The 121,896-nt window shown below is 41.7% G+C and overlaps 1 protein-coding gene across 5 annotated transcripts; it reads right to left on the bottom strand.

Annotated features, from left to right (window-relative positions):
- Positions 1 to 931: 931 nt before the first annotated feature.
- Positions 932 to 105,086, bottom strand: MTM1 (myotubularin 1). 5 transcript variants are annotated; one of them, XM_058534880.1, is made up of 15 exons: positions 105,040 to 105,086; positions 82,880 to 82,952; positions 79,855 to 79,927; positions 77,978 to 78,072; positions 64,162 to 64,272; positions 59,425 to 59,526; positions 39,138 to 39,221; positions 36,793 to 36,942; positions 32,168 to 32,356; positions 27,366 to 27,551; positions 14,374 to 14,580; positions 13,444 to 13,536; positions 12,712 to 12,825; positions 9,023 to 9,199; positions 932 to 2,373 (listed from the first exon to the last, which is right to left on the bottom strand). In XM_058534880.1, the coding sequence occupies exons 2-15, from the start codon at positions 82,940 to 82,942 to the stop codon at positions 2,206 to 2,208; spliced, it is 1,812 nt and encodes a 603-aa protein (XP_058390863.1). In that variant the 5' UTR covers positions 82,943 to 82,952; positions 105,040 to 105,086; the 3' UTR covers positions 932 to 2,205. The 5 variants fall into 5 exon arrangements, with proteins under 5 accessions (XP_058390863.1, XP_058390866.1, XP_058390865.1 ...); XM_058534883.1 differs by having other exon boundaries at positions 932 to 2,370; XM_058534882.1 differs by lacking the exon at positions 105,040 to 105,086 and adding an exon at positions 97,752 to 98,168.
- Between the last annotated feature and the right edge of the window lie 16,810 nt (positions 105,087 to 121,896).

Below are 121,896 nucleotides of genomic sequence, written 5' to 3'. Positions count from 1 at the left end.
GGTAGAAGTCAGTTTACTTCGGGTACACATTTGTTCTGAGGCTGTGGGCCTTCGGGCGTGTCGGTGCACCCGGAGCAGTGACATTCTCCTCTGGTGAAAAATACTGATAACAGAATATTGTGTAGCCCGTGAGGTAGGAGTGAGGATTAAACGCAGCCATGTCTGCAGAAGAACCTTGCAAAGTATTTCAAATACTCATAGCTTTAATAGATACACTTAATCTTTTAAGAGTCCTATTCTGATTTTTAAAAAATGGTTAATTTTAGCTTACTGCCATAACTGTTTAGCTTTCTTAGGATGTACATCAACAAGGTAATTTTCAACTGGCAGTATTATATTTGAAGAATTTTTAAAATTCTTACCTAAAGAGACATTGATCATGGCTTACTTCAACCACTGTCCTGACCTCTCCCTTAATGTCAACTGCCATGTTGATCCCGAGTCTGAAGTCTCCTGTCTGTGCACCCCGGCACTTTTGTGAAAGCTATCTTTACTTTAATAGAGACAGTTGTGACTTAAAATCTGCATTGTTAATGCACTTAAACGTCCAATAGTGTTAGAATTTGGGGAGAACATGTGAAGTCAAGACAGGAAAAGAAAATAAGATGGGGGCGTCATGCACATTTAAGACACATCCACAGTGACCTCACAGAAAAGAGGGGCTGGGCTCAGGGAAGACATTTATTACAGCAGGTCTTTAGTCGTTACTGTCATGAACATTTTCTCATGAAATTCCACAGATCCTTTAAGCTATTAGTATTAGCTTTTTTCTTTTTATGGAGTGAGACTTTGTTAATTTATGAAATATTTACAGCGTTTACAAAAAGCAAGAGAATGTCTAATAAAATTTCTTATACATACAAAATTTATACATTCTTCTACTGCTTTTGAGATGTCTTACTTGGTAGACCAATTAAGCTATGACATAAAATAATTTACAAAGATATATTTAATCTCTCTTAATTCATTGAAAACAAAACCATATTAACTATAAATAGTCCTTTACAAATCATCGTGAAACACATTAATTGGTTTAACTCTAGCCTTACCTTTTACAAATATACTTACTAAATGAATTAGTTCAGATATCAAATAGTACTGCATTTGAAATTTCATTTAATACTACAAAAAAAAAAAACTGAAAAAGCAAACGGCCAGGTACTTCAAGTAAAAATTTGTAGAACCAGTTTTTATGCATGCTTTGGGGGAGGAGCATCCAACACCATTTAAACTGAAATTCATAAACACAATATTTTCAAGAATACGCTCAACAATGTACGTCTGCAGCTTTTATTTCAAAGAATGATGCTCTAGCAACAGCGCATACCTCCAAGATGCCCCACCTGACACTTTGGCAGACGAGCTGGTCTGACTAGAGCAATGTTTGCAAAATCTTCACCACCACAGCATAACACACCTGACCTCCTCAGACAGTACTCTCAAAGGGCTTCTCCACGACCTGAAAACGGGTCTGAATTTTAGGCAAGCTCATGGAAGAACTTGGAAAACACAACTGGCAAAGTTAAAAAAAAATCAAATCATATTTAAGTGGGCCCCATTTTTTTTTTAATATAAAAATACGATTCTCTTGAAAATTAGGGGAAAACACTTCGTATTCCAAAACTTCAAAATAATGAAAAACTCATCTACACAGCTATTTCTCCTTAAGTCACCACTTAACGATGGAATACAATTTGGCAATTATTTCAACACCTTGCTTTCGGATAATGCCTCAAAAGCTGAACTCTGGTTTTGGCAGTAACGCACATCTTTCACATGTGGATTCATTTTAGATAATCCAAAGCAACTATTATAAGCAGCTTGAGGAAAATCCATTTCACAAACATATGTTTTTCCCCTTTAGTTTAAAATAATGTTGTTCCAATTAAGCCTACAAAATACATATCGTGTACATAGCATTGCTAAAGAGGTAAATTAAATTTAAATTTTATCTTTCAAAAACTGCTTTGGAAAGGTGTCAGGATTTTCCAAAACCCCATCTTGGCTCCTTTCTTCTGATTGCCGTGTAGACACTGTAGTTTTCTTGTAATATGTATTCTAGAAGGCACATATTCAAGAGTTTAAGATTATGTTAGTTCAAGTTCTACATGGAGGCAAGTATTTTAATCTACTTTGTACAGAGGCCCCAAATGAAAGTCCACGATTTGCTCTCTTAGGAGCTGTGATGCAGCGCCAGGTTCCCTCTCAGAAGTGTGTTTGCACGTGGGGCATCATTTGTGAAGGACTGGAAGGGGAAGTCGAGGGATCAGAAAGCTTGGCAGAGTTGGCGAGCTGCAATTCCTCAAGCCGCTTTATGTATTCATCACGCAGGGCCAGGAGCTCCACGTACCGCTGTTCCACTGGATTCGGCTGCTGGAGAGAAGCACAAAGGTGCGTTACCGCTTGATGCCGCCACGGCACAAAAACTGGCCTAATCCGCTCCACACATCTGGTGCGGCTGCTGCTTTCTGAATAAACCCTCTTGCATCTTGCTGAGGTTTCACATACATACATAATATCCTTCAATACCGCAAAATTTAAAAATACAGAAAAGTACAAAGAATCAGACAACACCCAGCTGTTCGCCACCAAGAAATAACTAATGTACACATTTCCTCATACGTGCGTCACCATCTTTTTAAAATTTATCAACCCAGACACAGCTCCAGTCTCCTGTGTCGCCCATCCCAGGCCCACTGCCCTGTTTTGCTCCCAGAAGCAATAACTCTTCTCAGGTTGGCGTGTCGCTTTCCCTACTGTGCAGATTTGTGACACTTTTCCTATAAGTGAGTATCCAGAAACAAAATACACCATTATTCTCTATTATGTGGAAATTTACATCAATGGTTGTTTTCTGTATTCATCAATTGACATTTTGATCTGACATTGTTTCTGAATTGGATGGCAGTTGAGTTCCATTGAATGAAGGAACCACAGTTGATCCATCCATTCCCACACAATTGGTGATGCCCAGCGCTCCTCACTACCACACGCAACGCTGTGGTACTATCCTCGGACACATCTCCTCGGGCACGTGTGCCAAGGTTTCTCAAAGGGACTTTCCTAGTGGGGAATTGCTGGAGAAGACAGTATGGTCTCTTCAGCTTTACTAGACGCTGCCAAATTGTTCTCTGAGGTGGTGATAGGGCCTTATGCTCCCGCTAGTGATGTCTGGCAGTTCCTGCTGCTCCACATCCTCACCAGAACTTGTGAATGTAAGAGTAATTTTTCTTTTGCCAATTTGATGACTATAACTTGGTATCTCATGGTACTTTCAGTTTGCATTGCTCTGCTCTAGCACAACTTTTCATGTGCTATCGCCCATATTAATGCATGGCTGAGAGCAGCAGCTCTATGGCCTGCTGGCCTTGGTGTGAATCTCGGGTCTGCCTCTTCCCAGCTGTGTGACCGAACCTTACCCATCTGTCAAATGGGATTCAAAATGGCCAAGACCAACAGGGTTGTTGGGAGAGCGAAGTCAGGCAATGTTTCACTACAATGCCGATTTCTTTGATGGATAAATAAGGGACTGATGGCAGTATAAAGGTAGAAGTCATGCTGGAACAGGATGTGATTCTCCCCAGCAGGTTACTTTTTTAGACTTTTGTACTGAGATATAAATCACAGACAGTAATGTGCATAGATCTTAAAATGTTCAACTCAATCAATCTTTACATGTGTGTACACCAATGTAATCACCACTCAGGCCAAGATATACAACAGAACAGTCCCCAGAAGACTCCCTCGCCAGCACATTAATGTTTTGAAGTGATCAAGGGCAAGCTTCTAGAAAGCTTGAATAGTACATGAAGACATTAAGAAAAAAAGCCAAAAGTCTACATTAGTGCCTTCCTTTAGTGCTAGTGGCTTCTACAACCATCCTGCTTTCCACTGTGTTAAGCTACCTACTGAAGCTGCGAGCATCAACAAGGAGCGACAAGAAGACAATGCACTGATGAAGAAGGCTACACCCTGGATCTGATTTTTTTTTTTTTTTTGCTGAGGAAGATTGGCCCTGAGCTAACATCCTTGCCAATCCTCCTCTACTTTATATGTGGGACACCGCTGCAGCATGACTTGATGAGTGGTGTGTAGGTCCGTGCCCAGGATCCGAACCCGTGAACCCTGGGCCACCTAAGTGGAGTGCATGAACTTAACCGCTATGCCACAGGGCCTGCCCCTGGATCTGATTTTTAATGCTGAGAACGGTCTGCATTAGAAGCAGATGCCCTCCAGGACCTGCATCTCAGAGGAGGGAGCATGAGCCTTGGGGTTTAAGACTGTGTATTAGTTTCCCGTGGCTGCCACAACAAATTAACATAAACTTGGTGGCTTAAAACGACGAATTTATTTTCTCATAGTTCTGCAGGGCAGAAGCCTGAAATCAGGCTGTCAGTGGCCTGTGCTCCCTCTGCAGGCTCTAGGGGAGGATCCTGCCTGCCTCCTCCAGCTTCTGGGGGCTCTAGGCTTCCTTGACTTGTGGCCACATCACTCCGATAACTCCTGCTTTCACATGGCCTTCTCTCCTCTATGTGTCCATGTCTCAAATCTTCCTCTGTTTTCTCTTGTAAGGACACCTCTCATTGGATTGAGGGCCCACTCTAAATCCAGGAGGATCTCATCTTGAGATCCTTAACTTTATTAGATCTGTAAAGACCCCTTTTCCAAACAGGGTCACATTGACAGGTTCTCAGGGACATGTCTTCTGGGGGACACCATTCAACCCACTACAGGTTGCCAAGAAGTGATCAATGGCGGCCAGATGCAAATGCTGCACAGATGTAACTATGCCCGAGTTTCTACTGGGACTGTTGCTTCCATTACAGCTCTGGATACAAAGGTCCACAGGTTAGCGGAGGTCTCCTGCTACCTCCTAATCCTAGTCTTCCTGTAGGCCCTGCTCTTTGTACTTTGTAGGACGTGAGGGTTTTCAGAAATACGTATACGGTATTAGAACAGGAACGCCTGGGGGAGCGCCTGTCCCCCGTGAAGTGCTGTGCACTGCCTGTTAATGTCCTTTGCCCGTTTTTCTCTTTATGTATGCAGCTGAGGGCCACACACTGTTCTAGGCCCTCAGGCTCCATCAGCCAACAAAGGAGGCCCAAATCCCTGTTTTTATGGTGTCTATCTGCCAGCAGGGGGAGACAGACAAACGACGAATACCACAATCCTGTGAGTCACACAGAATGTTTGAAGGTGATGAAAATACTATAGAAAAGAAGCAGAGCAGGGTAAGGAGGGGAGGCAGGCAGCTACACTCTAAACCCAGTGGTTGGGGTGAGGAAAACTGAAGAGGCGACTCTTGAGGGAAGGCTGGAGGGAGGGGGGCAGGGAGCCAAGCAGATGGTTGAGTGTCTGAGGATGAGCAAGGAGTCAGTGTGGCTGAAGCAGAATGTGTGAGAAAGAGGTGTTGGTGAGGGGGCCAGGAGGCCAGAGAGGGAAGGGGAGGGTCACAGAGGCCACCGGAAGGACCTGGGCTTTGGCTGTGTGCGAGGTGAGAGCTACCTAGACAATTGTGAGCAGAGGCATGGTGGGATCTGGTGTATGCTTTACGAGGACTGCTTTGGCTGCCACGTTGAGAAGAGACTAGAGGGAAGCAAGGGGAGATGCAAGGAGTCCAGCTGGCAGGCTATGAAGCAGCCCTTGGTGAGAGCGTTCGGGGGCAGTATCAGATTGAAGGCCAAGCCCAGCGGGCTCTCCCAACAGATTGGATGTGGAGGGGAAGAGAGAAAGGAGTCAGAGATGACTCCAAGGTTTTTGGCCAGAGCGACTAGGAGGGAGCTGTCTAGGACTGAATGGGAAGACGGCAGGAGGAGCGGGTTTGGGGGACAGTAGGAATTCTGCTGTAGACATGTTACGCTTGATTTGCTGTGCTGCCACCATTTACCAGCAACAGTCCATCTTTACCTGACGTGTCACAATGCCACCTGCTTCCCCTACCGAAGCCTCCACACCTACCTGGTCTGTTTCTGGGCTCTATTCTCCTTCAAATACATCTAGATATACAGCAGGGCAAGCTCTTACTCGATATTCTCCTCCAAAATTGTCTTCGCTATTTTTAAAACCTCCCTTTTTCATATGACTATTAGAATCAGTTTGTTACTGTACCAGCAAGTACAATTAGGCAAGAAAAAGAAATCAGAGGTGAAACAATCATTTTTGCCAATGACAAAGGTGTATAATTAAAACACTCAGGAGAGTAGACAGAAAAACTGTTAGAAATGAAAAGATAATCTAGTCTAGTAACGAGGACAAAATATATAAGTCATTAGCATCCAGACTAACAGCAACCATTTAGAGGCTATAACAGAAGGAGAAAGTCCATTTGTGATAGCACACCCAAAGACAAAATAATGAGAAACACAATTCAAAGTCAAGTGACTTGAAATACTACATCTCGACTTCTCACTTAGGAAATGAATGATGAAGTGAAGAGTGTGCCAGCTCAGCATGGAATAGACACTAGGCAATCAGATAGCTATGGGAGTATTTTAGGCTTCAAACAATTTTCATATACATATTCCTTTTAACTTTTCTATTGGAAATGACTTAAACACCACACAGGTCAGCCTGTTAATATCTGACTGTCCTATTTGCATCCTTTAGTTACCATGATGCGAAATGTGAACTTGCCCAGTGCAACCCTGGTTAACACCTACGTGGATACAGCGCTTCCCAAAGGAGGACATGAGGCTCACCAGCAGCCAAAGGCCCTATTCAGGTTTATAACGTGACCAATTTGTACTTTTGCTTTTGGCATAAGCAATTTCCTTACATGAAATAAAAGTACCAAATTTGCTTATTGATAGCTCGTCAAATGTAAGCCTTGGTCTTTCCATCAACTCTGCTGAGTTTTCATGTCACAGCAAGGGTCGCTGGCTTTTGCTTTTAAAAGCACACTAACCCTGCCTTCTTCTAGGTTAACACCTCATTATAGGGAAGGGCTGTATATGCTTTTGGATCTTTCACTACTGAGAGTCCACCAGAGTGTGGTGGGTGCTATAGGTACCCAGTAATTGTTTGCATGCCAACTGGGCCACACAACTGAATGACATTTTAACTTCTAAGTGTTTACGTATATTCTTTCAGGTTTACATTACATAATTTAAAAAGTCCTATGTGATAGGACTTTAATCTATTTCTGTATGAAATAATGTTCTACATAAGATCTTTAAGGAAATCTAATATACTTAATCCACACTTCTATTATTGCATTTCTCTCCGAGCATTTTAATCATCAGCTTACGTTCCTGGGTGCCCCGCCAGCCTAGGACCCCCTAGTGGGCAGAGACCGCTTCTTCCTAATCTCTGTGTCCCCTCAGTGCCTCACATAGGGGAACACTCAGTATTTGGTAGATGAAAATATAAATTTCTGAGGGACATAAGGATATGTGTAGGATCGTCCACACTCAGAAAATCTATATAGAAAGGATACATTATTTTCTTTTTTGAGTAAAGTTCACAGATCATAATATAGACCAATTACTGTCTCCAAATAAAAACCTCTACCCAAGAACGTGCATTCCTATCTGGCCCAGTTCCATTTTGCTAAGCTCTATGAGAACAAGGGGGAGAGATACAGCAGTTCTTCTAACGATGGCCCTTCAAACTTGACTTGTCACACAATTCTTGCTATTACCTTTATACATTCAGAAATGTATTGCTCTAAATTCCTTGAATTTTAAGAATTTCTCCAAGTACAAATGAGAGGAGACTACAGAATCTGTACAGAACTTGTCAACACTTCCTAATTACCAATGGTTTAAAACCAAGCCATGGTCAATAGAGAAAAGGCTGAATCTATAGGACAAACACAGTGCTCATCTATATAATATTTTTTAATTAGAAAAGGAACGTGTCCTCTGTAACAGTGGTTAGAATCCTGGAAAAATTCCCATTTCCTCTTCACTTGATATTCCAATGCTAGAACTACCGCTAAATAAATTCCCTCAATGTGCTTCTTGAATCCCAAACAAGTGAATGTTCTCAAGCCCTGGAATCTGTCCCTTTCCTAAGATCACACATTTCAACCATTACTAAATTGCAAAAGCCTTTCATGCAAGCAGCAGAGACCTTGAAATGAGAGTGCCAGCTTGAACCGGGCATCTCCCCCATGAGACGAGCGTGCGAAGACTGGCATGCGGCCAGGTGCCTGAGTGGAATCGACAATCTATGAGGCAGACAGCGGCTCCTGGCCCCTGCTGTCGCCTATTTCTAGCAGGATTAAAGCTGGCGCTGATGCAAGACTGGCCTGTGAAAACAGGTAGACCATCCAAACTGCAGGAAAATGGGCAAAGTTTTACCAAGAGCAATTGCAAATACTGACTATTTATAGTGTTTAAAACAGATCACTAAATGGAGGAGGTCCTCCCAAGCCTTTACAAACAGGCTGTATTTTTCTTCTGATTTTGGATGGAATGGGGGCGGGAGAGTGGAAAGCCTGATGTGTCTTTAATAAAACGTGGAGTCTTTGGCTTCAAAAATCATTGTTTCCATTTGCAATTGATCAGTGGCCAACTGAGTGCACTATCAATGACAGGTCAATTATCTTTACTTGAGAAGTAAAGACCCTCAGTAAGAATCACTCTGATGTTAGCTGACCTAGTACATACACCTGAACCAGAGAGCAGACATGGTTTTCTCTCCTTGAAGGATGATCTAAGTCTAGTCACTGGAAAGAATTTTCTTATGATGTGTAACAGCTTCCAGTAATTATAAAGGAAATCCCTGGCTAGCAAAACTTGGAAATTTTCCAGAGCTTAAATCAGTTTACATTTTAGCAAAAAAAAAAAATATATATATATACATATTATTCATGTCGGCAGAAGAATATAAGTTTAAGGCCAATCAAAATACATGGTTTGGTCATTAAAAACAATTTTTTAATTAAATTTGCATTTAAAAGTAAGTGTGATTTTTTTTGTCTGATATTTTTCCCCTCATGATATTAAAAGAAAACTACCAAATCACATTATCTAAGTACAGAAACAATCATCAACCGACACCACCAGCATTAACTTACTTGTTGCTTGATTCTGGGGTTCCATCGAATGTAGTAATTCACCCAGAGTTCCAAGTGACGCATACTGGCAACTGGATATAAAACTCGATTGATTTCTTTTGTATAGAAGGGATTTTTGAATTTGTCTTTATTACTGTTTATCAGTGACCATAAAGAAACTGTTCTTTCTGTAACTTTCTATGGAGAGAGAGAGAAAGTGGAAAGCCTAAGTAAACACAGAGCCAAGTACACAAACCATTTTGCAGCCTGTGGCGATACAGGTGAGCATCAACTTGAATCCCACATTTACATTATCCCTCTAATAGCTCAAAAAGCCTCACGGGCTAGTGAGTGCTCGGCAGCCACTTACCGATATTTGCATAGATAATGGCCTCGCTTGAGAGCCACTATCTCTGCTGGAAGAGAGAGGTGCGGGATGCTATAAGATTAAAGGCAATTCACTGACCTAAGAAGACTATTCCTGGCTAGGTAAAACATTTATGAACAGATGGGCAGTATGGTCGTTTTAATTCAGCACAAAGAAACATTATCATAAGATCCCACTGATTTTTTTCATTTTGGTATTTGTTAGAACTACAAAATCTTAACCTGTGTCTACTTGACAGTAGCCATCTAGATATAAATTTATTTTAATCAACCATCCAGATGTGTAATCTACATCATGCCAACATCCAGATAGAAGAAAGCACCTGGATAACTGACTTCACTGAATCTTCACTTTTTAGTCCAGTGTCCATCATCTCACACAGATATTCGTATTTTCATTTTTTTGTTATAGATTTTTACTGATTTTGGCTATTAACTAGAGAAAAACCAAAGCTTGGGAAATAAAAATACAAGTATTAAAATTACCGAAGGCAGAATTTGAAACTCTTCCTAGTAATGACTTCAATAAGAAAGGGCAGATAAGCTAAAACTGGAAGCTAAAAGGAACAGCTTGAAGTAAGTGACTGAAGAAATGTCTTTGACACACCTACTTTGTTAACGAACGATAACAACGGCAGCCTAATTTTGCCTTCTTTGGAATCCCCCTAAAACTGCATTTGCACCTTTCTGATGCCACGATCTACACTACATTGGGTTTATTTGCATGCTTGTTTTTATTTTTATACATGCACATAGTTTAAAAAGTCAAACAGCCTGACAAGGTTTGTCTCTCCCCAGAAGCAAAGGTGTTTGATTTTTTTAATTGATTTCTTTGCTTATTTGGTACTTACCTCCAAATCTCTAAATAACATGTTTTTCTTGCTACTCGTTGGCTATCCAGTGATAGGCATTAGCTCCTGACACTGCCACCACGAGAGGGTCTCCCCCTCCATCCTGCTACACACACGCATTTTCGATCCTGCCTCACACTCCCAATACACAGCGGAGCGCTGATTAGATTGATGTTCAGTGCGTAGATGCCTATGACTAAGCCATGTATAGTTACTATTCTGTGATTTCTTTTCCTGCACCATCTTTTTTTGTTTTCCCTTGATTTAACAACTGTCTATTCTGTTTGACTTCTAGCTTCCAACATTGCTGTCGAAGAACTCAAAGTTGGTCTGAGTTCTGTTTCTTTGCAAATAACCCCTTCTTTTTTTCTTTGGAAGCTTGAAGGACTTTTTCTTTCTCCCTGGTGTTCTGAAACTTCCCAAAGATATGCCTTAGTATGGCTCTATTTTTGTCCATTGTGCTTGGGCACTTGGCAGGCCTTTAAATGTAGAAACTCATGTACTTCAATTCTGGGAAATACTCTCAAATTATTTCGGTGATTTCTTGCCCTCTGGTGTCCCTGTTTTCTCTTTCTAGAACTCCTATTATTTGGATATTAGACCTCCAGGACCAATCTTCTAGTTTTCTTATCTTGATTCCATTTTCTACTTCTGTCTCTACGCTCTACTTTCTGGGAGATTTCAATTTTACCTTCCAACTCTTCTTCTGAGTTATTAATTTCTGTTGATATTATGCTTTTAGTTTCAAGTTCTTTTCTGATCTCTAAATGTTCTTTCCAAACAATACTGTTGTTATTTCGTGGTACCAATATTTTCCTATCTTTTTGGGGATATTAAATGACAGCTTCTTGTCTACGTTTCTCCCCTCCCTACATGGTAACTATGTTCTCCAAGCTGCTTTTTCTCCCTCTTGGTTGTCTGCCACTATTTAACAGTGGAGAACTGAAGAGTCGATTGGAAGCTCTGAAATCCTGAGGCTCGTCAAGTTGAGCTTCACTATGGGGAACTCTAGGTATGGGTATCTTTAGGTCCTTCTGCTTGGGCTAGTCAGTTTTCCCAGAGATAATTCTCTTTTTTTTAAACTGAGGTGGAGTTCACTTACCATAAAATTCACCATTTTAAAGTCTACAATTCAGTGGCTTTTAGTATATTCACAATGTTGTGCAACCACCACCTCTATCAAGTTCTAAGACACTTTTATCATCCCAAATGGAAACCCCATACCCATTAACCAGTCACTCCCCATTGTCCCCTCCCTCCTGCTCCTGTCAACCACTAATCTACTTTCTGTCTCTATAGACTTGTTATTCTAGACACTATACATAAATGAAATCATACAGTATGTGACCTTTTGTGTCTGGCTCCTCTCACTTAGCATGTTTTCAAGGTTCGTCCATGCTGTAGCATGGATCTGAACTTTATTCCTTTTTATGGCTGATTAATACTCCATTATGTAGATATACACTTTATCTATTCATCAGCTGATGGACATTGGGTTGTTGCCACCTTTTAGCTACTGTGAGTTGTGCTACTATGAACATCTGTGTACGGGTTTTTCTTTCAATTCTTATTTTCATTTCTCTTGAGTATATATCTAGGAGTGGAATTGCTAGGTCATATGATAATCCTATATTTAGCTTTCTGAGGAACAACCACCAGACTGTTTTACACAGTGGCTGAACCATTATATACTCCCACCAGCAGTGAGTGAGGACTCCATTTTCTCCCCCTTTCCTTGTCAACAGAAAAAGTTCTTTCATGCTCCAACCTGGAAGACAAGGACCCACTGCCAGAATGCTGGAAGTCAGTAGGGAAAGTGAGCTGGGGCCACCTGATGACACTCAGGTTCCCAACCCAGAGACCCACTCTCACCCCCTCTCAAGAAGAAACCTCTGTCAGAGTCCTCAGCTCCAGAGAGGGGTGGAGAGGATCTGGGGAAGCTAAGTGCTTATTCTAAACAGAGCTTGCGGTTATCTTATCCTTTCCCTTTTGCCCTAGATACCTGGTATACCCTCTCCCCCAAACCCCTGAGGGGTTCCCGTGATACAAAGTGGGTTGGTTCTTGGCTTCCCTGCTGCTGGTTTGAGATTCAGTTTTCTGAAGCTATGTTATTTACCACTTATCTACTAGCTTTCCAGCTTCCAACAGTTTGTTGCTGTGTCTCCTTTCTCATTTTCCCTGTTTTTGAGGGTGTATGCTTTCAAAAAATTCCCTTTCCTGACCTTTTTATGGTGTTTTGGGAGGGAGACCTTGCCTACCTTTCAAGTCATTCCTGCTCCCTGAGGGCAAAGTCAATGTCTTATCCCTCTAGTAGATACAGACACTCAACAAACCCTGGCTAAAGTGAAAACACCCAAGCTGGGGGGTACAACACGAGAAACTGTGCATTGACCACAAATCAAGCTACCAAATTCTTTTTGTTTCAAGGCAGACCAGACATATTTAACTGAGAGGATTAGCAGTTTTGCTCACCTGTCTTTCTCGAGCGGATTCACAGTTGTACAAGAAAGTACCAAAGCGGCAGCTGTACAGATGATCCAAAATCGTAATCAGAAATCGTTCATTGAATTCAAAAGCTGTAGGGAACTAGACACAACAAACGAGCAAACAGAGCATGAAAACTCGGGGCTGATCTTTCATCGAACAGAACAGAGGTGCAGAAATGCTGCCACATTGTAGCCATCCAGGCAGGAGGCAGAGGCTGCAATGGGCACTTGCCCTGTAGCTCCTCTGTCGGTGCTCTGCACAGGACCAAGGAGTTTACATAAGGGCCAAGCAAAGAAACAGAGGCAAAGGAGACAAGCAAGCCGATTCTCTGGCTTCTCCTGACTGGCCAGGCATACAGGAGAGTTTAATCCTTTTCGGGATTATCAGTTAGGAGATATGCCTCTACACAAAGGCCAGTGTAGACTGAATGGAGAAGACAACTGGGTATTGTCAATTCCTCCATTAGTAGAGGTAATACAGCTAAATATTGAAGTTGAAAAACTTTATTATGGAAAACCCCAGACATATAAATAATACTGAGAATTAAAAAAATGAACCCCATATGCCATCATCACCCGGCTCCAACAACTATTTGCACATGGCCAAACTTGTTTCATCTCTCTCTCTGCCCCATATTATTTTGAGGCAAATCCCAGATATTATATAAAAATATCTAAACATTAAGTTGAATGTATTTTTATCCTATGTATCCCTTACCTGTTTCGACATCTGCCATACACAATCAATAAACTGGAGAAAAATAGGAGATCGGTCAGCATCGGCGTGGTTCTTATCACCGTGACCTATTCTCTGAAATGAGAGGAAGATGATTTGTTTTAATTCATGGGTACAAAGCTGAGAAAGCATATAACCACAAAATGTGACAATACAACTCAGGGATTTGTTTTCCAAATGCCAAGTTTCTCAGAGAGTAAAAAGTATATTTTTCCTTGGCAATATAAAAAATAATATAAGGTTTTGAAATAATGGAAATTAAGTATATAAACGTCTTTAAAATACCAATACACATTGGCAAAGTATCATCATATGTGAGTGTTACAACTATTTCATCCGATTGGATGAAGGCTAAGAGGCTGCACAGCAGTGTTTCTGAAACTGTCTATGGATCCTCTGCATGAGAATCATCTGGGGAGCTTGTTAAATATGCTAATTCAAAGGGTGTCTGGAAACAAGACCTGGAAATATGAATTTTAACAGATTCTCTCAATTTTTAAAATGTATATGAGAATAATAATAAAAAAAAGCCACAACTAGAAGTCTAGCATCTCTATAAAATATAGTTGGTTCTAACAGCTATAATATTAGTTGAGAAAGAATTGTCATCTTATCTTCCTTCTTTTGCCCAATTTCAATTTAAACATAGATATACAGACTCCTTGTATGACTTTCAAGTGAAACCGTAAATAGTGCTGATGGATAAACATAAACGTCTCCTAAAACCTATGGAGTGTTTTTTATTACACTCCACAAACCCAAGGCATCAGACATTTTCAAACCTGTGGAGTGTTTTTTATTACACTCCACAGATTTTCTTTTTAAAAGTGAATACATGGTTTAATGACTAGTTTTTTAATCCCAAATGGTGGTGATCTGACATTTAAAAAGTCAGCTTTATTGTTTACTTACAGATGCGAATTTATGTCCAAAACTTATCCATTCTTTTTGTACCAATATTTCAAAGCCTTCGATGCTCCGATAGAAGCTGTCCAGCATCAGCATGGCCAGGGACGTCAGCTGGGCAGTCCTGTCCCATCCGTCACTGCAGTGCACGAGCACTGAGCTCTTCCCTGAAGAGACTCTGTCTGCTACTTGAATGGCTCCCGTCAAAACAAGCTGGCAGAGAAAAACATGCGAGTCAGGAGGCAGCTGTAAGATACTACTAAATGTGAAATTATAGTTTTTAACCCTAGAAAAAGTCCTGTTTTAAAAATCTATTAATGTCTAGAACAGAAAGATTTCCGAAAATGAAACACCAGGAGCTGCAGGATCTGTTGTTCTTCCTCTACAGAAACTGCTACTAAAAAAAAAAACAAGCAAACACACAAACAGCCAAACTGCATTTCAAACTTATTCTCATGTATATGATTGTATGAGTCAGCTAGGGCTGCCGTAACAAAATCCCACAGACTGGGGGGCTTAAACAATGGACATTTATCATCTCACAGTTCTGGAGGCTAGAATTCCGAGATGGAGGTGTTGGCAGGGACATGCTCCCTCTGAAGGCTCTAGGGAAGGACCTGTTCCAGGTCTCTCTCCTAGCTTCTGGTAGTTCCTTGGCTTGTGGCAGCATCACTCTAATCTTCACATGACATTCTCCCGGTGCACGTGTCCTTGGGTCGAAATTTCCCCTTTTCATAAAGACACCAGTCTTACTGGATTAAGACCCACCCTACTCTAGTACGACCTCATCTTAACTAATGACATCTGCGATGACCCTATTTCCAAATAAGGTCACACTCCGAGGTACTGGTGGTCAGGACTTCAACATACGAATTTTGAGGGGACATAATTCAACCCATAACAGTGATCATATTAGAAAAATCACTGGCCTAACAGGTCCAGTCTAGACCTTAAAGGCCTGATACAACAGAAATCAACTTTCAGCCTTTAAATTGACAAAATATGAACTCTTATGTGGCTCATAAATAGCAGAATACTCACCTAAAGAGATGGCCTTCTAGTAAAAATTTGAGACTTAGAAGTACTACTAAATTTATGTATACAAAGAGTTATTGTTTTGATGTCATTTTTGATGATTTAATATACAGAGGTATACTTTACAAACTATAGAATTTATCCATCATAAGTGTGCAGTTCAATAAGATTTAGTAAATTTATACAGTTGTGCAACCATCACCACAATCCAGTTGTAAAGCACTTCCATCACCTAAAAAAGTTCCCGAGTGCTATCTAAGGTCAATCTCTAGCCCCTCCCTCAGCCCCAGGCAACCACCGATTTGCTTTCTGTCTCTACAGTTTTGCATTTACTAGAAATTTTATATAAATGGAATCCCACAATAGGTGGTCTTTTGTGTCTGGCTTCCTTCACTTAGCATAAAGTTTTCGAGGTTCATCCATGTTGTAGCGTGTATCAGTACTTCATTCCTTTTTATGGCCAAAAAATATTCCATTGTATGGATAGACCACATTTTACTTATCCATTCATCCACTGATAGACATTTGGTTGTTTCTAGTACTGGTTACTATGAATAGTGCTGCAGTGAACTTTCACATACACATTTTTGTATGGACATAAGTTTTCATTTCTCTTGGGTAAATATCTAGGAGTGAAATGGTTGGATCATACGGTAAATGTATGATCATTTAACTTTTTAAGAAACTGTCAAACTGTTTTCGAAAGTGTTTGTACCATTTCACATTCCCACTCTCAGTGTATGAGGGTTCCATCTTTTCATGTGCCTATCAGCCATTTGCAGACATTATGTCATTTTGGAGCTCCCCAAATTCTAACAACCATGCAACAGACATGTATTATGGTCATTTTAACTAATTCAAGGAAACTGAAATACTCATTTATTTTAACTAATTCAAGGAAAAGTCAGACTAAGTCAAAGATGTGATGTATAGAAATTTTAAAAGAAATGTGATTTTATTCTTTTGACATAAACAGTAACTAAAGATAAGTGGATAAAGTAGTGCCAAGAAGGACAGGTTAAGGGACCTGATGGCACATCAATTATGTCTACAAAAATTATTGCTTTTAAAATGACTAGCCCAGGTTTATTTCTTCAAGCATTTAAAAAATCTCCTCAAAATACTATTTACAATTTGAATTGAGGCCCTTCTGAAGAACAGGCTGTTGAGAAGCACTGGTAATATACTAGGTCACTGGAGTCCAACTGATGAAGTTGAGGGCCACTCTCAGCTACTTCCCTTATAATAAAAGAGGGATGAAATCTTGGCCAATTATCTTTACAAATATTAGATGTTTTCAATGCAGTATGAATTCCCACCATCACTTCTTGACAGGAACAGTTATAATTATATAAATGAAAATAATCAGATTTTCCAAAATACATCACTGAACACTCACATAATCGGACAGACTTGTGACTGATGGAAAGAAATGACAGCCGTCAAGCGGTGGAAGGCATGGTGGTAGGAGCACTGGCTCAGTGGCTGAAGGCCTGGGTTTGAAACCTCATTCCACCACTTCTGACAAGTCACACCTTCAGCCAGTCACATAACTGTGGTTCCTTTCTCTCTCAGGTGAGGAGAGGAGTGATACCCCCACCAGCCTGTCTTGGACTAAAAGAGATAATCCCCATAAAGTGCTGACATGGAGCATGTGTTACATGAATTCTAGCTGCCGGCTAGCTGCCTTCTAAGAAGCACAAAACAATACTTCTCTCTAAAATGGGAAGGACTATAGGGGAAGAGTATTGAAAATTGAGAAGGACAGAGAGAACACATAAGCTCCAGAAACCAGAGACCTCCTTCCACTCTGTTGGCACTCTATCAATGGACTGGAATGAGGATTTGGGACACATGCCATGGGTGGTGGTCTTCTCGCCTGCAAAAGGCTTGCCCTGTTTTGCAGAGTGTTGGGACCACTTCACTTGAGTGCAGGTTAGTGATGGCCATGCCACATGTCTATCACCAGCCCTGAGGCTGTCAAATAGTGCAGAAGGCTGAATAATGGTCACCAGAGATGTCCAGGTCCTAACCCCCAGAAACCTGTGAATACTGCCTTATATGGTAACAGGGACTTTGCAGATGTGATCAAGTTAATGACTTTGAGATGGTGAGATTATCTTGGATTATCCAGGTGGACCTCAAATTACATCCAAGTATCCTGAGAAGAGGGAGATCTCACAGAGAGAAGAGAAAGCAATGTGATCACGGCGGCAGAGCCTGGAGTGATACCGCCAACAAGCCAAGGAAGGCCAGCAGTTACCTGAAGCTAGATGAGGCAAGGAATGGAGACTCCCCTAGAGCTTCCAGAAGGAGCACAGCCAAAATGACCCACCCAATTCCCACTCAGTCTTCAAGGTTCGGCTCAAGGCTACCCACATCTCTGCTCCTCAGTCCGAACTGCTACGATCTGACTTATGCATGGGAAGCCCTGAGTCAGATGTTGTTACACAAGTCCACCTGGGCTCCCCGGTTACACCTGGTCTCCTCAGAGAATGACAGTTTCTTTAATTTCTTTTGAATCCCCCTTTCTATGGACAAAACTATAAAAACATACAGAGGTCTTTTATAACAATGTCCATATTCCTTAAGTCCTAACTTCCATACTTGATCTCTCGCAGGTGGCCTTCACTCCTGACTTCCTCAGACACCTGAGCCACTGCATAAGCCCTACTTCCAACGAGTCTCTCCTCCATCGAGCTCAGGGTGGAGTTCACTCACCTTGCCAGTAATTCCTGTACCTGTGCTCTCTCTTTCAAAAAAAAGCCTTTTCCCTTATTTACAAAAGTAATAGATACTCATTGAAAAAAATGGAGAAAACAAAGAAAAGCACAAAGAAGAAAATAAAAATAACTGTAGTGCTATTAACTCAGAAAGAATAATTGTTAACATGCTAGTGGACACCTTTCTAAACTTCTCTGCATACAAACATATTTTTCCTTAATTGGTGCTTTTGAAGCTCTTTCACTTTTATATGGTGAGCATTTCCTCATGCTATTAGATATCACATTACATGATTTTTAATGACTGCATAGTACTTCACTAGGTCGATATAACTTTTCTTGTACATTTAGGTTGCTTCCAATTTGTCACTATTATAAACATCCTCGTATATTCATCTTTTCAGACCTGTGTGATTATTTCCTTAAAAAAACACCTGAAGTATCTCTTCGCTTTGTCTACAAAAGTCCTTAAAAAGCTCTTCTTGAAATCATATGACCCTCAACCCTTCCCTTCCTTTAACTATCTTTTCAAAAGAAGAGTCTGTATTCACCACTTCTATTTTCTCCACTCTCCTCCATCCTAGCAGTAGACACCCATAAAAGTCTGCCCTCTAAGGTCATCAAGGATGTCCCTAATAAAGGTATTTTAAGTACCACTGACTCTGTCTTAGCTCCTTTCTTTAAATTCCTATATCCTCCTTTGATCTCCTGATTTCTCTGTGATGAGCTCCACCTCTCACCTCCTATCCATTCTAAGTCCTTGGTCTCCCTGCACATTGTCTCTCTCAGCATCCTCATTAAAAGACTTGGCTTGACTTTGTTGCCCAACAGCTGATACTCAGGCCTACGTCTTAGTCCCAAGCCTCTTTTTTAGTTCCACTTTGCATGAAAAACTGCCTATTAGACAGATGGCTCACCACCACCCCAAATACACAGTGTTTCTCTTGCCCAAAGGCCTGGTCAGGACTACCCTTCATCTGCAAATGGTGATATCATTTTCTCAGTTAGCCAGGCTCACCCCCTTGGCATCTTCCTACATTTCTTTAGATCCTGCATCTAGTTAATCATCAAGTACCACAGGCCCTTCCTTGGAAACATCTCGCGTCTGTCCCTTTCGTAGTGCCTCCCCACACACACACCTGGCAGCGTTCCAATCTAGGCCATTACTACCCCATCTTTGGACTCTTGAAATGGCTCTGTTTTCTCTGACTTCACTTTCTTCCCTCTCTTGTCTATTCTATAAGCAGCTACCAGAACATTTTCCTAAAATACCCCACTATACCAAAACCTCTGGGTCTCCCCATAACCTAACTTGAGTCAAGGTCCCTGAACGCCTGGCTCCTCCCAGATCTCTCTAGATTAACCTGAAACTACAGAAACTCTCACTTTTCCCAAGTTGGCCTCACCCAGGCCTGTTTCTTGCCTTTTGTCCGGGCTGCCCCCTTTCTCTAGAATGGATTCCCCCAGCCCTTCTGCTTTCTTCAAGGACCAGATCAAGCCCCACTGAATCCCAAAGAGCCTGCTCCTTCCACTGACTTTGCTATGAAGCCTCACTGGTACTTAAAACACAGTAGCTTGGAATATTATGTTTCTTTTTACACATACATATCGTCTCTTCACCCATAAGAACCTCCTTAAAGGCAGGAAGTATGTCTTATACCTTTTCTCATTCACAGGGTCTAGCATGATGCTCTGTACATAATGAGAACAATCCTTTTTTATTTTTTATTATTTTTGTGTGTGTGTGAGGAATATTAGCCCTGAGCTAACATCTGATGCAAATCCTCCTCTTTTAGCTGAGGAAGACAGGCCCTGGGCTAACATCCATGCCCATCTTCCTCTACTTTATATGGGATGCCGCCACAGCATGGCCTGACAAGTGGTGCATCCGTGCATGCCTGGGATCCAAACCTGTGAATCCTGGGCCACCGAAGCAAAGCACGTGCACTTAACCGCTACGCCACTGGGCCGGCCCCACAATCCTTTTTTAAAATAAACTTTTAACTTTAGAATAGTTTTAGATTTACAGAAAACGTGTAAAGGTACTACAGAAAGTTCCCATATACTTGACCCAGTTTCCTCTATTATTGACATATTCTAATAGTATGGTACACTTGTCACAACTAATGAACCAATATTGACACATTATATAATTATTAATAAACTTATTAACTTATTTTTAATAAAGTGCATACTTTATTCACATTTCCTTACTTTTTACCTAATACCTTTTTTCTAATCCAGAATCCCATTGAGGATACCACATTACATTTAGTTGTCAGAATCATTTTTGTGGATGCTAAATTAAGAAAAATTGCGGGGCCGGCCCGGTGGCATAGCAGTTTAGTTCGCGGGCTCTGCTTCGGCGGCCCAGGGTTCGCCGGTTCGGATCCCAGGTGTGCACCAATGCACCGCTTGTCAAGCCATGCTGTGGCAGCATCCCATATATAGTAGAGGAAGATGGGCACAGATGTTAGCCCAGGGCCAATCTTCCTCAGCAAAATGAGGAGGATTGGCAATGGATGCTAGCTCAGGGCTAATCTTCCTCACAAACAACAACAAAAAGAAAAAATGAAAATTAGATACGCAAAATAAAAACACAATTCGTATCAAGTTGGGAAATAAAATTTGACTAGAAAGCAATCTACGTTAATAATTCACCTATTTAAAGTAAGCTTTTTATTTGTTTATATAAGTAAAAGTGTTAGTTCCCTCAGACAGCTTCAAGTACTTTTACTTTTAAAAGAATTGAGGTTTTTGTTGCCTTTATCAAGATGAAGGATTGAGTATAATAAAAACACAAAATTCATTCTTTAAAGTAAGTCAATTTGAGATTAGTTTCAATAAAAACAATCTCTCTAGGTCCTTGAGGGTCATACCCAGTAATGGTTAGATAATAAATTGGCTATTCCTACATAAACCTGCATGAAAGACTCAACTACTTACTATTGACGAGATAGAAAGCGATAGCTCTACAAACTCTAAAGATATTCTGGTGGTGATGCTGCGAAATCTTTAATTTGGGTAAGCAAATTAGAAAGAATCACAAAGCTGTCAAATGTAGAACCCTATACTATGAATATTACCTCTCCCACTGTTCCATTTATTCAAATTTAAGGAATTAAAAAATATTCCTGAGGAGTGACGTCAGCGTCATGGCGGAGTGAGCTTTCCTGTAAACTCTTTCCCCGATAAGATACAACAAAAGGAACAGTCACAGACCAACAATGGACTCCTAGATAGCGAAAAGCAAGATTGGAAAGATCCACACTGCCGCACATCTGAGAGTGGAACGTGCTGGGCCCCCGGAGGAAGTAGGGAGAGGTAATGAGAACTCCTCTCCCTCCCCATCAGATCACCGATCCCGGTCCGTGTGGCTTCCAGAGAGGGGGCAGGGGTGGCCCTCTGTGGGGAAACCGTAGCTCTTCGGGCTCTCTCAGCCAGTGGGAAACTCCCACACAGAGGACTCAGAACAGCCACAGGGCTACCATCAACATCTGAGCGCCCCAGGAGAGCAGAGAACGAGGGGCGAGCGAGAAGCCCCCCATGCCAGGGACCCAGCGGGCAAAAGAGAGAGCCCCCATTCCTCCCCGCATGCCCGACACTGAAGCTAAGCAGACCAGACCACACCGAGCGGCCGGCCGATAGCAGTGAGCAGCCGGGGCAGAGCGCAGGGGGCTCAGATTACACAGCCCTTAACCCCCACACGGTGGCGGCGGGTGGAAACTGTAACCAGATATTTCCAGGATGAGGAAAAACAAAGTGAAAACAGGAACCACAATGCAAAGGTACATGAAATCACCAGACCAGAAGGAAAATGACAAGCACCCAGAAACCAACCCTGAAGGCACAGAAATCCATAACTTAAATTTCAGAGATTTCAAAATAGCTATCATAAACAAACTCAACGAAATACAAGATAACACAAACAATTCAATGAGATTAGGAGTTTCTTCACAAAAGAGATTGAAATCATAAAGAAAAACCAACCAGTACAGATGGAGATGAAGAACACAATGGAGGAGATAAAGGAGAATCTGGAATGTTTAAAGAACAGAGCTGACAATATGGAGGAAAGAATTAGCATTACAGAGGATAGGAATACAGATATGCTCCAGATGGAAGAGGAGAGAGAACTAAGACTAAAAAGAAATGAAGAAAGTCTCCGAGAAATATCTGACTCAATTAGCAAATGTAACATAAGAATTATAGGTATTCCTGAGGGAGAATAGAGGGAAAGAGGAACAGAGAGCCTATTCAAGGAAATAATAGCTGAGAACTTCCCACATATGGGGAAGGAGCAGGAAATACCAGTAAGCGAAGCCAATAGGTTGCCTAAATATGTCAACAGGCAAAGGCTCACTGTCCAAAGTCAATGACAAAGAAACAATATTAAGGGCAGCTAGACAAAAAGAAAAAATAACGTACAAAGGAACTCTCATCAGGCTCTCAGCGGATTTCTCAACAGAAACTTTGCAGGCCAGGAGAAACTGGAATGATATATTCAAAATACTGAAAGACAAAAACTTTTAGCCAAGAATACTCTATCCAGCAAAAATATCCTTCAAATCTGATGGAGAAATAGTAACTTTCACAGATAAACAAAAGCTAAGGGAGTTCATGGCCACGAGACCCACATTACAAGAAATACACAAGAAGACCCTCAGGCCTGAAAAAAAGAAGAGAAAGGGAATACAATGCTTGGAGCAGGGGGAAAAATAGGTAGATAAACTCAGAAAAATAGTAGATCTTTACTGGAATAGGTTAGCAACCACTTAAATACAAAAATCCAAGATCAAAGGAAGGAAATCAACAAAAATAAATATAACCTCATCACTTAAACACACACCCACAACACAAGATAGAATAAGGTATAACAAGAATGACTTAGAAGGGGAAGAGGAAAGAGACTGAATTGACTTAGTATAAGGAAATAAGAGGCTATCAGATAATGGACTATCTCATACACAAGATTTTTATACAAACCTCAAGGTAACCACTAAACAAATAATCAAAACAAAAGCACATATGATAAACAAAGAGAAAACTAGAAGAGTCATAAGACAGAACAACCAAACTGAATTGGCAGTCCGAAACAAATGGGTCAAGAAACAAAGGAAATGCAAAAGAACTGGAAAATAAGTGACAAAACAGCAACAATTAAGCCCTCATGTATCAATAATGACCCTAAATGTAAATGGACTGAACTCTCCAATCAAAAGATACAGAGTGGCAGGATGGATTAAAAAGCAAGACCCAACAATATTCTGCCTCCAGGAAACACATCTCAGCTCTAAAGACAAGCACAGAAAAAATAAATAAATAAAGACAAGCACAGGCCCAGAGTGAAAGGATGGAAGACAATACTCCAAGATAATGGTAAACAAAAGAAAGCAGGTGTTGCCATACTCATATCAGACAAAGTAGACTTCAAGATAAAACAGGTTAAGAGACACAAAGAAGGGCAATATATAATGATAAAAGGGAAACTCCACCAAGAAGACATATCAATTATAAATATATATGCACCCAACATAGGAGCACCAAAGTACATAAAGCAACTATTAACAAACCTAAAAGGAGACATCAACAACAACACAATAATAGCAGGGGATCTTAATACCCCACTTACACCAACGGATGGATCATCCAGACAAACAGTCAATAAAGAAAGAGTGGACTTAAATGAAAAACTGGATGAGATGGACCTAGTAGACATATACAGAGCACTCCATCCAAAAACAGCTAACTACACATTCTTCTCAAGCGCACATGGAACATTCTCAAAGATAGACTATATGTTGGGAAACAAAGCAAGCCTCAATAAATTTAAGAAGACTGAAATCATAACAAGCATCTTTTCAGATCATAATGCTATGAAACTGGAAATCAACCATGAGAAAAAAACTGGGAAAGTGACAAAAATGTGGAGATTAAACAACATGCTACTGAACAACCAATGGATCATTGATGAAATTAAAGGAGAAAACAAAAAATATCTGGAAACAAACGAAAATGAAAATATGCCATACCAAACCATGTGGGATGCAGCAAAAGCAGTCCTGAGAGGGAAACAAATAGCTATACAAGCCTACCTTAACAAAAAAGAAAAAGCCCAAATAAGCAACCTTAAATTACACCTACAGAACTAGAAAAAGAAGAACAAACACAGCCCAAAGTCAGCAGAAGGAGAGAAATAATAAAAATCAGAGCCGAAATAAATGAAATTGAGACCAAAAAACAGTAGAAAGAATTAATGAAACAAAGAGTTGGTTCGTTGAGAAGATAAACAAAATTGACAAACCCTTAGCCAGACTTACTAAGAAAAAAAGAGAAAAGGCTCAAATAAATAAAACTAGAAATGAAAGAGGAGAAATTACAATGGATACCACGCAAATACAAAGGATTATAAGAGAATACTATGAGAAATTATATGCCAACAAATTGGACAATCTAGAAGAAATGGATAAATTCTTAGAGTCATACAACCTTCCAAAACTGAACGAAGAAGAAATGGAGAATCTGAATAGACCAATCACAAGTAAAGAGATTGAAATAGTAATTTAAAACCTCGCAAAAAATAAAAGTCCAGGACCAGATGGCTTCTCCGGTGAATTTTACCAAACATTCAAAGAAGATTTAATAACCATCCTTCTCAAACTATTCCAAAAAATAGAGGAAAATGAAACACTTCCTAACTCATTCTATGAGGCCAACATCACCCTCATACCAAAGCCAGACAAAGACAACACAAAGAACGAAAATTACAGGCCAATATTGCTGATGAACATAGATGCAAAAATCCTCAAGAAAATATTGGCAAACCGAATACAGCAATACATTAAAAAGATCATACACCATGATCAAGTGTGATTTATACCAGGGATGCAGGGATGGTTCAACATCTGCAAATCATTAAACGTGATACATTGCATCAACAAAACAAAGAATAAAAACCACATGGTCATCTCAATAGACGCAGAGAAGGCATCTGACAAGACACAACATCCATTTATGATAAAAACTCTCAACAAAATGGGTAGAGAAGGAAAGTACTTCAACATAATAAAGGGTGTTTATTACAAACCCACAGCCAACATCATACTCAAAAGGGAAAGGCTGAAAGCCATTCCTCTGAGAACAGAAACAAGACAAGGATGCCCACTCTCGCCACTCTTATTCAACATAGTATTGGAGATTTTGGCAAGAGCAATTAGGCAAGAAAAAGGAATAAAAGGAATCCAAACAGGCAACAAAAAAGTGAAACTCTCACTATTTGCAGACGACATGATTTTATATATAGAAAACCCTAAAGAATCCATTGGAAAACTATGAGAAATAATCAACAACTACAGCAATGTCACAGGGTACAAAATCAATCTACAAAAATCAGTTGCATTTCTGTATGCTAATTACGAACTAACAGAAAGAGAGCTCAAAAAGATAATACCATTTATAATTGCGTCAAAAAGAATAAAATATCTAGGAATAAATCTTACCAAGGAGGTGAAAGACCTATACAATGAAAACTACAAAATATTATTGAAAGAAATTGATGATGACATAAATAAATGTAAAGACATTCCATGCATATGGATTGGAAGAATAAACATAGTTAAAATGTCTATATTATCTAAAGCAATCTACAGATTCAATGCAATCCCAATCAGAATCCCAACGACATTCTTCACGGAAATAGAAAGAGGAACACTAAAATTCATAGGGGGCAACAAAAGACCCCAAATAGCTAAAGCAATCCTAAGAAAAAAGAACAAAGCTGGAGGCGTCACAATCCTTGACTTCAAAACATATTACAAAGCAATAGTAATCAAAACAGCATGGTACTGGTACAAAAACAGACACACAGATCAATGGAACAGAACTGAAAGCCAAGAAATAAAACCACACATATATGGACAGCTAATTTTTGACAAAGGAGCTAAGAACATACAATGGAGAAAGGAAAGTCTCTTCAATAAATGGTGTTGGGAAAACTGGACAGCCATGTGCAAAAGAATGAAAGTGGACCATCTGCTACCGCCATTCACAAAAATTAACTCAAAATGGATCAAAGACCTGAAGGTGAGACCTGAAACTATAAAACTCATAGAAGAAAATATAGGCAACACACTATTTGACATTGCCCATAAAGGAATCTTTTTAGATGACATGCCTACCCAGACTAGGGAAACTAAAGAAAAGATAAGCAAGTGGGACTTTATCAGATTAAAGAGATTCTACAAGACAAATCAGACCAGAATCAAGATGAACAGACAACCCACCAGCTGAGAGAAAATATTTGCAAAACATATATCTGACAAGTGGCTAATCTCCATAATATATAAAGAACTCACACAACTGAACAACAAAAAAAGAAACAACCCGATAAAAAAATGGGCAGAGGAAATGAACAGACACTTCTCCAAAGAAGATATACAGATGGCCAATAGGTACAGGAAAAGATGTTCAACATCATTAATCATCAGGGAAATGCAACTCAAAACAACACTAAGATATCACCTCCCGCCCGTTAGAACGGCTATAATCACCAAGACAAAAAACAAATGTTGGAGAGGATGTGGAGAAACAGGAACCCTCAAACACAGCTGGTGGGAATGCAAACTGGTGCAGCCTCTATGGAAAACTGTATGCAGATTCCTCAAAGAATTAAAAATAGAGATGCCCTATGATCCAGCCATTCCACTACTGGGAATCTATCCAACGAACCTGAAATCAACAATCCAAACAGGCTTATGCACCCCTGTGTTCACTGCAGTATTATTCACTATAGCCAAGAAGTGAAAGCAACCCAAGTGTCCCTCAACTGATGATTGGATCAAGAAGATGTGGTATATATACACAATGGAATACTACTCAGCCATAAAAAAAAGACAAAATCGTCTCATTTGCAACAACATGGACGGGCCTGGAGGGTATTATGTTAAGTGAAATAAGCCAGAAAGAGAAAGACAAACACTGTATGATCTCACTCATATGTGCAATATAAACCAACACATGGACAGAGAAAACTGTATTGTGGTTACCAGGGGCAGTGGAGGTAGGGAGTGGGCACAAGGGGTGAAGGGAGACATATATATGGTGATGGACAAACAAAAATATACAACCAAAAATTTCACAATGTTATAAACTATTAAAACATCAATAAAAATATATTTGTGTTCCAGTAAACAATTACTTTCTTTTTCACATATGTAAATCTTTTTAAAAAAATATACTTGCCTTGATATGTTCTAACCAATGAGTAGACTCCAAACTGGACAACCAATGAGATTCTTCCACATTAGGATAAACAATGTCTTTGACTTTTTTTAAAGATTCCCGCATAACATGAATGTTATGAATGTCTAAGAAGAAAAGTTCGGCGTTATGATATGCATCATCACTTTCATATCCTCCTCCTGTTGCCTAAGAAACAACAAGATATACAAACAGTCAGTTGGGTTTTCTACTGCATCAGTAACTTACACAAATATTTCATAAGTTATTGGTCCTCCAAATCTCAACCTAAAACCCTCCAACTTAGACACAATAATTGATGTGACTTGACTTCCCATCTAACACTAAGCCTCAACAACATTAGTCACACTTTGAGCTAGAAAAAAGATGGCAGGCTGGCAATTTCCCGGGGATCTATATTTGCGAGAAAAAATCATTCTCAGAATGTTCTATAATTACTAGCTCTTCTTCCAAATCTGGAAAGGCAAGAGTGGGTCTGAATGGTCCTCATCCTCCATCAGTTGTGTAACAGTACTCTGCAGGGGGAGGCACTGGCAGTGCTCACCTGGGACACAATGGGCTAGGGGAAAACAACAGGCTTTAGAGTCAGACGGACCCACGTTGACAGGTCAGCTTCAGCCCCTCTTTGCTGTGTGATCTAGGGCAAGGCACTTAACCTCTCTGAGCCTCAACGTCCTCTCCTGTAGAATAAGGGATAATACTACCTAGGTCTCACAGGATTAAAAGGAGTCATGTTCTATAACAGCTAACACCAGCCACCATTTAATGAGCCCCTATGACGTCCCAGATACTGATTCTTGCTTTACATAATTTTATCTAACTCTTGCAGCAATGCTGCAAGATAGGTATTACTATCCCCATTTTGCAAATGAGAAGAGATGCTATTTAACTATCCCCAAAGTCACACAGGTGATCAGTAGAATTTAAGTTGCCTGACTTCAAAGTGTGAACCCTTTCTAGTGCACCATGACTGCTATCTGTCTTCTACACAAACACCAAGGACAGAGTGCTGCCCATAGTGGGCCCTCAAAAAACAAAAGGCTGGGGGCCAGCCTGGTGGCATAGCGGTTAAGTTCACGCGTTCTGCTTCGGATGCCCAGGGTTCCCAGGCTCAGATCCCGGGCGCGGACCTATGCACCGCTTATCAAGCCATGCTGTGGCAGGCGTCCCACATATAAAGTAGAGGAAGATGGGCCACAGGTGTTAGCCTAGGGCCAATCTTCCTCAGAAAAAAGAGAAGGACTGGCAACAGATGTTAGCTTAGGGCCAATCTTCCTCACCAAAAAAACAAAAACAAAAACAAAATCAAAAGGTTTCAAGGAGAGACAAGATGGCTGCCACCTACCACAGCACCTACAAGTATTAACTTGCCAGCGCAGGCACTGGTTTACCCTCACGGCATGGTGAAGATGCCTGTTTTCCACATAGACAAAAAGAAATGCTATGATTTTGTTTAGGAATCTGGCTACATTCTGCTTAATGTTTTTGTTTGTTTGTTTTGTTCTGTTTTTTGATGAGGAAGATTCACCCTGAGCTAACGTCTGTTGCCAATCTTCGTCTTTTTGCTTGAGGAAGATTAGCCCTGAGCCAACATCTGTGCCCATCTTCCTCTATTTTGTATGTGGGACGCTGTCACAGCATGGCCGCCAATGAGTGGTATAGGTCCGTGCCTGGGAACCAAACTGGGCTGCCGAAGCAGAGTGTGGCAAACTTATCCACTAGGCCATGAGGCCAGCCCCCTGCTTAATGTTGTTAAATGCCATGCAACATGTAGCCTCTGGCCCTTTAAGAAAAAGTTAAATGATTCAGAGTCTTTTGAAGAAAGCAATATTCTATAAGCTGTAATGAAGGATGCTAATTAACATTGTAAAAACATATGAATGTGTAAACTCACCAGTAAAGGTAAATATACAGTCAAAGCAAAGTTATACTAACTCTGGAGTGTCTGTAACAAGAGGACAGGGAAACGTGCCTGGAACCGAAGAGTAAAGGGGAAGGCACCAGACAGATGTGCTCTCACTACATCACGCCCCTTTTGTTTTTATTTGTAACAACAGAAGGAATATAAACTTGTAACTCGAGACAGAAGGGCCAACGTGCAGCCTATGTGGTTTTCCAGAGTTAGTCACAGAGAACGTTTCCTGCAGTAGAAGTAAGGCTGCCACTTGAACTTCAAACCTGGAGACCTATGTACAAGCTAGAGGCCTTGGTCTCCACAGACTCTAGGTGAGAAAATATATTTTATTTAGACAGAAATTTATTTTTAAAGCTTGCTATAAATAGCATCAGTAGTAAGTAGACAACAAACATTCAATTTGTTGTTTTCAAAAGTTATTACCTAATGAATAAACAGACAAATCAGGCACACTGCCCTCTTCTTGGTTAGCCATGCCTCAGGGAATAACACCCGGCAGCTCCAATGGGAGGTCCTGACAAAGCTGCTCCTCTCCACCTGGCAGTTGCTTTCGTGAACTGCAGGCCCAGGGCCTGAGAGGAAAGGGCGAGCCTAAGTTTTGCTAGCACTGGAAGCCTATAACGCAACAACACATCACCCTCCCACTGACAGAAGGCCTGCCCCTCTGCACAGGGGGCTTTTAAACATTTACAGTGATTCTCAAAGAGATTCTCCACACTGGAGTTTCTTTCACAAATAACTGAAGATAATATGTGAAAAACTAAAAGGAAAATATACTTATCACTCATTGCCAAGGTTTCTGGTAAAAACAGACACTAATACAGTCCCGCTTTAATTCACCACAGTGTACCGCCACAAAACTGAAACAGATTGGGGCCGGATCTTAGCTACCCCAGGGGTTGGTTTGTTTAATTTAAAATGGTGAGATGTTGCTTGTTACATCTGGGGTTGTAAATTTCTTAATATCCACAAGGGAGGAACAATTAGGTCCAAAGAGAACAGAAGTCAGAAGGGTAAAAATCAATTAGTCAAGCATAGATTGAGTTCCCAAAAGTTCAAATTCTCCATCTCTGGTTATTTTTGAAGTCTTCTTTTCAGTTTTTTTCCATTCATTAAAAAAGAACAACCCAGATTACCTAGTACGACAACATAAAAGTCCAAAGGCCTGTTGCTATGGATATAGATGACTAGGGTAGAGACACAGCTGAGGGAGGAGGAACCTGCATGTGGTTCTGAAAGAATGATGCAGACATCTTCAAAGCCTAGTTTTTTTCCCTTAATTTTTTCCTTCCCTTCATTCCTAAGAGGACTAGAAACGCAGGCATATTTCCTGAGTGTTCAAAAGGCATTCAAGAATTCTACTGCTATAACAATGAAATTTAGAGTTAATATGATGAAGGTATTCATTTTATACATTTTAATATTTTAAAATATTCTTTCTGAATACCTCATTTTAATGTTACATCATATCTATTTCAGGCTAAATGTATACATGGAAATACTGTGTTTTATACATGTATTCAACTCTGAATTATGTATGAAGGATAGCAGGAACAGAAATATATAACGTTAAGAATAATCCAAAAAGATATTCATATTTAGACTTAATTTCTAAATGTTTTACTTATAATTCCTAATTTACATATCAATTTCACTTCCTGATTGCTTTACATATAATTTCAAAGTCATCTTCATTACCTAAACCAAAACCAACTGTAGTAACAAACAGCCGGTCCAAGAGCACACAAGGGGCGGAGGGGCTCCCCAGGAGTAAAGGTGTAAGATGATGATCCGTGTGCAAATAATGACAAGCAGAGCCCCCACACACGCCGTCCTACACACACTCGTGTAGACAGACGTCACAGGTTCCATTTAGGAAGCTGCTGCGTCTGTCTGAGCTGCTCGAGGACTTGTTGTGCTTTCAGGTTCTTGTCTTGTGCTCTGAATAATTGAAGATGCCAGAAAAATGACCTCGAGATAAGCAAGGGATTCAACTTGATGACGTTTAAGCCTAAAGCTGACGAGAAACGATGAATCTGAAAGGTGCAACGGGGGTGAACAACTAGGGGCAGGCACACTGTGAGCACTTGGAAGTGACAGCTGGAAATAACGGGAGAAGGAGAACAACAAAACAAAAAGGAGAAATTGAATGTAAAAAGCATATCAATCTGGGGCCATTTAGCGTAGGGGCAAACAGCCTTAGACCTCGCAGCAGCTTCTGAGGAGCTCCTGAAGGCGACATGGTATAGTCACCAATGTTCACAATGATGACTCCAACTAACCTTAGGGGCATTCAGCATATTCTGCTTAAGAAGGCCAAGAAGACAACTGAGACAGATTTCTTTGAAAATAACAACACTGTGTCTGTAACTGTAAAAATCACATACATAGATCTACTCATTTCTTGAATTATTTTATATAAATGAGAATACACATTTATGAGTATAGTAAAGAGACTGTTTTGATAAAGCTACAAATTTAAGATTTTAACAATCTTAGCTTCCCACCACTCCTCACAGATGCTTCAAGAGTGTACACATTGAGAGTGAGTGTCAACAGCCTATAAAGCTCCAAAGAGATTCTAACTTTTGCCTAAGATTCTGGCCAACATTCAAGTTCCTTATAGTTCTAGACTTACCTAATTTACCTGAAGATTCTTTTCATTTGATTTTAATATATTCAACTTTTGTTTAAAATACGTTCTGAGACTAAAACTACTTTCTACCTAAGTAAACTAGTTTTCTTATTTAAACTAAGTTTAACTATTAACTTTAACCCACATGTTGACATACCACGGCAAAACCATTCATGCAAACACCACACGCCACACGTAAGATAAGTTTCTATTTACATCATTAAATGTACTCACCTTGTTGGCCACTGCATTTACATTGGGTCTTGCATCATAGATCGTGAGTTTAGAAATCTGTTTATTAGTCTCCCTGATAATGTCGAGGTATTTCTCATCATCTTTATTTCGTTTACCACTCATACCAACAAGAGGCTGACTGCAACGCACAATGACCGTCTTGTTTTCTGGATGAATCCATGACAGCACCTATGGTTAGTTCAGAAATTTTAAGCTATCAAGGAAAAAACCAAATCTCGAGAAAATAATTAAAACTATAAAAAATAAAGCACTAACAATCATGATGAAGTGAACCTGATTTTGCTGAAATGGAAAACTTGTTCACCTGTGATTTCACTGTGTTCACCCAGAAACAGAAATTTAACAATGGTGACTGCTCCAAGACAATGAGAATAACAATCCCTTTACTAGTCTTTTCCTAATTAGCACCACATCTAATAGAAGTAAAATGCTTACCTAAAAAAATTATATCACTTGAAGGAAATAGGAAGCTTCTGATATTATTTCAATTCTGTAACTTCCACTGGATTTGTTATCACACAGAAACAGCTTTAGCAAAAAGTGAGAAGTACAGGAAATCATCTCTGGTACCGTATACTTCTCATAATACCAACTCATGTCTACAGGTCATTTTCCCAACACTCTCAATTCTAGAATCTAACACGAAGGTGGGGCAGGGGGGAACTCAAAGGAAGCAAAAAAGATCTTAGGACAACCAAAAAAGCTGCCAGACTGTCCACAATAAAGCTTAGATATCCAACTCCTAGCACAGCTCTTCGAGCCTTTACTCAGAATCAATCTTCTCTAATTTTACACACAAGCCTAGCACATTTGATATCTGGTTTCCCAGCTCATAGCACACGAGAAATAATATCTGTCAAAGGTGGCTAATAATGTAATACAACAAAAACTATAGAATTGTCCACTTTATTTTTTTTATTTTTTTTTAAATTTTTTGTTTATTGCAGTAACATTGGTTTATAACATTGTAAAAATTTCAGGTGTACATCATTGTACTTCTATTTCTGCATAGATTACATCATGTCCACTTTAAATGGGTGAATTGTTTGGTAGGTGAATTAGATCTCAATAAAGCTGTTAAAAAAAAAAAAACGGAGGAGCCAGGAGGTGAGCGTAGTGGGCAATAGCATGGGCTCTGGGGGCGGGTACCTGTCTGTCCCAGGCTCTAACCTGGGCACTGGGTTCCCAGCTCCTGTCCCTTCCCTTTCCTCTTTCTTCAAACGGAGAGCAACGTTACTGCATGGGCTGCCGGGAGGACCGAATGAAGAATGCCTGTAAAGCACCTAGCACAGTGCAGGACGCTGGCTCAAGGTAGCTTCTAGAGGCAGGCCAGGCGGCCAGTGAAGTCAGATACGAAAAACTATGAAAAGTAGACACAAGAACTAAAGAAGCAGAACTATTTCAGCTCACTTAACACAAGGCCAAATACACTGTCATCTTTGAAGTTATCCCCTCCACGATGGCAAATGACAAGCATTGATGTTCATAAAAAATCGATGTACATAATAATGACAAGGGATTAGTGAGAAAAGATTATATGATGACAAGAATGAACACTCATTCATTGAATCTTTGTGCCATGCCAGAGACCACTTAAAAACACCATTGCGGCCCCTCACTAAGAGTCCAAAGGCTCAGAACTGGGAAGCCTTGGGAAAAGCACTGGCCTTCCTCAAGCTCCATTTTCTATCTATAACGTGGAGACGAGACCTGCCTTGCCTACCTCCTATGGCCTTTGCTTCAAGAGAGATAAAAGACATGAAATCACTTTTATGTATGTATTTATTTTATTTTATATTATTTTATTTTATTATTATTCATTTTTTTTGTGAGGAGATCAGCCCTGTGCTAACATCTGCCAATCATCCTCTTTTTTTTTTGCCAAGGGAGAGCGGCCCTCGACTAACATCCATGCCCATCTTCCTCCACTTTATACGGGACGCCGCCACAGCATGGCTTGCCAAGCAGTGCATTGGTGCGTGCCCAGGATACGAACCGGCGAACCCCGGCCGCCGCAGCGGAGCACACAAACTTAACCGCTTGCACCACCGGGCCGGCCCCTGTATTTATTTTTAATTTAATTTTTCCAGCTTTATTGAGATATAATTGACCTATAACACTGTGTAATTTAAGGTGTACAATGTGATGATTTGATATGAGATGACTTTCAAAAGAGCAAGTCACTACACATGCAAGAGACTTATCATTTGAGAAAGACCCTCAGCAAGTTTTAAATTTAAATTGGGTCATATGCAAGAAACTGTCCTGTGCCACCAGTACCCTCCCTTCTTCCGTCCCTCTTCTCTCTTCTCGGAGACTTAAGACTGGACTCACTAGGCCATATTAGGAAATGCTATTCTTATGAGTTGTTTCATCTCTTACCTTCTTTTTCTTTTGGGATCTCAACTAACCTTTAAAAAGAATGCTTGCAGTATAGCTGATCAGGTACAAATCATGCTTATTTCACAATATCAACTACTATGCATGCTTTTAAAGCATATGGTACCATATTAGGTTATTCTTCTTAAAGTTAATATCTAGAAGCCATAAATAATTAAGGGTATACACAAAGATTTAGCCACTAACAGATGTTTATCATAGCATTGTTTATAATAGCAAAAGATTAAAAAAAGCCTAGATGTCCCACAGTAGAAAACTGATTTAATGCATTATGGTATGTATACACACTGACATATGAGTAGATATTTATCAGTGTGGAAAGTTCTTTTCAAGATAATGCTAGGTAGAAAAATCAGACTGAGACAGAAATTACAGAATAATTTCATTTTTTTCAAATAAAAATATGCATGCATAGAAGGAATTCTGGAAGGACATATACCAAAATGTTAACTGTGGTTTTCACTAGGTGGCAGACTCTTTTCTGTTTACCAGTATTTTCTAAAATGTCTAAAATAAATATGTATTACTTATATGTTAAAAATAAACCTGTTTAAGAACAAAGGAATATGTATCCATTAATGGGAACATTAATGCATGTGGATTATTTCATCATTCAGTGATATTTTATAACAGTTTGTATCTTATTTACACACAAAATAATAAGATTGCTTTCTCATCAATTCTTTTTGTATTTTTATATGGGCTTTAAAAAAACCTGAATATAAAATATCTACTATTAGATATTATTAAGCATGATAATCAATAAAGATATAGAGGTGATGGACAGCTGAGCCTTAGTTTTGTTAGGAAAAATAAATGCAAACTGGTGGCCATCACAAAGTAAGAAGGATCACTAAAATGGATAAATATGTAAAAAGTTAAGCATTCTATTTGCTCTGTAGTGGGCTCTCATTCACTCAGAATAGGAGGAACTACTGGATCAAGATGGCAGCCTGAGCACAGTGGACTCAGAACAGTTGTTTCATTTCCTCTCTTGCCCACAATCCCATGAAATTCACACACACACACACACACACACACACACACACACCTTTGACACAGTAGATGTTCAATAAATATTAATTGAATGAAGGATTGAACAAAATCGATCCACGCTGCCCTAGCCCAGTTCTCCCAGTGGGCAAGGCACGTATTTAGCAAGACAGCTGGCCAGGGCAGGGGAGGAGTCTGTGGCTATGGCACAGAAAAGTATTTCTAAACAGAGCACAAGAGGAGTGAACTTGTAACTCTAGCTTCGTTAGCACCATGTTCTAGCAAAATGAGCTAAAGAATATACTTTCAAGTACAATATATATCTTGAAGACATGAATGGACACTCATAATTAGAGAAGCAAGTAAAATTTAAAAGTTACAATTCATATTATGTTGACAGTGTACTAAAGTTTTACACAAATATCCTTTTAAGGACAAATATGTTTAGACCTGGAAGTTAAAGGCAAAGTGACATTAAATCTTAATTTCTTCAACCCTTGTTGAAAAACCAAAACAAAACAAAACAATGTACTTATTATGACATGCCCTGAAAATTAACAGAGGGGAAAAAATTCTCGAAATTTTTAGTCGATAAAATTTATGTATACAGAGTAGACAGTATGACTCATACATAAATATTGAAGAGTCAAGGAGAACTTTGTGAATTAGGTCCAATGATACCGTAAGTATACTGTCCGAAATAACGTACACTTGACTCCAGTTTGCTGATGGTATTAAGGCAGCTTGCAAATGTGACGAGGATAAGCTAATCCAATAAAGGTGAGCATACATAAAAGCCTGTACATATAGCTCTATAACATAAGACAGTGCGTAGTTTCCAGCATGACTCAGCTGACATTTATCAAGAGCCTATCCTATGTCAGGCACTGTGCTACAAAGACAAAAACCACAAAGACCTTTCCTTCCCTCTGTCCTTCCCCGTAGCACTTGGTTTATGTATGACAACATTACTCATACCCTCTCTCGTGTAAAAATTACTTGCGTTTGTTCTCCATCCTTGATTGTGAGCTCCTGGAAGGCAGGTGCTGTCTTCCTTCTTTTCCCATTTGGCGTGGTGCTTGGCATTCAGAAGGCACTTGATAATCATTTGTTGGATTGAAATTCCAAATGAGCGTTTCTTTGAATTACTTGACTACCATTCTTATGGAAAAAAAGGTACTCTGAAAAAAAACATTAACTGCAGTACTCACTGGAATTCGATTTCGGGATCTAAAAGTTGCAACTCTCCTGAGATCATCATCTGAGGCACGATATGGAACCACCAAGAGAGCAGGGTAAGTGTCACACAGTTCATAGAACTTATTAATAAAAGTTATTCTCCAATGATGATTGGGCAAGCCCTGCAGGAAAAAAGGAAGTCCCAGTCAGTACCGTATGACTTCATCTCTGGATACGGTCTTGGTTCTCCTTTCTAGCAGAATTTGCACATGCCTCTTTGAGCACAGGGGCGTGACAGTCTACCGATTTATAATAAGGGGGCCAAATCAATAATCCAGACAACATAAGAACACAAGACAAAACACTGGTGGTTTCCATAACTCTAAACTATCATTGGTAAATACCAATTCTCTTGAATTTGAGATCTTCCTTTACTTCATGTCAAGCTATTCTTCACTACTTGTACAATAAAGATAAACCCCAGTTCATCCCCCACCTGTGCACCCCCCCACCCCAAAGAAAAGTACATGGTATAATCTGTGTTTAATCAAGGGTAGAAAAGAGATCAGGCAACTTCCTCTCCCTACTCAAAACAGAGTGAATGCTTCAGTCTGCTCCAAAGTAGAAAGAGGCCAAGTTTATGAAGAAAGCCACAGAGGGGAAGTAAAGGAAACCCCTCTGGGGAGGCTCATTTCGCCACCTCGTAAGAGTTTGTTCAATCAAGTTGTTTGGGATGGGTGATCGCCCTAAAGGTTGTGTGAGAAATACAGTAATTTGCATTCTAAGCAGACTGCTAATGTGACAGGGAGCCATGGAAGACACTTCCCAACCTATCGTCTACCCACAAAATTGTATCTAGTATGGACAAGATCCAGAGGTGGTGGAATATTCTCTCCCCATACTCACAAATACACAAATGGACACACAAAAGTGAGCTATGTGGGTGCTCGCTTTGGGGAAAGACATTGTACCTTTTCTTTAGGTCTGGCCCTATAGACCACCGACCAAACAGATGAGTCTGACGCTGAGTCCAATTAGAGAGTTATAAGTCCCATCAGAAAGTTATAAGAAAAAAAGATGGAATATAATGGCAGTCTAGAACAAAATACTTTCAACAGTTCAGATATACATGCAATCTTGAAAACAGGAACTGTTTTGTTTCAAGCTAGAAGCTTTGAACTGAAAAATAAGTCTTAATATTGTCACTAACACTCCAAAAATAAGGTACAAATGTTTTTAATACATAATGCCACCGAGGTCTCCAAAACATGAAAAATGTTTTAATGGTCCTTCTTCTGCCTCAATAACTGACCTAGAGCAGAGGTCATTAAAATGAGAGGTATACATAGCCTTTGAAAACTTAACAGTCTAAAGCTGATTTCTTGAAGCACTAGGACACACTACCTCATAGACGTGCTCTAGAGAGAAACTTCCCACACCCACATTCCTGAGCATCAAATCTGCTTACGAACACGCAAACCACTGATCAAGACTAAAAAAGGAAATCAACCAGGTGCTTCTTAGTGGAGGTGGTGGTTAGAAGGTTCTTAAGTCTAGGGTTCTGCAATTTTATTTTACATTCCCTGCCGTTTCATATAAAGCAACTTGGCTTGATTTGATTCTCAAAGCTCATTCAACAAAATTTCCCAATTATTTTAAGAGCTTTGTAGAATAAGAATTATAAAAATCTCCATCACAAAACTCCTGGCTGTCCTATAGATTTAGTTATACTAGAGGTCAAATTGCAACTCTTGTTACATAACATGCACAGGCTCTTCTTCACAAAAATGCTACAAGAGCCCTTTCTCCATAAACAGCAACATTATATCAAACCTCTTGCCTTCATTACAGCAAATAAACATGCATGTAGGTGTTTACATAGGAGAGCAGTAAAGGCAATTCTAATATACATTCATCAAAGCTTTCTTGGAAAAGTCATCACTGCAGGAAAGTAGTTCTAATTCATTTGAATTTGCAAACTGGAATGAATATAATTCAAATCTAACTGCCAGTAACAGTTAAGCTCCCAAATATATAAATATATAGTAACATCAACTCCTAAATAGTGGGGTACAGAATTTGACTTTTCTAGACTCCAAGTATTTGATTCATTTCACAAACAACATATAACTGATGCTCTTCACATAAGGGAAAGCAATAGAACTTTGCTATCCAGCCTTAAACGCAGCTTGAATATGGCCATGAAATGAGGTCATAAATTACATAGTAATAGGAAAAAAGAATAAGGTATATTATACCACTGCCATTAAAATATATCTAGCGAAGACGTCATTGAGTCTCAAAGAGCATGAGTGATGACACATCATCACCATGCACGTTTGAGATTCGCCACATGTCAGAGTACTTATTGACTCACCTGCCTTCTGTATTCTTCAACTGGATTATAAACCATCCATCCATCCACGTTAAACTTTTCTTCATTTAAAAAGGCAAATATTGGCTGGAAAAGGCAAAAAAAAAAAGGATTTAAAGTTCAGTGTGAAGGAAATAATTGTCTACTAAGACTCCATTGATTTTTCACCAGATCTGCCTACCATGAAATGACAACCCAAACTGAGACTTTTAACAAAGAAATATCAGTGGGAAATTCAGACTAGAGTTACACTACCTTCTATCTTGAGTAATAATTACTTTGGAGACCTCAATTTTCTACAGCTACAAACATCTCTTTTAACTTTTTTTTAAACTGATGTTCCACAAAAATCAGATTTCCAGACCAAAATATGCCTATCAATTTTAAACAGTATTAGCAATCGATCAGGTAAAAGCCACTAAAAAAAAAAAGAAAATAATTTCAGGAATGATTATTAAAGAGTGCAACTGTCTCAAAAGAGAACAATGATGTGTTTATCTACTAAAAAAGAGATAAGATGTTAGGCAAATGCTTAATTAACTGTTCTCTGTGGATTCTGAATCAATGCCCTGATGTCTGTGAGATGACGGACTCAGAGCTCTCATCTCTTCTCTATGTTCTCTCTTGAGGTGATATTGATGAATTTCACAGCTTCAAATACCATCCATACCCTAGTGACTCCTAAATATTGATCGCTTTCCAGCCCTCACTCTGATCTCCAGATTGGCCATCCAAGCATCCACTCCACAACCCCAGACTGCCTAAGAGGCATCTGGAAGACTCTGAACTTAACACATCCAAAGCCCTTGACTCCCTCTACCCAATTCAGCTCCTCCCCACAGCCTCCCTATTTCAGTAGATGAGAGCCCCATCCTTCTAGTTGATTGAGTCAAAAACCTTGGTGTTATCCTCATCACCTCATTGCTACCACCCTGGTCTAAGCATCTATCATATCCCATGTGGATTATAATACCAACTTCCGAACTGGTCCCCTGCTTTCATCTTTATCTCTAAAGTTAGAGTAATAGTATCATAACCTAAGTCAGGTCAGGTCATTCCCCTGCCCCAAATCCTTCTGTGGCTTTCCATCTTACTTGGAGTAAAAGTGGAAGTCCTTCCAATGGCCTATGCAACTGTCCACCATCTGACCACATCCCGCACCACATCTCTGCTCTCCCGCTTGCTCACTCCAATCCAACCACACTGGCCTCCAGTGCTGCTCCCCAAAAGCACCAAGTACACACCAACCTCAGGGCCTTTGCATCTGCTCTTTCCAGCTGTCTGGAATCCTTTCCTCTCATGGCTTCTCTCTGACTTCTTTCAAATCTCTGCTCAAATGTAACCCTAATCAATGAGACTTTCTTGGACGTCCTATAGAAAAACAACATGCTACACTCACAACAGCAGCCCCTATTCTCCTTCCTGTTTTATTTCCTCCTATCGCTTATAACCATTTGACATATTATATATATATTTACTTGTTTGTTTACTGTTGGACCTTCCTCACCCCTCCCCCAGAACATGGGCTCCATGAAGGCAGACACTTGCTTTGTTTACACATTCTGTATCCCCAGGAACTGGAACAGTGTCTGGCCCTTAGTAGGCAGAATACATATTTGTTGACTGAAGGGAAATGTGAAGTCTTATACAGCCCCTGCACAAACGCTTTCTCTGGAGGCGCCATGGCTGGGCACTTTTCCTCTAAGTATCTTCCTTCCCACCCATTTTCCTCTGTTATCAGCCTACCACTTTGAATGTTAGAATTCCCTCCCCTACATTACAGAGAATTTCTGGAAAAGCATCACTCAGCAGCAACAGTTTTCTATATTTAAGTGACAAGAGGTTTAAGGTAAAAACTGATAAAGAACATGCTCTCTGGACTGTCTTCTTGAACTTTCTAAAGCATGTGGTACCCTCAGCAGGTCTCAACTCTGGCAGTGCTAGGCTCAAGTGCTGCGTATTCTGTGATGGAGAGCATGCTGACCACATGTTAGTAATGACGCCGATCTAGCTATGCAATTCCTTGAGGCTTTACCTGATATTGAACCCACAGCAATACTTAATTATTCAGTATCACTGTGGAAAACAAATGATTTCTGTTAACTGAAGTTTAACTCAAAGACAGAGGGAGTTTTGGTGAAAACAGCATTAAAATGTATGCTATACTTCTTTATCCATAAACAGAATCTACAGAACATAACTAAGCATTCTCTCAGTGACATCTGAGCACCAGATACTAAACCTGGCACAGGTAAAAACTCAATACAGCTGAGTGCTGTGCTGTTGACATACTTGTAGATGGCAGATGGTTTGAGACATAAGGCTGGACTGTCACTCACTTTAGAAGAAAACCTAGAAACTACTTTCTTGAAATAAGTTCCTGATCTCGACACGATTTTTGTTTGCATCTTTCCCATGAAACTCAAGCAAATATGGCAGCCTTTTAAAAACAAAGAATAAAACTGCTAACTCAAAGGCCAGATAAAGCTTTCCCTCCAGAAAAATCATGTGTATTAATGCTATCAGTGTCCTTTCACTTGTCAGCAGCATTTTCAACATAACTTACTATTTCTCAATCACTAATAATACAGCAATTCCTTTTTTGCTTCAAATATTTTCTTGTATCTTATATTAAAGTTACTGATAAGCATAAGTTTATAAAATTGTCATCAGAAGATAAGAGGTATATAGCCCAAACAAAAATTACCTCCATAATTTCTTTAATATGTTTAAGAGAACTCTGAATACAAGTAATATAAAAATTTGTCATTAATATGAGAATGTTGCAATGTCCTCATGGTAGCAACATATCAGGTGGCCTTTCTCATGAAATCATTCTGGAATGACACTTCGCATTCTGAGTGACATCCAGATATATAGGATGAGTCAATGAGTTGGCATCCTTTACCCCTGAAACACACCTACGAGAACTCGACGACGGAAACAGCGCCCAGGTTACTCTTCATGCTAAGAGCCAGACTTGGACCTCAAATATTTCAGGAAAATTTATGAATCACATAATAGCCAGATATTTCTTGTCATGAAATACATAGCAACACATCTGATATTGAATTGAAGCTTAAGGTAAAAAGGACCAGGTGCTTAAACTAATATTTTAAACATCCAAATAAATTAGCTTATAATTACAAGAACATATATTTTTAGAAAGGCATTACTTGTTAGTGTTCACACTGTGTTTTTCTTTAAAAACTACGCTGTCCATAAACTACTTGGCTCTACTGAAGCAAGCATTCTAAAGAATCAATGCTGATATTCTCTAAAGTTGAATATACCAGGACTGACTTCCCAGATATTTTAATTTTTACTTTTTCCTTAAAGATTCAGATAAGAGAACAAAGCAAGAATTTTGAAACTCAAGCTCTCAACAGAGTAACACAAAGGTGGATATTTAAAAAAACAACAAAAAAACAAAACTATGAAGCATTAAAGCAAGAATAACAAACACATTCGTCTGTACCTCATTATTTTTTTATTTTTTTTAATAATTTTATTTATTTATTTTTTCCCCCAAAGCCCCAGTAGATAGTTGTATGTCATAGCTGCACATCCTTCTAGTTGCCGTATGTGGGACGTCGCCTCAGCATGGCTGGAGAAGCGGTGCGTCAGTGTGCGCCAGGGATGAACCCAGGCCACCAGCAGCGGAGCGCACGCACTTAACCACTAAGCCACGGGGCCGGCCCCTGTATCTCATTATTAATAAGTACAAAATCCCCTACAAGTGGTAACCTCTTAGAAGCCTACTTAAAGTTCCTGTTTGAAAACTGTCAAAACCTACACAGGTTACACGTCTTGAGGCTTCAGCTGTCATTTATCTTCTCTTAAAGATAATACATTTGTTAAGGCTTTGAGTCTTTAGTAGTTTATTAGCAAGTTGACAGTTTCCACAGATATTCCTAACTATAACCTTGGGCCAATCTGGACCCTGTATTTGAGACACCGAAGTCCCATGGAGAGAACTGGTTCTAGAGAACTTCCCTTTACGAGGATCAAGCAGGGAGTCGGGTTTGCGAAATGGCTAATAATAAAGTCCACTTCATGAACCCGTCCCAGCACCAATTTCATTTCCCAGCCTACGGAAAACTCAAGAATGATTCAGTCCCAGCTCAGCACAGTCCGAGAGCAGAGCAGTGTTCTGCAAAGTGCCAGCTTTCAGTTGGAGCTTCAGGAAGCCTTGCCTGGCTTTCTTCTAGGGCATGGTCCCCCACCCAGGCTCTGCCTCAGGATCAGGGCTGCGGGTGCTTTCCCAGGGTGCCAGTCAACGCCTGTGCCCACCTCACCCCGAGGGAACCAGAATCTCTAGGGGGCGAGCGCCCTGATCCTAAAGGGCCACAAGGACTACTCCAGAACACTTAGGAATCTAGCCTGAGGGTTCTGTGTGGTCAAGCTCCTTGGGGTCTGCTTTACTTTTTTTAAAAAAATTATTTTGAAATAATTATAGATTCACAAGAAATTGCAAAGAAATGTACAGGGAAGTCCCATGCACCCTCCCCTCAGCCTCCCCCAGTGTGAACATCTTGCATGACTAGAGTACAATATCCAAACCAGGAAACTGACATCAGAAAACATACACTCCCAAGCGCTCACCCCTGGCTTCAAGGGAGCGGCTCTTCCTTTATTTGGCTCTATATTAGTATTTGGGCATTTCACCAATTCAGATTCCTACTAGTCAAGAGATACCATGCATGGAGACTTAAAAAAAAAAAAAAGCAATCATGTGCATTTTTTCCAGGATTAAAAATAGTACAATGTAACATTTGAAAAATGTTAAAGGACAAAGTTGAGATGAAAATCTCCGATTTCACACTGGGGATAAAAACAGCCCTGACAGAGAATGTAACTTGTCATTTTAATGTAGCTACATTTATCACTGCTGTGTCTTTTGGGGAGAAAAATCTGAAATGACAACAGATTTTAGCTTTCACTTAATTAGCGCTTATTTTTAAATGGCACCTATATAAAGATGCACTGACTAGCTGAAAACATTTAGATTGGATTTATTTTCATTTAGTCGAATCTATAAATGTTGAACGATTCATGAGTTTCCTTCTTTGAGGAGGGAAAGCTGTCTGTCACAGAATTAGGATTCCTAGATCTCATGAAGCCCCTCACGGACAGCCTCTTCCCCCAAAGACTTGTCGTGTCTCAGAACTGGATGTTTGCGAGTCAGATTTTAAAAAGTTAAATATCATTCAAAAGGAAGACGGTTAAAAAAGAAAACAATTTTCATAGTATTCAGAGGAATAAACTGATAAGCTATGTAGATTTAACAGTGCTTTCAAACGATGTTGTCACTATGCAACGGCACGGTCATCAATGGACATGATTTTAAGAAGAGCAGACCCTGTTTATGAAGCAAACAAACTACGACTCTGAATACCTAGCCTTAAAAATTCAGGGGACCATTCATTAACTACTTCTTTCCAGATAGAATTTTATAATGTTTGAACAGGAATTTAAGTGAGCATTTTTTTCTAATTTGATTTCTTAAATTGAAGACATTCATCTGCTTAAAAGCTTCCATCTACCATTTAAGGGTGAAGCAAGGTAAAATTACCTCATTTTCATCTTTTTTTTTTTTTTTTTTTTTTTTTTTTTGTGAGGAGATCAGCCCTGAGCTAACATCCGCCAATCCTCCTCTTTTTTTGCTGAGGAAGACGGCCCTGGGCCAATATCTGTGCCTATCTTCCTCCACTTTATATGGGACGCCACCCCAGCATGGCCTACCAAGCAGCGCGTCGGTGCGCACCCGGGACCCGAACCAGCGAACCCCGGGCCGCCGCAGCGGAGCGCGGGCACCCAACCGCTTGCGCCACCGGGCCGGCCCCTCATTTTCATCTTTTAGATTACACTTAAGAAACACGACCCCTTTGTAAAAGAAAAAAAATGCTTTCATTAAAGTTAGGGAAAAAAGCCTAAATTTTTAAGGAAGAACCATAGGAGGTATTTTAACTTGGCAAAGTTTATAATTCTAAGTAACATCTTCATGCTAGATAGTGATTTCAGCCTATTTCACACGACCTGACACAGTAAGTTAATTCATACAACTGCCCCAAAAGTGATATAATCAAAAAATCTGACACTAGTCTCATAGCTCAAAAGCAGCTAGCACATAAATTACCATTTATAATTTAGTTTTTGTAAATAATTCACCTAGTCCTATTTCTACCATTTTCCCTGGGGAAAAAGGCTTAATATTCCTGGGTCAAGTTACCTTCATATATAAGTGTACATATTCATTTATTCAGAAAAGGACCACAAAAGTACATTTGAAATGTCATTTGAAACCATTTGGAAAAAGAGCATTCTTTACTACTTGTCGACGATCATAATCATTTAAGGCCGACATTTCTCAGGGTTCACCTACCGCACCTCTTCTCACTATACTTCTCTCTCCTGGCAATTTTGGCCACATCTATGAAAATGCCACTGATCACAACCAGGCCTACCAAATAAACCTCTCCCCAGGCCAGAGCTCCAGTTCTATGTAGCCTCCTGCCTCCTAGACAGCCATACCTGGTTGCCCCACAGATACTTGTGACTCAACATATCTAAAATGAGACTTGCTGCCTCTTCCTCACTCCCCTCGTACATTCCCCATCTCAACCACTTGGCCCACCACCCACCTGGTTAGCCAGGCTGGATTCTTCCCTCTCTATCCTCCCATCCCACCTCATAACTAGATTCAGTCAATCAACAAATTCTACTGATTTTATCTTCTAGATCTTTCTTAAATCCATTCTCTACTGTCCTCTCCATCGCCCCATTTCAAGCCCTCATCATCACACACCTTGGGGGCTAACAAACATCCCCAGAAATGGAATCCTGCCCCCCTCTACCCACTCTGCAAGCTGCAGCCCAAGTAATCTTTTTGAAATAGAAATCAAATCACGTCACTCCTGTTTAAACCTCTTCAATGGTTCCCTTCACCTTCAGTTAAAAAGTGAAACTTCTTGATGGGGCATATTAAGCTCTGCAAGCTTTGGGAGCCTTTCCAAAAGCCTTCTCAGCCTTCTCCTCCAGCACCATCTCTTGCCACTATACCCACGTGCACACCAACCCCTGTGCAGGTCCAGCCTGTGCCCAGCCTCTTCGCATTTGCACATAGTGTTCCCGCAGTTTGCCATGACCATTTCTGCCTGGCTAACACTCATACTCGTCTTTGAGGATTTGCCTCCTCCAGGAAGCCTTCCTCAATACCAACTCGCTATTTTCTGCTCCCCTGATAGTCTGCGCATATGCATCTGTATCGTATGCATCTCTCTGTCCACATCATCCAGGAAAACTGCACTCCTTGGGGACAGGGAGTAGGTATCATTTCTAGCTCCCTGCATCTAGCCATAATGTAGACATTCTGTAAATGCCTGTGGAGCAAAAGTAGGGAGGAAAAGAATGGGAAAAAAAAGCCTCACTAGTTAAAAGAGTATTACTGGTACATGAAGAGTGACCAATGCAAGAAAAGAAATGTTCAGAAATAAAACCAAATACATAGAGGAATTTAGTGTGTGATAAAGGTGGGATTTCCAATCAGTGGATTAGTCAACAAATGGCGCTGCAACCACAGGGGAAGAAGGAATTGGATCCATATCTTACACTGTAATCACAAATAAGTTCCAAATTGATCAAATACTTAAATTTTAAAAAAGAAATTAAAGTATTAGAGGAACATGGGATAATTATTTTATAACTCTAAGTAGGGAAGATCTTCCTAACTGGGATTTAAAACCAAGAAGCTATAAAAGAAAAGTGTGCAGAAAAGAGTTCACCTAGCAGGTCTGAGACTGTGATCCTTAGAAAGACCTGCACATGTGGCTGGCCCTTGGCTGGCCTCTGGGAACCTAGAGTTTGAGAGAGTTCTGACCATTCCCTAACTGGTAAGAGTAGCTCACTCTGCCAAAATGTTTGTGGAAACATTAAGCTTTATGCTGAACTCCTGCATTCCTTCTGGGAGTCTGGACTTTTGGTACATACCAAGGCAGAGGGTGCCTACATGACCAGCCCCTCACAAAAAACCCTGGGCATGGAGTCTCTAATGACCTTCCCTGTTGGTAACATTTCCCATGTATTGTCACAACTCGTTGCTGGAGGAATTAAGGGCATCCTGTGTGACTCCACTGAGAGAGGATTCTGGAAGCTTGTGCCTGGCTTCCCCTAGACTTTGCCGCATGCGTCACTTCCTTTTGCTGTAATAAATCACACTTGTGAGGACAACTATGTGCTGAGTCCTGTGAGTTCTCCTAGTGAATCATCGAACCTGCGGTGGTCTGAGGTAACTCCATTACACTAAAAAAGAAAAAAATTGATAAATTCTACCAAATAAATATTTAAAAAATTCCCCATAGCAAAAGCCACCATAAGAAAAGTCAAAAGACATGGGAAAAAATATTTGCAACTCATATTACAAGTCAGTACAGCTATTACATAAAGAGTTCCTACAACTAACAAGAAAAAGACCAAAATCCCAAAGAAAAACAGGCAGAAGATACAGAGAATGAAGAAAAAGAAATACAAATAGCTCAAACCAAAAGATACTCAATTTCACTCAAATAAGATAAATACAAAATAAAATTATAAATCTACATTGTCTCCTGCTAGATTAGCAAAGATAAAAGAATTAGAAAGCAGACTGGATTGGTGTGGTAGGCAGAATAATGGCCTCCCAAACATGTCCATGTCCTAATCCCTGGGAATTGTGTTATGTTACCATACACAGCAAAGAGGAATTAAGGTTGAAGATGGAATTAAGACTGCTAATCAGCTGACTTTAAGATAGGAAGATTACCCTGGATTTCCGGGGTGTTCCTAATGTAATCATAAAGGTCCTTAAAAGTGGAAGGAGGCAGAAGAATCAGAATCAGAGAAGGAGATGTGATTATGGAAGCAAAGTCAGAGTGACTCCAAGGACTTGACCCACTGTTGCTGGCTCTGAAGATGGAGGAAGAGGCCACTAGCCAAGGAATGTTGTGGCCTCTAGAAACTGGAAAAGGCAAGGAACAGATTCTCCCCTAGAGCCTCCAGAAGAAACGCAGATCCACCCACACCTTGATTTTAGCCCCATGAGATCCATTTTGGACTTCTGACCTCTAGAATTGTAAGATGACAGACTCATTTTTTTATAAGCCACTGAATTTGTGATTTGTTACAGTAGCCATAGGAAATTAACACAGTTTGAGAGGATGTCTGGAAACAGGCACTCTGACACGCTGTGTGTGGCAGTGAAAGCCCGTACATCTTCCATAAAGGGGAATTTGGCAATACGAGTAATTCTATTTCTAAGAATTTATCCTACAATATACATGAACACATACAAAATGGTGTATGTATATGCAAGGTTATCCACTGTAGTAGCTTATATAATAGCAAATGATTGGAAATAATCTCAATATCCATCAATAGAGGACTGAATAAATAAAGTATGGTACAGTCAACAGAATACTGTGCAGTCATAAATACAGTGGAGAAGCCCATTCATTAGTCACTATCTATTGATGAGTTTAAAAAGCAAGGTATGGAAGAGCGTATACAGCACGCTACTTTTAGGGTTAAGGGGGAAAGAATATAAATAACAAGTAGCCTGCATAGGTCTAAACTGCCACTGGGTGGATAGTAACAGACTGAAAACACTGGTTGTCTGTGAGGAGGGGAATAGGGTGGCTGAAGGGTGCTAGGAGGGAGATATTTTTAGTGCATACCTGTCTTAGTTAGTTCAAGCTGCTATAACAAGATACCATAGACTGGGTGGCTTACAATAACAAACATTTATTTCTCCCAGTTCTGGAAACTGGAAGTCCAAGACCAGGGTGCCAGCAGGGTCACATTCTGGTGAGAGGCTGCTTCCTGGTTTATAGAGGGCAGCCTTCCTGTTGTACCTCACATGGTGGACAGAGTGAGCTGTGGTCCCTTCCTCTTCTCATAAGGGCACTAATCCCATCATGGGGCTCCACCCCCATGACCTCATCTAACCTAATCACCTGGTAAAGGCCCCACCTCCAAATACTTTGAGGGCTAGGGCTTTAACATGTGATTTCAGAGGGACACAAACATTCAGTCTATAACAATACTCTTTTATACTTCCTGAATTTTCAATCATGGGCATACATTAGCTGTTTAAAAAAACTTAAAAATAAATGCTTGTTGAGTAAATGACCTTTCTAAATAGCAAAATACACTTATTGATGACTTGGTTGCTGCTGGTTCCTATTCATTCACTCTACTGGCATTAGCACATTCACTCAACAAACATTTACCAAGACCCTACTGTGAACAAAGTATTAAGTGGAGAAAAGAGTAAGACACAGCCACTGTCTTTAAGGAGTTAGAAATCCTCCAAAGGAGAGAGATGAGGAGGGCACAATTATGGATCATGTAAAGAGGAAAGTGGTAAATGCCCTGAGAGGTACAGATAAAGCACTACGGGGCTCCAGAGGATGCCAAGGGTACTTCTGGAGGGATGTTGATGGCATTTGAGCTACCCTGGAAGGATAAGACGACTTTGGACCTAAGAACAATGACAAAAATGCACACATGGTAGCCACACTCAGAGAATATGTGGCCATCATTAAACACCTCAGTCTCACTGCCAGAGTATAGGAGGGGTAGAAAAAATGGCCACTGTTGAGATGTAGGGCCACACTGCGAAGAGAGGTTGTGTTTACACTGGCAGAGAGGGAGGAACCGCTGAAGTTTCAGGGGCAAGGGGATAAGAGAATCAGAGCTGCATCCCAGGAAGATGAATCTGAGAGAAGGCACATGTACTGGTGGCCTGGATGGGAGACAGGACAGAGGTCGGAAAACGAGTTCAAACACCATTCCAACAGTACAGAAGGGAAGAGATGGAAACCTGACCTAAGTCAAGCGGCAGGAAAAATCCCCTGGGTTTATTAATGTTAAGGAAAAGGGAAATCTTACAATGACCTTGATTTTGGTGTACGAGGGGGATGGGGAGGAGGAGAGATACCATGAGAGAAACTGAGAGCACAGAGGAGTAGTTTTGGGCGAAGGCTGAGAGATTAATTTTAAACAAGTGTTTAGGGGTCAGTTGAAGCTATGTAGGAGCTAAAGGGAACTAGGAAGCCATAGATCTGGAAGTCACGCTCAGAAAGGCAATGCTGGTAGACAGGAGAGTGAGAAAGATTGCTGAGAGGGTAGTACAGAACAAGGAGGAGGGGAAGCATGGACTTTTCTGGAAAACACACATTTAGACAGCAGAAGGAAACAGAGGAACCAGAAAAGCAGCTAGAGAGGTAGGAGGGCTGGGGGATTGTGATCTCAGAAGCAAAGGGAGAGGTGTCTGGAAGCGTGATGGTCTAGATGTCCTAGACTTCTGCTGAAAACATCTAAAAAATGCTGGACACAACAGAAACCTTTTAAAAAGTGCATCAGTGAGCTGGCTAGGGAGAAATAAATACTCAGAAATCAAAAACTAACCGCAAACAGGAATGTAGAGAGCAAGAGGCGCGCACTGGCTTTCACCTTCAGGGCACTCACGGAACTGGTTTTCATGGCATCTTGGTGTATGGGGGCTAGGACATAAAGCCCCGGGGTCACCCAAGATGGGCGTCAAACTGGAAACCTCCTTCAGTGAAGCTTGGCCTCCGAAGTGCTGCAACCTCAGGGTAAGGCACTTACCTGTCTAGATGATTGGTGCTGAGCAAGGAAGGAAAGATCTCCATTGCCGTCCCCCACCAGGAATTTGTAGCCACAAGGTAGCTCTTAAGCAGTCTGTAGCCTAAACTCATAAAACTTGGATGGTCCAAAAAACATCAAGTGGAGAATTTAATTTGTAACTGTCCCAGGCTGGTAGTACCCCACGATGCCTAGCAGAAGGAAATGTAAAACTGCCTTCAATCCTGGCCTCAGTATTCCCACAGATAAAGGTTCAAAGAATATGAGTTCACAGGCAATAATCACAAACCAGCCCAGGAAACTAGGCACCATGAGACAGCAAATAAGAACTCAGCAGACCAGGCATGGCTGAAGAGATGTGAGTGAAGCAGAAGACACAATATCCAAGGAGGCAAAGGGATGCTCCATATACCATAATTCTTTATATTTTACATATATTTTAGAAACATTCTCTTGTTGCTACTCAACATTTTAAGAAAACCTTTGAAAGGAGGGGTGGGTGGTTAAGAGTTAAATGATGGCGCAGTTGAAGAGGCTGAGGTCTCACAGACTACCGAGCCTGACAACTTGCATGGTCTTGAGTCACTTTCAAAAGAATAGTTCCCCTCAAGTAAGGGGGCGAGAAGTCAGACAACAAGTTATGAAAGGAGTGGCCGCTGAGGATGTGCAGGCAGGCAGTGAACGCTATGCTTCTGAACATAGATGGCAATGCGGGGGGCAGTCCAGCAGGGACAATAGTTCCAGGAGATGGAGAGCAGGAAGAAGGGCCGAGCACATCTGAAGGCTGGAAGGGAGAGGGCAGTGGAGAGAGAGAGACTGAAAGAATACAGAGGGCCAAGTCTTGGAGGAGGCAGGAAGGGAGGAGATTTAAAAGCATGATTAGACACTCAATTAGCCAAGTGTACTGTTTATTCAAGAAAAGAGTCCTGGCCAAAAAGAAAATAGAGAACTAAGACATACTTCAGTCCTAAGGCCACATCTAGGCTGAAAAGCAGGTAGCCGTGTGTGTGCATGTGTGTGCACGAGCGAATGTTAGTCCTCGTTTCAATTCCCATCTGAAAATGACCTATTTGCTTTTAGCTATTAATTCTGGAATCAACCTAGAAAGTAACAGTCCACTAAATTTCAGTCTGGTTTAAAATCTCAAAGCACTTCATAAAAATTTCCCCATTTCTGAACTGAAAAATGAAGGCACAGGAAAAAGTACCCTATGTTGTTAATTCTCTATTCATAGGATCATTTATACCTCTCATTCAAATGATCAAAAAAGATGTACATCCCCATAATCCACTTTAGTAATTTCTATGTGATTATTTTTACAAGAAAGCACAACTGGAGTAGAGCAAAAGGGGACACAAGGCAGAAATGGTACAGTGCTTAAGCCACTTGGTAAGCCACATTTAACGTGGCTCACCAAAGCGAGGGAAAGACTATGAAAACCAAAGGCAGCAGTAACCAACGCCTGCAGATGCGGATGGGCCCTGCCCTCAGAGGTGTTGCTGTTTCTGAGACACTGCTTCCATCCTCTGTACACAGTAGAAAGCACTGTGCCATCAGTCCGGGAAAGGCCGCTAGTCTCCACAGAAAAGGCCTTGCAACCCAGTTGCTTCTCTCTAGAAAGTTGAGCCAACAAGTCTTCTCTCCTGTGCCTACTTCTACCACTCATAAGAAGGTCAAATTTACCAAAACAAAAAAACACCAAAAAACTTTGCAACTATATGACTGCTAATCAGCTCATAGAATAACAAGAAGTTGAAAATACCACAATGCCAAAGAGTTTAATCCAGAATGGCACAGAAAAGTAGAAAATGCACAAACACAAACCTGAATGAGAGCCCTGTTACCCTGAAAGCAGTAGGCCTGTGCAGGGTCAAAAGGTGGAAAGAAAACAAATGGAAAAATTTCTGAAGATATCTATCTATTACATATCACTGCTATCTATAGTTCACATTTCTAGTTAAGATGCTTTCTGTTTTAATACTCTGAAATTTAAGACTTTCAACTAATCCTTTATCAAGGTACAACCAACGGTTTGTTAATAAGAATACTAACCTTTATCTATCTAGCATCTTTCTTTTAAAGGGCTTACAGTGCCCCACATATTATCGCAATTACTTTATTAATATTCTTGGAAAAATGTATGTTGGGGTAATCATCCTGATTCTTTGCACCTGCTGGGAAAATCATGTGCTAATAACAGAACAGCTGACATTCATTGGGCACTTGTTGTGTGCCAGGCACTGGTGTAAGCACTTTACATCTAATCTTCACAAGAACCCTCTGGGGAAGAGACTGCCATTATCCCCACTACAGATGAGAACACCGAAGCACATAAATACTATGTGACTTTCAAAGTCGCCAAGCAGGTAAGTGACTGAGCCAGATTCAGTCACAGGCCATTGGACTGCATGGCATGTGCTTGTGACCATGCACCAGAGCGCTCTGCAAACAAGGGCTCTCACTGGGTCTCCCTCATCAGTGGCTGCTGTGAGCCGGGCAGCCAGGGCTCAGGCTCCACTTCTAGTTCTCCATTTCCCTTATGGAAGCCTACAGCCCAGGAGTTTAGTAATAAACTCAAGCCCTTCACTTAAACAATATTCAAGAAAATCCATGCATGCGTGTAGCTATAAAGATAGATTTATGTGACTTTATTAATGACTAAATTAACTTAAAATGCATTTTATTCTACCTAATCTATGATTATCTAAAAGCTGTTTTTCAAACTTTCTAGACCATGATTAACAGAAAGCCATACACTTTACATCATGACCCTGACACACGCACACATAGATAACTGAAAGAAACGTTTCACGAAACCATACTTATCCATATTATATGTTATGCTGTTAATATTTTCTCTTCTATTCCATTTAAAAATGCTGGTTGCAACCTAGTAAAATTGATTTCATGACTCAATAATAGGTTGGCATTCAGTGTTTAAAAAACCCCTTATCTAAAATTTATATTATTGCTGATTATCCCATCTGAGTAAAAAAATGAGCAAATGATAAAGGAAATCAGTGAAAGACGAAGTTTGGCATTGAAGGCTCCACCCCAACAATCAAACTCTTTATTCTTCTATAACACTATCAGGCTCTGTTCATATGTACACAATTTTTGTTCCCGCCTTTAAAAAAATTACCATCACATCAGAAGCACTGCCACCTTTCTCATCATAAAAATGTATCATTTACCTAAAACTCGTATGGAGTTACAATGCATTTTGAGAAACTGGTACAATTTCTAGTGTTTGAAAAGCAAAGCAAAAATAAAACAAGAAATTAAATGCGTTGGCTGAAATAGAAAATGTTATCTCAACAATTTTCAAGTCTTACTGGATTGACATACTATGGAAACAGTCAAGTTAATGGTTTGGGGTTGACTCTGTGGCTAAAGTGCTTAAATTCAATTCAAAGTTTAAGTCCCGACTTGAACACATTGAGTGGTGAAAATACTAATGGGGAAGGAGGCAAGAGAGAGCCAAAGGGGCGGTCTGAAAGGAAAAGCCCACTCATATGCTATTCACCCCACAGCTGGATGGGGAACCCAGCTCTCTTGGCCTCCAGACACCATTTCATGGATACAACAGCAAGTTTACTTCTGACTTCAAATGCCAATAAAAATCACTGAGATAATCTGCAGAAGGTTTAACAGTTTTACTAATATTAACAAAGTGATATTTTTCAAGCAGTGGCCCTTTGTATTGTTCAATGCAATCAGGCTTAAATTACGCTTCCAGGAAATCCCTTTTTGGCACAGTCTCGCATTCCCTACTGTGGCAGTTTGGAAACTTTTCTTCCCCTCCTGTCTCAGAGGAATAATTGTCCCTTCTCCTTTCCAAAACTGCCCTGCAAACTGGACTTAATCCCATCCCCCTCTGCCTTCCCCAGGAGCCTGCTCAAGAAATGATCCCTGAGCCAGCCCCGTGGCTTAGCGGTTAAGCGTGCACACTCCACTACCGGCGGCCTGGGTTCGGATCCCGGGCGTGCACTGACGCACCGCTTGTGAGGCCATGCTGAGGTGGTGTCCCACATACAGCAACCAGAAGGATGTGCAACTATGACATACCACTATCTACTGGGGCTTTGGAGAAAAAAAAAAAGGAGGAGGATTGGCAATAGATGTTAACTCAGAGCCAGTCTTCCTCAGGAAAAAGATGAGGATTAGCATGCATGTTAGCTCAGGGCTGATCTCCCTCACAAAAAAAAACAAAAAAAAAAGAAAGAAATGATCCCTTCTCCCTCTTGCCTTGAAAAGAGGCAGGATTCCTTTCCCCCTGTCCACAAATATATTCACTCACCTTTCTCAGTCTGTAAGGAAAACACATCTTCCCTCAACCTGGCTGCTACCACTGTTTTTTTTTTTTTCTTTTTTTAACCATTACCTACTCTCTCTTTAAGCCCCTACAAACTGGCTTCTGTCCCCTCCACTCAGATCATTTCCCTGGATTTAACAAAGTTCAACAAATGTATGCCAGGCCTTGTACGAGGCACCAGGGACACAAAGATAAGGAAAGAAAGTCCCAACCTCAAGCAGTTCACAGTTAGGGAGTCCAGTCCCCAGGGAGCTCAGAATCATCAACTCGGAAGGACTCTTCCTGACCCTCCCCAGCATTGCACACCCTTGACCATCTTCTTAAACCTCCCTCTCTTTGGGCCCCTGCACGCTGCACCCAGCAGGTTCTTCTCTCACCTCTTCAAACATTCTCATTTGCTTCACTGACGCCTTCCCATCTTTGCTTGCTACAAGCTGGCCTTTCCCAAGGTTCTGGTTTGGACTTCTCTATTACACCCCAGGGTTACTTAACCTGTGACCCAGAGATGAGATTCAGAGGGGATGGGAGTCCCCTAACATTTTATGTAAAGTTTTATACATAAGTGCATTTTTCATGGGATGGGAAACTATAATTTACATCATATTATCAAAGGAATCCATGACTCCAAACAGATTAAGAACGATGATTCCAAATCTACATCTCTAGACTCTTTTCTGAGGGGCAGGTCTGCAATTGCTGCTGTAAATTCTGTCAAAAGACACTAACTGCCACACGAACAAAACAGAGCTCATCATTTCTTCCTCCTGTGGCCCTCTCGCTGGGCCCTCTGCCTCCCCTCCCTGGCTTCATGAGCTCTCTTCTCCACCCATTCTTCAGGACACTGTATTCAGTCCTACCACTTATTTCCACTACTTCCCAAAGCACCAGCTCTTGACTCTAGCAAGGCCCTCCCCTGAGGATCCCAGACCTCCCCTTCTTCCCCACACTCCAGCCAAACATCCCTGGCTACCCTCATAGACACTCTGCAATGCTTCCAGCTTTCCCTCTGCTGTGTTGAGGGTCAGGGTCTTGCCTTTACCTGTAATTCCACTTCCTCCACCATCCTCGTCCACTGGAAATGATAATTATCCTTCAAGGCCCAACCCAAATGACTATCAATTCCATGCAGGCTTTTCCAAGCTAGGTTGGATGTGTTCTCTTCTTCCTGTCACTCCCCAGTGGACTTCCTCTGCATTTCTCTTATAGCACTGAATCTAAACTATTGTACATTGGGGCCATAAATACTTATCATATCACTTCTGTCACATCACTGAATGGGACTAGATATCACTCATCCTGCACTACTTCTCCTCTGTCCTCAGTGCTCCCCGACACCACCCAACACAGTATTCTGCAATGAACTTGATTTATGAAACACTGCACACGTTGACTAGAATAGCAGGGACTGATATTCCACAAGCCATGTCAGTAGCTGATCTCCTTTCATCTGTATCTTGTATTCTTTTGGTGACTAGTTTAACTTTTTTCTTTAAGATGAATTTTAGTGGTTAAAACTTAAGGAATGTAGTTTTCCAGAACTTTGAGCAATTCAGTTCACGATTTTTCTCCAGTTTGTCACTTTATATATTTCCTAAAGGAAGAAGAAGGAATTCCTAGCACAGATATGAAAAATAAGCAAAGTACCACAGACTTGAGGAATAAAGCCCTCTATGGACCACTCCAATGACAGCAACCCAGAATCCTAGGCTCTGGTGCTAGATCCGCAACATCCAGAAATCTATCCCATTTGTTTCCATATAATGGATTTTCCCTTCACTTTCTACTAAACCCAAGTTCAATAAAAAGTGTCATTATACAACTCCCAAGCAGAAGTCATTATGCTGAGGTTAGCGAGATAAATAAAAGCTGATCCCTGCCTTGATAAGCTCACAGTATATCAGAGGGGACAGGCAATTACTACATAATTATTACATAAGGCAGACTGAGATAAGTGCTCTATTAGAGGGACCCACAGAGTCTAGCAAATGAGAGGTAAGATGAACTCCCACCGGGGGAATGCACACAGTATGGAAAAGAACCTAGGATTGAGTGAGATGGTGGAGGATGGGCTTTAAAGAGACAAGGGGACTGCAGGTGAAGGGGATAGGAAAACCAAAGACTCCAAGTTGAGAAAGTTCTACAGAGGAGCATAGGGTGATGCTGTGTGGTGGGAAGGAACAGTCAAGATGAGAGTAATACAGAAACCAAGACTTGCAAGAAGACAGTGGTCAAAATTGTTGAATGCTGGCAGAAATCAAACAGAATGAAGACTGAAGTGTGCCACTAGATTTGGCCAGTAAGAGGTCCTGGGTTCCAAGAAGGTACTTGCAATAAAGCTGGATACTGGAATGAGTTTGAGCAATGAAGATGAGGATAGACTAGAATATTCTTTCCAGAAGCTTGGATTGAAGTTAGAGATGGGACAGTAGTTTAGGAGAAAGCTGATCCAACACTTGACTTTTTTTTTTTTTTGTGGTGAGGGAGATGGGTCCTGAGCTAATATCTGTTGCCAAACTTCCTCTTTTTGCTTGAGGAAGACTGTTCCTGAGCTAACATCCATGCCAATCTTCCTCTGTTCTATATGTAGGATGCTGCCACAAGATGGCTTGATGAGTGGTGTGTAGGTCTGTGCCCAGGATCTGAACCCACGAACACTAGGCTGGCGAAGCGGAGCGCACAAACCTAACCGCTATGCCACTGGGCTGGCCCCCAAGACTTGACATTTTTTAGGGGAGTAAAGCTTAAAAGAGACAGAAGATGCCAGAGAAAGGGAATGGCTGATGGAGCAAGATCTTGTAGGAAATGGACTGGGGCCTCAGCTCCTTCAAACCTGCTATATGAACCATTCCTTAAATTTCTGACAGTTTAGGGCCAGATATGCAAAACCCGAGACAGAACATATTCCCTAACTGAATTTTCGTGGATTAGACTTACATTCTCAACTTCATAATAATTTCAAAGATGTGTTCCCATAAAACTTTTTTTAAACTCACAGTTAAAAAGTATTTAATATTGAAATATCTTTTAAATCACACATTTAATCAAAAACTGAGAAAAGGCTGAAAATGTATTCAACTCTATGATACTACATTTATTTTAAACATTACATTTGAATCTATAATCAACACATGACTCATGATGAGTACTTCATATCCTTCTAGACCTCCAGTCTTTGTATAATTGTCCTTTCTGTCAACCATGAATTTCCTTTGACTAAAACAACTGCCAATGAAATTTGGAAAGAGAGAAGCCTCGTCTCGCTAGAAAAAAATCTCAGGCCTTTATTGGAAAAAAAAAAAATTAAAAGACAGCCATAGGAAGAAGAGTTACATTACAAAGCAGCTCTTCTATTTAATGACCTCTTTCATCATCTTCAGTGTAGCCAGTAGCATATTTATCCTATACTTAAAGGTGTTTCTATATATATATTTTTAAAGAATTATTTCCTTGCTCTCCCCTTAGCAGGTGTTTGCCTCTAAGTTTGTTTAGAGTCAAACAGAGGAGAAGAGGGGTAGGAAGATGCAAGCAAGGTACGACAGCAAAAAAAGAAGGCAAGACCAAAGCAAACTATAAAGAAAGATTGTTTAAAGAGCAAGATGCGTGGAAAGTTTTATCTCAGTCACATGGCAAAACAAAGTAAGATTACTCCTACAGTTTGGTGAACAGGAAGGAAAAGCTCTAGGTATACACATCCTGAATCTTGTTATTTACTAAGTCATAGACTATAAGTAATTAAATGCATAATAACTCTGTCTTGCCAAATATATACTAAACACTATCAAATAACATTTAAAATGTCATTCTTTGAAAAAAATAAACCTGCCCTATTCAGCAACCGCCTGCAGTACTTATACAACGTATCTGGATTTTAGAAGTGCCTTTGCTTAAATGGCATTAGGGCTGAGAGGACTTGTTCTCAGTTAGAACTGGTGCTGCAAAAGCCTGACACGCATCGCTCGTTAGCTCCCAAGTTGAGAGCAACGAACTCTGGGATGTGACTTCCCAGTGTTGCACAACAGCACCCATGGTCCACATCCTTACCTCATGCCTTTTAAAGGGGGCTGGCCAAGACTGAAGGCAGGCTCGGTGGGTGGGAGAGCACAAGCTGCTCTGGGTGAAGTTCCTAGGCTCACGCAGGACTCCGACCCACCTCGCGGGCACTGTACTTCAGTCACCTGGGGCGAGCCATCCCACACAGACCAGCAAAGGAGAGGCCTACTCCCTCTGGGAATGGTTCAATCACCTTTAATAAACACCCTCGCACACATATCACAGTGGGAAGCGCAGCACGGAGAGTAAATGAAAGATGCTGAGGAGAACCCTGGAATTTACCAGACTGTGGGCCAGGGGAAAGGCGTATCTCGTGAGGATCTCAAACATATCTCTTCTGCTGTGGCCTTCCTGTTTCAGTGCGAACCTCAGGTTTCTCATGTCCTAGGGGGCAGAAGAGAAATGTGACAGTTCAGTCTTCAAACAAAGTCACCTTTGTTAGCAAAACATCTTCCATTCAATTAAGAGAGCAGAAGATCCACTTACCTGAAAGGGCAATTAATCTAGACTACTAAGAAAATTACTTTGTTTTGTATGATATTTTGAAATATCTGGTTTAAGAACACCTGAAAATATTCTCATCGTAGTCGTGAACACAGAGACAAAGCAATCAATGCTAAAGAGAAGACAGAGCTAACGTTCATTTTATAAGAAGAGAAATCAAACCTTGCCATGCACATCATCTCTATGTCTACCTACTTCAACTGCTTTCCCAGGTATTTTAATTATAAAACAGTATTTTATTCATAGAACTTCTCAAATGTGTATCTGCTATCAAATATAATCTCAGAATTGTCAAACATGTCATTAAAATACAGAAGCTCTTCCTCTCTCGGCATGCTTTTACTTTAAAGTCTCATTTTTAAAAATTAGGAAATGACTGGCATTTTAAGCTCTCATACAAGTAATGTAATATATTTTTACTATACAATTTTACTTTCACAGAGTTCTATATAAACCACATTAAAGTACTCCATATTACTATGCTAAAAATTAATGCTCAAAACCAGATTTTAAATGTAGTTTCCAATACATATTTCTTTAATAATCAGGAAAACCTTCTTTTAAATCAAATCCAAACAAAATAAGTTCCCTTAAATGTCAATTTGTATTATATATTAAAATATATAACAGTCTATCTTATTTTCAAAGCTCAAGTTTTTGAGGTTGTCTCTTAAATCAATCATGGTGCTGTGACTGAGTGATGGCTGAGCACTAAAAATGTTCTATTCTGCATCGCACTTCCAATTCAGAAAAATGAGCACCTTACTGGACCCTAGGGATACTTCAGGAGTGAGACCGATCCAGTCCCTGCCCTCCAGGCTGTCACGATCTTCATATTTTTCAAAGTGGTTTTTCATTTACTATCTCAAGAGCACTCTTAAAGCTTCCTAAGTCTTCAATGTGAAGGACCAGCAAAGGCCTGGCCATATACAAGACATCCCCAAATGCAAACGGCAGCAAAGGAAATGTAAAGAACTAGACTCTAAGACCTCCAAGGAACCACCCAAGATTGATCACTCTGTATACAGATGGTATCTACTGGGCCTTGCCAGCTCCAGGATTCTGTGCTTTCATTTTTAAAAGCATGAACTTCATGAATAAAATCCAAAAACCAATTCACAACATATTCCAAGAAAACTGGGATATTAGTTTTTGGCTCATGATGCAAAGCACTAGTCAAGTAGAAGGAAAAAATCATTTCAATAAGATGATATGCTTTTAAAGGGTTTGCAACAAGCCACAAGTACAGCATGGGATAGCCAAGGATCCTCAGGGCTCAAAGACCCATGACGAACTTTCTTCCTAACAGCCTTGGGTCAGATGATAACTCTGTAACATCATTCTCTTAATCACTCGGCCAGAAATTAGACCATTTCTAGATCAATATTCTGTTCTATCAGTGATTCAAACAACTACTTTCAATGTGCCAAAGCACAAGTGATTCAAGCAACTTCTTGTCATCATCTGATTCAGACATAATTAAAGGACAGAAAGAAAATTGCCAACAAGAAAACTGAAGTGGAAAAGGCAAATGACTCACAGATGGCAGGTCACCAAACTTGTAACAGAAATATGAGCATATACTAACTGGTAAGCTCTACCTGGTCTCCCTAGAGGCCGACTCGTCAGGGAAGGACACCTGGGAAAGAGCCTTGTGGCATAAGAGTCTCGCAGTCAGACCCTCAGCCTATTTCACAACTGGGTCACATGGTGACAAGCCAAGCCTTGCTACAAGAAACGAGTGGAAGTAAACACACCTCCACTGCAACAACGCTGAAGGGCTGATTTATTGAGGCGTCATTTCTATAATGCATTTCTAAAAAAACAACCCCCATCACAGCTGACTTCAAAATACCACACTCTCTTTAAACCAAGTAAACGGGGGTGAGGCATGGAAGAAGAGAGATGGCTTTGTGGTGGTATGGTTTGGCTTTGCTTTATTTTTAATGCTCCAAGTTGTCAGTAGGGGCTGCGATGTGGCTGTAGGGATGGTAAGAATAAACCTATTCAGAGCTACCTTCTTCTCTGCTGCTAGACAGCATCCACTGGGACAACATCCACCATGTGAAAGTTGCTACTGGCAAGCAGAAATCCCCATAGGCAGAACTGGTAGAACCAAATTTGTAGGGATTATAACTATTTGTTTCAGGAGAGAAACACAGCTGTACTATGGTTATTGAGTGCAGATGAAAGCTGACCTATGAGAGACAGGAGAGTGAGTCTTTATCCCACTGCAGCAGATTCCCTGTCCACCAACTTTAGGTCTGTTACCGAGAAAATGGAATTCGCCTCTTGAGACATCAGTGTTTCCACGGAGATAACTGAGTTAAAAGGTTGTGCTACAACATTGTTCTAGGCCATCGTCTTTGGGCTCAATGCTAATTCCAAGAAATATACATATGTCACAGTTGAGAATTAGGCCTGGTCAGTTATTCCTAAGTCCTTTGTTCTTATAACAAACAGTCAAAGGGTAAGAATGTGTTCTGTCTTATTAATTAGGGAGGATTGACATTTAAATACAAGTTTTTCCTATTGATAAGGCGACAAATAGGATTTTTAAAAAAATGTATTAGAATGGGGGCTGGCCCGGTGGTGTAGTGGTTAAGTGTGTGCCCTCTGCTTCGGCGGCCCAGGGTTCGCGGGTTCGGATCTGGGCACGCACCAATGCACCGCTTATCAAGCCATGCTGTGGCGGCATCCCATATAAAGCAGAGGAAGATGGGCACAGATGTTAGCCCAGGGCCAATCTTCCTCAGCAAAAAGAGGAGGATTGGCATCGGATGTTAGCTCAGAGCTAATCTTCCTCACAAAAAAAAATGTATCAGAATGACAGTGACTTCAAAATGATCAAAATAGCAACCCCAATTTCCCTTGAGTACTGTAATATCAACACTCTACTCCCACAGATCTCTTTAAGTAAAATGCAAAAACTTTCCTTAAAAGTAAATCCCCATATTTCTAGGCCCCAAAGGGTAGATAGATAAGGCATTAAGATAGCTCGGATTAAAACAAAAATCAAAAAAAGCCAAGGTGGGGAGTAACAGAGAATTTCAGTTCAAGTCTGATAATGACATAATCTTTGGTTTCTGATAGTGAACTAGTCTCGATCTTTTATAAACTGGAGACAAATCATATTGTATTCATAGTCCAAACAAAAGGATAGGAGATTGGTTTTAAGAAATCACAGTGCATAAGATAGGAAAAAGAGACTTGAGTTTGAAGTCTGGCTCTTCCATTGGCTCCTTGGGCAACCCTAGGCAAGTAATCCTGTTTAGCAAAGGCCCCATCTCCCCACCCCTAGAATGCAGGACTTGGACTGGCCAGGAGTCAGCAAACTTCAGCTCAGGTCAGTTTTTGCATGGGCTTCAAGCTAAGAATATCTTTTATATTTTAAAAGGGTTGAAAAAACAAAACACAAAGAAGAATGTATGACAGAGATCCTACTGTCCCACAAAGCCTAAAATATTTGCTATCTGGCCCTTTACAGAAAAAAGGTTGCTTACCCTTGTACTCGACTGACCATTCAAAGTCACCCGAGATACCTGCGAGTCCCAACCTTCTGGGACCCAGCCTTCAGAGATCATCTTACAGTGGGATTTGGGGTAGAACCCAAAGATCCACATTTTTAAAAAGGCCTCCCAGGTTACCCTGATGCATATCTAGGTGTCAGAACCACTGGTACAGATGACTTCCAAACCCCTTCTAGCTCTTTCTAGGATTGGGCATTATTCCACAGATTGTAGTCTTTTGATACTCAACACCTGGAAAGCAAATTTTCTTGCCAGAAAGTTTATTGTGTTGTTTGCAGAATGATTATCTCACTGTATTTGGACGCCAACTTTACCATGTGTTGGATAATCTTAGCTAAGTTACCCAACTCTTCTTATCCTCAGGCCTCCCATCTATAAAATGGGGGTGCCACTGTCCCTCTCTGAGGATTAAATGCAAAGGACCTAGCACATGTTTGGACTGACGCAGATGCTCAGTAAATGGTGACTACTATAACTGAGTACACTGTATCATTACATCTCCGCCACTCACTGTGCCAAACCAAAATGTTGGGCTGCTACCTCTGAAAACTATCTAAGCAGAAGTTAGAAAGGTTGTTAGAGGTAAGAACACATCCTGTTCACAGAGGGCAAGATCTCTTGTATTTCTCCTTCCTGTCACGGGGTGAAGGTGTCTAGCTGGTAACACATCACATGAAGGGACACCAGGAGCAGACTGGGGCAAAAACTGAAAAGTGTGAAATTTTATCTATAAAGTTTTCTTCCTACTCAGTCAAGCTAACAAAATGACCAGTTCAAGCCCCCACACTTGATGACAACAGCAGGTCCCTTTCATAGCAACTATTTCCCCAGGCAGTTTGGGAAAGCTTGATCACAAGGGAAGAACCATGCCAGGGCCTTAGATGAACAGGGGTCTTTGATTTTTTTTTTAAACCCACATTAACTTTTTATTATCATTCAACACTAATATGCCTTTTTTCGCTTAAGAAAGTACTGAATCTCTTACTTTACAAGTAATATCTAGACCATAGGAATTTTCTCCTCTACTTGTCGCGCCTCCCATTTTTTCAATTCTTGAGATCACACCCAGAGGAACATCAAGTATTAGAGCAGAATCCTGTAATGAACAAAAATACAAAAGTCAATATTTCTGTCAGTTTAATTAAGATGTCAAAAACATAAAAAACAACCATATGCTTTCCGGGAATTTTTACCTTGGCCCTTGTACCACTTTTTATGAACAAAAATATGATATAGATCACACATGAAAGAGCAAGCATTAAGATAGTCAGTTATGCAACCAAAATGCATCCCCAAACATCTGCCATTCTGCACTGCCTACAGAATAAAGACTAAACACCCAGGGTCACAATTCAAGGGCCCTGTGATGTCGTTTCCAGCCTGTCTCTGCAGGCTGCTCTCCCACAACATTCTGCACTCCAACTAAGTGAATGCCTTCACCGTTCTTCAAACATTTCGTCTAAAATCAAGCCTCTGTGCTTTGTGCATGGTATTCCCTTTGCCTAGGATGATCTATCTCTCCCAACTACCAAAATTCTCCCCATGGCTTAAGCTCTGGCTCAGCAAGCATCACCTCTAACGAAGCCCTGCTTCCCAATTAGATCAGACAGAATTCATCACTTCCTCCTCGGAAGTTCTACAACACTCGATGTAGACTGCTGTTACCCCACTTGGTTCACTCTGACTTGTCTTGAATTTACATGTCTGTATTCCCCCACTAGAAACCAAGCATCTGGAAGTAGTGCCTATTTTAGGCATGGGTGCATTTCCCAAAGGAGAAGGGCCTGAATGCCTCACAGTGCTTCTCCATTGTTCCTTATGCAATGTTGGGTGTCAGGGGTCCACGAGACTGCTGGTATGATGGAATCACGGTAGTGAAGTCACATCGCAATCATCGTAATGAGATAACAGCAGCTGCTAGGTACGGAATACCTCGTCTGTGCCAGGTACCGCCACAGGGGCTTTGCACGCGTCATCTAATTTTATCCTCACAAACATTCCAAACGTAGGTGAAGTAGTCTCATTTCCTGACGTGGCAACCAAGTCTTTAAAAAGCTTCAGTAACTTGTTTATGAAACATGGGGAAGGGTTGAGATTCAAGCCAAGGTCTGGGAACACACATCAAAAGGCCCACAAAAATGGTCCTACTCTTTCACTCCATAACTGCACTCCTAAGAATTTATCTTATAGCTATCGTGCAACAGGAGGAAAAGCTATATGCATGAAGATGGTCGATGGAGCCAGAGGTGGACATCAGGGTAGAGAAAAGCATAGTTAGTCCACTCAATGGAACAGACATGCAGCTACTAGAATAATTATAGTATATTATATATTCCCATATATATAATATGGGAAAATAAATTCAAGTGGAAAGAAGCAGCATACAAAATACACTGTGACTACAATAATATATATCTTCATATGGACAAAGACAGGAAGGGCTACACAAATTTTTTTTAATATTTTCTTTAATGCTGTTTTAGATGATCTTGATAATAAAGGAAAACCTTAAAAGGTGCTTATTGAATTTTTGTTCTTTAAAAGGTGTCCTTTTGGGGGATACAAATAAAGTTACTTTTTCTTTTACTTTAAATCCTTCTGCTTAAAATACACTATAAAAAAACTAAGCATTTCTTCATAAAATATAAATATAGCTCATGGGCATTCTAGAAATTCAAAAAGTATTAAGACTGTGGTGCATCCATGCCATGGAATACTGCTCAGCTACAAAAATGAATGAACTATGAATACACACAGGAAACAACCTGGAAGGATCTCATGAGCATCACGCTGAGCGGATAAAGCCAATCTCAAAAGGTCAAGTGCTGTATGATTCCATTTATAACATTCTTGAAATGACAAAATTGTAGAGATGGAGAATAGAGAAGTGGTTGCCAGGGGTTGAGTAGAAGGAGGCTGTGGCTATAAAGGGGCAGCATGAGGGAGTTCTTTTGTGGTGAAAGAACAGTTGCATATCTTGCTTGTTGGTGGTGGTTACATGAATTTATACATGGATCAAATGGCACAGAATTGTATGCAAAAACATGAAAAATGAGTGCATGAAAAAACTGGTGAAATTCAAGTACAGTCAGTGTTAGTTAACTGTCCTGTGCCGATCAACTTCCTCACTTTGATAAAGCAGTACAGTTATCAGAGAAGTTGGGTGATGCATACGTAGGATCTCTCTGTACTATTTTTCCAAGTTCTTGAGAGTTCATAACTATTTCAAAATAAAAAGTTAAAAAAGCATAAGAGTATGGTTATCATGGTGTCTAGAAAAGAGCACAAGCTCTTAAGTTGGACAAAATTGGTTCAAATTTTAGATTTGACATTTATTAGCCGGATGACTTTGGCAAGTTATTGTATCTCTCAGCAACATTTACCTGTAGAGATGATTAGAGATAATGGATTTAAAAGTAGCTGGCATGGTGCCTGTCGCATGGTAGCTAAAAAACCATGAAGTTATTATTATTATTATAGCAGAGAATATCCTAGTATTTGGAAGACACAACTGTGCTCTACAAATATAGTGGATCGGTTTGCTCTAGCAAGCAGCAGTCTTTCGGTTGGTACCTATAAGGAGGCATTTTTTAGCTGTTGCCATGGGGTGAAGACACCTCACTACGTGACTGAAATCCAAATACCTAGAGAGAAAAAAGACACTACTCAATAACTGTGTACATATATAGCTGCATACTATAATATATTTACTTCTCAATACAATCTAGGTATTAAAAACATACTATCAAGCAGTCTGTTATTATGCTTAGATTATATTGAGATTTATGAGTGCCTGGTTCAATTGTATTCCTAAATGTCAAACTTAGATCTAAAAATACATAGACTACACACTAAATAAAAGTCTGACATTCTAATATCAACATGGAAGCAAGAATTAAAAAAAAAAAGCAGAAGAATTAAAAATGAGATGAGGGGCCAGCCCAGTGGCATAGTGGTTAAATTCTCACGCTCTGCTTTGGCGGCCCGGGGTTTGCAGGTTCGGATCCTGGGCGCGGACCTACACACCACTTATCAAGCCATGCTGTGGTGGCATTCCATGTAAGGTAGAGGAAGACGGGCACAGACGTTAGCCCAGGGCCAATGTTCCTCAGCAAAAAGAGGTGGATTGGCAACAGATGTTAGTTCAGGGCTAATATTCCTCACAAAAAAGAAAAGAAAAAGTGAGATGAGACCTTGCTGTTCTTTGTCTCTGAATAGAATAAATTCTATAGCTCTGATTGCCCTGACCCAACACAAAACAGAAAATGGGACACTGAGGAGAACCAGCCAGCTCCTGACCAAAGGCACCCACAGTGTAATGAGGCTACTTGCCACATTCTCCCGAATGACAAGTTCAAGATCAGATAACCCAGCAAGCCAAACTGGAAGATCCAGGAATAGGAAAATTAGCTTAACTCTCTAGAAACCTGAGCCATCACTATCTAAATATCATTTATATTTAAGGATTCTCAAAGGTCCATTCTAACTCAAAATTCTGTGCCTCTGTACCTCTAAGTTTCTAAAATAGTTGAGAAGTAAATATAACAAATAATCTAAAAAGATGTATTCATTCACTGTCTCTCTAGAGTGTATACTGAGTAACAGAAATTGTACTGGATGCTAGGGACCACAGAGATAAATAAGATGTGGACCATGCCCTCACAGAGCTCAGGGAGTCTGGGAGATAAGACACGTGTACCTGAATAGCCACAATGCTAGGTTGCAAGTGCCAAGAGCCGTAAGACACAGATTAGTGGTTACTAGAGGGGAAGGGGGCTGGGGCTCGGCAAAAGGGGCAAAGGGGCACATATATATGGTGACGAATAAAAATTAGACTACGGGTGGTGAGCACAATGCAGTCTATACAGAAATTGATAAATAATAATGTACACCTGAAATTACACAACATTATAAACCTTTATGATTTCAATAAAATAACTGAAAAAAAAAATCCAGACAAAGTGGAATGAGAGGTCAGAGGAGGGCAAGACAATTTCCTATTGATTGGGTCACATGAAGGTTCTGTGGCAATGGCAACATCAAAGGTGATCCTTAAAGGATGGAATAATAGCAGTTGCAGATTGGTCTTCCGAAAACAAGTAACAGTGACATCAGCTACACATGTGGGAAAGCATGGGGGATTTTATAAAGAAAACAGTGGGCCAGGTTTAAGATAGGTAGCAGGGGAATTCCCTGGGGAGTACCCCAGGGCTAGGATCAGGGTGGCTGGGATCCACGGAATGCGTTTTGAGAAGAGGAACCCAATGACAGAATGGTGCTTTATGAAGAGTCATCTAGCAGCACTGAGCACTTGGCACTAACAAGGAGAGGGCTACGCCTACTCCTTAGAATTCTAGAAACTAATGTTTTAGTGCAAGTGAGAGGCTATGAGGATCTGAAAGTGGAGAGTGACAAAGTGGAAAGCATAAAGCAGATGAGCCAAGGGGGAAAAATCAAAAATGACTCAGATTTAGGCCCAAGTGTCTGGGACAATGGTGGCCCCACCAAGAGATGTGAAGAACACAGGAGGGAATTTTGGAGAAAGATTAACATTGTCAATTTTAGATACACTGGGTTTGAGGTTATGACAAATTAATCAAGTACAGATATCTAGGAGGCAGCTGGAAATACAGAACTGGAAGAGATCCCAAGGGCTTCTCAAACTCAAAATGTCCAGAACAAAACACATGCTGTTTCTCTCCCCAAACTGCACCTTCCTATCTCAGTGGCTGACGCTCCACCTGCCCAGTTACGAAAGCTGGAAACCTAGGAGTCATCCTTGACATCCCTTCTCTGTTATCCTTAATCCAATCTCTCATTTTTACCTCTTGAATCAATCTCAAATCTGTCAACCTCCCTCCAACTCCACCAGCAACTTCTCTGGACCACTGGAATAGGCACAGTGGTCTCTGCATCTACTGCTGCTCCTCTTACAATCTGCTCTCCACACAGAAGCCTGAGTGATCTTTTAAAAAGTAAATCAGATGTTATCATTCCTCTGCTTAAGCCACTTCTGAAGCTTCTCACTGCTCAACTCTCAAAACCTAAATCCTTAACAGGGTCTACAAACCTAGGTCATTTGGCCACCCTTACCTCATCACTTACCCTTCTCCCTGCCCCCAACCCAGCGACACTGTCATCTTTTCAGGTTCCCTTTGGTCTCAGGGCCTCTAAAATGCTGTTCTCTCAGCTTATTCTCTCCAACTCAGCCCCTGCCAAGTACCTAGGTAATCCTATTCATTCTTCAGACCACAGGTCAAGCACCATTTTCTCAGGATAATTTCCCAGTCTCCTCAGACTACTGTACTCCTGTACTACTCCCATGCAACACTTATCACAGCCTGTTGTTATATACTGGTGTGATTATCTAATTAACATCTGTCAGTCCCATCAGAACTAAAGCTTCATGAGGGAGAGACTGTCTGCTGTGAGCACCACTATATCCTCATGCCTGGCACAGTGCCTGACACACAGCAGGCTCTCAAATAGTCAATGAATGAAGAATGAAAGATCAGAACTGGAGCTACAGAATTGGAAAGCAAGTGACAACTGAGAAAGAAGAAGGTGAGGACAGAACCCTGGGGCAAATATACATTTAGGAGGTAGGAAGAAAAAAATGAAGTGCGATAAAGGCAAAAGGCAAAAGTGGGAGAAGAGCCAAGAATGCACAAAGAAAGTGACAAAGAAGGCAGGAGTACTCAACAATACCGATGGTTGCAGAGAAGCTAAGAAGTTGAGGAATCAACCAAGGCCACTGGAATTGAGCAGTGAAAGAGTAGTTCCAATAGGGAATAGAAGCCAGACCACAAGAAGTGAAGGAGTTAATGGTCCGGAAGTGGAAGCAGCAAGTGTAGACTAATTTTAAAGAAGTCTGGCAAAGAAGGGGAAGAAAGAGGATAGAAGTATCAGGGGCTAGCAGGGATTCAAGAAGGTGTTTTAAAATAAAGAGACTTGAACAGAGCTGCGGGGAAGAGGGGCATGAAAACCACAAATGTCAGACCAGAACAACTGATGGGGCACTCAGGCTCCAGAGGAGTCAACGGAGAAAGGAGCAAGGCTCAAATAGAGGGCCTTGCTTTGCGAAAGAAGATGTCTAGTTCCTTCCTCTCAGATGGGAGAGGAGGAGGAAAGGATGGTGAAAACAGACATCATCGGGTCTTTATGAGAATTGAGGGAATTTATGGGAGCTCAGCAAGGATGACTTTGAACTTTTCAACAGAGCAAGAGACAGGCCAGTAAAAGAACATGGAAAGTTTGTCACTGATGTAGAGGGGATGTAATGAGAGGTCAGTCTGAGATTAAAGGAATTGACAAAGCAGCAATGAGACCCTTTCTGTGGTCTGAAAGCCTGAAGTCAGAGTGGAACCAATTAATTAAATTCATTACTAGACTTTCAACATCAAGGCTCAGTAGCCCACAGACCCTCCAGTTTGGGGACTGGCAAACTAGGAGTGGGAACAGAGGCGAAGAAACCTAGATTATCAGAAGGAAGTGTTTTTTCTTTTTTAACCTGAAAACAGCATTCACTTTGTAGCAGCAATATAAAAAGATGATTTAAGACTGAAGTTTAAAAGAATACCTAATAGTACAGATCCTATGTTCTTCCTTACAGACACACTGGGATGGTTTATTATAGTCTTTTTAGCTTATTTCACCTCCTTTAAAATGAAAAGAAGTGCCAAATCCACTAAACAGAAGGACCTAAAAAAGAACAATCTTGAATAGTTTCCAATGTGTTTTCTTGAAAAGAAAAACACTACAGGAATCCTCTTTGTTCATGCTTGTAATGAAGTGGGCGGGCTTTCCCTCTGGGGAAGAATTATAGGTCTGGCTTTGAAATGTCCGCAATAGCAGATAAACTGTGCCTCCCCTCCGGGTGGTGTCCAAGGCTTACAGCTCCAACTGCAGACAATTAGAGCGATTATGGAACCTAAGTGCTGCCATACTCGTCAGATGCCCAGCTCCTGGGTGGCAGGATACCTGGCACCTGTCGGAAGCCCATTTCAGAACTGGCTATTTGAGAGACAGAATCTGATGGACATGTCAGTCATCCATGCATCTCGATTCTCCAAGTCCTGTCTCTGCACTGGTAAACCATCAAAAAGCAAAGTAAATAGATTCCGTTACTCTAGGCCCTCACCTTTACTGTGTAAAAGTTAATATGTGTTCTCTCTTTATAGAGGGCCTTCAAGAATCTTTGGGTGATGCTCTGCCTGAGGTATTGAATCACCATGTTCCTATCTTTTAGAGAAAACCCTAACAACAAATTTCTCCTTGAATTTAATCCAGGAAGAACATACTGTTTCTGACTTATCCTCAGAAAATGAAAACTGTATACACAGCTCGTTTCTCATCGCGTCAGCAGTCCTAATCCTAGGACCAAATTATACTGCCCAAGGGTTATCATCTGCTCAGTTGGAAGGCTTAAAAGCCTCCATTCCTTTAGCTTCCTACACATCTCCTGTACTTCGTTCTATTTTAAAAAGGGGTGTATGGAATGAAGGGGAGTGAGAATTACCAACTTTCAGATGGTGATTACCTCTGGAGTGAAGGGGGGGATGGGATTTCTTCAGCTGAGTGGGGGATCCACAGATGTTTATTTTATTCTTTATCTTAACTTTCTATCTTAAATATTTCAAAATAACTTTTAAAGGGGAGGTGAATGGTAGGGTTGGGGTAGAGATGAATATGTATTCTAGGCAGAGAAAATGGCCTGAAGAAAGTCCAGAGGGGAGAAAGCATAGGGCTTGTTTAGGCAACAGTGAGCAGTGCCCCTGAGCCAGAGCGTGGAGGGATGCACAGGAGAGAGGTGAGAAGACTGGGGATGAGCCAGCTGTAGAGGACCAGGAATACCGGCTAAGGAACTGGAAATGAGGAAGGAAAGGGCCAATCTGAATTTCTGAGCAGAAGAATGATAAGATTGTAAGACTATCTCAAGAAGCTAGAGAGAGTGGAGCGGGAGAGGCTACTGCACTAGCCTGGGAGACAGATGAGACCTTGGACTAGGGTGGGGCAATTGGACTAGAAAGGGCAGGCAAATGTGAAGAAGACTGCAGAGGAGATGGTAGGAGGGGGAGAGAGGTGACTCCAGGGTGACAGGAAGAAAAGTAGCACCATCAAGAGAAACAAGGACACCAAAAGAAGGAACTGGGGAGGGAAAAAGAGCTGAAAAAGTTCGGCTTGGCCATGCATCTGAGATGCTAGGTGGAAAATCGAGGGATCTCCAGCAGGCAGTAAGAAATGAGAAAGTAGGGGCGGAAGAAAGGTCAGCACTAGAAAACAAAGACTACGGAACGGGCAGGGGTAACATCCGCTTTGTCTACCAGTCAGTTGTCGTTGGATGGGATGAGAGCAAGTGGGACAGGGTTCAGGGAAGTCTAAGGAGCTTTGTTAACACACGATGTTAGCAGTAGAGAAGAGACTGAAGCCAAGGGGGCAGATGAAGCCATGGGGAGAAGGGATAGACAGAAGTGTGCTGAGGCCTGGCAGCTAGAGAATCTTCCACCACGAGGTGGAAGGAGAAGCAAGAGAGACACCGATCAGACTCACGCCTCCACAGAATCTGTTCTCACGGGGGCTCCCAGTGACCTCCCGATGGCCACCCTCCACGCCTCTGTTCATTCTTTATCTTACTGAACCCTGCAACATTTCACTCCATGGTTCGCTCCCTTCCTTCCCAAGATTTTTCTCTTCTACTGACTTCTACCACAGCCTTCTCTTAGGAGATTTTCCACTGCTCTGATTGCTGCTTCGTTTTCTTCTCCACCGGCTCTTCTTTCTCACCCCAGCACAGAAACATGTTCATGTCCCCCAGGGTTCTCTCCTCAGCCCTCATCTCTTTTTTTGGTCACATACTTGTCTGAGGTAATCTCATATACTGATACGCTAATAACTTCGGAAGCTTCAGAGTCACGTTTCCAACTGCTCTGACACAGTACCACCGAGTAGTTGTATAGTTGAAGTCCACACATTCAGACTTATTTCCCCAAGGGCTTATCTCCAACATATCCCTTCTCCCGTGAAGTCTATTTTGATGAATAGGAGCAGCTCCAACCATTCAAGCAAAAAAAAAAAAATCACAGGAATCATTTTCAACTCGAGTCTCAACTTGAGGAATCATTGTCAACTCCCACCTCCAAATGCCCACCAAAATCCTCCTGAATCTCTCAGGATATTTCCTCCTTTCTATCACAACTATGACTGTAGGCCCTTAATGCTTACCTTGAAAACTAAAATAACTTCCTAGTTGGTCTCCCTGCCTCCAGTCTCTCCCTCCCTTAATCCACCACAACCCGACTTTTCTTCCTGAAATACACATCTGATATGTCATTCTCCATGTAACGTGCATACCGCTCAACTGCGACTTACAAGAATCTTGAGGCTGGCTATTCTTCCAGCCTCAACTCCTCCCATTCCCCACTCCTCCCTCTGTGATCACTCAGCCATTTCCATGGTATACGGTGTTTTTTCATATTGTTATACACGCAATATGGAAACTCTCTACCTGATACGCTCCTCCCACTCTCCCTCCTGTCCAGGAAATTGTTAACCATTCTTTGAGACTCAGTTCAAGTATCACCTCCTCTATAAAGAGTTCTGACTCATCACACGGTTAATCATCCTCTCCCTTGTAACGTCACAGCATTATGCAACCACTGCAAGCTCTGCCATATTACATCGCAATTACTCGTCTCCCTAACATTCACCTAGCACAGTGTCAGATTCACCGCAGTGCTCACTGGATGTTTCTGGAATAAAGACATGAAAGCATGAATGAGCAAAGGGTTAATGTGTCTTTCTCATCCTCTATGGCACTCAAACCCAAAGTGTTCCTGGAAACAGTCTTCCCCATGGTAGTCTACCAGATTACAGAGTATTACATGCCTAAAGTAGCCCCTACTGTAGTCACGAGATTGACCCCAAGCCAAATTCCTGAGCACTCCCAAGGTCAAAAGGTAGCTACAGGATTTCTAAACTCCAGAAGCAATCTTGGTATTCAAGACGCCATGATTCAGTAGGGCCCATGCTGTGGTCAAACCACAGTGAAGAGGCCTGTTCCCTCCCAAGTTCACTCACTGGATACACTTTTACTGAGCACCTACTATCTACTGGACACTGTGCTAGCTAGGCATGGAGGACCAAAAGGACTCAAATTAGTTAAGGCCACAGACATGGCAGCAAATAAACAAGAGAGAATTCCTTCATTCAACACAGTCTGACTGAGTACCTCCAACGTGCCAGACTCCGTCCCAAGTGCTGAGAGTTCACAGTGAACAGACAGATGAGTATCCCTGTCCTCAGACAGACAAGGAACGAGAAGCAGCAGTGCAATATATAAAATAGGAGATAGCGGCAAGGGCCCAGGAGAAACAAACAAACATGGAAGGGGGAGAGGAAGTGTTGGGAGGGGTATTACAAGCTTAGAGAGGGCAGCCAGGGAAGGTTTCACAGCAGTAAGTGTTAACAGAGAGTGAAAAAGGGCTATGGGGACACAAAGAGGGAGGGAGTCCTTTGAGGGAAGCTGGAGAAGGCTCCAGACAGGACATGATTTCTGAGGTGGGTTCTGAAGGACAAAGAGTGGCTTCTGCAAGGGCAGCCAGGAGCAGGGAGAACAGCATATGAGGGGGTACAGAGGCATGGAAGGGCCTCACATGCTAGGAAAGGGAAGGGGCATTGCATAGTTCGAGAATGGGATGGGGAGAAGTGGTATGAGCTGAAGCTGGAGAAATCAGAAGGATTTTTATGCCACATAAAGGAGAGTGGATTTTATTCTGTGGGCAATAGGGGGCCAACAAGAGTTTTAGGCCTGAGAAGTAAGCTGGTCAGCCTAGTTCTATGGAGGATCACTCTGGAGGCAGCGTGCAGGGCAGAGTGGAGGGAGAAGACCATGAAGGAGGGCCAGGTGGAAGAAGGCCACCGTGACAATCTAAGGAAATGACCACTGTGCTTCTACTGCCCTGGGGAACAGGAGCAGGGAACCTGCCCTCGCCACCTCATGAAACGTGACAACTGACTCCTGAGTCAGCTGCACTCTCACTGCAGTATTTACATACCTGAAACCAACAGGGTCCACTTCAAAATGCCAGTGAGATGACAGCTCTTTGTCAAACACACAGAAAATCATTCACATTTTGCAGCAGAATCCACAATTAATGTTCTTGTTTAGGACTTTAAGTAAGAAACACTAGATGACTATGTTTTTAGGCTTCTGCATAACCACTTAAGTGGCTTTCTTTATATATGATGTTTTCTGCCATTAGCTGCTTGCTTTTATACTTGGACTAAATGTTGTGGCCAAGTGGTCAAAATGTTTATGTAAAACTTAGTGGAAGAAGAAAAAAGTTAGTAGTCAGTGTCAAATGGGCATTTTATTCACTCATTCAGTGCTAATCCCCACCTTCTAGAGTGCCATATGAAAGCAAAATAAATAAAGCTTGCTAAGTGCTCTCCCAATTATAAAAGTAATACATGCTTATTCCAAGCGGAAGGAAGAAAACAAAGCATGCATAATTCCACTCTCCAGATATCCCAAGTACTTTAAAACTTGTGGTGTATTTCCTTCCGGCCTCTTTTCTACAGATAGCTTTTGTTTATTTTAAGTAGGTAAGATCACACAATATACACAATCTTGTCACTGCAGCACAGTTTAAATATTATTTCCCCAGTTCCATCCCAAAATGGAACTGGGCATGTATGCCTGGTCAACAAGCCAAGTGTCTCTGAGGTGAAAGGCACCATAACATTTGCTTTAATTCTAATTTTTGATGATTCTTGCATATATTAGCATAAATCTCTCAATCTGTCCCAATTTGACCCTTGGGAGCTGTACAGAGTGAGTCAAACCCCTCCTCCACAGAAGGCACTTTATATATTCCAACGTAGCTCTGTCTCCCTTCAGTCTTTTGTTTCTTCAGACGAAACGGCAATATTTATTTTGATCATCGCTTATATTGCAGCCCCTTCACTAGCCTGGTTCCCTCTGTCTGAACTCTCTCTAACTTGTCAACATCCCTCTAAAAAGTAGCACCTGGATTTGAACACAGCACTTCAGAGTGCCATTTTGTCTCATTTTGAAGCCTTCAGCATCTCATTTTGTCTGGGTGTTACATTATACTTTTGTTAGTTCAGCCTACAGGTATATTAACTTTTTAATCAATCATGTCCAATTACTGGACCAAATAAGCTTGGGTCCCTCCATGCTTTATTGATACAACTGGTTTTTAGTAAGTAAATGTTATCTACGCTAAACTTCATATTATTAGTTTCACTCCAATATCCTAGCCCACCCATTAAGATCATTTCAAACCTGGATTATGTCATCCAGCACGTTGGCTAGTTGGGTGTTTTTCACATATTGGACACGCCTGCTTTCTATGTGCTCATCTGCACTGCAATAGAAACACTGGAGAGGAAGGGCCCCACACAGCAAGACATTAGCGACCACCCTTCCTGGTTGGGATCAAGCTTTTAACACACAGTCTATAACTCCACCTAAGCGTACTGCCATCATTCTCACCCATGTTTCTTTGTCAGGGTCTGTCAAATGCCTTGAGTCAATCGAGACAATGTGTCAATAACACCCCCAATGGTTTCTTTCTTTCTTAGGTACTTAAAAATCATCTGTTTAAATGATTAATTCTAGAATTGTTGCCAAGGGTTGACATCTAGCTCACTGCTGTTAATTTCCAGAATCTTCTTTTGCATTCTTAAAAACTAGAACATTTGTTCAGCTCCAGTCTTACTTAGAAGCCTGAAGATATTCACATAAATAAAATGCCCAATCTCAGAACGCTGTGATTCTATGAACACTAGATAAGTGGGCTCCCACAGCTAAGGCATTAGGAGCAATAAATAGCATTTTTCAGAATTTGGACACAATAATGAACATAATTTTAAAAAAATCAAAAGATGAAAACTAATCTAGATTAGAACTGTTCTGAAGAAATTGTGGCATAAAAGCAATAAAACAAAAGCCAGATTCCCCCAACGGTCTCAACATTTCCTGTGGATAAGCTGCAGTAGGCTATTCTTCCATGTACCCTGGACCGATTTATTCCCCCTTCATCCATCTCATCAAAACACAGCTGCCTCTTCAGGCTGGCCTGTGGGCAACCCATCACATCTACCATAGCAGTCAGCCACAGCAGCTATTTACTCATTCTTTCCCTTCTGGAGCATCTCATGTCCATCTCATTCTTCCATCAGTAGAATATTCTGTGAAATGCTGTGGAAAACATTTCATGGTTGTGGAATGAAAAGCTAGAGTGGCACTAAGACACACTATACTCATCCTAGTTCTAAACTGCTACCTAGTGCTTTGTAATTGAACATGTGGAAAGTTCTAGAGCAGTGGGTCTTTATGAGGGATTCAATCAGCATCCTCCTCTGTGATGTCTTAAAAATTATAGCTGTACCTGGACTACAGGCCTGGACATTGTGATGCAGTGCATCTAGGGCATCTGTAGTATTTGTTAAGCTCCATATGTGGTTCTCATCTGTGTTTCTGGTAAAGAACCACTGTTCTACACCTAACTAACCTCTCCAAACTAGCACACGGGTACAGTTACCAGCTCCTCCCCACTATTATGAGGGACAAAACTTATTTTTTAAATTTATTCTATTCCTACACATATAGGTGTTAGTGTTAAATGAGCTTTGCATAAGCCAAAAATTAAGAGTTGAGAAGCAAATGTACCCCCATGTTAATCTGATCCACAGTCAGTCTTGCAAGGTAGAAGAGCAACAATTTAGCATTATCTTTAACAGTTAGGGTCATCTTTATGGTCTTAGATTCTACTTACCGTTTCCAAACTTCTTAAATAAAGACGATAATTTGTGATGTAAACTCTTCCCTTAATGGGGCCATTGAAAGGACATATGTAAATAACTTCTTTCTCTATTAAGATAAAAAAAGTACCCTAAAATAATGGAAATATATACCAAGATACACAACAAATGGCACTAATTTAATATAAACTATTTGGCTAAGAATAACTATAATAAAAAAATCACTGAAAAGGTTGAAAGCAAGCACTGGCAATGTTTCTACATTGCCATGCTAGGTTGGGTGGGGCTGCGGGGGAACTAGTGGGGCCACATGTTACCTCCAGGCACTAGTGGTACTTCCCTGAGCTTGCCCACACTGCTGTCACTATCTGGGGCAAGGTGAGAACGGCTGGAAAGCAGAAGTGAATGAGAAGTGAACTACCCTGGGGTGGTCGGAAAGGTAAGTATTGGGCTACTTCAACCAGAAGATGGCAATTCTTGTAGGACAGTCTCACGGACTAACCATCAGATAGGGCTTGAGGTCTGCCAACCTCTAATCACACAACAACAGAGATGTTTTTAATAAATAAATGTCAGCAGTAGAAATGTTTCTATAGTCTATTTTCTCTCGTTTAAAAGTCCAGAGAAGAGTTCAGCTAGATTCATTTCAAACATTTAAGTGACATAAAACAGATGGCCAAGAGAATAATACCTCTTTGGTAGACTCAAACATAAGGAGAAACTAAATCAGGAAACTTAATTTATTATAAGAAAAATATATCTTTTTCTCATCTTTCAAGGATGTCCTTGAATGTGTTAATGGCTTTCAAATTTTTTTTTAATAATTTTGAAATCCCTTTCTCCTCAGATGCTAAATGAAAAATACCCAGTAAGGCTACTTCATGCTAATTCAATCACTGACTACCTCGCTCAAGGTTCTAGAACTGATACCGGGCACCAAAACTTTATATATGAAGACCACCAAAAGTAAGCTATCCTCTGCTTTTAACCAGAAATTGGGATGGACAAATGCCACTGGTTTCCTTTTCAAGACTAGGATCACATGTGCAAGTCTGTGGACGTGGAATAGTTACTCATGGTGCATGGCTAACTAATTCACAAAGGCACCATATTTATGACCTTAATCTAATTAGCACCATGCTTTAGCCATTTAAGCTAAACAACCCAGAACTTAGTCAATAAACTGAAAGGTTTTGTGAAATGATGGTAACTGCATCATCACCAAATACATGGGAATCTGAGAGGAGGTTGTGGACTCTAATGTAAAATGTGAATGTCCACAACATCAGCACTTGGCCTGGAAGCTGTCAGATGCTTCTATTCTTAAGCCAGAATGAACTGGTCCTTCCAAAGTAAATACTTTCCTCTTCGTATGAATTTATCACGAAAAAATAAGTCAACAATCAAAATGTTACATCAATATTACTAACATCAGTTATCTGGCAAATGAAAGTTATTTTAAACCAGTATGGTCTCCTAAATTCCAAAGAAGAGAATACTTAGACTTGAAGCCTTTAAGTTGATCATTTTGAAGCATACATGATAGACTAGAAAACGTTAATATCATTTTGTTCTTATAACCTCAAACCATGAGAGCTTATAGGTCCAATAAGAGACTTTCAAGAGATAACCCACATGTTTTTTTTCCCAAAATAATTCTCAGTCTTTGGTACAGAGTAAAAATTATCCCTATCCTGGAGAGCATGAAGCTCTTGAAAGAACTCTTTGATGAAGAAACTAATGCAGAGAGTTCTCTCTCTGTTAACACTTTTAAACAAAGCTAGCCTATTTGTCTAAATCTGACTTCTAAAGAGCAAGAGGGATTGAAGCCATCTGATCCCGCTGGACCTCTCATCAAGTTATGCAAATCCTAACTTCATAGGATCCTTACCAGTAACACGAGTTTCTCCTGGAAGTTGAGGAACAGCTTCACTGAGATCCCAATTAACTCCATCCCTAGAACTCTGGAAATGAAACAGTAGCATCAGAAGTAACAACATTAAATTTCCACAGGTTTTTAAGCAACCTGGAACACAATCAACCAAAATACACTTTTTGAAGAAAAGAATTAGAGAGATATTTACCATTATAGAATATTGGCACGGAAAAGTTACACTAAAAAATACAACTTAGCATCAACATTCATTAGGTGTGTTAACTTTTTCTGTAAATAACGTTAGCATGCTTTTCAATAATATTAATTTTTAAACACCCCTTCCAAGCACTTTACAGTTAACAGCATTCAGGAAAGTGCTAAAAAGTAAATATTAAGTGTATTCTATATATATATATATATATATATATATATATATATATATATATATATATATATACTGTGGCTGCTTTCTTTTACATTAAATATTTAGTCATCTTTTGTTAAGAGTAGGAATGAAAACTTCATTTCAATGGGGTCTTAACTGAGCAACAGTAATTACAGAATCTTCTTACAATGCCAGACAATAACTGTTATTACGAATTGGGTCTCCCATTTTACTAAGATCCTTCCTCATGTAGGTAATGAGTTACGAAGAAACAGAGGTCTGTCATTGAGCTTATGAGCAGACAAGGGCTGCAGGAATCATCTACACAAATTCTTCACGTTTCTTTCCTAGGTCTCTAGGCCTCTCGGCTTTAGAGGTATTCCCAGGCATGTGCCTCATTCAACGGCTGCAGCGGCTGTGCCAGGGAGGCAGCGTCTTACCCACCAAAACCCACAGGTGGTTCTAAGAGGCTAATCTGCCATAGCTGGCTGTCATGACTTGGATGCCTGGTAAAGCTGTCTTTCAATCTATTCAGCTGCCCTGGTGCATCCATACCAATGGCACACTGCCTGTGTCCACTGCAGGATGGTTGAGGCACACCATTCACACCTGTTTGGGCAAAAGGCTGTTTCGGTATTACTTTTCATTCTTTTTTTTTCTAGTTGTTTTCCAAAGTCACACTGCAACCATTTCATGTGTGAAGTTAGTAATACTTCCCTCAAAGGGGTTGTGTGACTACTAAGGGAAACAAAAGGCACAAGCACATTTTTGTGAATTATCAAGGGCTATGCAAATGTAAAGTATTATGAAACAAGAGAAATGCAAAGTGTGTATTTAGGTAAGATAGAAGCTGTCAAACAGTCGTGCTTTGCTGGATTTTTAATGGTTTTATCTTTTTTATTCAGGCACAAAATGAAAATTCCTAGCTGGTTTTCAATGTTTTAGTGCTTGCAAGCTAAGCATTTTAACTAGGAAGGCAAGACAAATCGTTCCTAGCAAGGAATGCCTTCCTCAATGAGGAGCAAAACCACACACCTTATATAAATGATAAGACTGGAAAGAAATTACCATCCTCCTTTAACACAGCCTCTCACTAACAAAAACCAAGTATAACCAGCAAATTTAATATTCAGTATACCTTTTAAACACCACAGTTCTGGGTCAGGAGAAGAAAGCATAATTGAACCACAAAATAAGGGAAACGAATGTTTGATTAACCCAGGATAAGATGGGATTAACACAGGATATACTTTCTATTAATGTTACACAGGGACTTATAATTACCTTCTTCAAGTTACTCGTGTTTAGAACTGATTCTTGTACCATAACAATACTAAAATACCATAAAAACTTATGAAATCTTGGGGACGAAAAAGGTCCTTGTAAACATGATCAAGGCAGAAAATATAAAGGAAAAGATTGATAGATGTGATTACATAAAAAATTTAAACCTCTGGAGGAAGATGGGCACAGATGTTAGCCCAGGGCTAGTCTTCCTCAGCCAAAAGAGGAGGATTGGCATGGATGTTAGCTCAGAGCTGATCTTCCTCACAAAACAACAAAAAAAGTTGGGGCCCGCCCTGTGGCATAGCAGCCAAGCACACGCACTTCGCTGCTGGCGGCCGGGGTTCATATCCCGGTCGCGCACTGATGCACCGCTTGTCAGGCCATGCTTTGGCAGCGTGGAGGATTGGCAGATGTTAGCTCAGGGCTGATCTTCCTCACACACACACAAAAAATTTAAACCTCTGTATTTCAAAATCAAAACATCATAAGTATAATTAAAAGGCCAACAATAACCTAGGAAGAGGACTTGTAATGTATATTATAAAGTGTTGATTATGATAATATATATAAAGAATACTTATAAATCAATAGAAAAGAAGCCTTCCAAATTCCCCAAAAGGCAAATAGGCAAAGGACACCAACAGCCACTTCACAAAAGAAATACAAATGGATAATAAATAAACTCACTTTTTTAAAAAGGTCACCGTCATTAGTAATCAGGGACACTAGTGGCTCCTCCTGACTGCTTGGGCAGACCTACAAGCTGCTGGTGGGAGTGTACGTTAACCTTTGCTGGGGGATAACACGTATCAAAACCCTTACAGAGCCATGAAGAAAGCTAATTCTAAATTCATCCCTTCCTTTCAATATACGTCCCCAAATCTCCCCCTAATTACAGAATTTTCCCCTCGGTATTTTGAACCATTTTCTGCTAATGTTGTATTTGTTTTGTTCATACAACAATTTTATCATCATAATTAGAAAATAACACCAATATTTAGGAAGGTGTAACAGCCTGCTCAGGGGGCCTCGGCCTTCCAATACCTCTTTCTGAAAGCTTTCGGTGGGTGAGGGATTGCCTAGTTTCTTAAATGTAATGTCTGGTAGGAGTTCACAAGACAGAGGTTCTCAAAGATGAAATTACATGAAAGGATTTACAAATGTAAAACTCACTTTAACATATATCAGGCATTCTGTCTTTTCCGGAACAAGGGGGGATAATAAACAAAACAAAATGTATTAAAGAATTTACATTGTGGATGAATAATGAAATTAATAATTCAATAAACTCAAAATGACCACTTAATATTCAAATATGAAAAGAGAAATGCAGAGAAAAATACAGGTAAATCTGAAAACTCAACTTACCCTCTTAATAGACTCATTCTCCAAGGAGTGTGAATTATATTTAGAAGTTGGTGCGGAAGCCATACTGGAAACTCTACCGAGAAAGACAACATTCAATATCAACTGAATTTGTATGCAATTTCAAACATAGGTGACATCTGAAATTTAAATATTGCAATTGAGAACAAACAGTACTACACTTTCTAGGCACTATTTCCGCAGTCTCCAGTGGGAATGAGACACACAAAGGAACAACCACAGCACAGGTCATGTGCAAGAGCTCCGATAAAGGTGCAGGGAACTATGGAAGAACAGAATAGGGCAGCCAAGTACACATGGGGGAGCTCAGCGAAAGACACCACATGTACTCTCAGAATTTGGATTCAGAACATTCCAGTTGTCATCTGAAAAATCTTAATGTTTATTAATTGTGCAACAGGCCTCAAACTTCCACACTTCTTAATTTTTTAAGATAATTTAGAGGCAGCCAAGCAGAATGATAAAAAGGGTAGACAATTGAACCCACACAATTTTCCCCTTTAAGAATTCTGTTTTCTCCAAATTAAGGCAACTTAAAGCAGCATCGATTTGATGGAAATAAAATTAGTAAGATTTGACTTAATCAGTATTTTCTAAGGAAAGTATATACTTCATTTAAATAATGCATATTCATCACAATTCAGACATAAATGAAAGCATCATATTCAGAACATATACAATATTTTAACGTAAGGTTTTATTTAGACTTGTGAAGATTACAGCAATAACAGGAAACTAAGTAATGCTTTGGTTATTTTATTTATCAAAGTTAATGGCAGAGAGAGCTGTATGAAGTCACTGAGAAGTAAACCACATCCAATTCAACAAGCTGATTGTGGATACCCGTGGGATCTTTTTGCCAAGCTCATTAAAAGAACCACCACTCACTAAGAAAACCCAGCATGGAGAATATTAACACACCTCAGCACAAAACCTAGGGATTTGATAGCTGCGCAGTGCTGGTCCCTGTTCTTAAATAAGGCCTGAAAGAGGTGACGAAGATGCAGATACGGTAACCACTGAGATGAAGAGGCAAAGAGATGGCCAGGTGGGGACAATCTTACAAGATAAGGACTGCTGGGCTTGCCCTACAAGAGTTCAGCTCTCCAAGGGCAAGGCTGAGGTTCCATTTGGGTCACGGCTCTATCCTGGCACACAGATGGCACTCATAACTATTTATGAGTGAATGGATGATTATGTGCAAAATACACAATTTTGTGAAACATCATGGTGGAGTGAGCTCGCATATTGGTTCACCAAATCCCAGAACACTGGAACTAGGGAACTACCACTGGAGCTTCAAAATGAACAATTAGGGCAAAATAAAATATTCTTTATAGAAAGGGATACTAAACTTAAAAAAATACTAAGAGGTAGCACGACCTAAAATTAGAAATAATTTTTAAAAGATTAATAGATGATAACTCTAAAATGAATTAAATTCAGACAAAACAGCCTTGAAAAACCTCTCTAACCTTAAGTTCGAATTCAAGCAAAATAACCCACTATTCTCAGAGACAGCAGAATGGATGAGATGGACTAGATAGAGCAAGTCAGATGTTTATGCTCTGAAATTATTCTATTGGCTAAACAAAATAATATATTTGGGAGATTTTCGTCAGTAACAGATATAAAATTACTTTTTAGTAATCAGATACTGTGATATTTAAAAAATTTTAATAATATGTCAATGTTTTCAAACAAAAGTTAAATTATTCTGTCAAGTCAATATAAGAAATTAAGATGCTGGGTTATACAGTCAACTCAGTCTTCATCTTCCTGTTCCTATTTATAAAGCATAAAAGAAAGATGAGTCTTCCTGTTTTCTTCAATCCTCTTTTAAAAACTTCGATTTAAAATGAACTAAATATAACAGAGGAAAGTCCTCATTTTCCCCTTAATTACCTTATTGACATATAACTGCTACACTATACAACTCATCCTTTTCAAGTATACAATTTCAGGTTTTTAGGATATTCACAGAGTTGTGCAACCATCACCACAATCAATTTTAGCACATTTTCATCACCCCAAAGAGAAACCTCGTAGCCATTAGTAGTCACTCACCACTCCCCATTCCCCTAGCCCCTAAGCTACCATGCATTTGCTTTCTATCTGTATCGATTTGCCCACTGTGGGCATTTCATATAAACAGAATCATATAATACGCAGTCATTATGTCTAAAGCCCCCATTTTTAGAGTTACACTAGAAACTGCTACTATTAGAAGTTGGATTGCGTACAAATCTGAGAAATCCAGGGGACCAGGTAACATGGGTCAGTTCCACAATGAGGTTCACTTTAAAAATCCCATCAGTGACCCTCTCTTTGTTGAACGGTCCCAATTGATCCCTGAAATGTACAGAAGCCAGAACAGCGTGATGCTGGAGAGCACAGAGTTGGAGCCGACTCTGTTCAAATCCCAACTGCAACTCACTCTTTGACCTCGGGCAGGCTATTTAACTTCTCTGGGCTCCGGCTGCTATTATCTCTATTTTACTGCAGTATAGTTGGGCAAAATGAATGAAGTAATACATGTGAAGGCCTTAGAACAGGGCCCGATATATTTGTTAATGAATTTTTAGCATTTTCTTCAATTATGAAAGGATAACTATGGAATGCTGACACCATAACCAATTCTTCTACAAATCACTCCTGACCCTATAAACACTAGGAAGAAAGTTAACTACAACAGGGATAGTGCATGGCCACTGGTGACCTAGTTATAAAGCTTCTCCTTAAAAAGTACATGAAAATAATGTCTCAAATAGGACCAGAGAAAGCAGTGCAGCACTGTAGAGAACATACTAGATGGGTGAGCACAGGCCCTAGGCTGTCTCTAACTTACCAAGCATGGAAAGTCCATCCGTATCTTCATCTATAAAATGTCTATGTTGGTTTAAATGCAGATCAATAATAATTAGAAGTTATAGTGAAGTTTGCAAAAGCCAGCTACCCCTTTGGTTATAGAATATTTTGTCCTAAACCCCTATAGATCAAGTTTTAATCCTTTTTATTTAAAAAACATTGAATTTGGGCTACCTTCGCTTTAAAGTGAAAATTGAAACTAAATGCCCTATATATGCTAATCACAGGAATCTAAACAAAGGTAGACTTTTTTTTTTTTTTTTTTGGTGAGGAAGATCAGCCCTGAGCTAACATCCATGCCAATCCTACTCTTTTTGCCAAGGAAGACCTGCCCTGAGCTAACATCCGTGCCCATCTTCCTCTACTTTATGTGGAACGCCGCCACAGCATGGCCTGACAAGCGGTGCTGTCAGTGCACGCCTGGGATCCGAACCTGGGCCACCAGCAGCGGAGCAGTGAAGGGCGCACACTTAACCGCTACACCACAGGGCGGGCCCCAAGACATCTATCATTTTTGATCCTGAAAAAGCTTCTGTGATGATTTAAGCCCAATCCTCCCCTGTTACAGGAAAGATAACCAGGAGAGCCTAGAGGGTATGTGACAAGGCGCTGTTGCAAGTGAGTGGCAAGGCCAGCTCTAGCCTAGGACTCCTGACTAACAGTGCAGTGTCCTTTCCTCCTAGGAAAAGGTGCTTCCAAGTGGTCTCTATGTTGAAAGAAACCAGGCTGGATGCAACTGGTCCCAGTCTCAGCGGAGGAGATTTAGACTAAGAAACATAGTTAAGAAAACTCAATTCATCTAGGCAAGCAATCTTTGGGGCCCCCAAACCCCTTCAAATGAACCTACATAAAGGTGGCATTATTTAATAAATCAAATTTTAAAGTTACAACATGGCCTTAATCGTGTCTCTCTTTAAATTCAAGACAACTAACTTCAATGGTCTCACAGTGTCCCCCTCCCTGTTCCCCCGCCCCCATCTCCCTCTCCCTGTCTCCCCCTTTCTTTGTCTCCTCCTTCTCTCTCTGTCTCTCTGCCTGTCTTTCTCCCTCTGTCTCCTCTCCCTACCACTTATCACCTTTCAGATAATCGGTTGTTACTGCCCACCTCCCCCCACGCAAAGTACAAGCCCCCCACCAGACTACAAGCTCCCCACTGGACTATAAGCCCCTACCAGATGGGGATTCTCTTTTATTTACTGCTGAATTTACAGCACCTGTAACAGTGCCTGGCACCCAGTAGGTACTTAATAGGTATTTGTTAAATGAATGAATAAACTGGGCAATAAAGATTTGGCCAAAGAACTTAACTGTTGTTTGCCCAGTGTTTCATTTAAGCTAGAAATTCATGGAAGCTTAAAAACAAATGGTAAAACAAACCCTTGGCTAATCAAGAGGCTCCAGGCATGACGGCTCTGGACAGCAGAAAGGCAGCAGTAACCTAGGGCGCTGTGAAGCAATCTGCACCAAAAAGAACTTGCGCACTACCAACCTACACTAGAGATTTTTCCTATGAAGCAGACACTTCAAATTAAGGTAACCTCTTCCAGCATGCCCTTCTTCTAGACTACGAACCTGTTCCTCTCTCTGTTGAACATGGAAAACAGGATTCCACAAAACATCTACAGCAGACATAACTATCAACCCTTTCAAACAGATGTGGGCCATTTTTACCCTTATTGTAAAAATCTAAAGGCAGCAGAATTAGAAAATAATTTTGACCTCCACCTCACGGGGCCTCTGCAAGTGAAATCTAAATTCCATGGTCACCTGATTTGAGATCAATGGCCCTCGATTAGTGTTTTTTCTGAACGCTCCGTGCACAAACAGTGACAAAAGGTACGCAGGCCTTCTCTTTGGATTTTACTCAATGTGATTTCTTCTTCTGTGAGGACATTTAAATAAAGTTTAAGGATGGTATTTCTCTGGAGGCTCCCCTGAAGCTGTGGAAACTTACCCAGTCTGAAAACCGACTTCTAAAGCCTGCCATTGAACAAGAAGTTATGCACAAGCAGCCTCTGAGTCCAGAATTCCAGGTCTTTCTAAGGGAGCTCTCTTTACTTGGAAGTCTGTTTTGAAAAAAATGCCAAATACTTAGGGCAGAGGTGCTCAATACTACCAAACCCAATGCTCCCTTTGTTATAAAACGAATTTCTATAAAGACCCTTTGCTTGCTTGAAATGAAAATCATAGAAATTATCAACCTAAACACAATTTGAAAAAATCAATATAATGCCTTAACTCAAGTATAAAGGAGAAATAAAAGGACAGTGATTTATAATAAAATAACGTATTTTTCAATACATTACACTAAAAACAAAAACACTCCCCCAAATTCCAATTTGGCCTCTAGGGGGAGTGTTACCCCCAATGAGAACCTTGCAGAGAACCTGGAACGCCCATAGAGACAGAATTTACTAAATTAACATATTCTGACTTTTGCATTAAAGTTGCTCTGACTGTAGGCCACCTACGAGGCAAGGAAATGAAAAAGATGCCTTGAGATGTCCTCCACCAAACCACTCTGCACGAATGAGAAATGTTCACAACCCAGCCATTTTGAGATCAGGTACACTATCAATTCAACTTCTACATTTGCTCAACCCACATGAAAACAAACGATGATCTGCAAAACTAGGAGTTTATTTCATTTTTATACATATTCCTTCGAACAGGGGTTGGCAAGCTTTTCCTGTAAGGGCCAGACAGTAAATATTTTAGGGAAGCTGTTGCAGCTACTGAACTCTGTATTGTAGCATTAAATCAGCAATAAGCAATACGGAAATGAAGTATTCCAGTAAGATGTTATTTACAAAAACAGGCTGTCACCCTCTGCCTTAAATTATTAAAATAATTTATTTCCAAATGAACTTTCTTTAGCCAAAGCAAATAATCATCGTGTCCTTCTAAACTAAAATATACGCTATTAACCCCACCATGCATAGCTTATACCTTGTCAAAATGCCACTATGACCAGCTGCAAAACCGTGTGATGTAGTTGAAAAAAGGACAGGATTCCGTATTCAGACCAGTTTGGGTTTCAAATCCCAATTTGGTCACTTGAGTGATAATAATAGTCACGCAACCTTGGACAAAGTACAGTTCCCTGTCTGTGAAATGGACATGATACTATCTACCTCATGGGGCCATGATGAGGAACATGTAAAATGCTCGCACAGTGCATGGCAAAACAGAGGCACTCAAATACCAGGTCACTTCCTCCTACAAGAGGTGCTCTGATGAACTCTAAGTCATTCCTCAAACTGGCACTAATACACTTGCTGGATTTCCCGTAAAACATACAATGGCTAACACTGCCTAACCATTCTGCATACACATTTTCTAAGATGATCCACCTAATCTTGGCAAGGCTCTTAACAGCCTTAAAGCAGTTTATCCTCAAAGCATGCCTACTTTCATTAAAAAAAAAAGAAAACACTTGACTCCTAGCCCAGGGACACGTTCTGTGGGAGCCCTAACATGGAGACCTTGCCTCATTACCTTCTATTCTGACTCAAGGATCCAGAAATACAACAGAAGTTTCTTAGAGTAAGTCTAACTGTATTTATTCCAAAACAGTACCCTTCGTCAACGAAAGTGCCGTATGGACAGACACGCAACACACATCCAACACATATCCATTAGAGCTTCTCCATTTGTCTCGGCCACACTGAATCTCAGAGCTAAAGGGCTTTGTTTTCACGATTCTTCTCTGGAAATTATAAAATGTTAAATAGTATTTCATGTAGAAACTCATTCTTTGCATCATTTTGATATTTACTACTCATTTTAAAGATCACAATACACTCACTCATACTTCTTTAAATGTTGCAAAGATCTTTGGCTAAAAACAATATAATTCAGATTCAGTGGAGAATGTATTCTGAATCATTTTTTCCAGTGGTTAGTGATGGATTTGAGCTGATCCATTCACCCTATCACTTGGTCCCCTCATGACAAATGGCACATCTTCAAGACAGCTGACTGGCTTCAGCAGCATGAGCTGTGGCTATTGCACAGGCTAACTTTAGAAATGCTTCATAAATTGAAATTGGTATGCTAAGTAAACTATTAGAAAAGTCAACTACCATCAGGTTAACTTTTTTTAATGTAAAAAGGCTACCTAATAATGGTATTACATACATTTAAACAGATCATTAAATTCACCAATGGATTTTGTAACCATCAAATACCTGCCAGTAAACAAAGTTTTAAAATAGGAACAAGATCAAGTTCCCCATCCACCTGCCAATTGCAAAACTCATGAAGCCAGTTGATTTGCTCCATGACAAAACTGTATTTTGTTGAACTATTTTTCCCCTCTGAGAAACTATTCCCAAAAAGTACATTTTAAATTTATAAGTAAACAGTACCTTCTTAAGCAAAAGTTAAAACAGTAATTGTTGAAGGTAAGAGTAGACACATGTAAACAGTCACAGCTATAATAGCAATGAAGGTGCCAGTTCAGAACATCTCCTTACTTTCCAAGGACCTTCTCAGACTGGGCTTTACTGACAAAGATTCCCCCAACTGCAATTAGTGGTGGAAAGGGAGGAACAGAAAGGAACTAAAGAGCAGATGTGCAGTTTCTAGAAAAATAAAGAGAGGAGAAAAGGCTGGAGATGATAAGCTGCCATTCGGACAAATTCCTTCAGGCACATGCACTGGGAGGAGAAGCAGGAGCTGTGTTGGCACCGGGTCCTTATTTATCTGCTTCAAGACAAAGAAAGCTTTTCCTGACTTCCCCATGCACAGGCATGCACACCTCACTTCTCTGCACGTGGTAAAAATTTCTAATATTTCACTTCTCATGCTGTACTGTACTTATCCATTGACATTTTATGCCCCTCTGTTAGACCTGAGCTTCCTAAGGGCAAAGGCTGTTTCACATTGTGGCACAAGCACAGAGCAGCTTAGGGACTCAGTCCATGAATAAATGAATACAGTATCACCCTAATAATGTTTCATGACTTTGGAGACCTTAGTCATCAGCCATTAAAGGAACTCCGACCTCCTTCCCTAGGGCTGATTTTTGTGTTTATAACTCCTTTGCATATCTGTATAACTTTTCACATATGTATATATCTCTAAAAATATGTTGATTTTGCATGGTTTTGAACTTTTATACATAAATGGAATCATTACACATTCTTCTGCCCCATGCTTTTCTCACACAGCATTGTTGTGCAAGTCATAAACGTAGATGTGTGGGGTTTGCTCTGCTCATTTTCACTGCTGCATAGTAGTCCATTGTTCCACACTTTGTTTTCCATTCTCTTCTCAGTGGTCATTTGAACTGGTTCCAGGTTTCACTATTACAAACAACACTATTATGAACAATCTTGTAAATGTCTCCCATTTCTGGCACATGTATAAGAACAGCAACGGTATTTTTGTGCCAGATTTTCCAATACCTTTTTCTGATCTTGCAGTAAACACATTTAAAAAAAAAGTCAAATAATATGGAGAAGATGAATAATAGATGAAAATGTAGGCAAATCACCCATTTGAGATGAAATGAAATCCCAGGGTTGTCAACACACTAATTCAAGCAGCAAAGGCGAAAAAGACAAAATAATGGATGGGCAGTGTCGGAGTTTCCTGTGGCTGCTGTAAAAAGTACCACAAACTTGGTGGCTTAAAACAATAGAACTTTTGTTCTCTCACAGTTCTGGAGGCTACAAGTCTGAAATCAAGGTGTTGGCAAGGCCACATTCCTCTGAAGGCTCTAGGGGAGGATCCTTCCTCGCATCTTTCAGCTTCTGGTGGTTGCCAGCAATCCTTGGCATTCCTTGGCTTGCAGCTGCATCACTCCAATCTCTGCCTCTGTCGGCACACGGTGTTGTCCCTATGTGTCTCTGGGTCTTCACATGGTGTTCTCCTCTCTTACAAGGACACTAGTCATATTGGATTAAGGGCCCACCCTACTCCAGTTTGACCTCAACTAGTTATATCTGCAATGACCCTATTTCCACATAAGATCACATTCTGAGGTACTGGGGGCTAGGCCTATCAACACGTCTTTTTGGGGGACACAATCCAATGCATAACAGGCAAGAGGTTAGCTACAGAAATTAACAATCTACAAAATGGTCATGTCAACATATGATTACATTCAGAACAATTTACTTTGTCAATCCATCTATAAGCATTCACCAAACAGCTATTAAATTAACCGGCACTGAAATATTAATATAGCTTCTTAGAAGAAATAATGAAATGACACTAGATCAATCATTTCTGAGACACTCCTTGCTCAGCATATATGATTATTTAGTACTTTTCCAAGGAGGCCAAAAATCAGTCAATAAATATAATAGTGGGCAACCACTTTGGACCACGGTGGGCAAGTCTACAAAAATTGAGATAGGTCTTCAAGGAGCTAGCAACTGAGTTGAGGAGATGAATAAATATGAGACAAGTTAAACAGTAATAAAGACAATAATACAGGTGACACTATACAAGTAAAGCAAAATAGAACATCCACTCACGGGTAATGATCATGGCTTCCATTTACTGATCCTCTACTATGTGCGAGGTATTGTTCTAAGCACACATGAACTCATTCAATCCCCCCACCAACCTTATAAGGCAACTACTATTACTATCTTTATATAAAAACACAACCTCGAGGAACAAGAAGGTTAAACAACATGTCCACTAAGAACTGCCCAAGTTAGAATTCAAAACCCAGTCTGTCCCTCTTACCCACTAACAGATATCTGTCACTCTAATTCTCCAATAGATGATCAAACAAAAAATGAGGACATCATGCCTCCTTTTAAAAAGCTGAGTAAAAAAGGTGTTTTTGGAATTCCATCACTATGTAATAAAATCTCATGGTCACAAAGAAAAACTCTTGCTTTCATTTTAAAGACGAGTAAACAAATAGTGACTTTTTTCCCAAAACCATGTCTGTGAGGCACTGAACCAGTACAATCCTTCTTGTTTGTCCACTGCAATATTATTTTTTATCATGGAAGAGTCTTTTCAAACTATATTAAAAAGAAGGAACAAATGTATTACTAGTGGACAAAAATAGAATAAATACCCCATGAGGTACGACTATGATGTAATGAGGCCTTTGTTAAGATGCCTATCAGAGCAGATGTAGCTAGATGAGTTCTTCTTCAAAGTAGTACCTTTTGATGGTGTGCACTTATTCCAGCAATGCTGTCACTATTCAAAGTATTCTTCCGATTCTTTTGAAACTGCCTTTAGATTTTAAAGCTACGTAAGACACCATCTCATGAATTTTACCATATCTCAATTTTTAAACAAAAAGCAATGCTTACCACAGCATGAGTGCCCACTCTACTTAACAGATGGGCTGCAAAACGATTTTGGCCTAAAGCCAAATGCAGAGTCCCCGTTCAAAGATTTGACACCATTGAGGATATTTTTTAAGAGGTGCTGTGGTCTCTGAAGGCAATTCCAAAGAAGAGTTCCAAAAATGGGCTGGATAATTTTGATTTGGAGCTTCCTGTCCCTTCTCTACATGGAGTAGAAGTAAAAAAAGCAGCAAGTGAGGTTTTCGAATTTTACCTAGGGTTTCCCAATTGTTGAAAATGCTGGGCTTGATAATCTTAATTAGTCCTGATTTACAAGAGTAGGCTGACCTTGAAGGTTAGCAGAGATCAGCAGCAGGACAAGTAGCCTGCCCAATAGGCAGTTTGCCCTACTAGTTAGAAGAGTGTCCAGAGGGAATCTCCAAATACTAGCTTCATTAGAAGCCTTGGAGATTCAGAAAGAGAAAGACTTGCAGTGACTCAGAGTATGGACAATGGTTATCTTCCTACTTGGGGCAGTTACCTATTATTCCAGTCATAAATACAAGCGGCCACTCATCCCTACTATAGAAGAAGGTGAAAGGACCAAACACACGAACACACACACACACACTTCTAGAAATTGGCACTATTAGCAGGGAGGAAGTTTTTGTAGTTGAGGAAGAAATAATCTAAGAAAAAAGGCAGAAATAAAAAGGCAAGGGGGGGCTGGCCCCATGGCGTAGTGGTTAAGTTTAGCACACTCCGCTTTGGCAGCCCAGGTTTGTGGGTTTGGATCCCAGGTGCGGACCTACACCACTCATCAGCCATGCTGAGGTGGCGACTCACATACAAAATAGAGGAAGACTGGCACAGATGTCAGCTCAGGGACAACCTTCCTCAAGGAAGAAAAAAAAACCAGGAAGATTGGCAACAGATGTTAGCTCAGGGCGAATCTTCCCCACCAAAAAAAAAAAAAAAAAGGCAAGGAGATGAAGAGGAACCAAAACCAATGTCAAAAGAATGGCAAAGAGGGGTTGGCCCCATGGCCCAGTGGTTAAGTTCAGCGCGATCCACTTTGGTGGCCTGGGTTTGGTTCCTGGGTGTAGGTCCATGCCCATGCTGTGGCGGTGACCCATGTACAAAACAGAGGAAGACTGGCACAGATGTTAGTGCAGGGTGAACCTTCCTCAAGCAAAAAAAAAGAGGAAGACTGGCAACAGATGTTAGCTCAGCGTGAATCTTCCTCAGCAAAAAAAAAAAAAAAAAGGATGGTAAAGAAAGAGAAGATGAAGAAATTTCAGTAGTATAAGAATGCCACATATGAATCTGACACAGAGAATTTCCATGGCTTTTAAAGGAGCAATATATACTGCTCCATAGAAGAATAAAAAGAATTCCCAAGCTCCAGATGGAAATTCTGTTATCAACATTAGGAGGAAAAGCTGGGTAGTGGTGGTTGATAATGGGTATGAAAGTGGTGATATGTAGAGTCAATAGGGCTATTCACGAAGTATACTATTTTCCTGAAGATTGTATCTGAGATATGGCTTCTACAAACATCGTTCAACAGCTAATCATGATTAAAAAAAAAAACTCTCAGCAAACTAGGAATAGTCAAGGGCACCTATGAAAAAACTTATAGCTAACATCATACTTTATGGTGAAAGATGAAATCCTTTCTGACTAAGTGTGGTAAAAAGGCAAGGATGGTTGCTCTTATTGCTTGTACTCAATCTTTTAGAGATCATAGCAAGTCTAATAAGTCAAGAAAAAGATACAAAAGGCATAACATATGGCAAGGAAGAAGTAAAATTGTATTTGCAGATGACATGAGCAAGTATGTAAAAAATCCTAAGAATACTACAGAAAAACTAGAACTAGTAAGTAAATTTAGTAAGGTTGCCTGATACACAAGGTCAACATAAAAATTAATTGTATTTGTGTTGTTACCAATGAACAAATGGACACTGAAGTATAAAAATATCGTTTGAATAACATAAAAAATGAAATATTTAGGGATACATTTAACAAAATGTGTACAAGATCCATACACTGAAAACTATAAAACCCTGCTAAGAGAACTTAAAGAAGACCTAAATACACGGAGATATATATCATGCTCATGCTCAAGGATTGGAAGACTCAATATTGTTATGATGCCAATATTGATCTATAAATTCAATGCAATCCCTATCAAATCCCAATGGGCTTTGTCAGAAATTGACAAGATGATTCTGAAATTTGTATGAAAAGGCAAAGGACCAAGAATAGCCAAAATAATCTTGAAGGGAACAAAAAAAGAACAAAGTCGGAGTACTTCCACTTCCTAATTTCCAGACTTACTATAATGCCTCAGTAATCAAGACAGTGTGGTACCAGCATCAGGATAAACATACAGATCAATGGAACAGAACAGAGTCCAGAATTAGGCCCATCTTTTGGAGGTCCTAACAGTGGTCAACTGATTTCCAACAAAGGTACCAAGGTGATTAAATGGGAAAAGGATAGTCTTTTCCACAAATGATGGTGGAACAACCTGATATCCATATGGAAAAATAAGTGAATCTCGACCCTTACTTCACACGATATACAAAGTCAAGTTGAAATGAAGTACGTATTAGTTTTATATTGCTGCATAACAAACTTAGTAGCTGTAAACAACACACATTAATTATTTCACAGTTTCCATGGGTCGGGAGTCTGGGCACAGTTTAGCTGGATCCTCTGCTCAAGATGTCACAAGGCTGTAAACTCAAGGGAAGGGGATTACAGAGGGTGTGAACGCTGGGGTTTGGAAATGAGGAGGGCCACTGTAGGGTCTGTCTGCCACAACAGATCTAAACATTAGAGCTCCTGCAAAAGTCCTAGAGGGAGACACAGGGGAAAATCTTCGTGAACTTAGGTTAGGCAAAGACTTCATAGAGCACAAAAAGTAGAAACTATGAGAGGAAAAAAAATGATAAACTGAACTTCATCAAAATTAAAAACCTTTGCTCTTTCAAAGGCACAGTTAAGAAAATGAAAGTGTAAGCCACACTTTGGGAGAAAGTACTTGCAAATCACATATCTGATAAAGGTCTTGTATTCAAAACATATAAAGAATTCTTATAATTTAATAATAAAAGACAATCCAATAAGAAACAGGCAGAAAATGTGAGCAGACACTTCACCAAAGGAGACATACCAACAGCCAATAAGTACGTGAAGACATCTCGCCATCATTACTCACCAGGAATATGCAAATTAAAACAACAGTGAGCTACCATGACACACCCAATGGAATGGCCACAACTGTAATAAGACAGACAATAACGAGTGTTGGTGAGGATGTGGCCCAAGCAGAACTCTCATACTTTACTTTGCCAGAAGGAAACGAAAAATGGCACAGCCATTTTGGAAAATAGTTTGACAGTTTCTTGTAAAGTTAAACATACACTAAGCATATGGCCCAGCAATGCCATACCTAAGTATTTACACAAGACAAATGAAAACATGAGTCCACACAAAGACCTGTAAGCCAAGTGTTCACAGCAGCTTTATTCATAATGGCCAAAGAGTGAATCAACTCAAATGTTCATCAACTAGTGACTGGACAAATTACATCACAGCCATGCCATGAAATACTACTCAGCAACAGAAAGTCACCAACTGCTGATACATGAGACAACATGGCTGAACATAAAACACACTACGCTAAGGGAAGAAGCGAACCACAAAATAGCATATAAACCTACCCTCAACACATTTCAAAGAACTATGAGTATTCAGACCACATTCTCTGACCATAATGCAGTTAAGTTAGAAATCAGTTTTAAAAATATCTAGAATATATAATTGTAAATTTAAAAGTACACTTCTAAAGAACTCACAGGTGAATGAAATTATCACAATGGAAATTAGAATATATCAGAACTAAATAATAATAAAAATACTATGTTTTGAAACATCCAAACAGCAGAATAAATCCAAAGAAAGAAGGAAGGAGAAAATGAAGAGAAGAGTGACTTCCAGGAGACATTTTAAGTGAAAAAAAAGCAAGAGGCTGAATAGTGTATGTAGTATGCTTTTTTGGTGTAAGAAAATGCAAATGTGTGTGTGCTCAAATCTGCAAAAGAAGAAACATAGAAGAATGAACTAAAAACTAATAATATTGATTATGGGTGGTGGTGGGGAGAAACAGCATGCCTGGCAGAAGACAGGGATGGAAGCAAGGCTTTTTGGAATATACCTTGATATAAATTAGACCTTAAAATCATAGAATGTTTTTACTCATTAAAAATTAATCAAAAAGAAACTTGAGAATATAATTATGCTCATTCATTTCCACATACTGACAAACCTCATTCTGCATAACCACAACGGACAAACCTCTGGTAAGACTAATCAAGAAAAAAAGAGAGAAGGCACAAATAAACAATATCAAGATTTAAGAATGAAAAGACAGATGTAACTACAGATATGGCAGATAGTAAGTGGTAGTTTAAAATCCTCCCACACCAAACGCTCTCGGCCCAGGTGGCGCCAGGGCAAGTTCTACCCAACATTCAAAGAACAGAGACCCAATGTTACACAAACTTCCAGAGACCTGAAGAAGGGAACATCCTGACTCACTTTACAAGGCTAGCAAAACGACACTAAACGACACAAGACAGTACAGGAAAATTACAGCCAAATCTCATTCACAAATATAGATGCAAGAATACTGAAGAAAATATTACCAATCAAATCCAGCAGTAAGAAACATGTTGGGTTCACGCCAGCAATGCAAACCTTGTTAACGCCACAAAGTTTTATTGGAAAATCCCTTCAAATGGCCCATCGCATTAACAGGTTTAAAGAGGGAAAAAAACATATCTCCATAAAAGCAGGAAAGGGGTTTGATAAAATTCAACATCCATTTATGCAAAAAAAAATGTGCACTAGAAGTGCGCCTACACAAAACCTAAAGTAAACAAAATGCTTTATGGTGAAATATGGAAAACAGCGCGCCTTCTCGAATACAGATCCTGGGCCCCACCCAAACCTAGAGAATCAGAAACTCCAGGCTTGCTGCCAGGGAACTTGTCGTTTTTGGAAACGCCCTCAGGTGATTCTGATGCGGCTGGCTACTCAAAGTCAAAGTGCGAGCCACAAGCTGCAGCAGAGGCATCACCTGGGACCTTGCTACAACTGGGGAGGGCTCTCCCGCCCATCCCAGGCCCACTGAATAAGGATCTGCAGTTCAACCCGAAGTCCAGGTGACTCGCAGTGCTGTCAAGTCAGAGACGCGCTCCTAGAGCAGCTGCTCTGAGCTGGGCTGCATGCCAGAATCACCCGGAGCGCTTTAAAAAAATGCAGATGTCTGATCTCCCCTGAGATCAAATAAATCTGAATGACTGTGGGTGGGGCCCAGGCAGCAGGTAGTTAAAGCTCCCTAGGTGATTCTAATGAGCAGCTATCTCGGCAAACCACTGGTCTGTAGTATTCCAGCACAAAGAAACTTCTGTTTAGGGACTCCGTGCCCTCTCTGATGAGCCAGAGAAGGAGGCCTTCCTCGAGTTCTTTGAGGATGCCCCCAAGAAAGAAGCTTACGTTTCACACGTATACCAACGGCGACTTCTTAATACGGCTTACCAAACTAAAACCGAGAAAAGAACGCTTGGCAATGATGTGGGGATGTTGTGAGGATTCAAATGAGATGTATGGAATAGCACTGGGCGAAGTGCTTGGCACAGATTACACCGAACGTTAACGCAAGTTATTGCTGAGGTGGCAGCGGTGGCTCTAACTGCTCTTCCGGCATTGACAGCAAATCTGATGACATCATCAGCAAATCAAGGCCAAAATGTATCTCTCGAAGCTTCGCTGTCCAACACTGGAGCCACTAGTACATGTAGCTCCTGAACACTTGCAATATGGCTAGTCCAAATCGAGGTGTGCTGTAAATGTAAAATACACACCAGATTTCAACAACTTAGTACAAAAGGGGGGGGCATCTCACTAATTATTATACTGATTACAGTTTAAATGATAATATTGTGGATATACTGGGTTAAATAATATATATTATAAAAATTGATTTTATCTGTTTCTTTAATGCAGCTACTAGGAAAACAGATTACACATGTGGCTTGAATTATCTTTCTACTGGACAGTATGGTCTCGAAGGATGGGGAGCTAGGATGTGAACTGCTACTTAGACCAGCCTGCTCAAACTTTAATTTACATACAGATCACTGGGGGGCCTTATTAAGATGCAGATTCTGGCTCTGTCAGTCTGGAGGGGGCCTAAGATTCTGCATTTCTCCTAAGCTCCCAGGAGCAGGGGCATCAGGACAATCTTCATCAACAAGGAGAAACTGTTTTGGTGGCATAGAAGTGATGGGAACCTCTGGAAAAACAATCACGTCATCTCAGAGTTGATAACAGCGAAGAAAGGAAATGGCCAGCAGGGTTACACTCAGCCTCAACTTTAAAAATCAGTTATTATGTCTGGCAGCGAGGGCTACAAAGAGGTGAGGACTAGCTCCAATTGGCCTCCGTCTGTGAGGGGTGTAGAGACGTTCTCTCACAGATCCGGAACCATTGACGTGTGCAAGAAACACCTCAGGACCAGGAAACTCAAAATGGAATCTTGACTGGGGTTTCTTATAACCTGCCCACCCCATAACCAGTGTCAATGGCAGCACCCTGCTGGGGTCTCACTGAAACTAAGTGCAAATCTTCCTTCTCACTGTGACCCACAAATAGTACTGACACGTCATACCCAGAGGTCACTGCTGAGCAGGTACATTTCTCATTTCAGTAAAATAGCTCAGCCCAATTCCAGGCCTGCTGGAACGAACCCTGACCGCGCAATCCCCATTCTCCTCAGTCCCCGCCTAAGTCATCTCAGGGCCATAACAAAACTTAAGGGTCACACAAGGGCATTTCAAGTCCACCACCTAATGCTAAGAATCCCCTTTGTGACCCACTTCTGCCTCCAGAGCTCCCACGAACGGAAAAGCATGACACTCTGAAGTAGCAGCCCATTCCACTGTAAGAGGCTCTAGGAAACAAACCATGCTTCCTTCTCGCAAAACTCGCAAGGACGTGATATCAGTATCTCACAATTACCACAAGCTAAAGAAAGGGCATCGCTGTGTGTCAAGGTCTGCAGGCAAGGGAATAAGAGCTGAATGAGTTAAAAACAAGTTACTTTTATTTTTACTTTCAATTATTACCCTTCAACTTCCCTTACCCCTTCTCATCAACAAGCAAAGCAAAAACGAATCTAAACTCAAACTGCTCATCACAATAGTCCAAAACTCCAGAAGCTGGGAAGAAAAGGGTGGGAAAGCAAAGTGTGAGACCTCTCCCACCACTGGACTGACTCAAAGAGCTTTCTTATTCATTTGCTAACTGACCATGGAAAGAAAGGCTAAGCCTGAGCTCCATTTCATCCTGCAGTCAGGGAATATGATCTCTAAACATACAACAGAATTGGCTGAAATGAACACATCCAAACAATTCTAAACTCTCCACCCTTGTCCAGCTCAAGTCACAGAATGGTTACTAAATGTCTATTGCGGGTAGAGGGCCATGTTAGGTGTCACTGGCCCAGCAAAACAACCTCAGCCCCTTTTATTACAAGCTAGAAAGATGAAAAAAATTAATACTGAAATACTCAGGTGTTACCTATCAAGACAAGGAGTCGAGGAATAGCAATACTAACCCAATATAAGTACGTGAAATTTCAAAGAGCTACTTATGGAGTCATTTTGAGACACTGAGAGACAAATTCAAGTAACAAGAAAAGAGTACTCAGCACCCATTCTCTTCCAACAAGGTAAGGACCTGGAGAGCAATCAAGTCCCTTAATTTCTTCTCATCCTAATCCCAGGAGCATGAGCATCCAGTCTAGTGTGGAAGGAGGAACTCAGCAGGCCCTCAAGCTGCATCGAGGAGCTAAGGTGATGTGCTGACTGGAAAAAGGAAAGACTTTCCTTCTGAGACACTGCAGAAAAAGGCAGGCAATATTCCCTGATGCAGAGGTCGCCTTGCTCTCGCCCTGTGAGTGCTGGGTATACAGTACTATCATTTTAGGAATGAATACAATGGAAGCTCATAAGGTGTACTAATGGCTTCGGGTCCATTTGAGAGGGCACTAAAACACTTGCATATTTCAACGCTGACAGAAGAGGGAGAGCAAGGCAGAGGCCGCACCTACAGCTACGGGGCAGATGGGCCAAGAACAGGAAGGACGCTGCCCTCTTAGACCAGTTCTCCAAATAGCGACGGCTTATACAACACATGAATGCAATAATAATAATGCCCCACAGTTTACAAAGGGTGCTGATGCATATCTGCTTCTCTCAAGAGCTCTGGGAGCTGGGTAGTGCAGGTTTTCTTAGCTCTGTCTTACAAATGGAAGACCACCTACAGCGAGGTAAAATGACTTGTCCCGTGTCACAGGGTTACGAAGGGGCAGAACTGAGACTTGAACCTGACTTCCGGAATCCAAACACAGGAAGCTTTCTACCACCTCACACAGACAAAAGGCTCCTTTGCCACTCCTTGTTCCTCGGGTAGAAACAGAAAGAAAGCACTGGCGCACAATGCCAATTTTCTACAGAGATGCCTGCCACATTCTTAAAAAGAAAAGGATGAGACTGCCCTGGTGCCCCTGTGGAAAAATACATTGTAAACATTTAATATGAAAAACCATCCTCCAACTACAGGATGCCAACTGGATATCACTCAACTAACTCCAACTGGGTCTCCTGGTACGCTCTTGCTTTCAAAGCAGAGGAATTAGAAGACGGCCTCTCTTGCTCTATTCTTGTTTGTAGTAACAAACAGAATATGGCCTCGAGTAATTTCTGAGTCCAAACAGTAAAAGGAGCTTAGCACTGCAAGACTGTGGACACTGCTGCCAATAACACCTGAAACTAAAAGCTAGAGTCAACAATGAAATGCAGAGAAATGTCTACGAAATCACACTTACTGCATTTCCAGAAGTTTATTAGGACATATCGAGAATCATTTTTTTCTTAAAAGAAAAGGAGTTCCATGTAGTTCAAGTCAGTGAGTTAACTTTTCTTGAGTGCCTACTATGTGCCAGACACTATCCTAAGCACTTAACATAGATCATCACGCAGTCCTGCCTACAACTCTTTAAGGAAGGTACTATTATTATTATTTTCATTTTACTTATTTTTATTTACTTATTATTATTTCATTTTACAGATAAGGAAACTGAGGCACAGTAGAAGTAAGTAACTCGCCCAAAGTCACACAGGTAATATGAAACCAGGATTCAAATCCAGAGTCAACACCTTATAGATAAATGACAGCCCCTGTCCCCACATCTGCCAAAAAGGAATAATGAACTGAGGAACCAGAAAATAAAGGAAGCAGAACTTCAAAGAGGTCAGAAACAGGGAAGAGAAATTACTAAGGAATAATAAAAACAACTTCTTATTCTCTTATAAAAGTGAAAACCCTTTAGAAATAACAAGAAACTCTGGCCTTTGAAATCCTTTGGCCACCAGTTCAAAATGTCGCCTACTAAGCCTTGAAGGGGCTCTGCTTTTCTCCTTAGTTTGGAGCCCTCACTAAGAGCAAGAACCACATGCTCTTTGAGTGGTTTTTAATGTTAACTACACTTTGTTAATTCTCCTTTTATTTTGGAACAAAGAATATTGGAGTATTTTTTGTAACTTTAATCATTTTTCAGAACCTGTAAAAATTTAAAAATTTGCTTTGAAGCCATTGAACATACAGAATAGGAGAGAACTGAAAAGGTACTAAACAGATGAACTTTCACAGTCAGTTATCATTAATGCCATTTTATTTGTACTCTTGTTCTTAAGAAGTTGAGTGCTTCTTTCCTCTAGAGCTAATCTCCAAATGAACTAGTTTCTTTACAAACCACACAACACACGGATTGACGATCATTTCAGATTGTAGGTTCCCAGTACAAAGCAGTGTGCAGGAAGAGAAATCCTTGTGTAAGGTACCCTGAAGCCAGCAGACACTGGCATGGAATCAACAGCCAATACTGACCTCAGCAGAGCCTTCTGTAGCTGCAGTGAGACAGCAAGGGATTTGGAGACCACCTCCCTGGGTGTTTGAAACCACTTACTGTTTGCATATAAGGGGGAAAATGCAAGTACAAATGAGGCTGTGATGACCTTATCATCCAAGAGGCAATCGCTGGAGAAATGAGGACTCCATAGAATCTCTGATTCAGACACATTTACTTTTGGATTCAATGATTTGCTTTAATGGAGCAGCAGCCAACAATCTAAAAGTGGCAATTCAAAGTAATGCCCCAGTCACTCTCAATCATGCCAGCCTGTTTCACTGTCATCGCAGAGTTTCAGAGCTCTATTTTTCTTCATAGTGCTCATCGCCACTGGAAAATATATCATTGTTTATTTTTTATTGTCTGCTTCTCCACACATCATAAGCTCTGTAGAGCAGGGACCTTGTCAGTGGTGCGGTCTTCTCAGTGCTTGGGACACTGCAGGCATACCATGGGCATTCTGGGTTTGATCAATGAATGAAACCACTGGCAACTTGATAAATATGTTAGAATTTTAAGGAGTTCTAACTTTAAGGAGACCAACCATTTAATAACCATACTAGAATCTAAAAGCCCCAGTGAATGTTCTCCACTTTCAAGCACCTCAGGAGGCTATTATACACTGGCAGCAGCACTGGTTTGAATCTACTCCATGGTGTGGAATCTCTCAAGGGTCGATTTGGTTTTGTGAAAGAGCCAAAAGTCATTCAGAGTTAAATCTGGTGAATAAGTGATCATGCCCCAAATAAATGGTAGATAAAAGCAAAATGTGTCTATAAATCAACAAGTCTGATTGTCTTCTTTGGCTTGTAAACTAGTTTTGAATTCAATTCAAAATGGTTTGAACTACAGAAAAATCGCTGGCTGAGTCTCAAGACTGTAAGATGCATGGATACTTCACAAGGAGCAAAACTGAGCTGTGATAAAAAGTACTCTGGCTAGATAAATGCCAAGATTACCCCGCCCCCCGCCCCCGAGACCTGACCTGCGATATTAGTTTTGCTATTAAGTTGCCCCTAAGCCTGGGTCACATTAGTTATCCTCTCTGGGCTTCAGTTTCCCCATGTGAGAAACAAATAAACTATATGAACTTCAAGATCCTATTCAATTCTAATATGTCAGGATTCCATTCTTGTGAAGGTCTAGTATGTCAGTTTAAAAACCAGTAGCAATCCACTTTGCCTCACACTTTGTCTATAAAGCCTATAACATAATTTGTGCAGCAGATTCATTTCATATTTGCTTAAGCAAAAACTAAAATTAGTTTTCACTTCCTGAGCGCAGCAAAAGACAGTTAAGGGAGGCAACCCGGCAAAGGGCGCTTGCTCGTGCCTGTGCATACTTCCGACTGCGTATCAGGGAACTAAACGTTCCCTCTCCGATCTTCCCTCAACTGTTGCAAAAGCAGATAAACCTCCCGTGCGTGACACAGAAAACACTGGCCGAGAACGCAGATCGAGGCTTCGCGGCCAGTGCCGGGCTGCGGCGGCTCCACAGGACTCAGGGGGGATGCGGCGGGCACCCACCCCGAGCGGAGGGTCAGGGTGAGGACCAGCCGAGGCGCGTCGCCGGGGAGGCAGGGCGGCTGCCCGGCCCGCTCGCCGCCCCGGGACGGGGAAGCAAAGTCCGGACAGCGGCCGCGATGCCCCCACACCAGCCCCGGCCCCGGGCCCCCGGCCCCGATTCCTGTCCCGACCTTCGCCCGCCGCCGGCCTGGGACCTTGGGCGGGGAAAACCAGGGAAGACGGAGGCACCTGCCTGCTGTTCCCCGGCCTCAGCCCTGATCGGCGGGGACAGCGAAGGCGCTCGTACGAACCCCCCCCCGCGGGTGCTGCAAGGCCCCGGGGGACCCGCGGGACCTGCCGGCCCGGGGAGCCCCAACTTCTTCCTCCCGCCCCCCCCCTCAAGTCCCCGCAGCACCCTGCTGGGAGCCAGGCCAGCCGCGAGCGCGAACCCACCTCGGGCTCCGGGCGCCACCGCCGTTGCCAGGCTGCTCGGCTCCCGGGCCCCGCTCCGCCCCCTCCAGGGCCCGCCCCCTGCGGCCTCTCCGCCCCTGACCACCGCCCGCCGCCCTCCTCCGTGCGCCGGTTGGCTGGGGGCGTGTCACGTGACAGGGGCGGGGCGGGCAGAGGACACTGGGTGAGCGTGGGGAGCCGCTCCAAGGGGCGGGCCTCTTCGCCCAGGAGGCTGCTGGGAAATCCTCTTTGAAGCGTTCAGCGCGTGGAGGCAACTGGGAGTTGTAGTTCTAAATATGGTGGCCGGAATGGGCAGGGCCAAGATGTTAGCAGCCACCCCTGTCAGGGAAGTAGGAGTAGGCGCCGAGCGGAGGCTGCTGGGAAGCGTAGTCCCAGGACTCTTCTCTGTATTTCACTGTTTTTTTCCAATAAAGGGGAAATCCAGAGGGAAAACTTCTCTAGATAAAACTTTAGCGGGTGTCACTAAATTGAGCCATTACTGGGTACACGAGGTTGGCAGCGTGAAGTTGAGATACTATAAGAAAACAAGAGAAATTTCACTGACTCCAGTGCAGGATCTGCAATTCACAAACCCTGCTAACAACTGAGGTATCCTTCATATTGTGCCAGTACCGTTCCAAGAACTCTCTTGAGACTTAGTGAAAGGAAACATATCAGGGTAAAGTTCCTTCTACTTTTTGAGCTTTGGGGCAGGCAACCAGTAATACTGTAAAGAGAAAGAAGGAAGGCAACTTTAGGAAAAGAATTCAGTGTGTAATAAAAAAAAACAAAAAACACATACTCGGACACATAGAAGAATATGTGTAATATTCCTTGTGCTGCATAATAATTATACAGAAGCAGTTCAGGTAAATGACAGTAAGTAGGATTACTTTAACATGACCTCTTTTTCTCTTATGTTTGTTAGTAATCCAGTATCTAAAAACAGCTGTTTTACACAATACTTATATATGTGTGTTGGTGTGTATAATCATGTATCATTATACACAAACGTATTTTAATCCTATTGAAGAGCCCAGATTTGTTAGATGAGTAATAAGGCCCTTCAGACTCCAACCCACCTACTCTTTACACACTTCTCCCAATGTGCCTCTTCTCTCTCTTCACCCCAAGGTCTAGTGTGGTCATAGGGAACTTCTTTCGATTCTCTGGATGCACCAGCTTCTTTCCTCCCTCCAGCCCTTTACACTTGTTGTTCCTTTCTCGTGGATTGGCCAAACTCCTGGAAAGGCTGCAGAATAGCACTTGCTCCTGGACCAGGCAGAATTAAAGCTCTCCCCAGAGCCTTTCTCATCGCACTGACATCATCATTTGCTTACATGTCTGCCCCGCCAGCTCTCCTCCCCAGACTGTGAACTTCTTTGAATCTCATTCACTTTTGTACTGGATTTCAAAGAGCGCTCAGTAAATGCTTCTTGATTGCATGCGTTGCATGCCAGAGAGGCTCCCTGGTGGGCTACTGAATAACTCTGGATTCCCAAATCTGTGAGTCTTGTATCGAGGGAGAGAGGAAATGTGGATGGGTGGAGGGAGGGCAGCAGCTGGGTGGAAGACCTTGCATACAGTAAGCACTGTGTTCAAGGATGAGGCTGAAGCCCTTTGCTCAGTGGGGGTGGGGGGGAGGGTACAGAACAGGGACACTCCTCATCCTAAGGAGGTAGTTACTGGAAAATATTTCTCTGGTACCTCCAACCTGGGCCCAGCCCCAGCCCAGCCCCAGCTCTAGAAGGAGGCAACCCAAGCAGACAGGGCTGGTAGAGAAGACCAGTCTCTGGCCTGTGAAATGGAGACAGCAACTCCTGCCCTGCCTGCCTCCCAGTGTAGGTGATCCCAGGGATCAAGCAGGGAACAGAGATGAAAGCACTTCGAAAACTGTAAAGGTTGAGCACTAGGATTCCCACCTTGCCCCTGGCCAGGTTGCTGTGTTCTCCACCAAGTCCTGCCCTCCCGCAGGCAGGTGCACCCCATACTCCCACCCGCAGCCTCGTGGGTGAGAAGCAGGCCTCAGAAAGGAAATGGCCTGTTTCCTGCTTCTCTCTGCTAGCACACTCACCACACAGGCCCCACTGCTGGCCCTCTGACCTCCAAGTCCCCACTCCTGCCTGGGCTTGATGCAAGCTGGGGACTGCCACCACCTTCTTCTATATCAGCTCGGGGTGGAGGAAGGTAGAGGAAAGGGAAGGGTGTCCTTATAGAGGAAGGAGAAAGCTGAAGAAAGAGGTGGTCAGAAATGAAAACTTTAAAATGTAGCTGCCAGGCGCTGTGCTCTGGCAGAATGCACTTGGAATCAGGAGACCTGGATTCCAGTCCCAGCAATTCTAGACACAAGCTGTTGGCTTTGGGAAAGTTACTTTACCTCTCTGATCATTAGCTGCTTCCTCTAAAAAAAGGAGTCAAATGTCACTTCCCAGGGTTGCTGTGTCCTAGCACAGCAAGGACAGAGGTTAATTCAGGTTTCAGAGTGTCAAGGAAGCAGTGATCCCAAGCTGCCAGGTTGGCCGATGGGAAGAGAGGTGGGAGAGGGCAGGGGGCAAGCCCCTGGGCATTCACGTGAAGGGCTCTGGGCTCAAATCCCAGCTCTTCCATTTGTTAGGCGTGTCACTGGGCAAGTACGTCTCTCTAAGCCTCGATTTCCTCATTTGTGAAATGGGGATATTAGTATCTACTTCTTTAGCTTGTTGTTAGGAATAAACACATGAGTGCCTGAGACTAACTTCTGCTTCTAGAACTGCAAAGCGGCTCTGCCTCCCTCCTTCTCCCCACCCCACCCTTTATTTTAAAAGTAGCCTCAGCAGAACAGTGCAGCCACTTTGGAAAACAGTTTGGCAGTGATTTATAAAATTAAATGTATACACAGCCCAGCAACACCACTCCTATGTATTTACCCAAGAGACATGAAAACTTCTGTTCACTAAAAAAAACTTGTATTCAAATATTCATAGCCGCCTTTTGAAAATAATAGTCAAAAAGGTAAACAACTCAAATTCCCATCAACTAATGACTAAATGGTGATATGTCCATACAGTGGAATACTATTCAGCAATAAAAAGGAAGAACCATTGCTATATGCTACAACATGAATGAATCTCAAAAAATTATGCTAAGCAAAATAAACAACACACAAAATATTACAAACTGTATGATTCCATTTATATTACATTTGGGGAAAGGCAAAACCATAGTGAGACAAAACAGATTTGTGGTTGACTGGGGCCAGAGGTGTGGGAAGGGGATTGACTGCAAAGGGGCAAAGAAGGAAGTTTTGAGGGTGATGGAAATGTTCTATACTTTGATTGTGCTGGTGATTACATGACTGTATACAGTTGCCCAAACTCATTCAACTCTAAACATGAAATGGATGAATATCACTGTGGATAAATTATGCTTCAATAGAGCTGAAGTTTAAAGTCAGGGAGGGAAGCAGCCTCAGTTAAGGTTCCTGAGGCTGCCCACAATTGTCAATCTGTGTTTGTCTGTTTGGTTGGTTGTTGTTTTTAAGAGGCCCAGGGCCTTGAAGAGGAGAGAATGATGAAATTTGCTCCACACATATCAAGGGTGTGCTACAAGGCAAGAGCTTGAATGGGGCTAGGGAGAAGCCCACACCAGGAGAAGATGGTGGCCCAGCCTCATGGAGGGGACAGGGGGTGCGTTCCTAGATGGAGGAGGCCCAGGAGCCCAGTCTGGACAGACTGAGCATGACACTTATGGACCCCAGGGCCCAGAATTTTTCCCTACCTTCTCTCTGGGAACTCCAGTGACCTGCAGGCATGCACACTGTGGGGCTCCAGTACACCATGGGAGTCAACCTGGACTCTGTGTTCACATGCAGGAAAGTGAAGATGAGAAGACGAAAAGCAATAGTGCTTCTTGCTGGTGTTTCCCTTCTACTTTCTCATAGAACTCAGCATTGAGTTGGGGCCTCCTTGCAGAGGCCCCGCTGGTCAGCAGGGTCTATTTTTCCAGGTGCTGGATGGAAGTTCAAGCCAAGTAATGAGACTTGAAAACACTTACATACAGAGAGAAGGCCAGATTTTTTGTCCCAGGGCCTCTTGGCCACAGGGGCCAGACATGCAGGGATTATTGTTATGACATCACAATGTTTCCAAGAGCCAGCCCTGTTTGTCTCTCATTGCTAGGCAAATATAGGGTGTCCAGGGATGGCTTTGAGGTTTAGTCCACAAGCAGCATGTTGAGAAAATTGCCTCAGGCCCCAGTCAGACCACAAATCAAACCAAAGACACTCAGAAGAAAGGCCAACTCACAAGATACCCTCCTTCTGCCCCCAATTAGGAGTTTTATAAAAAATCTCAGTTTCCTACACTAAAAGTTTTTTGAGGAAGTAAGCCCCATGAGGAACTGTTTCATGATACATTCAAGTGTGTCTTATTCAAAAGAGATTTTTACAAAAAGTTTTATCTTTTTATTTGAAGGAGCTGACCTGATTCATATTGAGGTGAATAGAATGCTACTTCTCAAACACTGAAAGATTTGGACACCTAAGATGAAAATTGAAAGAGAATATATGAGAAAGGGAGAAATGAAAGTGGAAAACCTGAATGTCAGCAAATATTTGCTGAACCCGAGTGAAATTTTGTTATTTAAGATCAATCAAAAGGAATAAAATAGTGGCCGGCCCCGTGGCGTAGCGGTTAAGTGCATGCGCTCCGCTGCAATGGCCTGGGGTTCGCAGGTTTGGATCCTGGGTGCGCACCGATGCACCGCTTGTCAAGCTATGCTGTGGCGGCATCCCATATAAAGTGGAGGAAGATGGGCATGGTTGTTAGCCCAGGGCCAGTCTTCCTCAGCAAAAAAAGAGGAGGATTGTCATGGATGTTAGCTCAGGGCTGATCTTCCTCACACACAAAAAAAAGAATACAATAGTTAGGAATAAACTTAACCAACGAGGTGAAAGACTTGTATGCTGAAAACTACAAAACGTTGCTAAAAAAAACTAAAAACACAAATAAAGACATCCCGTGTTCACAGATTCAAAGATTTAATATTGTTAAGATGTCAATACTACCCAAAGCAATCTACAGATTTAATGCAATGTCTATCAAAATCCCAATGGCATTTTTTGCAGAAATAAAAAAAATCTATCCTAAAATTCATATAGAAGTTCAAGAAACCCCGAATAGCCAAAAGAGTCTTGAAAAAGTAGAACAAAGTTGGAGGTCTCACACCTCCTGATTTGAAAACTTACTACAAAGCTACAGTAATCAAAACAGTGTGGTGCTGGCATCAGAACAGACATATAGACCAAGGAATAAAATAGAAAGCCTGGAAATAAACCCTCAAATATAGGGTCAAATTATCTTCGACAAGGTGCCAAGGCTATTCAATGAGGAAAGGACAATTTTTCAACAAATGGTACTGGGAAATCCGGATATCCACATGCAAAAGAATGAAGTTGGACCCTTATCTTATACCATATACAAAAGTTAACTCAAAATGGATCAAAGACCTGAATGTAAGAGCTAAAACTATAAAGCTCTAAAACTATAAACCTTAGGGGGAAGGCTTCTTAACATTGGATTTGGCAAGGATTTCTTGGATATGACACCAAAAGCTCAGGCAACAAAAGTAAAAATAGATAAATTAGATTACATCAAAATTAAAAACTTCTATGCATCAAAGGACACAATCAACAGAGTGAAGAGGCAACCTACGGAGTGGGAAAAAATATTCGCAAATCACATATCTGATGAAGGATTAGTATCCAGAACGTATAAAGAACCCCTATAACTCAACAACAAAAAATCAAATAACCCAATTAAAAAATGGGCAAAGGATTTGAGGTGACATTTCTCTAAAGAAGATATGCAAATGACCAATAAGCAATTGAAAAGATGCTCAACATAACTAATCATTAGGGAAATGCAAATTAAAACCACAATGAGATACCACCTCACACCCATTAGGATGTCTACTATCAAAAACAAACAAACAAACAAACAAACAAAAACAAAATATAACCAGTGTTGGTGAGGATGTGGAGAAATTGGAACCCTTGTGCACTATTGGTGGGAATGTAAAGTGGTGCAGCCAGTAAGGAAAACAGTATGGTGCCTCCTCAAAAAATTAAACATAAAATTACTATATGATCCAGCAAGTCTACTTCTGGGTATATACCCAAAAGAACTGGAAACAGGGTTACAAAGAGATATTTGTACACCCATGTTCATAGCAACAATATTCACAATAGCCAAAAGGTGGGAGCAATTCAAGAGCCCATCGACAGATGAATGAACAAGGAAAATGTGGTCTATCCATACAATGGAATGTTCTTCAGCCTTAAAAAGGAAGGAAATTCTGAGAGTGCTACAACATGGATGAACCTCGAGGACATTATGCTAAGTGAAATAAGCCAGGACAAATACTGTATGATTCCACTTATATGAGGCACCTAAAGTAGTGAAATTCATAGAGACAGAAAGTAGAATGGTGAATGCCAGGGGCTGGGGGGAGGGGGATGGGGAGTTAGTGTTTAATGGGGACAGATGTCAGTTTAGGAAGATCAAAGGAGTTCTGGAGATTGGTTGCACAACAATGTGGATGCACTTAACACTACTGAACTCTACACTTAAAAATGGCTAAGATGGTAAATTTGATGTTATGTGTATTTTATCACAATTTAAAAAAATAATAATTAAGGGCCGGCCCTGTGGCTTAGCGGTTAAGTGCATGCGCTCCGCTACTGGCAGCCCGGGTTCGGATCCTGGGTGCTCACCGACGCACCACTTCCCCGGCCATGCTGAGGCCGTGTCCCACATACAGCAACTAGAAGGATGTGCAACTACGATATACAACTATCTACTGGGGCTTTGGAGGAAAAAAATTAATTAAGCCACCACAGTAGCCTGAGCTAAGGGGACCAAAAATTCAGACTTGTTGACAAGGTCCTCCATGGTTCACCTCAGATGTGACTGTACTCTGCAAGATCAGCTTCCACCCAGGACAGGAGGTCCCATGTCCTGCTTCAGAAAAAAAGCCTCCCACGTGGCTCAAGTCCCAGGCCAAGATCCCAAGTCCCAGGCGACTGGGAGGATGAGGGTCCTTTCCAAAATAAAGACTACCACCTCTTCTTTGTATCACTGCCAAAAACTCATGGGAGTTGTGAAGGGGGATCCTTTCCCAGAATGTCTTCCTAGATGCTTCCTTGCCACTCAGGAGAAAAAAACACCGTGGAGAAGGCTGGGGTATGCAGGGAGCAGGATACAATGGAATCACCCTGGAAACCGCCTCCTAAGGATCACATCCATCAGGGGTGGGGAGCTGGGGGGAATTTTTTGGGAAAGTGCCCCAGAGAGAGTCTGAGGAAGGCGCTGCATTTCCAGTTATGGCCTCCAGTGATCACTTCAACGACGTCATCAGCCAATGAGGAGGCATGTGCACCCCCCCAACACACACACAAAAGCCTGTTTTTTCAAGTGGGGGCCTTGAGGGGTAGCTATTTGTGAGCGGGTTGGAGCCTCAGTCACCTCAGCCCTACCCTTGCCCCTGTCGGGCCCCTAGGGAGTAAAATGCATGATGTTTCTAGTGACCACTGCACACCAACCACCTGCCCTTCCTCAGCCATGGGGCTCATGGGAATAAAGCTGAAGTAATGGCGAATGCGTGAGTTGGCAACTTTTCAGACTGCTAATAGAGCATGAGGAAAGCCCGGGTCTCAGCGCTGCACGTGCAAACCTGCTGAAGCTAAGCTCCCCCTCCCAAATCCTCACCCCTCATCCCTCTCACCCCTGCTCCAACACAGAACGTTGTGCATGTTCTCTCTTTTAACTGCTTTATTGAGATATAATTTATACACGATAAAATTCACCCATGTAAAGTGTACGATTCAATGGTTTTTAGTTTATTCACAGAGCTGTACAACCACCACCACTATCTAAGTCCAGAACATTTCATAACCCCCAAAAGAAACCCCATATGCATGAGCAGTCACTCCCTATTTCTCCCTCCCCACTATCTCCTGGCAACCACCAATCTATTTTCTTTCTCTATAGATTTGCCTATTCTGAACATTTCATACAAATGAAATCACAGAATATGTGGCCTTTTGCATCTAGCTTCTTTCACCTAGCATAATTTTTTTGAGGTTCATCCATGTTGTAACATGAATCAGTACTTCATTCCTTTTCAGGGCTGAATAATATTCTATTGTATGTATATACCTACTACATTTTGTTTATCCATTCCTCGGTCGGTGGACATTTGGGTTGTTTCCACCTTTTGGCTCTTATGAAGAATGCTGCTATGAACAGTCATGTACAATTTTCTGTGTGGACCTATGGTTTCATTTTTCTTGGATATACACCTAGGATTGGAATTGCTGGGTCATATGTTAACTCTATGTTTAACATTTGAAAGAAGTGCCAGACTGTTTCCCAAAGTGGCTTCACCATTTTACATTCCTACCAGCAATGTATCAGGGTTCCAATGTCTTCACATCCTCACTGACACTTGATATTACCCATCTTTTTTATTCTAGCCATCCTAGTGGATGTGAAATGGTACCCCATGGTAGTTTTGATTTGCGTTTCCTGATGACTAATGATGTTTACCATATATTCATTTGCTCACCGGCCATTTGCATATCACTTATGGAGAAATGTCTATTCAGAACTTTTGCCCATTTTAAAAAACTGAGTTATGTATCTTTTCATCGTTGAGCTGTAAGAATTCTTTATATATTTTGAGTACAAGTCCATTATCAGATATATGATTTGCAAAAATTTTCTCCTATTCTGTGGGTTGTATTTTCACTTTCTGGATGGTTTCTGTTGAAACACAAATGTTTTTCATTTTGATGAAGTCTAATTTATCTATTTTTTTCTTTTGTCACTTGTGCTTTTGGTTCCATATCTAAGAAACCATTGTCAAATCCAAGGTCATAAATATTTACCACTATGTTTTCTTCTAAAAGTTTTAGTTTTACCTCTTAACATGTAGGTCTATGATCCACTTTGAGTTAATTTTTGTGTATGATGTGAGGTAGGGGTCCAACATCATATTTTGGCATGTGGATATCCAGTTGTTTCAGCATCATTTGTCAAAAAGACTGTTTTTTCCCACCGAGTGGTCTTGGCACCCTTGTTGAAAATCAGTGACCATATGTGTATGCATTTATTTCTGGACTCTCGATCCTATTCCATTGACCCACACCTCTATCCTAATACCAGTGCCACACTTCTTTCTTTCTCTTTTCTCTATGGGTTCATTGGCAAGGCCACCTTGGATGGCCCATAATATATCCAGAGCTTTCAAGTTCTTCCAGCCCTCTCAACCCCTCTTCTTGTCTGGTCCACACAACAGCATTTGAAGACAAATAAATAATGTGATCATCCATTTTTACAGATGAGGAAACCATCTGTACAGAGAGGCTGCAGGTGGCTCAAGGTAACTGTGCTGGTAGGTGGCAGAGCTGGGACCAGAACCCCAGTTTTCAACTATAAACTCAAGCTCCCTCCTGGACAGCACACCTCTCCTTAAAAGCCGTGACTTTGAAGACATGATATTTGACCCTTTTAAATAAAGGCAGATGCCAGGGCTCCTTTCCCTGCCCTGGCTAGTTCATAGAGGTATTGTGAGAGTCAATGTATCTTGTATAAGTGAAAACCTTTTATAAACTCTCAGGGCTAAATACACGTGAGGAGTTATTAGTGGCATGCTTCTACAACAGCTCTTGCCTGAAATCATCTGGATCAGAGGTAGAAATGGGCCATTTCCCACACCTTCCACCTGTAGTGGGCGACTGCAGCTATTGCTGGAAAGCAGATTACTGTAACCATATCACGTCTCCATCCCCGTGGAACAGTCTCTCTGAGACGTATTATTGTCCCAGTTGTGTTTATTGTCCAGGAAGACCCCAATATCACATGGTATTCCTTCAGGGAGGGGAGTAAATACAATATCTTTTATTGACTCATAGTATTTTTCAGCCACTGAGTTATGTTCTTAAATTAAGCACTATCTCAATAAACAGGCATGGGGACCTCTGATGTTCTAGACACAGTAGCAGGTGTGTTCTTGGCACAGTAGAGGAGCCAAGACACAGCCAAGACAAGCAAGAGATGACAGCTTCACAGGGACGACAAGCACTTAAACACCTGTGATGTTTATTCATTCAAATTGTGTGCCAGGACACAGACATGGTCCCTGCCACCACTGGTTAGGAGCAAGTAACGGATATGAACTCTCCCAAATAGCTCATTACAACCTGGGCTACAGGCCATGAAGGGACAGGAATCTAGAGTGCTATGAGGGCAATGACCAGGGCCCTGGGCCAGTCAAGATGTCAGGGGGGCAGGCCTGAGAAGGGCACATTTGAGCTGACATGATGTAGTGACAAATGCTGTGGGTTGGAGATGTATAAACTGCCCTGGGAACTCAGAGGACAAACTGCTGAAACCTTGGCTGAAGTGGGGTATATTTCACAGAAGCAGTGATGTTTGGGATGGGCTTTGAGCACCAAGTAGAGCTTGACCAGACCAGGTAGAACAGGAGAGGAGGATCACTGGAAGCTGGAGTTGGCACAGATAAACGCTAGGGTGACCGCAGAATATATGGCCCAAACCAGGACACCTTTGAAAGGGGGTACTATTTGTTATTATGCTGGAACAACAGGCATAAGCTGGGACTGTCCCTGGTAAACCTGGCTGTGTGATTCCCCCTAGCCAAAGCACACAATGGCGATGGCGAGTATGCAGCGAGCATCTAGGGAAGAGAGCGGTTAGAGTGTAGACTGGGGGTGGAGGGAGAGATCCAGACAGAAGGCCGGTGCACTAGCTTGCTAGGGCTGCCATCACAAAGTACAACAAACTGAGTCGCTTAAGCAACAGACATTTATCCTCTTTACATTCTGGAGGCTGGAATTCTGAGAAAAAGCTGTTGGCAGGATCATACTCCCTCTGAAGGTGCTACAGAAGGATCTGTTCCAGATATCTCTCCTAGCTTCTGGTAGTTCCTTGGCTTGTGGCAGCATCACTCCAATCTTCACATGACATTCTCCCTATGTACATGTCTCTGTGTTCAAATGTCCTCTTTTTTATGAGGTCACCAGTCATACTGGATTAGAGATCACCCTAATGACCTCATCTTAACTTGATCATTTGAAAATACCCTATTTTCAAATAAGGTCACATTCACAGGTACTGGGGGTTAGGACTTCAACATCTTTTGGGAGAACACAATTAAATCCTTAACAGTGAGGCAGAAGATGGTGACAGCTCTGAAAGAACGCCACGCTAAAGAGTCTAGACTATCCCAAAGGTCATGGGGAATTATTACCAGTTGGTAAGCTGGCATATAGCACGATCTATTTCAAAACAGTAACCCTGGCAGCCCAGCCCTTCAATTTAGTCCAATTAGAGATGGACAATGTTTTCTGGCTTTTTTTTCCTCCTCACAGTTACAAAAATACCGTTTTTTCATATTGCACTTCCCTTTTGGAAATCAAAGAAAGCAAAATAAGCATCCTGCAAACAATGGGATCCCTTTAATAGACAGAGTATTTCCTCACTCTCAAACCGTTTTCACCACCCGGCTTGCAAGACAACAATTGCACTCTCTCTCAGCAGACGCAGTGTAGTCTGACTCTCTGTGAATGCTTGTGGGGTAGAATAAAAAGCTGTGTAATCTTATGGAGTGAACTTTACCGGGTGGTTGTCAACACGTTGGTGCTGGGTGTGGTGTATCACCAGCACTTAAAATCTCGTTTGCCTTTGGTTCTTGACCCACAACAGCCGTTTCCACATGGCTCCTGATGCCCCGGAATGTCCTCTGGGGACTGCCCAGAGTGTGGGCAGGGCCGACCAGAGGGGCTCAGCTTGTACAGTTGTCAGATTTGTCTGTCTGAAAGATGCCTCGCACTCTCTTGTTAAAAGCTGGGAAAATCTGGGACTTTGTGCCCACGGCCAGCTTCTCTCAGCTAAAGGGCAAGTCCACTTGGCCATTAAATGGACTTCATTATATTTATTCATCTAGCAAATATTTATTGAGCACCTACTATATACCTGGTACCATTCTGGGGACTAGCATAGAGCAGTGGGCAGCGCGTGTTTCTGTGGTCACCCCTTTGGAAGAGAATTCAGTGATAATGGAAGCCACTTTGAAGCATATTTTTCTCAATCAACAATATCTTCATAAATAATATCTAATAAAGATAAATTCTGGAATGTCCACACTGGCACAAAATTCAGTTAGGAGCATGTGGTAGGTTGAATAGTGTCTCCCCAAAATTCATGTCCATACAGAACCTCAGAATGTGACGTTATTTGGAAATAGGGTCTTTGTAGATGTAATTAGTTAAGGATCTCGAGATGAAATCCTCCTGAATTTGGGGTGGGCCCTACGTCCAATGACTGGTGTTCTTATAAGAAGGGGAGAGGACACTAGAGAGAAGAGGGCCATGTGAAGATGGAGGCAGAGATTGGAGTGATGTGGCCACAAGCCAAGGAACACCTGAGGCTACCAGAAGCTGGAAGAGACAAGGAGGGATCCTCCTCTAGAATCTTCAGAGACAGCACAACCCTGCCATCACCTTCATTTTGGACTTCTAGCCTCTAGAACCTAGACAAGAAATTTCTGCTGTTTTGAGCCACCCAGTTTGTGGTACGTTGTTCTGGAAGCTCTAGAAAGGCCTTCTATCAAGGCTTTCCAGACCCTTTATTTAGCCTTCTCTCAGAAGAGGAGGGACAGACCACGCAGTTTCCATACACTTCGCAACATATTCTAGCACCAGCCTTGCCGGAGCAGTGAAACTGGCTGTTTTCTCACTTCCTTATCCTTTTTCTTACCTGCTCAGCAAGGGCTGGCGATGAGTGCCCGGGGTCCTTCAGCTCCAGAATGCCACTGGGAGAAGTCTAGACAAGGGAGGGGGGCAAGTCTAGATCATTTTTGCTCCCCTCACTTCACTTCTCAAGGCCAACATGTCTCACACACACTGATTGCAGCAGCAGCCCTCGCCCTTCTGCATACACCAGCCTAACCAACCCAGGCTGGCTGGCATAATCTTGGTGGATAAACATTAACCAAAGCAGCCCCGCGCCCCTCTTCCCCCACCACCCTCCATTCTGCACCCCCTATCTCATGGCTTCCAACAGGCCAACAGGAAGCGGTGTGCCGTCAAGCCCACGCCAGGTGGGTCTGGGTTGTTCTAACTATGGCAGCCATTGTTGGGAAACTCCTTTTGAGAAATCCATCTCAGTGAAATGTGAAGAGTGGTAACTGTGTGAACAAAATGCTCCTAGCCCAACTCCCCCAGCTTCCTGTCTGACGGCCATTTGTTTGCTCTGATTCTGCCAGGAGTGTCCGTTTCTGGAGCCCTGAACATGTCTTCCCATATATTATCTTATTAAATCCTCACAATTGCCCTGCCAGGGCAGGATGATCATTATACCCATTTTAGAGATGAGGAAACGAAAGTTCAGAGAGCTTTGGGGACCTTCCTAAGGTCACATGGCTCTTAAGTGGCTTGCAGCAATTTGACCCCAGGGCTGATCCACTCCAGAGCCCACGCACTTGCAGCCTACCTGCTGCCATCCTCGTGTTCGGATGTGCTTTGTAGAGGCTGTGCTTCGGCAGCTGCCATAGCACCCTCCAACCTGCACTGAAAAGCTGCCTCGTTTGTTTGTTGCTGCTTTTGTAACATTCACCTCTGAGACTGATGGGCTGCTTTCCAGGGCCTCCAATCCCTATAGTATATTCGTGGGAGCTAAAACGAAGGCATTGCCTCAAGCCGCCTTGGGGGGCTGCCTGTTTCAGGAGAGATATGGAACTTTAAAATAATTCCCCCCAAATGCCTCTAACTTGTGAAAAAGCAAACAAAATCATTGCTGGTTAGCAATTTCTTCCTGTTTACAGTGGCTAGCATATTTTATTTGAAGCCAAATTCAGCTCTGGTTTTATGTAGACTGTGTACAGTTCGTGTGTCCTGGGCCTTATAAAACCCATGTCCACAGAACATCAGTGCCCACCGATGAGCCATGATAGCTCCTTTTCTCCATTTTCAGTGATTCTCGGGGTTTAGACAGCTGCTGGGTCGGGTGTGTGGTGGTTGTAGCTATTGTTTATCAGATGTCAGACCCCCAGTCAAGAAGCCCCAACATAGGAAAAACATAGGCAACCGTCTATTTTTTTTTTTTTTGTGAGGAAGATCAGCCCTGAGCTAACATCCATGCTAATCCTCTTTTTGCTAAGGAAGACTGGATCTGAGCTAACATCTGTTGCCAATCCTCCTCCTTTCTTTTCCCCCAATGCCCCAGTAGATAGTTGTACGTCACAGTTGCACATCCTTCTAGTTGCTGTATGTGGGATGCTGCCTCAGCATGGCCGGAGAAGCGGTGCGTCAGTGCGCGCCCAGGATCTGAACCCGGGCCACCAGTAGCGGAGCGTGCGTGCGTACTTAACCGCTAAGGCACTGGGCTGGCCCAGGCAACCGTCTTTCAGATGTGGAGTCTCAGTCCACACAGCAACCGGCAAGGGGAAGAGCTTGTGGGGAAAGCATGCCGGGTTTCCCGCAGGCGGCCTCAGAGAGAAGGGACTGGAAGAGGCACACGGACCAAGAGGATGACCCAGGGGCAGAGGCTTAGGGTGTCAAGAGGGACGGCCTCTGACAGCCTCCTCAGGCGCTGCTGCAGTTCCTGGGGGCCACACCTGCACCCCAGGAACCCCGAGTTGCTGTCAGGACTGAACCAGCTCCCACTCCCCTCCCCTACTGACCCCCAACCCCACTCTAACGCTACCCCTCCTGGCTCTCTCCCTTTTTCATTCCTCACCCCCAGGGGGAAGCAGGCCGGCAGCCAGCGCCTTTCCCACACCGCGGAAAATGATGAATTTCACAGGTCTCAGAGTTGTCTGGGTACTGTGCTTGGTGGGGAGGTCCGGAGCCCCTTTTAGAAATCGTCTCCAGGAAGCCTCTAGCCCTCACCTCTTTATTCTTTGGGTGGGACTCATCCTACTTCCTCTATTCCTCCCCTCCCCCGCCGGAGGCTGCCCCTCCTTTATCAGGCAGGATGGAGGGAATAACAGGCTGAACACCAGTCTCCACTTGCTCCAGAGCTCCTAGACACTGGGGAGACAATTTCATCTGAAGGGAGCGCCAGCCTGAGGACTCTCATCAGTGGGGCCCCTGCTCTTCCCAGACAAGGTCCCTTTGGGCCATTCCCAAACCTCACTCTCCAAAGCTTCCAGATTTAGAAAATGAAAATACAGGTCACCCAGTTACATGTGAATTTCGTGTAAACAATGATTATTTTTAGTATAAGTATATTCCATGCAATATTTCGGATATACTTACACCAAACCTGATTTTTCCCCCTATTTGTTTGTTTACTTATCTGTAATTCAAATGTAACTGGGCGTCCTGTATTTAATCTGACACCCCCGGCCCCCTGCAGCCCAATGATTCACAACCCAATGGCTTCTGCACACGGCAGCCAGTCAAGCTCCCAGCCTGCAGTGGAGAATGACTGTGGCGTTGGTTCAAGCTTTCCCGTCCTTCTCAGTAAGAGGCTCTGCTCTCGCTCTATGCAGAAAGCTCAGGCCTGCTCACCGCATTGCTCTCTGTGCCAGCAGAGTCATGCCTTGGGCAAAGCACTTAGTAGCTTAGAGTATAATTACAGGTTTCCACATCATGTTCTCCACTGGGCTTTGAGCTTCTTGAGGGCTGGGGCTGAGGCTGATTCATCTTGGCTCTTGTCTCCGACTCTCTCCCCCTCTCCATAAGGTGCCCAGCACAATTCGGGACCCAGATGGCAAGAGCTCAAACGAACGCGTGCGTGGATAAATGAGCGAATGCCTCTGATCGCATCAAAATACAAAGGGGCTGACTTGTGAAAGGAAAGGCCTGGTGTGTCCTGCTTTATCCACTAGAATGTCGGGTCCCAAAGGGCAGGAATTTTACCTGTTTTGCTCCCCTACTCTATCCCCAGCACCCAGCAGGTGCTCAGTAAACACACATTGCATGAATCAGCAGTTGTGTTCATGGTGACTGAAGCGATCGTGTTTCCTCCACACCTCCATCAACATTTCAGAGATGCTTGGTCCCCATTTCTCAGAGAGGAAATGAGTTGAGGTGACAGTGACCGCCTCTAAAGGAGTGAGAGGCAGAGAAGTCCGAGGGGCTGGGAGAGCAGCAAGAGAGAGTGCCGCTCCCTCTGGTGGAGGAGGCTACACGGCTGGCTGAGGGCAAGGAGGACGGGCCCACTTAAGAGGGAAGCCAGCAGTGACCGAGCCGAATGGAGCAAGGCTGGGTCCTGAGAGGCAGGAAAGGCACCGGTTCTGGGCACCTGGCTGCAGACCGGCTTTCCCAGGCCCGTCCCCGAGGTGGGAAAGGGAGCGAGGGGGCGGCTTCGCGCCAGCGCGGCCGGCTAGGCGGTGGGGATTTGCGAGAACACCGAATCGGCGGCCGCTCTGTCGCCAGCTGGGACGGGCAGCCAAGCACGTAGAGAGGGGGCCAATAGAGAGGGGGCGAGATCCGCGGTCAAGGGCACGGGGTGGCGCGGAGCCTCTCGCGCCGCGGGCACTGGCCGAGGCCTTGGAGGCCGCTGCCAGCCCTCGGGTGCGGGGGAAGGGGCGTGGGGGCCGCGCAGCGAAGCACCCGGCCTGCCCCGCCACCCGAGCCACTTGGCACAAGCCCCGGCCTGGGAGGGCCTGGGCTTTCCGTTGGCCGCTGCGTGGGTGGGAGCGGGGAGGGTAGCGACTGCCAGGAACCATCCTGGGGCTTCCCCTCCAGCCAAGTCCGGAGGGAACAGGACACTCCCTGTGCGGCGGGAGGGGGATCCGGCCGCTCTGAAACAGGCCCGCCCGGGGGACTCTGGGATGGAGGCCTGCTACCCT

Source organism: Diceros bicornis, chromosome X, assembly GCF_020826845.1.
Source record: "Diceros bicornis minor isolate mBicDic1 chromosome X, mDicBic1.mat.cur, whole genome shotgun sequence".
NCBI classification, from domain to species: Eukaryota; Metazoa; Chordata; class Mammalia; order Perissodactyla; family Rhinocerotidae; genus Diceros; species Diceros bicornis.
Note: the sequence above shows the minus strand (reverse complement) of the source record. Positions and strands in the feature narration are given on the sequence as shown.

Excerpts from the sequence above, each read along its gene's own strand:
- MTM1 (XM_058534880.1), bottom strand. The coding sequence starts at position 82,942 with ATGGCTTCCGCACCAACTTCTAAATATAATTCACACTCCTTGGAGAAT. Across the intron at positions 13,537-14,373 it reads TTGGACATAAATTCGCATCT|AGAATAGGTCACGGTGATAA; the intron begins GTAAGTAAACAA and ends CTCTCATTTCAG. Across the intron at positions 12,826-13,443 it reads TATGGCAGATGTCGAAACAG|TTCCCTACAGCTTTTGAATT; the intron begins GTAAGGGATACA and ends TGTTGTGTCTAG.